Source organism: Macaca nemestrina, chromosome 7, assembly GCF_043159975.1.
Source record: "Macaca nemestrina isolate mMacNem1 chromosome 7, mMacNem.hap1, whole genome shotgun sequence".
Lineage (NCBI taxonomy): Eukaryota > Metazoa > Chordata > Mammalia > Primates > Cercopithecidae > Macaca > Macaca nemestrina.
Genome location: NC_092131.1, coordinates 30095455 through 30217350, shown reverse-complemented (window position 1 = coordinate 30217350; position 121896 = coordinate 30095455). Strand labels below are relative to the sequence as shown.

Genomic DNA, 121896 nt, shown 5'->3' with positions numbered 1-121896 from the left:
TAAATACCAATATCCCTTTAGGAAGATGGTAGTCAATAGTATCTTCATTTTGTGAATGAGGAAACCGAGGTCCAGAGAACTGTAAAGTAACCTGGACCACAATATAGTGAGTCAAATTGTTGGGGATACAAAGATTAAAACTTGGCGTTGCCTACATTTTCCAAGCCGCCTACCCTCAAACAAAACAGCAGTGACTGGAATATCAAGAAATGTTCTCTCTTCTGTGAGACAGCCACAAAGAATACTTAGGGCAGAGCAGGGTGGTGTAGGGCAGAAACAGTTAGAGGGCTTCAATAGCATGAACAATACAGCAAAGAAAAACAGACAAAAAAACCTAATTCCAGATACACTAAACCCCAAAGACAGATATAGATCTTTAATTTAAAATCAAGTGAGTTTATTCATGGAGAAAACAGTAACAAAACACCCTTGGGACTTTTTTATTTCAACAATTAAAATTGCATTAAAAAGCCAACAGGGAGTTTAGAGACCGAAATGACATGTGGAGAAACTAAATTCCCCTTTCCTTGGGTTTACATACATTTATCTTTTAGGCAAGAGAGATAGTTGTGATTAATTTCTTTTCTAAGAGATAAGATTTTCCAGTCCCATTGTTTTCATGTGTAAAGAATTCTTCTGTGAGAGCCAGAGAAGATCAAAGAATTTGATGATGACTGAGGGAGTTAAGAAGATGAGACTAATAGCTGGTTCACGGAACCACAATTTCACCATAAATTACCAGATGCAGTGGAAGGAAGGGTACTGTATTTCCCATTAATAAAATCTGAGGTATTTAAAGACTCTGCAGACATACAAATTTGCTTCTACCTTCCTCAAAGGAAACGGCAGAGGCTGAGAAGGCTGTCGTGGAAGAACATACCTCCTTGGACTGACTTCTCAACATTACAGCCAACATGTAACTAGGATCAGACCATGTCAAACACTTCTCTGAGCAAAGTGGCTAATGAGTTTACTTCTGCATGGGTTCCAAGGCAACAGTGTGATCATCAATGAGTTCTTCCCTGTCTCTGTTTTTGGCTTATCTGGGTGCTGAAGTCCATGGCAATACGCAATAACATGGTCATTTATGGTAAGCAGGTGCCTGAGTAAAAGGATGGGATCTCCAAGTCTCAGCTGTCAGGGTTTATCCTGGCCCGTTTTACTTGGCTATTCTGGTCATCCAGATGGCAGAAACCTTCTGTACTGATGTCTCTTTTTTTATCCTCGATGGGTTCTAGAGGGAAATTCTGGTCTGTGGCCAGGACCTGTCGGACAGTCATGTTAACACGAGCAGTCTTCAAGTAGCTGGCACACACCTGCCAGTCCTCCATAGAACAGGGCTCTATCATTGAATCTCTGGGGAGGACGGCAGGGAGAGGTGCCTCTAGGCAGTGAGGCAGGCCTTCCCCATCTGGATTTGGAAGGACACGAGGGACTGCGTGGTTCAACAGGCGGCTGAAACCCGACATTATCATGATGTCACCACTGTGCATAAACATGGCCGTGGGGGCCTCATCCCTTTGAAGACCACCCAGGAGAAAGATGGCAGACTGTCCAAAGCTACAAAAAATAAGTAAAAACAACACGCAAGAGTAAGTTTTGTTTATTAACTATGACTGGGAAAGTTACTGCCAACTGTGTTATTTTCTAATTTCAACTTGATATTTATTGCTCCCAAATCCTCCTTTTAAAACTGTGCTAAGATCCTTCTCTTCTGGCTTGTGTCTATAAGTGACCAACTCATGACCTTCTACCTATACTTACAACAGCCCACAGAACTGCTGCAAAATAAAATCTGATGCAGTTAAAAAAGCAAATGAAGAACTTAGCTTTAACATTATCCATTTAAGTTTTATTGATGCTTTTCTTTAAAGACAGAGTCTTATTTCGTCACCCAGGCTGGAGTGGCTGGAGTGCAGTGGCGCGATCTCGGCTCACTGCAACCTCAGCCTCCTGGGTTCAAGTGATTCTCGTGCCTCAGCCTCCGGAGTAGCTGGGATTACAGGCATGTGCCACCACGCCTAATTTTTGTATTTTAGTAGAGACAGGGTTTTACCATGTTGGCCAGGCTGGTCTCAAACTCCTGACCTCAAGTGATCCACTGGCCTCGGCCTCCCAAAGTACTGGGATTACAGGCATGAGCCACCATGCCCAGCCTATTGATGTGTCTTCGAGTCTTTCAATAAAATCATTTGAGTTCTTTACTATGTTTACCATTCTTCATTTTAAAGATAAGGCAATTAATAAAAGGCACTTTGCTGAGATACAGGTGCAAAACTTGGCACAAATTTAAACTTACTTTTAGGGAGACAAGGAGAATAAACCACTCAGGCTTTTGTGCTTTGCTCTATATTTTGCTCTTCTATCCCAAAGGTCACTCACTTTGCTTTTATGGCCTTCCACTTGTCTATTCCACAGAGCACTGATAATACCTTTCATTATAAAAAGTGGGCTATGGCCAGGTGCGGTGGCTCACACCTGTAATCTCAGCACTTTGGGAGGCCAAAGTGGGCGGATTCAGGAGTTCACGACCAGCCTGGGCAACACGGTGAAACCCCATCTCTACTAAAATACAAAAAAAAAAAATTAGCTGGACATGGTGGTGTGCACCTGTAGTCCCAGCTACTCAGGAGGCTAAGGCAGGAGAATCGCTTGAACCCAGGAGGTGGAGGTTGCAGTGAGTTGAGACCACGCCATTGTACTCCAGCCTGGGTGACAGAACGAGACTCCGTCTCAAAAAAAAATAATAAAAAATAAAAATAAAACAAAAGGTAGGTTCCATGTGTCTTTTTTTTTTTTTTTTTTTTTTTTTTTGGTGACAGAGTCTTGCTCTGTCGCCCAGGCTGGAGTGCAGTGGCCGGATCTCAGCTCACTGCAAGCTCCGCCTCCCGGGTTCACGCCATTCTTCTGCCTCAGCCTCCCGAGTAGCTGGGACTACAGGTGCCTGCCACCTCACCCAGCTAGTTTTTTGTATTTTTTAGTAGAGACGGGGTTTCACCGTGTTAGCCAGGATGGTCTCGATCTCCTGACCTTGTGATCCACCCGTCTTGGCCTCCCAAAGTGCTGGGATTACAGGCATGAGCCACCGCACCCGGCAGTTTCATGTGTCTTAAACAGAGATAGTAACTATAATTTGTTAAAATTCCCAGAAGTGGAAGATTATAGTCCAGCCATTTTTTAAAAAGTTAAATACCTGTATTTATTTTAGAGTAAAATGCCTTAGAAAAAAGAATTAAATGATAAAAAGTAATCCCAAATCCCTGGAACTAACTCACCTGAATGACAGCAAGGGTTTGGAGTGATCTAGCTCAGATCTGTCTACGTGGATTCCCAGTGTGGAGTCCAGGCGGTAGTAATTCAGGATCCCTGCTTCGGCTCGGAAACCCTGAAATCCACAGGCGGCGGCTACTTGCTCTGAGAGGAAAGCCAGGTCAGAAGGGAAAGGTGTGTAATGATCTGCTGAGTATTTCTTTGGTAAATGTAGAGAGAATAAGAAAAATAAACAATGATCTCAGGAATATAGGAAACTGTGGCATAAGATTAATTACCACTTTAATCTTACTTACAAAGTCACATTAACATATTAACACAGCATTATCTATCCATCTTTTTTTTTTTTTTTTTTTTTTAAAGACAGGGTCTCATTCTGTTGCCCAGGCTAAAGTCCAGTGGTGTGATCATGGCTCACTGTAGCCTAGACCTCCTGGGCTCAGTGATCCTCCTACCTCAGTCTCCCAAGTAGGTAGGACCACAGGTGCATGCCACCATGCCTGGCTAATTTTTTTTTTTTTTGGCAGAGGCAGGGTCTCCCTATGTTGCCTAGACTGGTCTCAAACGATCCTCCTGCCTCAGTCTCCCAAAGCATTGTGATTACAGACATTAAGCCACCATCCATTCTTGAGGTATCCAATGATCTAATAATGAATCATTCAAAAACCCAAGCACTGTTATATAACAGGCACTGTGCTATATACGGCATTGAGTCTATACATGAAGCAATTACTCCACCACCCTCTAGTTAGTATAGTATACTCTATCTGTAAATGAGATAGTTCTGTTAGGGTAAAAAGGCAACTCAAAACTGTCACTGCCAAGAGGTGCCCAAGGAAACACAATGACTAAATATAATGTAGTATCCTGGGTAAGATCCTGGATATTAGAAAATTAGATATAAGAACAAAGCTATTAGCTAAAAACTAAGGAAATCTAAATGAAGTACAAATGCTGCTATTACAGTAATGTATTACTATTGGTTAACTATTTGAGACAAAGGTAAAATCTAAAACTATTCTAAACTAAAAAGTTAATTTATAAAAAGGCAACTCAAATACTATAGCCAGTTTGGTTTTGGACCTCTCAGCTTGCAACATGGCTTAGTGGCAATTTGACTGGTCAATCTGATGGGATAATAAAATTCATTCCTCTTGAGATACTTAAAGAGAGATTTTTTTTTCTTTTTTGAGACAGAGTCTTGCTCTGTTGCCCAGGCTGGAGTGCAGTGGTGCGATCTTGGCTCATTGCAACCTCCACCTCCTGGGTCCAAGTAATCCTCCCACTTCAGCCTCTTAAGTAGCTGGGACTGTAGGTGTGTGCCACTAGGCCCGGCAAACTTTTGTATTTTTTGCAGAGACAGGGTTGTGCCACGTTGCCCAGGCTGGCAGCAAACTCCTGACCTTAAGTGATCCGCCCACCTCAGCTTCCCAAAGTGCTGGCATTACAGATGTGAGCCGCGGCACCTGGCCCAGTTGAGACTTTTTTTAAGGAAATAAAAGAAAGGGATCCTCCCACAAATGTATAATCTTGATATCTTAAGCGTGGCCAGGAAGAAATACAACTATGTGGGCTAAAGAAGCCTATAAACAGAAAACAAAAGATTTAAGAAAACCTGAATACCTTACTGTCCCAGTTATAATGGTAGCCTAGGGTCACCCAACGCAGTTTCTCCAGTAAACTTCGGGGTCTCCGTTTGGTCACTTCTTTATACCTGCAAAGATTGGTGACAGAAGAGCATTTATTCATGTAAAATTGCAGCAATAGCCGTTTGTATAGACTCTGGAGTTAAATTTAGTATTACATGGTATAAGCTGTTAGCCAAGACTCAGTAGGAGAATTTAGAAGAGATAAATCAGTAGACCACAAATACATTAACAGAGAAAAACATGTTAGCACTTCCAATTTATACTCCTTCGTTCTAAATCCGCTGCTGAATGGGGTCAACTTTAAATCACAAGTCTCCAGCATCTCGGTAACGATAAAGAAAGAATGACAACAATGACAAGAGAAATGTCTTTACCAGTCCATGCGAAATGGTACCAAGAGCACTATGGGCAACCAAAAATATGACTTACAGAACATTTTCAGTTTGGTTTGCTAAAAGTAGGGTATGGTTAATCACAATGATTTCTATGTTTCTATAATGATGGTGGCGTCCCAGAATTGCAGGTTGGGAAAAAAAAGTTTAGCAAAATATAGTGTATAGTACAATAAAAAATAACTGGTTTAACATGACTTCTTTAACTCTGTATAACATAGCTTAGATAACCGAGGCTTAGCTAACAATTAAGGCAACACTGTAACTGATTGGGTTTCTGACATACCCTTGTTCAAACCACAGGTTTCTGTAAAAATGAGAGGTGCTCCTTCTGCAATTACATCTTGTCTGATCGAATCTATGTGATTAACTACTCTTTTTTTCTTTTTCTTTTTTTTTTTTTTAAGAGATGGAATTTCGCTTTTGTTGCCCAGGTTGGAGTGCAATGGTGCGATCTCGGCTCACCACAACCTCTGCCTCCCAGGTTCAAGCAATTCTCCTGCCTCAGCCTCCTGAGTAGCTGGGATTACAGGCATGCACCACCACACCCGGCTAATTTTGTATTTTTAGTAGAGACGGGGTTTCTCCATGTGAGGCTGGTCTCAAACTCCTGACCTCAGGTGATCCGCCTGCCTTGGCCTCCCAAAGTGCTGGGATTACAGGTGTAAGCCACTGTGCCCGGCCCACTACTCCTTTTCTAAAGAGGAAGCTTGTTTGGCTCACCTCCAAATATCTAAAAATATGAGAATGGTAGGTCTAATGATTTAATTTTTCTCTGTTATTTACATCATTGATCAATCAAATTTTTTTTTGTCCAAAAACTATGGCTGTTTAGAAAAGGAAAATATCATATTTCTTAAAGGAATCTGTGACAGGAAATGACAAATATAAGAATAGAAAGTCTAAGGAGAAATTAGAGGGAAACTGAATGCAGTATAAAATCTAGTACTAAAGTAAATAGCAGACTTTGAGGGGCACGAAATTAAGAAAGAGGAGAGCTCAAAGTCAGCTGTCAAATCAGTTGCGGCTTCTTGGCAGAGGGGAGTTGAGCACGGCACTGAAGAATGGGCAGCATTTAAACAGGGAGTGATGCAATAGGCAATATAGGCACACAGCACAAGCAAAAGCAAAGGATTTACTGAGGCCCACACTGTTAAGTGGCACTCATCTTGATGTTTGACAAAGAGTAATAGAAGCTATCTGTCCTCACAGAGTTTACATTCTAAGAAGGACATCATGACACATACATACATCAAGACCAGCAGATAAAAAGGAATGGACAAACACTGATTTATTTAGGACAGGTGTGCAGAAAAGAGACATAGCAGACTTGACTGATGGTCTGCTTACAAAGATGGTCCTTGGCAAGGTTCACACAATTCTCTGGAACTGTTAAGAGTGTCTTATTGCACCTAACCTGTGCAAACAATATGGCTCATGGTCAACACCTGCTTTGCTTCTGGGAGTTTGTGACTTTGGCATGTGTCAGGCAGAGGCTGCCTACATGACAAGCTCCTAGTAAAAACCTAGGCACTGAGCTTCTTTGGTAGACATTTCACAGATTTTGTTACAATCCATTGTCATATCCTGTGTGACTTCCTTGGGAGAGGACTTTGGATGCACGCACCTGGCTTTTCCTGGACTTTGCTCCAGGCCCCTTTCCCTTTGCTGATCTTGCTTTGTATGCTTTCACTGTGATGAATCTCATCTGTGAGTATGACCGTATGCTGAGTCCTGTTTGAGTCCTCCTGACAAACCATCAGATTTGGGTGTGGTTTTGGGGAACTCCCTGACACAACAGGAGACAGACAACTAATAATTTAGGGAAAAACACAAGGCTTGGCCACTGACAGCAACTAGCTGATTTGAACAATTACAATATGGATAACAATCACATATTATTTAATATTTGTGCATAAAAACTGAAAAATGAAAAAATGTAATGTAGTTATTAACACAACTTGAGGTCTACCAATGTTTATTCAGCTAAAGGTACAAATCAAAGAATTCCCTGATGTTCTCCTCTAGAGAACATGTTCTATTTTAGTAGCCTGAGACAGAAAAATAAGTATGACTCATGTGGACTTTGTGGTTAATGGCAATATAGATGTAGTTCCAGAGTTACATAAGCACCCTACAGAGGTGATCCATTCTATTTCTCTTTCAAATATATTACTTTGTAGCCAATTCCTTATTTTAAGGTAATCTCTAGGATACAAGAAAATGATGTTGAAGAAAAGGATGATGATGATCATATGAATATTGAATCTATGTGTTTTTGAGGAAGGGGAGAAAAAGAGATGGTAGAAGTGGTAGAAAAAGATGAAAGAAGTTGGTCATCTGAGACTGGAATCCAGAACTCAAAATAGATGGCACCCTGAGTATTTAAATGGCAAAGAGTCTTTTCAAAAATTTTATTTTTTGGAGACAGCTTCTTGCTTTGTTACCCAGGTTGAAGGGCAGTGGCATGATCTTGGCTCACTGCAACCTCCACCTCCCAGATTGAAGTGATTCTCCTACCTAAGCCACCCAAGTAGCTGTGATTACAGGCATGCACTACCACACCTAGCTAATTTTTGTATTTTTAGTAGAGACGGGGTTTCACCTTGTTGGCCAGACTCGTCTCGAACTCCTGACCTCAGGTGATTCACCCGCCTCAGCCTCCCAAAGTGCTGGGATTACAGGTGTGAGCCACTGCGCCTGGCCTATTTTTATTGTTTAATTAAAACAAAAAAGAAAAATAGAGAGATGTAGTCTCACTATGTTATCCAGGATGATCTTGAACTCCTTACCTCAAGCAATCCTTCTGCCCTGACCTCCCAGGGTGCCAAGTGAGCCACCACACCAAGCTACAGTCTTTTTTTTTTTTTTTAAAAAAAAAAAACAGTCCAGGGGTATTTTATTTTAACACCTATTATGCTATGAATCCATAGCATAGAAAATAGGTTCCAGCAGCTCAGGCTCCTTCCCATTGGTTCTCACAAAGTGTGCTTCTCTGGGTGGAGCAGGCTGGCACTTCAGTTGAACCCAGGTACCTTTCTCTTTGGCTTCCTTTTCTGATCATTTTCCTTCACATGCTTCAGGAAGCTATCTCAGCTCTTAGAGTGCTTAATGTGCTCAATACGCACATTAATTCTCTTGGCAAGAATCTTGCCCTCAACTTACTTGTTCACAACAATGCAAACAGCATGCTGGGGAACACCGTAGACTCTTTCAGTTTTGCCATGGCAACACTTGCGGGGCATTCCTTTTTGAACAGTACCCATTTCCATTCCCTTAATGTCGACAATATCATCCTCCTCTTTTTTTTTTTTTTGAGATGGAGTCTTGCTCTGTTCCTAGGCTGGAGTGCAGTGGTGCAATCTCGGCTCACCGCAGCCTCCACCTCCCAAGTTCCAGCGATTTTCCTGCCTCAGCCTCCCGAGTAGCTGGGATTACAGATATGCACCATCACACCCAGCTAATTTTTGTATTTTTAGTAGAGACAGGGTTTCACCATGTTGCCCAGGCTGGTCTTGAACTCCTGACCTCAGGTGATCCAACCGCCTCAGCCTCCCAAAGTGCTGGGATTATAGGCATGAGCCACTGCGCCCAGCTGACAATATCATCTTTCTTATAGATATGCATATACATGGCCAAAAGAACAACTCTGTTTTCTAAAAGGCCTAGAAAACATCAGTCAGGTACCTTTCTTCTTTCCCTTTGTGTTTGTCATTTTGGCAAATGACTGGAAGATGGCAGTTCCAGCTGAAAGGCGCAAAGAGTCTTAAGAGCTCTACAGAAAGCCTTTAACAGAACCTGTCTGTATCCCACTTAATTTTTGCCCAGTGTTTTTCAAACTTTAATGTACATCAGAATCATCTAGAAGGCTTGTTGAAACTCCAGGCCTACAAATTCTTATTCAGCAGGTCTGGGGTGGGGCCTGAGAACTGCATTTCTAATAAGTTCCCAAATGATACTTATGCTGCTGGTCCAGGAACTACACTTTGAAAAACACTATTCTAGCCCAAACTAAAAAACAGAACACAATACCTTCCATTTCTTTCTAGCTCAATAACAGATTGTTTTATTCTTTTTCTTTTTTTTTTTTTGAGACGGAGTTTTGCTTTTGTTGCCCAAGCTGGAGTGCAATGGCGCGATCTCAGCTCACTGCAACCTCCGCCTCCCAGGTTCATGTGACTCTTCTGCCTCAGCCTCCCAAGGAGCTGGGAATACAGGCATGCACCACCTGTATTTTTAGTAGAGATGGGGTTTCACCATATTGGCCAGGTTGGTTTTGAACCCTTGACCTCAGGTGATCCACCCACCTCGGCCTCCTAACAGTCATAGCTTGCTGCAGGCTCATGCAATCCTCCCCACCTCAGCCTACTGAGTAGCTAGAACTACAGGTGTGTGCTACCATGCCCAGCTAATTTTTAATTTTTTTGTAGAGATGGGGTCTCTCTATGTTGCCCAGGCTGGTCTTGAACTTCTAGTTTCAATCAGTCCTTTGGCGTTGGCCTCCCAAAGTATCGGGATTACAGACATGAGCCACCGTGCCCAGCCTCATTTTATGAAGAATCCATATTATCATATCAATGTCAGACTGATCTGAAACAATAAACGTAACAATAATGCAGCTTTGGAAATAATTCAAAAGGTGACAGTATTTTAGACATCTGATATGGCCGCAGCAAACTGCTTTTCCACCAAAAGATTTAGTCTAATATTCAAGAACAGAGTAATATAATAATTATTATAATTAACACAGGTTTATGTTATTAACAATAAAAATTATCAAAATTATAGTGACAGCATGAACAGAATCATCCTGTAATACACCTTTTCTAATTTAGTTCCTTTTCTAAGAAGCCAAAATAACATCTCTCACTGGGCACGGTGGCTCACGCCTGTAATCCCAGCACTTTGGGAGGCTGAGGTGGGCGGATCACTTAAGGTTAGGAGTTCAATACCAGCCTGGCCAACATGGTGACACCCTGTATCTACTAAAAAAACAAAAACTAGCCAGGTATGGTGGTGGGTGCCTGTAATCCCAGCTACTCAGGAAGCTGAGGTATGAGAATTGCTTGAACCCAGGAGGATGCAGTGGGCCAAGATCATGCCACTGTACTCCGGCCTGGGTGACAGAGTAAGACTCCGTCTTAAAAAAAACAAAGGACTCTAACTGTGTGATTACAAGAAAGGCTTTGGGCTGGGGATGGTGGCTCACGCTTGTAACCCTAGCACTTTGGGAGGCTGAAGTGGGTGAACTGCCTGAGCTCAGGAGTTGGAGACCAGCCTGGGCAACATGGTGAAACCTCATCTCTACTAAAAATACAAAAAATTAGCCAGGCATGGTGGTGCACGCCTATAGTCCCAGCTACTTGGGAGGCTGAGGCAGCAGCCTGGGAGGAGAAGGTTGCAGTAGGCCAAGATTGTGCCACTGCACTCCAGCCTGGGCATAGAGTGAGACCCTGTCTCAGAAGAAAAAAAAAAAAAAGGCTTTAAGTTTTTGAGTTATATTATAGAGGAGGACTGGTCCAAGGATGTAAAATAAGGCAGAGTTGAGTCTTACCTTGAAAAGCATTAAGTTCAGTCCTCATAACAAAAAGAAAAAAAGAATAGCTTAAAAACTTGCTTACTGCAAGAAAAATTCTGATCTTTGAGTGTCTATGCCATTTTGGGGGGAATGATATAAATATTTTTGTAATGTATTAGACCCATGTAAGTGCATTAGACCCTCATTTTATATCCTCTTATGAAAACTTGATTTCAATTCTTGCCTTTGTATTTTCTGAAAGGAAAGTAGCAACAACTGTTAATATCTGCCTTCAATACGTGAGAGCAGGACTGGCCAGCACTAAACATCTCTTGTCTTAGTACTATTTAGGGACCTCTCTGGTTAACCATGGGCCTCTTGGGTAATGAAAATTCCAAGATTTGTTCTTGAACACTGTGAACAGTAAGGCCAACACCATTTAACATGCTTCCGGATCATTTTTAAGCATAAAATACTGAGAGAATCACTGAAGGGAGTGGATTGTTCTCTTTTTAAATCTGACTTATCCAAAAGGAGGTCAAGAAGGATCAGTACCAATACAACTCTCACCTTGAAGAATGCAGGAAATATGCTGGCACCTAATACATCTTTATCCAATTATCCAAAAGAATGTTTTCAAGCAACCATGACCCTAATTATTGGGTCTCACTAAAAAAGAAACATGCTATGCTCCCTGCTGCCTTCTCCAGGCACTAGCAGAAGGATGATGGATGGGTGGGCTGGCCACCTTCTCCCCTGGTGAATGTGCTCATACAGCAGTTTGCTTGGTTTCTGTCACGGGTAAGCGCCTTATGTAAGTGTTGGCATTTTTCTTAGCAATCGTTTTTTTCTTTTTTGAGACGGAGTCTCGTTTTATCGCCAGGTTGGAGTGCAGTGTTTGTGATCTCGGCTCACTGCAACCTCCACCTCCTGGGTTCAAGTGATTCTCCTGCCTGGGCCTCTCTAGTAGCTGGGACTACAAGTACGTGCCTCCACGCCCAGCTAATTTTTGTGTTTTTAGTAGAGATGGGGTTTCATCATGTTGGCCAGGATGGTCTCGATTTCTTGACCTTGTGATCCACCTGCCTTGGCCTCCCAAAGTGGTGGGATTACAGGCGTAAGCCACTATGCCCTGCCACTCCACTCTTTCAGGGTTTGAGTGCTTTCAGTTTTCTCTCCCTTCTCAACCTGACACTCCCAGTCACTCATTGCAAATGGACATCCAACGCCACCGTAACTGCTAACATCCTTTTGCTATCTTGCAAATATTCAGTATTCTCTAACCCTCTAAACTGTCTTATCTAACCATCTTCTGTTCTAAACCTTCACCATTCATCTCAAGTCCTTAGTTTTGTTCTTATTTCCTTCTACGTCAGTGAGAAAACAGAAGCCTGCTCAAATGATCCAGTGAACAATTTCAACTTTCCTCTCCCACACCACTAAACTTCTCTAAATTTTCACCTGATCCTTCCTCCTGGTTTCAGAAGTGGTCCTACTTCTTTCTTCCAAAGCTAATTCTCTACCTATACTATATCCTATTTCCCTGACACAGCCTCTGAGGCCTTTCTCCATTAATAGAATGTTTCTTCTCATACTTTCAAGCCCTCTTCCGAACTTGTTTTTTTCCTCTTGGCCTTCAAACATGTTTAATATTCCTACATACTTAAGAACAAACAACAAAAACATTTTCTCTGTCATTTATGCAAGCTACCTTGCTTATACCTCACCTCCTTCTACCCCTTACCCATCTTTCCTTCCCTTTATAATTAAACTTTTAAATAATTCAACATTTGCCTTCCTCACTCTCTCCCCTCACCGTAATCTGAATTTTGTTCATACCACTACTGAATCTAGTTTTTCAGTTTCATTACACCAATTAACTGTCAAATCCTAGACCTATTTGACATGGCTGGCCCTTCTCTTCCTGAAACATTTTCCTGTCTTAGCCTCTAACAGCATTTCTTCTGTTTTTCCTCATATCCTTCTGGCTGCTTGGTGTCTTTTCCTGCTCTATTTTCTTCACCCTGTGCTGATGCTTCCTGGGGCCAACAGCCGTCTTTTCTATAGATGAGAAAGAAAAGTGAAAAGAAAGGAAGAAAGAAAATCACATCTATTTTCAGCGCTTCACTATGGCCTTCATGTGTAACTCCCTCATCTCATCTCTTTCTCTCCGCATCCCTCTCACCCTTACGTTACTCCTAAGCTCAGTTCTGTATTTCCAAAATCATGCTGGACATCTCCACCTGGATACCCTATAGGCATTTCAAAAACAGTATGGCCCCAACTACACTAAGGATAGTCTCTGCTCATTCTTCTCTTCTTTCAATACTTATTTCCATTACAAGCCTTAGTATTACCCTCACTGCCATGTAGAAATCTGTAGATAATTTTTAACTTTTTCTTTTCTCTCACTTTTTATAATTGCTTGGTAACTAAGCTCTGTAGACAACATCTTTTTGAGGCCTTTACCATCTTTTGCATGGATTAAATTTTTTTTTTTTCCTTTTTGAGACAGAGTCTTGCCCTGTGGCCAGACTAGAGTGCAGTGGCATGATCTCAGTTCATTGCAACCTCTGCCTCCCAGGTTCAAGGGATTCTCCTGCCTCAGCCTCCTGAGTAGCTAGGACTACAGGTGCATGCCGCCATGTCTGGATAATTTTTGTAGTTTTAGTAGAGACAGAGTTTCACCATGTTGGCCAGGATGGTCTTGATCTCTTGACCTCGTGATCCGTCCACATCAGCCTCCCAGAGTGCTGGGATTACAGGTGTGAGCCACAGCACCCAGCCTAATTCTTTTTTTTGGAGACTGAGTCTTATTCTGTTGCCCAGGCTGGAGTGCAGCGGTACGATCTTGGCTCACTGCAACCTCCACCTGCCGGGTTCAAGCGATTCTCTCACCTCAGCTTCCCTAGTAGCTGGGATTACAGGTGCCTGCCACCATGCCTGGCTATTTTTTATATTTTTAGTAGAGATGGGGTTTCACCATGTTGGCTAGGCTGGTCTTGAACTCCTGACCTCAGGTGATCCCCCCCCGCCTCGACCTCCCAAAGTGCTGGAATTACAGGCGTGAACCACTGCACCTGGCCTAAATTCTTAATTGTGCTTTTTGCAACCACTGTATTTTCAGTCCATTTCCTCCACTACCACAGAATTATTTTTCTGAAGTGAATAATCTGTTATTAATCCTGATAAATACCCACTGTTAATAGGACAAAGTCCACACTCTTATATGGCATGCAGAGCCATTTATATTCTGGCTCTAACTAACCTTTCTAGTCTCATCTCCAAGCATTTCCCATAAGGTATGCTATTCTCCCCGTTTTTCATGGCCGTGCCTCTGACTATACAGTTTTTTCTACTGAAATGCTCTACTCCACTCTCAGCCTAGCAGATTTTTCCAATTTGTTTTTTCATACACAGTTTACACTCACTTCTTCTCGGAAGTCTTTCTCCTAGCCAGTTCCTATATTGTTCCCCCAAAGCACCCTGCAACTTCTATTCAAGTATACATGCTTTGGTATTGTAAATTCCTTATTTAAGTACCTGGGTTCCTCCTTTAACAGTCCCTCCCTCACTGGCTTTTATTCTTCTTCATAGCTATCCTAGCATCACATATTTTCTAAGGCACAAATGTACATTATTTAATAAATTAGTGAAAATAAGAAAACTATATAGTCTTTAAGTGATCCTTCTCAAATTTAGCATTGTTCTTACTAGACTAATAAAGAGGGAATATGAATTTAATTGAAATAATATTTACTGAGCACCTTCTAATATATACAAAGAACTGTGGTAAGAATCAAGGCTACAAAATTTTCAAGATGGGAGAGGAAGGCAATGGAAGGAGAGAGGGATAGATGACTCAATTCACTAGAATAAATGCTATACTAGCATTATAAACAGTCTTAAAGAAGTAGAAAGAGGAGAGGATTAATTCTGCTTCCACAATGAGGTTATCAGTGGGAAAAAACCTTTCATATACATAAAAATAGAGTATTTCATAAGCTAATTTACAGAACAAATAAAGCTAAGTTGTTATTTGGCAACTATGTTGCACTGAATTAAAAAAAAAATCAAGCAAAATAATTTAGAAAACAAAAAATAAGACAGAAAATTGAGGTGGGAGAACTGCTTGAGCCCAGAAGTTCAAGGCAGCCTGGGCAACATAGCAAGACGCCATCTCTAAAAAAAGTAGCAATAAACAAACAAACAAACCAAAGCAAGAGGATAAAGAATGATGGGAAGTAGGAGATTCTTGTTGACTGAATAATAAGAGAAGACTTTCTTCTAAGATGATATTAGAACAAAGACTTAAAGGAAGCAAGACACTGTTGATCTAAAGGAAGAGCTTCCTAGGTAGAACAGCCTGTGCAAAAAAAAAATCTGAGCATGCCTAATGTGTTTAAGGGTAGCAATGGAAGTCAACATGGTGGGAAAGAACAAATGAAAAGGAAATGAGGTAGGAATGGTAGGAAATGAGAGTAGAGAGGTAGCTGGGGGCCAAGTCTTCTCGGCCTTACAGCCATGGTTAAGAATTGTGGATTTTTTCTAAATGTGATGATGTTATGTAACAAAGAATTTGACTGGTTTTTGTCCCTGGCTCCTGCTAGGGAGATTCTAAATCCTTGAAACTTCCTGAGTGATAAAAGTGTCACTGTTAATCAAGGTGGGCCCTTGGAACCACACTTGAGTTTGTGCTAAGAAGGGAGGCTGGTTAGGCTACTGCAGTGCTCTAGATAAGAGATGATGGCAGCTTAGACCAAGGCACTTGTGATAGAGATGGTAAGAAATGACTGAATTTATTCTGGCTTTAAAGTCTGGGATATATACTAGAGGGCTGCATTTAAAGTTTTTTTTTAATCCTTGCACAGTGGCTGCATTCTATGTCTGGGATATGTCATGTTAGACTTATGTCACGTTAGATTTATCTGGTCTCCTGCTGATGAACTCTTAGGCTGCTTCACAATTTTTTTTTCTGTTATAAACAATGTCACAAGGAAGATGTTTACACATAACTTTTTTTTTTTGAGACCGAGTTTCACTCTTGTTGCCCAGGCTGGAGTGCAATGGTGTGATCTCGGCTCACTGCAACCTCCGCCTCCTGGGTTCAAGTGATTCTCCAGCCTCAGTCTACTGAGTAGCTGGGATTATAGGCATGCACCACCATGCCCAGCTAATTTTGTATTTTTAGTAGAGATGGGGTTTCACCATGTTGGTCAGGTTGGTCTCGAACTCCTGACCTCAGGTGATCTGCCCGATTCGGCCTCCCAAAGTGCTGGGATTACAGGTGTGAGCCACCGTGCCCAGCCTGCACATAACTCTTGTACACTTGTACAACAATCTCTAGCTACGCTATTCACTTTGAAAAAACCATAGAATTCGGCCGGGCGCGGTGGCTCAAGCCTGTAATCCCAGCACTTTGGGAGGCTGAGACGGGCGGATCACGAGGTCAGAAGATCGAGACCATCCTGGCTAACACGGTGAAACCCCGTCTCTACTCAAAACAGAAAAATTAGCCGGGCAAGGTGGCGGCGCCTGTAACCCCAGCTACTCGGGAGGCTGAGGCAGGAGAATGGCGGGAACCCGGGGGGCAGAGCTTGCAGTGAGCCAAGATGGCGCCGCTCACTCCAGCCTGGGCCACAGAGCGAGACTCCGTCTCAAAAAAAAAAAAAAAAAAAAGAAAAAACCATAGAATTGAGGTAGTCTAAGTTTTTGAACAGTTCTTAAGTTCAAGTATTTTTTAAAATAATTTTTGCTTTTGCTTAAGTTCAAGTATTTCTTCTTCATTTCCTATTTAAAGTTTTTTCTTCCCTGACCACAGAATTCTAGAAAATTAAAACCAAAAGGATCTTAGAGGTCCTTTACTTCAGTGGTTCTCAATGTCAGAGGATGTTATGAAACCTAATCAAAACCTCCAGGGGATCTCTTTTGAATAACAGACTCTCTCCCGTTCTGAGAGACTGGCAAAGTTGGGAGAGCTGCCATGTACTGTCCACATGACCCTGACTGCCCATGATTCAATTACCTTGAATGGCTTATCCAGTCCAATACCTTCATTTCTCACATGAGGAAACTGAAGCACATATCACATAGTGACACAATGAAAACTTGGCCTTAATCGATTTTCAATACTGCCAGTACAATGTCTGAGCATATCAATTTCTTCCAACCCTTGACAACATAAGGTATGACCATCAAATATTTTATTTTTGCTAATTTATTAGACAAAAAAAAGGTATCTCACCATTGTTTACAGGATGATTTATTACAGAGATTCATCTGAGCTATCTTAAAAGACAGCTGTGATTTCTGCAGAGTCATATATCAGAAGGAAAAAAATCAATTACTTGAAAACACAGGCTGGTTTAATAGCAGTAGGTTCTCTTGGACTAATTTCACTCAACCATGATCTTCCTTTCCCTTGCTCTCAGTTGTGAAGAAGACACTACTAAAAGCTTATGGACAGGGTTTTCCTCACTGCTCCTGTCAATACCACAACCTACAGACCAAGGTTTAAAGAAAAACCACAGAATTTTACTTCTTTCCCCTTAAGAAAATCTTTACTCTGTTAGAATCGGCATGACAGTTTCTGAAAACTACAACATGAGGCCATGTAACATCAAACAGGACATAAAGTTGGTAAAATGGTTTTAACAGGCACTTTTAAGGACTTCTCACGTATTATCTTGTTTAATTCTCATACTATTCAATAAGGAAAGGACTGTCATGAGACACAGAAAGGTGAAGGAACTTGCTCAAGGTTACACAGCTATTAAGTGGTAGAGTTGGGATCTGAACACAGTCTGACTCCAGAACTGGTGCTCTACATTAGTGGTTCCCAACCTTTTTGGCACCAGGGACCAGTTTCATGGAAGACAATTTGTCCACAGATAGAGTGGGGATGGGGGGTGGTTTGGGGATGAAACTGTTCCATCTCAGATCATCAGGCATTAGATTCTCAATAAGGAGTGTGCAACCTAGACCCCTTGCATGTACAATTCACAACAGGGTTCGCGCTCCTATGAGAATCTAATGCTGCTGCTGATCTGACAGCAGGCGAAGCTCAGGCAGTAATGCTCGGCTGTCTAGGTCTGCGGCCCTGTGGTTGGGCACTGTTGGGTCACGTGGTTGGGTCTGTTGGCCCCTGCTCTGCATCACTAAACCCTTTACCATCTGGCCCAAATCCACCTCTCCTCCTTCATATTTTACCAATTCTGCCTACCCATGGCTTCCAGGAAGCATTTTCTATAATCTACCTCCAACCTAGCTACTTAAGTGACCATTCCCATTACATCCTATAATGTCTATCCCCGTATCTACCAAATTGTATGTATGTATGTATGTATGTATGTATGTATTTATTTATTTTAGAGACAGTCTCTCCTCAGCCTGCAGAGTAGCTAGGAATACAGGTGCACACCACTATGCCCAGCTAATTAAAAAAAATTTTTTTGGGCCAGGTGCAGTGCCTCACACCTGTAATCCCAGCACTTTGGTATGCCGAGGCGGGCGGATCACCTGAGGTCGGGAGTTTGAGACCAGTTTGACCAACATGGAGGAACCCCTACCTCTACTAAAAATACAAAATTAGCCGGGTGTGGTGGTGCACACCTGTAATCCCAGCTACTCTGGAGGCTGAGGCAGGAGAATCGCTTGAACCTGGGAGGTGGAGATTGCAGTGAGCCAAGATCATGCCATTGCACTCCAGCCTGGGCAACAAGAGTAAAACTCTGTCTCAAAAAAAATTTTTTTTTTTTTCCATAGAGGTGGGGTCTTGCTATGTTGCCCAGGCTGGTAACTCCAGGCCTCAAGTGATCTTCTCACCTTGGCCTCCCAAAGTGTTGAGATTACAGGCATGAGCCAACAAGCCCAGACCCAAATTGTATCTAATTATCTGTTTCTATGTTTTTGTCCATAACTAAAGTACGAATTTCTTGAAGACAGGAACTGTTTTTTTATCTGCCTTTGAATCTCTTAACACTCAAGCACAGTGTCTGACACACAGCAGAAACTCAATAGATATCTATTGAATAAACATAAGAAAGTACACATCCTATGCTCTTGTCTCACAGGACAATTTATTGTCTTAAATATTGTATCTTTGCTCAGGCTGCTTTCTCTACTCAGTAGAGACTTCTTACTTTTCTGACTGGTAAACCCCTACTCATTTTTGAAGATCAGTTCAAACGGACAGTGAAAAGAGGATAATCCATTAAAAAATCACTTTTTCAGGCTGGGCTTGGTGGGTCACGCCTGTAGTCCAGCACTCTGGGAGTCCGAGGCTGGGGGATCACTTGAGGTCAGGAGTTTGAGACCAGCTTGGCCAACATGGCGAAACCCCATCTCTACTAAAAATACAAAAAGTGGTGGGGCGTGGTGGCGGGTGCCTGTAATCCCAGCTACTCGGGAGACTGAGGCAGGAGAATCGTTTTAATACAGGACGCAGAGGTTGCAGTGAACTGAGATCACACCACTGCACTCCAGCCTGGGCGACAGAGTGAGACTGTCTCAAAAAACAAAAACAAACAAAAAAAAATCATTTTTTCTTCTTTCACACTTCTACCCTGCCTGGAATAATTATTTCCTCCTCTATGCTCCCACAGTATTTTTCTAAACCCCATCATAACACTTTCTGAGCTCTACAATAATTATTCCCACAGGTAATGCATTCTTCCCAGAGACTATGCACTGTTGAGTGCAGGAAGGGTGCCTTTATCTTTGTGTGCCCAATGCCTAGCATCATGCCTGACACACTACTGACCCTCACTAAATATTTGTGGAATGAATGAATGAATGAATGTTGAAGCATGAAGGTGAAAATATTAGTTCTTCTCATGAGGAACAACTGACCTATCACAAAACGGCTAGTACCGCTGAACCCATCTAGGAAGGTAGAAGCAAAGAGCTTTCAATGTTACTTTTCCTGGGATACCACAAGCCTTCAAAGGAACTCACTTTAAGTAGAAAACAATGGCTGAAGCTAATGGAAATGGATCATGCGATGATTAATGAGGATGAACTCAATTAAGCTATGATAAGCAAGTCTTTTTTTTTTTTTTTTTTTTTTTTTTTGAGACGGAGTCTCGCTCTGTCGCCCAGGCTGGAGTGCAGTGGTGCGATCTCGGCTCACTGCAAGCTCCGCCTCCCGGGTTCACGCCATTCTCCTGCCTCAGCCTCCCGAGTAGCTGGGACTACAGGCGCCCACAACCGCGCCCGGCTAATTTTTTGTATTTTTAGTAGAGACGGGGTTTCACCGTGGTCTCGATCTCCTGACCTTGTGATCCGCCCGCCTCGGCCTCCCAAAGTGCTGGGATTACAGGCGTGAGCCACCGCGCCCGGCGATAAGCAAGTCTTTAAAATGGATCTCAATTTACTGTAACTGTCAAAGCATCTGTCCAAATGTTCCTGGGGAAAGAATACAATTGTGCTGTTTTTGCTTGGAAACAATGAGGGGAAAAAAAAACCCAGCCAGTCACTTTTACTGCATTGTTACAGAACAGTTCCTGCAAAGACCTGTGATGATCTGAGCTAAGTATTAACACTTCATTCTGATTGACAAGACTTACCTCAGGAACTCTTTGCTCTGTTCCCACAGATCTTGGGTCTCTTCTTTAGTCATGTGTTTGTCCAGGTTACATACATTAGGTTTCTGGGAATATAACTTAAGGCACTGTTTCACCCAGTGCCACTGGTAACCTGGGAGGAAGGGGTTTGGGATAAAAATAAACCCTATACAAAAGATAGGTGGGAAAAAAAGAAGAGGGGGAAATTCTCCATCAGTTATTCAAATAATTTCGACATCTTTATACTCACTATTTTGTTACTTACTCCCCTTATGTTTTTGGTCATGCTTCAAATTAACGAACAGGTAGGTTTTGATGAACATTAGACATCTACCACTATGCAAATGCGTCTGGCTTTCTGGGTATTCTCAAGAGAAACACATATTCCACAAGGTTAACTGTGTTATCCCAAAGCAAACTTTAGAATTGAAAGTGGCAAAAGTACACCTCTAATTCTTATCAGCTCTTGTTACTTAGAGTCATCCAAGACTTCTTTACCTCCCTATTTCCTTTATTACAGGCATGATTATATGAAATCTTATAATGAATTTTAGCTAAAACATAGATTTGAAAGTCATCCTCTAATGAATGGCATGCTGATTATTGGTCTATTTTCTCTCAGTTTCAAATCCACTCTTCTATACTTAACTTCATAATATGGGGCTGAGACCCTGCCAACTACATTTCTTATTTGCCAGCTGGCTCTCTGCTAACCTGTGCCTATAAGGGTCACTAATGGAAGACTGGAGGGCAGAAGCTGGTTCTAATGTAGTTTTTCCACATCACTAGAATCAGCCTCATTATGTCCTCTCCTCAGAAGTCTAAGCGCCAGGTTCCATGTAGTCCCTTTTCCAAGCTTCTCAACGTAGTAATCCCAAGCTCTTTCGTTCTTCCTCCCAGCTGTAGGGGTGATTTGCTTCCTGCAGTTACTATCTCTGTAATATCTCAGTGTTTGCAAATTCCTGCAGTTAGTGTCTCTGTAATATCTGTGTTTGTAAACAACTACAGCATGTGTGTTAAAGATCTTTGTGACCTTGACAGCAATCTAACTTCATTTTTCTCTGTAAAAGATTAATAACAGGCCAGGTGTGGTGGCTCACACCTGTAATCCCAGCACTTTGGGAGGCCGAGGCAGGAGAATCACATAAGGTCAGGAGTTTGAGACCAGTCTGGCCAACATGGTGAAACCATCTCTACTAAAATACAAGAATTAGCCAGGCACGGTGGCAGGCACCTGTAATCCCAGCTACTCAGGAGGCTTAGGCTGGAGGATCACTTGAACCTAGGAGACGGAGGTTGCAGTGAGCCAAGATCACGCCACTGCACTCCAGCCTCGGCGACAGAGCCAGGCTCCATCTCAAAAACAAAAGATTAATAATAATATTTAACCGGAATCCTATTCATGGCAAAGATTCATTCATTCATCAAACACACAATATGTACCTGGCACTTTCTTTCCTGTTTTTTTCTTTTTGAGATGGGGGTCTCACCCTGTTGCCCAGGCTGGAGAACAGTAGTGTGATCTTGTTTCTCTGCAACCTCTGCCTCCCGGGTTCAAGGGATTCTCTTGCCTCAGTCTCCCAAGTAGCTGTGATTACAGGTGCCTGCCACTGTACCCAGCTAATTTTAAAATTTTCAGTAGAGACGTGGTTTCACCATTTTGGCCAGGCTGGTCTGTACCAGGCACTTTCTTGAGAATTAGAGGTCAGTGCATGGCAGGTCTGGCAGACACAAGGTGAGCTGGGCCCAGTCTTGTCCTACCAGGGGCCTGCCTGGCCTGACCCTAGCCCTGGCCTTTCCCCAGCACCCGTCTCCCATGGGAGTGGCACTGCTGGCTGAGAGCATAGGCCTGGCCATGACTGACTTCAAATTGGACATCACACAGCTCAGCTCAGTGGCTGGGAGGGAGCCCCTTGTGTAGCTGCACTAGCCAGGGACCTTACCCTCGATGAGAGCTCTGTTCCTGTCACCAGTGGCTGTAGCTTCTGGTGGGAGAGAGTAGTGGAGGCAGTATGCAGTCAGATAAAGACTGAATACACTGACAGATGCGCAAAGATATCCTGCTGGTGGAGAGGTACTCCTCTGAGGCCCAAATGGAAGTAGATGCAGATGGAAATGGTACTAAGATATTCAGGAATGCTTTTGACAAGCACTGAGGAAGAGGATTGGGAAGACTTCTTCATGAGTTGCTGTGGTAGCACAGAAGCAGCATGACCCCTGGGATCCAGGTGGTACATCTCAATGCCCTCACTGAGGACAATTACCCAGACAACCTGTAGCTGGTGCTGTGGGGCTGGTGGTCCAAAGCCAAAGAAACCTCCAGAAGAGAGAGCAAAGCTTGCACTGGCTTGCAATTCAGCAGCTTACCATGGACCCCAAAGAAGAGCAGTGACCTGTCCTAACTGTGACCTGGTACTATAACACCAATGGAGATGTGGGGAAGAGTTGAATTCTTACACCTACTATAGTAGCATTACCCTTCCTGCACAGTGATTGAGAAGTAGCTCCAGGAGTTCAACATCTGTGGGTGCTGCCAGGTGGCCCAGTACTGAGGCTCTGAGTGCCAGGAGCGGGCTGGCCACCATGAAGCACTGTCAGGAGAGGAAGCATCCCTTCTAGCATGAGCTCAGCTGGAACAATGATGGGCAATGGAGCTGCACATGCTCGCAGTCCCTGGGCTCTACCTTGGGCACAGCACACAGACTGGTGGTTGAACCTGGAGGTGTTGAAAAAGCCAGCTGTGGGCCCAAAACAGCCACCAAGAGACTCTCGATGTCACTGGAAGTCTGTGTGAAGATAGCGCCCTCTCCAGTCTTAATCTCCAGCAGAGACAACCAGGAGACCCTGGTTAGGATGTTTCTCATTATTTATATGTTAATATGTTTGTAAATTCATGTGCAGGTTTTTTGGGAGGAGGCACTGAGAGGGGTAGAAATTACAAATAAAATCATTTGCTGTAATAAAAAAAAAAAAAAAAAAAAAAGAATTAGAACCCGGGCATGGTAGCTTGGCTGACGCCTGTAATCCTAGCACTTGAAAGGCTAAGGCAGGCAGATCACTTGAGCTCAGGAGTTTGAGACCAGCCTGGGCAGCACAACAAAACCCTGTCTCTAGAAAAAATACAAAAATTAGCCAGGCATGGTGGCACACACAGGTAGTCCCAGCTACTTGGGAGGCTAAGGTGGGAGGATCGCTTGAACCCAGGAGGCATAGGTTGCAGTGAGCTGAGGTTGCACCACTATACTCCAGCCTGGGTGACAAAAACAGACTGTCTCAAAAAAAAAAAAAAAAGAATTAGAGATAAAGAGATAAAAAACCTTGTCTGGAGAGGGGGCAATAAAGACAAGTTAAACTCCTTTTTGTAAGACCAGCTATGAAAGAAAATAAAAGCTTAGGCACAGTCATAGAAAAACAAAGAGTTAAGAGGGCAGTTTTTGGTTTTTAAGGACTGGCAAGACCTAAGTATGCTTACAGATTGTGAAGAAAGAGTCAACAGGGAACAGCCAGTTGGAAACAAAAGAGAGGAAAGAAATAGAGCAAGGTCTTGAAAGCTGGAAGAGGTTTAAGAAGGTGAGATGGATCAAGAAGGTAGAGACTGGCTTTGAACTAAAAGTACTCCTCCTTCTCTACGACTGGATGGTAGAAATGAGAATATTTGCTTATAAGTGTGGGGGCCATTGAAGGCTGAAAGGGTTTGTGCCTGAAGGGCTGTTTTCCCAATAACATAAATAGCAAGGTCATCTCAGCAAGAGTAAGCATCGTTGGACAAGTCCTGAGGAACAAGAAGGAATCCAAGCAATGATATAAAAGCCAAGCATCATATATTAGTGTAATCTTCCCCTTGCAAAAGGATTTTAAAAACAGATGAACAGACTAAAACTTAAGGACTTCTGAATTAAATGCTGGCAATAATTTGAAGGTCTTCAGTTCCTGGTTGAACTCCAGATCTAGTCTATATCATAGGTCAGCAAACGTTTTCTGTCAAGAACTAGATAGTAAAGACTTTAGGCTACAACGATTATTTGGTCTCTTTATTTATTTTATTTTTTATTTTTTTGGGACAGAGTCTCACTCTGTCACCCAAGCACAATCTAGGCTTACTGCAACCTCCACCTCCCAGGTTCAAGTGATTCTTCTGCCTCAGCCTCCTGAGTAGCTGAGATTACAGGCTTGGACTACAACACCTGGTTAATTTTTGTATTTTAATTTATTTTTTATTTTTTAGTAGAGATGGCGTTTCGCCATGTTGGCCAGGCTGCTCTTGAACTCCTGGCCTCAAGTGATCTGCCTGCCTTGGCCTCCCAAAGTGCTGGGATTACAGGCGTGAGCCCTTATTTGGTCTCTTTAGCACTCAATTCTGTCACTGTAGCCAGAAAGTAGCCATACACAGTAAGTAAAGGAAAAGATGTGGCTGTATTCCAATAAACTGTGTTTATAATAAAACTAGTTTGCCAATTCCTGGTGTGGACTATTAACAATAACGACACATTTTATGAAAATATCCTTAGGGAGAATTACTATGAAAGCAGACAGTAAAGACACTGGGCTGAGAGCCTAAAACAGAAACAACTTTGTTATTACTTAACTAGTCTTCCTCTCTTCTCTTTGGCATATACTTTAGACATAGAATAATGATAAAGTTTAATAACAGCAATTAACAATAAATAAGTTTATTCCTAAGTCATTAATTATAGTAGCTGCTAAAAATAGCTAGATGCCTACAAGTGTCAGACACTGTGCTAGCAACCTTATGCCATCTCATTAATCTTCAGTAACTCCATGAGGAAATTAATAATCCAGTTTTGCAGGTCAGAGAACAGAAGTTCAGAGGGGTAACATGACTTCACTGATTCATCCCTCTCTCCTGGCTCATCACAAGGCTAGCACACATTTGGGATAAGACAAACGAACAATCTGGGGTACAACAAACAAAGCTGGATTTGTGGCCATGGAACAAGCAAAACCAGTAAGCCCATCCAAGCAACAAACCTATGCTCTTTGCATTATAAATAGTAGGCTCTAACCAATGAATCCCTGAACAATATCATCAATGGTCCACTATCAGAATTTCAAAGAGATTTAAAACCACAGGTGGTTCAGTTGAAAGGAGGTTATGCCGTCATAGAAATACATAGAAAATAACCTGAAGATTCCTCTACCATACTAAATCTTACTAAAAGCACTTAAAATTCTGTCTAGATTCTTGCAGATATAGAAAAAAAACTAGACAGCTTAGAGATATTCAATGTGGACAGGTTCCTCATTATAGTTGATTAATCCTGTTCCACCATTTAATATTATCAATAGCATATACTCAAAACTAAACCTAATGATCAAAGTCAATGGGCTTTTGGCATCAAGGAAACCTCATACAAAGATTTTTACCAGTAATCTGATTTTTCATGTCCTCTAAAGTAGCTCCAAAATACATTTGGATTTTGTGTTTCATTTATCTGTACAATTCTCCAAATAATTTGGGAGAATGATAGGATCATCCACATTTTGGAAAAAGATAGGAACCCTCCCCTCCACAACCTACCATCTGCTATCATCACAATTACATGAAATAAAGAGTATTATAATACTCCCAAACATATCAGACTAAAGGAATAATACTTCTGGTGTAGTCCAAGCTTGAATGGTGACAGGAAATTTAGTATCTCTTTAGGCAGTCCATTTCAGACAACGGTTGTCTTCTTTTTATTGGGTTAAAATCTGCCTCCCAGCCAGGCACAGTGGGTCAGGTCTGTCATTCCAGCACTTTGGGAAGCCGAGGCAGGGGGATCACTTGAGTCCAGGAGTTCCGGACTAGCCTGAGCAACATAGTGAGACCCCCATCTCTACAAAAAATTAAAAAAAAAAAATTACCTGGGCATGGTGGTGCAAGCCAATGGTCCCAGCTACGAGGCAGGCTGAGGTGGGAGGAACGTTTGAGCTTGGGAGGCCAAGGCTGCAGTGAACTGTGATTGTGCTACTGCACCCCACTGGGTGACAGAATGAGACCCTGTCTCAAGAAAACAAACAAAACCAAAATCTGCCTATCTTGCATCTGCATGTTTTCCAGGTTTTAAAAAAAACAAAAACAAACAAACAAACAAACAAAAAACCCCAAAAAACCCTGCCTCTCCGTAATTTTCAGTCACTGGTCTTGGGTTCTGACAACTAGAGCAACCCCAAATCATTTTTAAGTGCTTGATAAATGCACTGACCTAAGCAGTTAACATATACATTAACATTTAATCCTCATAAGAACCTTATGAAGTAAGTACTATTTTTATATACATTTTACATATGATGAAACTGAGGGCAAAAGAATTAAAAAACTTGCCCAAAGTCTTACAGTTAGTAGATGGCAGAGCCAGGATATCAACCCAGGTAGCCTGGCACCAGAACCTATGCCTTAACCACTGGTGTGCACTGCTTCCCACCACTTCTTGTGCAGGATAATTTTTCAATGTTTAATGCTGTGATGTTCCCCCATAAGTCTTTTCTTCCCTAGATTCTGCTTCTGGTTTCCAGGCCTATTATCCTCTTGTTCAAGAGGATAACGTGTCCTCACACCAGAGTGTGAGGACAGGTTGTAGTATACTCAGCTTCCTTCAGATTAAGTCAGATCCAGAAATAAACAAAATCCTTTTGATCAACTCAGAGTAAGAAGAGACTGTTCTCTCCCATATTTTGGACATTATATTTCTATTAAATACAGCTTATGGGGGAAAGTAAGTAAAAAAATAAATAAATAAATAAATAAACAAACACAGCTTATAATGGCAGAAGAGACAGAATAAACTCTCCAAGGATATGAGACATCCACCCAAAAGATGTGGCTTAATTAAGCAGTAAATCCTAGAAAGCCTCAGAAAGTAAGTACAGCACTTTAGACAATTTAAAACTCAAGTGGGGTTAAGTTTGTGGCATGAACAATCTGTTAAGGGGAGAAAGCCTAGAGTAACACAGAATCATGGCCTTAAAAATAGGTACTAGAGGCTGGGCATGGTGGCTCACGCCTGTAATCCCAGTACTCTGGGAGGTCAAGGCAGGTGGATCACCTGAGGTTAGGAGTTTGAGACCAGGCTGACCAACATGGTGAAACACTGTCTCTAAAAACACAGGCAGGCAGCTGTAGTCCCAGCTACTTGGGAGGCTGAGACAGGAGAATTGTTTGAACCTGGGATACGGAGGCCACAGTGAGCAGAGATCGCACCACTGTACTCCAGCCTAGGCGACAGAGCAAGACTGTCTCAAAAAAAAAAAAAAAAAAAAGGTGCTAGAGCTGAAAGGTGAAGAGTGGCCTCCAAGAACAAGACTATTGGTGACGCATGCTCTACATTTACCCAAGCTCAAGAGGAGCCAGGCTGTTATATCTTCAGAGCTGTACCACAGAGCCATAGAGTCCTGGCCATTGGCACAATGAAAACTAACATTTCTTTTTAAAGATTTCTCTTACTTTTAACCCATATTTGAAATCACAAGTGCAATGTTAACTTTTACAATGGCCCCAGGAGCCTAGAAAATATTCTTCATTATTTTCTGAATTTCATTCTTTGTAAAACCAGCTATCCAACATTACTAAATTAAAAATTGCAGACAAGTCTATTAGAATTGCTTGAGACGGGTCTCATTTTGTCACCCAGGCTGGGGTGCAGTGGCATGATCTCAGCTCACTGCACCCCAAGCAATCCTCCTACCTCAGTCTCCTGAGTAGCTGAGACTACAGAGGCATGCCACCACACTTGGCTAATTAAAAACATTTTTTTTTGGCCAGGTGAGGTGTCTCACGCCTGTAATCCCAGCACTTTGGGAGACTAAGGCGGGCGGATCACATGATGTCAGCAATTCGAAACCAGGTTGGCCAGCATGAAACCATGTCTCTACTAAAAATACAAAAATTAGCTGGGTGTGGTGGTGTATACCTGTAGTCTCAGCTACTCGGGAGGCAGGAGAATCACTTGAACCTGGGAGGTGGAGGTTGCAGTGAGCTGAGATTGTGCCACTGTACTCCAGCCTGGGTGACAGAGTGAGACTCTGGGAAATTTTTTTTTTTTTTTTTGGTAGAGACAGGGTCTTACTATGTTACCCAGGCTGGTCACAAATTCCTGGGCTCAAGTGATCCTCCCACCTTGGCCTTCTAAAGTGTTGGGATTATAGGTGTGAGCCACCTCACCTGTCCCCTATTAGGACTTTCTTTTTTTTTTTTTTTTGAGACGGAGTCTTGCTCTGTCGCCCAGGCTGGAGCACAGTGGCACCATCTCGGCTCAACAAGCTCTGCCTCCCAGGTTCATGCCATTCTTCCGCCTCAGCCTCCTGAGTAGCTGGGACTACATGGGCCCACCACCATGCCTGGCTAATTTTGTTTTTGTATTTTCAGTAGAGACGGGGTTTCACCTTGTTAGCTAGCATGGTCTCAATCTCCTGACCTTGTGATCCGCCCGCCTAGGCCTCCCAAAGTGTTGGGATTACAGGTGTGAGCCACTGCGCCCAGCCTTTTTTTCTTTTTGAGATAGAGTTTCCCTCTTATTGCCTAGGCTGGAGTGCAATGGCGCGATCTTGGCTTACTGCAACCTCCGCCTCCCGGGTTCAAGCGATTCTCCTGTCTCAGTCTCCCAAGTAGCTGAGATTACAGGCATGCATCACCACGCCTGGCTAATTTTTGTATTTTTAGTAGAGATGGGATTTCAACATGTTGGTCAGGCTGGTCTTGACCTCCTGACCTCAGGTGATCCACTCACCTTGGCATCCCAAAGTGCTGGGATTACAGGTGTGAGCCACCATACTCAGCGAGGACTTCTGATGTCATTAATTGTAATTCTTTATTAAATATGTTCAGCCTTGATAGCAACAAGTTTTAAGTTGTTATGCCATTTGAGAATGTGACTAGAGGGACAACTATGAATTATTCATAACTATTATATGACATTTATTACAATGATAATGATAAATTATTCTTTACAGCATTTCTGCCAAATCAGATGTTCAGAGTTGTGGCAGGGAGCCCAGAGGCAATGTCCTTATTTTTTCAATGGTCATGCCACTTTCAGCCACATCTGCAGGCACTGCTGACTCCTGTTCTATCCTTTGGAAACGGACATCTTAGACAAGGTACAGTATAGAATTGGTTTGGAAATGAAACACTTATCTGTTTATTATGTGTATCCTTTGTCTATTTACTTGCTCACAGTACCTTCTTTAAGATATGAAAACACAAATGATTGAGTGATATTGCCTTCTCTGAGGTCAGTTACACTCACCAGGATAGCCTTTGAGTCCATAGGCTTGCCACTTGCTGACGGGCTGAAGGCCTGCTCTATATGCATTGTGCTCACTGACAGAAGACACATTTAGCTGAGATTTGACCACCTGAAAGGAAGGAAACAGAAGTTAAAGGGCTAAATCTATTTTGCAGGTCAACTCTAGGAACCTCAAACCTCCAAAGATATTTCTTGTATGAGGCAAAGTTAGGATTCTTGCGTTTTTTAAAGATACAGAACCTTGCTCTATTGCTCAGGCTAGAGTGCAGTGGCATGATCATAGTTCACTGCAGCCTCAAGCTCCTGAGCTCAAGTGATCCTCCTGTGTTGGCCTCCCAAAGCAATGGGATTATAAGTATAAGCCACTGTGCCTGGCCAAAGCAAAGAGTATTAAGTCTGGGGTTAATCTTAGTTGTACTGCTTACTTGATCTAGGCATTTTAGATGAGTAACTTAATGTCTTAGAGCCTCAGTTTCTCATCTATATAGTAATAGTAGAGTTACCCAAAATTGAGGCAAAATGGTAATAAGAAAATTTAAGCAGGCTAATTTTGGCTTTCAGAACTACTTTTTCCTATGATATCATACCTTTGCAACTTCTTATGGGACTGCATCATGAAAGGTGCTTGGTGTACTGAAATATCCTGAGTCACAAAGCTATTTACTTCAGTTAGGGCTAACAGTAATGCTTCTGAGACACTTGTATAGAGCTGGTATTTAAACGGAGCTATAAGGAACACCAAGCTGGGCAGGGTGAGAGAATGAAAAGAGAAGGCCAGTCGCAGTGGCTCATGCCTGTAATCCCAGCATTTTGGGAAGCTAAGGCAGGCGGATCATGAGGTCAGGAGTTTGAGACCAGCCTGGCCAACATGGTGAAACTCCGTCTCTACTAAAAATACAAAAATCAGCTGGGTGTGGTGGCGGGTGCCTGAAATTCCAGTTACTTGAGAGGCTGGGGCACCAGAATTGCTTGAATCCAGGAGGTGGAGGTTGCAGTGAGCTGAGATTGCGCCACTGCACTCCAGCCTGGGAACAGAGCAAGACTCTGTCTCAAAAAAAAAAAAAAAAGAGAGAGAGAATAAGAGTGCTGTAAACAGAAAGAAAAAATGTTTCAGTAAGACACTGGGAATCCTGTTTGCTAAAAGTAAAAGCTAAAAAATCCTGTTTGCCCTCTTCTAGATGAAATGTCCAACTGACACTACAACTTCTGCTTCTGTAAATTACTTAGAAATGAATTTAGTATTTCAGGGGCTGAAGTTCTCTTTGTACATGAGTAGCTAATGGATGGCTCATTACATTGGTTAAGAGACCCACTATGCAGTCACTGACGTCAAAACATTAACGGAAAAAATCTTTATTCTTCCCTGAATAATAAACCTAGGGTCTGCCTTGCCTTAAAACATGAAACAGGCTGGGTGCAGTGGCTCAAGCCTGTAATTCCAACACTTTGGGAGGCCAAAGCAGGTAGATCACCTGAGGTCAGGAGTTTGGGGCCAGCCTGGCCAACACGGCGAAACCCCATCTCTACTAAAAATACAAAAATTAGCCAGGCATGGTGGCGCGTGCCTGTAGTCCCAGCTACTTGGGAGGCTGAGGCAGAAGAATTGCTTGAACCTAGGAGACGGAGGTCGCAGTGAGCCGAGATCGCGCCACTGCACTTCAGCCGGGATGACACAGTGAAACACTGTCTCAAAAAAAAAAAAAAATGTATATATCTCATATACACACACACACATATATATATAGAATACGAAACATTCTCTTTCAAAGAGAATGATATTTTATCAACTTCTCCAAGTGTGGAGATTCCTGGACAAAATACCAAAAGTTGGCTCATGTCTCTATAATAAAAGGGCTATCTCAAACCCTCTGAGAGTACTGATCAGCTGAGTTTTCCAGGTACCTAGGGGCTGATAAAACACTTTCAAGCATTTTGTCTTGATTTCTTAAATAGGCCATACTTAATACTGCACTATAATTTAACACACTCTTGGAGGTGATGTGTTAGTGGACCTATTCTATCATACGCTAAACTGAACCACATCGCTTTTTATATAAGGTTTTTATAAAAGGTTTTCTGCTTCCTCCCTTGCCAGACTGTTAACCACCACTTTCCCACTAGTCTCATCAGCTGGCTTGTAATAGTTAACTTCTCTTAATTACTACTTTAATGTGCTTTGACCTGGGGAACAAAACACCCAAGCTTTCATGTACAACACATACTGTACTTACTCAGTACTGTTTTAGGTCCTGTACTAGACACATAATGGCTCATTCTCTGATGGCTGACATTCTAAAAAGCATGTACATATTATGGTAAAATGTGGGTAAAAGGAGCTGAATGAGAGTCTGAAGGGCTCTGGAAAGAAAAAGTATATTATTCTTGGGGTGTGGACTTTCTGTATTTTGACAACTCTAAGACCATTGTTTTCCTAACAAATGAAGGTGCTGAAAAGCTGAGCTCAAGTATGCAATCATTAATACTTAATACTGTAGCATCCCAATTTTATCAGAGCTGTTAGGAAGCTTGGAAAGGATGCCTCATCTAGACATCTGTGGACAACACCAAGAGCAAATTAAGGGGCTGCATATCCTCAACGTTAAAGTGGATTGTAAAGAAAGAAAATGTATACTGAACTACAGTTTTGGTTCCCAGTTTTCCCTCTTGTCCATTATGTTCCCTTAAAAATTTTTTTTTTAAAAAATCTATTTACTTGAGACCAGGTTAGGAGACTGGCTAATTTTTTGTATTTTTGGTGGAGCCGGGGTTTTGCCATGCCCAGGCTGGTCTCGAACCCCTGGGTTCAAGCGATCCACCCGCCATAGCCTCCAAAGTGCTGGGATTACAGGCATGAGACACCGCTCCCGGCCTGTGTTCCCTTTCTTAATCTCCATGGGGGAAAAGTAGAGAGAAATAACGATGCCTGTATTCCATATATACTTGTTTGCCATTTATTTTCAACACGGAGGGATTATCAGAATCCTTCAATGACCTCCTTCTAAAAGGCTCAGAGAAGAAGAGAGGGACTAGTTCTACCCACAGCGGCTTAACAAACAGCGCCGCATCTGTCAGTTCTGGGATTCCTCGGGAGTCATTTTTTCAAGCTGCAGAACGCTACCCTACCGTCTACGAAGACTTTCTATGGGGTTTTACAAAAACCCAAACAGAAATGTGAGGAGACAGTTACAGTGAGAAATAAACACGGATTACCAGGCTCGTCTGACCGAGTCCCCCCTGCCAGGAATGCCCGCCTAAAGAAACGAGCATCTCAACGCGTTATTGCTAGTGTGACAGTGGGGAGTTCGACTCTGCTGCCAAAGGAGGACAGGAATCGTTCAACAACAACCGGTCTGGAGGTGAAAAGAAGCGAGGAAGACACGGAAGTCCCTCCAAGAAGCGGCGCAAAGCGATGGAGAGACGCGTGCCGCTCCTCTCTCTCTACCTTTTGGGCACCAGGACCCGTGCCACGGGCTTCATGGGCCGCCGAGAAGTCGATGACCCCTTCCAGGTCTGCGGTCCCGGGCCGGCTCTGACGGTAGAAGCGGAAAAGTTTCCGAAAGGCATCCTCCCCGGGCTCAGTCGCCAGAGTCGCTACAGAGCCCACGACCGCTGCCATCTTCCCCATCTCGCGGCCTGTACTCTCTGATCCGGAAGCAGATTTTCTCGTGTTCCGGATCCGGAAATTTTTTTCCCGGGCCGCGGCCTCGCTTCAAGGAGGTCCTTTAGTCTAAAGATGGCGGCCTCAGCAGCGAGAGGTGCTATGGCGCTGCGTAGAAATATCGATCGGCCGGTTGCTTTTGTGAGAAAAATTCCTTGGACTGCGGCGTCGAGTGAGTGATGGAGATGTGGGAGTAGCGGAATTTTTAGGTCCAAGCGATCCTCAAAACTTCTGCTTTTTGCAGGGTACTTAAGTCAGCGTGGTGACTGAATTAGGAGACTGCTCCTGAGCATGCAAGTGAGCAGAAAGAAATTTTGTTTGCAGTTAACCGTTTAGGGATGGCCTTTGAGCTTTTGGGGTCACGAATGCACCAGCTCTTGCCTTTAGGAGTGATTTGGTGTAAAGATTTATTACTTGGTAACCAAGATTTACAATTTAGAAGGGATAATTTTGACTGTAGTGTGGAGGATGGATTCAAGGTGGCAAGATTGTAGGCTTGGAGAGGAGCTAAAAAGCAGTATCATTAATTTACTTAAAAGGTGAGGACCTGAATTAGGGCGATGGTAGAAGAATGGTGGTCAGATCCATTCACGTTTTAAAAGCAAATTAGATGCCGTTTCGTGATGGCTTAAATGGGAAAGTGTACGGAATAAAGGAAAGGGAGGAATGATTTCTGGGTTTTTAGCATTGGTGAATTGCTCGTTTAGAAGCTAGGAGCAGGCCAAGAGAAGGTGAGTAAAGTTTGAATGTGTTGAGTTTGAGAAACTTGTGAAGTTTCTGTCAGGCAATTGAACAGAAGTTGTATATCATTGTGGCGGAGAAGTGGACTCCGACACTAGACCGTTGAGGTTAGAATTCCAGCTTGGCCATTTAATCGTTGTATCACCTGAATAACTGAAGTTAGTATGGGAAAATGACTCATAACTGGGCCTCAGTTTACTCATTGATAAAATGTAGTCAATAATACCCAGCTCATAGGATTGTTGAGAGGATTGAGTTTATATGCAAACTTCTTAGACTTGCGTTAGATAAGTACTCAGCAAATGATAGTTATTTTCACGATAACTAAAATTGAAACTTACAGGAGAGGCCTAGTCTTGAGATAAAGGTTGGAATAATTAGTTCTGAAATCTTTCACCACCTTCAATTTTTGTCAGTTGCAGTTTTGAGATGAGGTTTTTATATTTGCTTACCAACATATAAACATTCGTGGTCACTTTTTTTGTATTCATGTTTCAGGTCAGCCCCTTTAAACAAAATAGAGCAAGATTTAGTTTCTTTTTAGTTTTTGTGGCTCAGACGTGAGTAGTAGAATGGGAAATAGGTTGGTTTGTGCCCCATCTTTTAAACATGTGGTTGGTGAAGACCAAGCCCAGTAAAGTCTCCCGTAGGCCCTGTGAAACTTTATGGAAAGGCTGAGGAGTTTCATTAGCATCTTGAGGATGCAAGTTTCCAGACAATAAAGGGCGAGTTTAAAACCCTTAAAAAGAGTGAGCATTATGTACAACCTCGAAACAGTTTCTCTTGGTTGTTACATTGATTCAGCAAATACTTACTTAAGTATCTATTCTGTGGTAGGCATTCTTCTTGGTGCTTGCAGCTGTTTTTCCTTCACCATTTTAGGCAATTTAGGAAGAGGGTTACCTTCCAGAGCTGGTTTGTTTTGAAATCAGCGTCTTCTAGGACTTTAATTATCTGGTATAAAACATATATTTAACATTATTTTGTTCTCCAGTATCATATTCTGTGAGACCTTGATCTTGCCAGTTGGTTTGACTTAAACATTAGATCCCTTAAAAATTTAGTCTCTGTGGATTGTTGGAAGGATTAGTGGACATTTACTTACTCATTTAGCCAATATTGAGGCCCTACTGTTTATTGGTCACGGTAAACATGGTGGTTTATATGCTGAGGGAGCTTACAGTGTAGTAGTGGTGGGGATGAAGAGACTTAGAACAAATATAGGCAGTTGTTGAACCAGTGAGGTTTTGGTGAACTAGGAGAACTAAATAGATATTATAAAAAGTAATTCAGTGAAGTACAGGCACTGTAGTTCACAAGAGAAACAGATCGTGTAGTTTTTAGTCTTTATATACTCCAAATCTTTGAAGTCCTACAGGGCTAGTACATTGTCTTGTATTGTGATAGGAGCCCAATAAAATAATACTCAGTGGATGTATTTGGTTTGGGTCTTGAAGAATAGTTATAGTTGTAAGTTAGGCAGGGGGAGATAGGATTACCAGCATACAGAGGGGAGAGAACAACATATGCAGAGGGTAATCCGCAGGACAGATACAGATAATTCAATTTGTTGTACTAGAGAGTAACTAGGGACCAGCAGTGGGAAATAAGGCAGGAAGAGCAGGTGAGGTCAACTCATTTTACTAAATTGTGAAGGACCAGTAAGTTGGGATTTTATTTGGAAATCTTCAGTATACCTGGAAACACACTGGACTGTAATTGGTCTTTTTCTTCTTTGTGATCTGCTCACAGGGATCATAGTCCACATAGCACAGTAACTGATATGATGAAAACACTTGATGTTTGCTGAGGATGGAGACTGCAGCCAATTCAACAACTTGTCTGTCCATCTCCCCTCCTCACCACCAAGTCTGGTACATTGTGACTTTATAGTCAGTACCATAGCTGCTTCCTAAATCTTAAGCCTTTAGGGAAATGCAAAGTAGTTCCTGTCCACAAGAAGTCTGGTGACCCTGGGATCACTTTTAGTTTCTTTCTACAATCTAAGAGAATCCAAAATATAGTAACTGCTTTTAATACGTTTTCTTCTGCCACACAGGTCAGCTGAAAGAATACTTTGCACAGTTTGGCCATGTAAAAAGGTGTATTGTACCTTTTGTAAGTATTAAGAAAAAGTAGGGGGAGGTGGGAATGGCTAATGGGTACCAAAAAAATAGAATGAATAAGACCTATTTGATAGCAGAACAGGGTGACTATAGTCAATAATAATTTTACATTTTAAAATAATTCAAAGAGTGTAATTGGATTATTTGTAACTCAGGATAAATGCCTGAGGGTTTGGATACCCCATAAGTCAAATGGTAAATGCTTGAGGGGATAGATACCACATTCTCCATGATGTGCTTATTTTATATTGCATGCCTATATCAAAATATCTCATGTGCTCTGTAAATATATACACCTACTATACACTCACAAAAATTGTTAAAAAAGAAAAAAAAGCTTAAAGTGTTTTAAAAAACTCTTATTTATCTATCTTGTGACAGGGTCTTGCTCTGTCCCTCTGCAGGAGTGCAGTGGCCTGATCTCACTGCAGCCTCTTCCTCCCAGGCTTAAGTGATCCTCCGACCTCAGCCCCCTGAGTAGCTGGGACTACAGACATGTGCCACCATGCCCAGTTAACTTTTTTGGTATTAGTGGAGACAGGGTTTTGCCATACTGCCCAGGCTGGAAAATTTTTTCATTTTCTTTTTTTTAAGAGACAGGGTCTTGCTCTATCACCCCAGGTGGAGTGCAGTGATGCGATCATGGCTCACTGCAACCTCTGCCTTCCAGGCTCAGGTGATCCTCCCACCTCAGCCTCCTGAGTAGCTGGGACTACAGGCATGTGCCAGCACACCTGGGTAATTTTTGTATTTTTTGTAGAGATGGGGTTTGGCCATGTTGCTTATGCTGGTCTCGTCAAACTCCTGGGCTCAAGCCATCTGCCCACCTCGGCCTCCCGAAGTGTTCAGATTACAGGTGTGAGCCACTGTACTGGCTTATTTTTATGGAGATGGGGGTCTTGCCATGTTGCCCAGGCTGATCTTGAACTCCTGGCTTCAGGCAATCCTCCTGCGTTGGCCTCCCAAAGTGCTGGGATTACGGGCGTGAGCCACTATGCCTGGCCTACAGTCCATTGATAACATTTTGAGTGATACTGATTAAAAAGTGAAAAGGCTTTATCATATGTATTTGTGTTTTTTTATTGTTGTGTAACAAAATACCACAAGCATAATGGCTCAAAACAGCACATATCTCACAGCTGAGCACAGTTTAGCTGGGTCCTCTCCTTAGGGTCTTACATAGCTATATATTCCACGTGTCAGCTGGGGCTGTAGTGCATCTCATCAAAGGGTCTACTGGGGAAAAAGACTGACTTCAAGCTCCCTCATGTGGTTGACAAAATTTTTTTTTTTTTTTTTTTTTTGAGATGGAGTCTTGCTCTGTTGCCCAAGCTGGAGTGCAGTAGCGCAATCTCGGCTTACTGCAACCTCTGCTGCCTGGGTTCAAGCCATTCTCCTGCCTCAGCCTCCTGAGTAGCTGGGACTACAGGCATGCGCTACCACACCCAGCTAATTTTTGTATTTTTAGTAGAGATGGAGTTTCCCTCTGTTGGCTAGGCTGGTCTTGAACTCCTGACCTCAAGTGACCCGCCCACTGGGCTTCCCAAAATGCTGGCATTACAGGTGTGAGCCACTGCCCCCGGCCAGTATTCATCTTTAACTGTAGGACTGAGGTCTGTTTTCTTGCTGACCTTTGGCTTTGAGTTGGGAGCTGCTCTCACCTAGGAACTCCCTGCAGTTCCTTGTTACCTGGTTTATCTGTAGGCTGTCTTACTACATTGCAGCTTGCTTCTTTAAAGCCAGCAAGGGCTTCTCCAGTATGCTAAGATGGCATCTTACATTGAACGTAATCACAGGAGTGACATCCCATTACTTTCGCTGGATTCTTTTGGTTAGAAGCAAGTCAGGTCTTGCCTACGCTCAAGGGGAGGGAATTATATAGGGTGTGACATGGGGAATGCATGGAGATCATAGGGCCTATCTTAGAATTCTGCCTACTACAGTATTCTAATAAGGATTTGAGATTTCTAAGAATTGGCAGAGGATATTTTAAGTTTTATCTTCATTGAGTACCATTTTCTTTTTTAGATTTATAACTAATAAAACAGTATTTTTATATTAATTACATTTCCTTTGCTTTCTTGGGAGGGTCTAGAAATCAGCCTATAAATTTATCCTGGACTGTATTTCTCTGTGGGCTTTTTTAGGGTGTGATGTGAGTATATAGTTTACACACACTTGACTGAAACCTTTTTTTCCTTGCAGCACTATAAGGGCTATGGTAAAATTAAAAACATAAAGGAACTTAAATTCTTAATTCTTGGTTTAATGTTACTTGACTCCCAAAGACTAACAGATTAGTTATATATAGTACCAGTGAAGGTGTAGGGAATCTGGCACTCAAGTTGTTGAGAAGTTCAGCTGGTACCTTCAGTTCTGATGTGTAGTTGACAAAATACCAAAGTTAAGAATTTATATTTGCTTTGATCTAGCAGTTACTTGTCTAAGAATTTATCCTACAGAAATGTGTGGTCAAGAATATTCCAAAGCAGCATTGCTTAATGTCAAGTAAGAAGAAAAAACCTAAATGTTCATCACTGGGATTGATTAGATATTAAGTCACTGATGCAATGGAATTTTATATAGTTGAATAGAAAAGTTGGGCACATGTATTAATGGACATGAAATGTTTTCTATAAGCATGAAAACTTCAGTTTTTTCAAGAGCATTTAAAAGTTCCTTGCAAAAAAAATTAATAGGTTTTTCTTGGTCCATAAATAAAATAGGACCTGGAAAGAATAGATCTTAGATTTAAATAAAAGGCAGCTTTGATGTTGATAAAACAAAATAAAATATGACAAAAATAATTTTTTGTTAAATTCATTGTACTCAAGTTGGAAATCCTGGTTCCTTATTTTGAGACAGGGTCTCACTCTGTCATCAGGCTGGAGTGCAGTGGCACAATCACGTTCACCGCAGCCTTGACCTCCTGGGTTCAAGGGATCCTTCCTGCCTCTGCCTCCTGAGTAGCTGGGACTACAGTCATGTGCCACCACACCCGGCTAGTTTTTTGTATTCCTTGTAGAAATTGGGCTTCACCATATTGCAACTCCTGGACTCAAGCAGTCTACCCACCTTAGCTCCGAAAGTGCTGTAATTACAGGCATGAGCCACTGCACCTGGACTGAGTTTTTGTTTTTTTGTTTTTTTTGTTTTTTTTGTTTTTTTGAGACAGCCTTGCTCTGTCGCCCAGGCTGGAGTGCAGAGGCGCTATTTCAGCTCACTGCAATCTCTGCCTCCCGGGTTCAAGTGATCCTCCTTCCTCAGTCACCCAGGTAGCTGGGACTACAGGCATGTGCCACCACACCTGGCTAATTTCTGTATTTTTAGTAGAGGTGGGAGTTGCACCATGTTGGCCAGGCTGGTCTCGAACTCCTGATTTCAAGCCATCCACCCACCCCAGCCTCCCAAAGTGTTGGGATTGAGCCACTGCACCTGGCCTGTTTTAATATAAACAAATTTCTTAATGCCTTTGACTGTGGAAGTGGTCACATGACAGTAAAGGAATGCTTTAGAAATTGTCTTATCTGGCCGGGCGCGGTGGCTCAAGCCTGTAATCCCAGCACTTTGGGAGGCCGAGGCGGGTGGATCACGAGGTCAGGAGATCGAGACCATCCTGGCTAACATGGTGAAACCCCGTCTCTACTAAAAATACAAAAAACTAGCCGGGCGTGGTGGCGGGCGCCTGTAGTCCCAGCTACTCGGAGGCTGAGGCAGGAGAATGGCGTGAACCTGGGAGGCGGAGCTTGCAGTGAGCCGAGATCACGCCACTGCACTCCAGCCTGGGTGACACAGCGCGAGACTCCGTCTCAAAAAAAAAAAAAAGAAATTGTCTTATCTACAATGAATGGATCATTGGGACATCACCAGAAACTTCTCTTGTATTCTAGGTTATTCCTAATAAAGTTATCCTTGAAGTATAGGAGCAATTGTAAGATTTTGATTTTCTTTGGCAAAGCACAGCATAACTTGAATGAGACTAATGAGGACCAGTTTGTTATCTACAGGGACTAGACATCTTAATACTTGTTTTCTGTTGAAGGGCTGGAGGGGCAGGGTACATCCAAGCACTCTAGAATCTGTTTTCCGTATGTGATGTATAGGTTGAAACTTTTGCACAAGGGGAAGTAGCAAAATTGTTTAAATTAACCCGAAGTCTATAACTAGGTTAAGTAAGGGCTAAATATTATCTTTTCTTGTTTTTCATTAGGAACATATGATAGTCGTGGTGGTGATGAGGGTGACTGGATTCAGAAATGAGTGCAACAAGCCTTTGAGGCTTAATTTTCTAGTTTCCAGAAACGAGGCTTAGAACAAAAGTACTGATCAAAATTTCTTTTTTTTTTTTTTTTTTTTGAGACGGAGTCTCGCTCTGTCGCCCAGGCTGAAGTGCAGTGGCAGTCTCGCTCTGTCGCCCAGGCTGAAGTGCAGTGGCGCGATCTCGGCTCACTGCAAGCTCCGCCTCCCGGGTTCCCGCCATTCTCCTGCCTCAGCCTCCTGAGTAGCTGGGACTACAGGCGCCTGCCACCGCGCCCGGCTAATTTTTTGTATTTTTAGTAGAGACGGGGTTTCACTGTGGTCTCGATCTCCTGACCTTGTGATCCGCCCGCCTCGGCCTCCCAAAGTGCTGGGATTACAGGCTTGAGCCACCGCGCCCGGCCCAAAATTTCCCTTAGCTATTACTGTTAGTATGGTTTGCATCTAGGATGATACAGAAAGCTCATGACCCATATCTTCTCTAATGGCAGCAAGGAAAACAGGAAGTTTAACAACAGGGATTTAGCTTTGGGTGATCAGGAAGGGTGTAAAGCAAGGTTACCGACACCTATGTCTTTGATCGATTTTTGGCTGAGCATGCTGGCTTATGCCTGTAATTCCAGCACTTTGGGAGGCCCAGATGGGAAGACTGCTTGAGCCCAGGAGTTGAGACCGGCCTGGGTAAGATGGCAAGACCTTGTCTCTACAAAAAATATAAAAAATGAGCCAGACATGGTGGTATGTACCTGTGATCCCAGCTACTGAAGAGGCTGAGGTGGGAGGATTGCTTGAACCCAGGAAGTTGAGGCTGCAGTGAGTCCGGCTCATACCACTGCACTCCAGCCTGGGTGACAGAGCAAGACCCTGCCTGAAAAAAAAAAAAAAAAAAAAATCTGATTTTTGGCAGATGAAAAAGTTGGTAGTTTGATTTGGAGCTCCTGGAAACTTTCTCAAGTTCATGATTAATCTTTTCCTATATTTTGAATTTTTAGGACAAGGGGACTGGCTTTCACAGAGGTTTGGGTTGGGTTCAGTTTTCTTCAGAAGAAGAACTTCAGAATGCACTACAACAGGAATATCATATTATAGATGGAGTAAAGGTAAATTTGTTTTTCTATACCAGACACATGTATGATATACATGTAGGTACTATTTAATTATGTATCAAATAGATCATAAATATGGAATGATGGGGACTTTGAGAGATTTGTAACTGAAGCTACCTTAATGCTTGTTAGAATGATGGGGTGGTAGGCCAGGTGTGGTAGTTCACGCCTGTAATCCCAGCACTTTGGGAGGCTGAGGTGGGGGGATCACTAGAGGTCAGGAGTTTGACACCAGCCTGACCAACATGGAGAAACCCCATCTCTACTAAAAATACAAAAAAAATTAGCCGGGCATGGTGGCACATGCTTATAGTCCCAGCTCCTCAGGACGCTGAGGCAGAAGAACCCGGGAGACAGGTTGGACACTGAGGCAGAAGAACCTGGGAGACAGATCGCGCCATTGCACTCCAGCTTGGGCAATGAGCGAAATCCATCTGAAAAAAAAAGAAAAGAAAAAGAATGGGGGGTGGTAGAGTAACCAGTTTATATAACACAGTGGACATAGCAGTCTACTTTTTTTTGTTTGTTTGAGACAGTCTCGCTCTTGTTGCCCAGGCTAGCGTGCAGTGGTGTGATCTTGGCTCACTGCAACCTCTGCCTCCTGGGTTCAAGTGATTCTCCTGCCTCAGCCTCCTGAGTAGCTGGGATTATAGGCATGTGCCACCACGCACAGCTAATTTTTTTTGTATTTTTAGTAGAGATTGAGTTTCACCATGTTGGTCAGGCTGGTCTCGAACTTGTGACCTCAGGCGATCCACCCGCCTCGGCCTCCCAAAGCACTGGGATTACAGGCATGAGCCACCGCACCCAGCCAGCAGTCTACCTTTCAAGTCAGGCAAGCTGGGGCTGAAATCTTGGCTTTCCCACCATGTGATCTTGGGCCAAATTGATCTACTATTTTATTTTTAAATTTATTTTTAATGAGACAGGCCCTTGCTATGTTGCAGGGTAGTCTTGAACTCCTGGCCTCAAGCAATCCTCTTGCCTCAGCCTGCCAAAATGCTGGGATTACAGGCCTGAGCCACTGCTTCTGGCCTGATTTACAATTTTTAATTGAGGGTTAGGGAGTCATAATATCAAGAAAGATGGTAAAAGGAATTTGAGGAGAAAACAAAAGAACAAGGTACAAATAAAAACTGCCTGAGTTATTCATACTGATTCCCTAATAAAAAAGCGATTTTCAGTTTGAATGTTTTTGCAAACATTGCCTTTCCTTCCTTACAGTGCTTATTTTTTTCAGGTCCAGGTTCAAGCTCAAAAGCCAAAAGTTCTGCCGACATCTGATGATGAAGAGAAAGATTTTTGAGACCGCAGCCTATTAATAAAGTTAACATAACTGAGAATTTTGTCTAAATGTTTTTATTTGAAACAAATAGTTGCACCAAGCAAGAGGTTACTTTGCCCACTCCAAATTAAAACAGAGCACAACAGGGGCAAAATTTATTTGGCAGGACAGTTCCAGTATGTGAACATCCTCCTCACTGTGGTTGGGGTAACTTTACTCATATGCAGCTGTTCTTACACAAAATATTAACCCCAAACTACTAGTGTCACACAAAAGGAAGTGGTCTTGACTTTGTATGTGGGGCAGCATGTTCTATAAATGCTGAAAGGTGGGAAAAGCACAAACACAACCCACTCTTTAAAAAAACTAAGTAATTCAAAGTAGAATTTTCTATCTCCCCCCCATTCTCCAGTAATAAAAAGTAGTGCTGGGATCCGACACCCAGATTTGTTTTTTATCCTGACCATTTACAAAGTGTTCCCCCGTATGACTTGCATCATTAGGGTAATGGGTAATAGTTCATTCACTATGAAGAGACCTGTGTCTACTCCTTCCTCCTCTTCTTGCCTTCATGCTCATGTTCCTTGGGGCGGCTGCTATCTGAGGGTCTTTTAGAGCCACCATGCTGTTTGGCTTCTTCCAAAAACTTGTCCAAACCAAAAGGATCTTCCTCAAACTGAACTGGTCCTTCTCGGCCTCTCTGTCTACGGTCTGAACCAGAAAACTCCTTGTCGGGAACAAATCTAGAGAAAAAGAGAAAAGACTATGAACTACTTTGCTTTCACCAGTGTAAACACTGAAATTGAGTTGTATGGATTGGTACCTGTTGGTTTTTATTCTGGCTTCTAGATCATCACCATACATGTCCTTGTCCAGATTTTTACTGGGCCTATAAATACTCTGGGCCATATCTTTACCACCTCTCCAGGCTTGATCATAAACATTATAAATTTCATCTTCTCCACCTGCAAATCCACTGTCCATACCCTGTGGAAAAATGGATGACATTAAATAAAAGTGTAAACACTTTATCAAAAGCTGAATCATAACATGTTTACAGTAAACCCTTGCTAATTTGTAGCTCACATTTTCAACAATCTGAACTGCAAATTAAAGGTCTTCATTAAAAAACTGCTAGCATATAAACTTCATAACTTTGGATTCTTTTTTTTTTTTTCTTCAGACGGAGTCTTGCTTTGTCACCCAGGTTGGACTGCGGTAGCGTGATCTTGGCTCACTGCAGCCACTGCCTCCCAGTTCCAACGATTCTCCTGCCTCAGCCTCCCAGGTGGCTGGGATTCCAGGCACGTGCCACCACACCCGGCTAATTTTTGTATTTTTAGTAGAGACAGGGTTTTACCATGTTGGCCAGGATGGTCCTGAACTCCTGACCTCAGGTGGTTGCCTGCCTTGGTCTCACAAAACGCTATATAAGCTCACTGCAGCTGCAACCTCCCTGTGCTCAAGTGTTCCTCCCACCTCAGCCTCCCAAGTAGCTAGGAGTACAGGTGTGTGCCAACATGTCCAGCTAATTTTTTGTACACAGGGTTTTGCCATATTGCCCAGGCTGGTCTTAAACTGGGTTCAAGCAATCTGCCTGCCTAGGTCTCACAAAGTGCTAGGATTACAGGTGTGAGCCACAGTGCCCAGCCAGAAATATTTTCATCACAATTTTTAAATGTTTTAAGCTTAAGCTTCTAATAGGTGATTATCTTGAAAATATTTTACTTACGTGAAATTTCACCCCTAGATCCCTTTGCTCAGCTGGTAAGCTGCCTTTGTATAGTGGTTAAGAAAGCTTTGAAATGCGCTGGGCGCAGTGGCCCACGCCTGTAATCCCAGCACGTCGGGAGGCCAAGGCGGGAGGATCACAAGATCAGGAGTTTGAGACCAGCCTGACCCAACATGATGAAACCCTGTCTCTACTAAAGATAGCCGGGCGTGGTGGCATGTGCCTGTAGTAATCCCAGCAACTCAGGAGGCTGAGGCAGGAGAATCCCTTGAACCTGGGAGGTGGAGGTTGCAGTGAACCAAGATGGCGCCACAGTACTCCAGCCTGGGTGACAGTGAGACTCCATCTCAAAAAAAAAATAATAATAATAAAGCTTTGAGATCAAGACTTGAATCTTAATTCCATCAGTCACAAGGTAAACCTGTGTTTCAATTTCCTCATCTATAACATGAGAGAATAGTATTATTTCAAAGGATTTTTGTAAGAATTGAGATAATAACAAGATTTAGAACAATGCCAAGAATATAAAATGCACCTAATAAATTATCACTTGGAAGAGCTTACTTAAAACCTCCAAGTCATAAAGTTTCCCACTCCACTTTCCAGTAGAACTTACACCTTTGTATTCTTACCGTGTGTGTGTGTGCACGCACCCGCCTTGTGTTTTCCCAGGCTTAAAGTGTCCTAGTTAGCTAATGGCAATTGGTACTAGAAATCAGATTTCCTGACAGCCAGCCTAGTACTTTAATCCAGTTTTACAGCTTCATTTTTAAAAGATTCCCAAATTGACATATTTCTATAGCATTAAAAAAAAAAAAAAACCCAAAAATGAACAACAAAAAACCCAAGAGGAACTTTTGTAGGACACTGGCTCTATTTTATTTTTTTGAGATAGAGTCTCAGTCACCCAGGCTAGAGTACAGTGGCACAATCTTGGCTCACCACAAGCTGAAGCAATTCTCGTGCCTCAGCCTCCCAAGTAGTGAGGATTACAGGCATGCACCACCACACCTGGCTAATTTTCGTATTTTTAGTAGAGCTGGGGTTTCACCACATTGGCCAGGCTGGTCTCAAACTCCTGACCTCAGGTGATCTGCCTGCTTCGGCCTCCAAATGTGTTGGGATTATAGGCAAAAGCCACCGTGCCTGTCCTCCCTGGTTCTATTTTAAAAACAAAAGATTGACATACCACAGCACCAAGTTGTTGTTTTTTTTTTTTTTTTGAGACAGAGAGTCTCGCTCTGTCGCCCAGGCTGGAGTGCAGTGGCTCAATCTCGGTTCACTGCAAGCTCCGCCCCCCGGGTTCACGCCATTCTCCTGCCTCAGCCTCCCGAGTACAGCACCAAGTTTTTAATCACCTAATTTCTTTCTTCTCCTAGTGTCTCAAATTTCAGTCCACTGTAAGAAGTTAAAATCAGAACTGTTTCATCTTTCTTGTCTCAAGTTTCAACATACAACTTCCAATTTTTTTGTCATCATGCTGGCATTTACATCCAAATATGAAGTATGGTAATTTTCGTTTCCCTGAGGATAGGTATTCACATCAACACAACAATATGCTTTCCTAAACTTGTACCTTGGATTGGTTGAAGAGCCTTTGGTCATACTGAACTTCATTGGAAGTCCGAGGATTAGGAACACCGAGAGCAATGACTTCACTGATATCCCGATTTTCATTTCTCTGAAGTTTCGACCTATTTTGAAATACGACATCACTAACTGAAAACTCTTTATAGACAAACTGAGTATGTTCAATAGAAATACAACCAATCTCAGAAGCAAAGGACATGAATATGTCACATTCACATCTTGAGAACGTATATTCCTTGATAATACATAATCAAGTTGGCAGCCCTTATAAAGCATTTCAGATTAGAGGGAAGAGTTTTACAATTAGGACATCCTGTTAGCTCAAAAGAACATCTAACAGATTCGTTGACATGGAATTCTTTAATATAAGCAATCACCTTACAACCATACTGAGATATAAAATTGCTATGGTCTATATTTACTATCATATGATGGTTTGGGGGTTGGGGAAGTGGATACAATTTAGATGTAGCACAGGAATCATTTTAAATAAGCTAGAAACAGCTCTTTTATCTAACTACATTTAGTAATTTTATCCCACTAGAATTTTGAGGAAAACATGTCAATGACTGAAATAGTATGATTTTTGACATTCAAATTAATTTGGTTTCCTGGCTGTTTCATTATACATGCAATCTATATCCCAATGAAACCATGGTAACTGTCATTACTTATTTTACTAAAAACTCAGGTCACAAAATGATTTCTACAGGCTATTTGATTTTCATCCAGTTACAATTTTACAGCTTTTCTATGTTGTCAATTCTGATGGCCACTTTACTGGTTTTGAGGGCCCAATTTATCCACAGAGCCATTGTAACTTTTACAACTTAGGAATTACTAACCAAGACTGTCATTAATTAAACACTTTCACACTTTGCTCCTCCTTCTACATGTACGTTACCCTCAACTCAAGAGTAAGAGTCTCTGCTTCTCTATGACGTCATTTATCCAGGGAGATGAAATATGCCAATTAACACCAGCAGGAATCTTTTTAACGCCTATTTATTTTTATTTTTGAGATACAGTCTCGCTCTCACCCGGGCTGGAGTATAGTGGCACGATCTTGGCTCACTGAATCCTCTGCCTCCAGGGTTCAAATGATTCTCCCACTTCAGCCTCTCGAGTAGCTGGGACTACAGGCACGTGCCACCACACCCAGCTAATTTTTGTATTTTTAGTAGAGATGGGGGTTTCACCATGTTGGCCAGGCTGGATGAACTCCTGACCTCAAGTGATTCGCCCGCCTTGGCTTGCCAAAGTGCTGGGATTATAGGTGTGAGCCACCGTGCCCAGCCTCTTTTTTGTGTTTAAAATATGACTTGAAAAATGTATTAGGCTCATGGGATGATCAGAGCATAGAAAACTGTTCCTTTGGGAAGAAAATATTTTATATTTGCATTTAACCCTCACTCAGAATTCTACCTTTGTATTGCAGCATTTCCTCTACTTTTCAGAACTTTAAGTCCTCAGCCTTTGGTGAGCCATAAACTTCCCCAATCCATACTTTATGCCCTCGTATATGTATTTAGTTTGTTCCATACATTTATATTTACTAAAAGTGCTTTGCAAATTTTCTCAAATTATTTTATGGATAGCTCTGTCTTTCTGAACTGTAAGTTAAACTTCTGTTAAGAATGAGCTGATTTTCACTTCTTTCAAAACTGCTCTTCTCAATTGCACTAGATGCATATAAAGTACTATGCATATAAAATGATCTCAGTAAAAGCATGACAGCTTATTTCCTGTCTAAAGAGGCACATAATCCATTTGTCTCACCATTTAAGGTAGGAAAAGAACTGACTATAACAGTCCAAATTTACTACTACATCCTTTTCAAAAATCTGATCTCAATTCTGTTTTCCATATTCCCATCATTCTCAATTCTGACTTAAGTGATGGAAGAAAAGATTAATTCCAAAGACAGTCAACTAGAGCTAAGACAAAGTTAAGTATAAGAAAATTAAGTGCTAATGTATTAAGTTATCAAACTGAAGAAGAAAGGGAGAGAAGCAAAACTGATCTTAGTGGACTAAAAACTCTGCTCTAAAAGGTACAAAAAGGCCACTCTTCATGATTGGTACCTATCTTTTTTTGTGTGAGACGGAGTCTCACTCTGCCCAGGCTGGAGTGCAGTGGCGCCATCTCAGCTCACTGCAAGCTCCACCTCCCAGGTTCACACCATTCTTCTGCCTCAGTCTCCCGAGCAGCTGGGACTAGACGCCCACCATGACCACGCCCGGCTAATTTTTTGTACTTTTAGTAGACATGGGGTTTCACCATGTTAGCCAGGATGGTCTCGATCTCCTGCCCACATCGGCCTCCCAAAGTGCTGGGATTACAGGGGTGAGCCACCGCGCCCAGCCTCCATGATTGGTACGTATCTTAAATAACACCTACCTCTTATCAGGAGCTGCCCTGGAAAGATTCCGGTCATGCTGTCTCTCTTTTCGCCTGTCATGCCGGATTTCATCCCTCTCACGTGCCTCCCCATCCTCTGTTGTGAACAGTTGAAAAGTACTTCACTGTAATATCTATTATATGTGTGCATATGTGTACATGTGTATATAATTTTTTAAAAAGAAACAGGGTCTCACTCTGTCACCCAGGCTGGAGTGCAGTAGCATGAACATGGTTCACTGCAGCCTCTACCTCCTGGATTCAAGTGATCCTCCTGCCTCATCCTCCCAAGTACCTGGGACCACAGTTGTGTGCCACCATGCCTGGCTAATTTTTTAATGTTTTGTAAAGATGAGGTCCCTCTATGTTGTCGATGCTGGTCTCAAACTCCAGGCTCTAGTGAACTTCCCACCTAGGCCTCCCAAAGTGCTGGAGTCACAGGTGTGAGCCACTGCACTCAGCCCCATTAATTTTTTTTTTGAGACGGACTTTCGCTCTTGTTGCGCAGGCTGGAGCGCAATGGTGCGGTCTCAGCTCACTGCAACCTCTGCCTCCCGGGTTCAAGTGATTCTCCTGCCTCAGCCTCCCAAGTAGCTGGGATTACAGGCATGCGCCACCACGCCCAGCTAATTTTATATTTTTAGTAGAGATGGGGTTTCTCCATGTTGGTCAGGCTGGTCTCAAACTCCCAACCTCAGGTGATGTGCCCGCCTCAGCCTCCCAAAGTGCTAGGATTACAAGCGTGAGCCACCGCGCCCAGCCTGTTTGGGTTTTTTTTTTTTTTTTTTTTTGTGAGAAGGAGTCTCACTCTGTTGCCCAGGCTGGAGTGCAGTGGAGTGATCTCAGCTCACTGCAACCTCTGCTTCTCGGCTGCCTCAACCTCCCAAGTAGCTGGGATTATATGCGTGCACCACCATGCAGGCTACTTTTTTATTTTTAGTAGAGATGGAGTTTCACCAAGGTAGTCTTGAACTCCTGACCTCAAGTGATCCGCCGCGCCCAGCCAATATTTTGAACAAGAGAATATTCCAAACTTCTTTGTAGTCACATTCAGCCTTTTAAACCTTACTTGCAATTAATTTAAGTCTAATAAATAATATTAATTTTTGAATGTGAATTCTAGAATCAAGCATGCAGCTAAAATATTTAAGGTAAAATGTACTGCCGTCTTCAACTTACTTTGAAATGCAATGCAGTAAATCAGATGGATAGATGGACAGATGGGCAAATATGTGATAAAGCAAATTTATCAACGTTAATTGCTTTTAAAATTTATTTTTATTGATATATAATTATACATATTTATGGGGTATATATATTTGATACATCAATAAAATGTGTAATAATCAAATCAGGGTAATTAGGATATCCATCACCTCAAACATTTATTTGAGTTGGAAACATAGCTATTTTGCTATATACAATAAATTATCATTAACTATTCTCCCCATTGTACTAGGAACATTAGAACTTACTCTTTCTGTGTTTTTGTACCATCAACCAATCTCTCTCCACTCCCTATCCCCAACATCCTTCCCAACCACTGGTAACCACCATTCTACTCTCTACTTTCCTGAGACCAACTTTTTTAGCTCCCACATACAAGTGGGAAGATTCGGTATTTGTCTTTCTGTGCCAGGCTTATTCACTTAATAACCTTCAGTTCCATCCATATTGTTGCAAATTACATTTCATTCTTTTTTAAGGCAGAGTAACATCCCATTGTGTATATAGACCACATTTTCTTTATCCATTCACCCACTGGACATATTCTGTGTATCTTGGTTATTGTAAAGAGCACTGCAATGAACATGGAGTGCAGATATCCCTTTTTGATTTGATATACTGATTTTCTTTTGGATATATACCCAGCAGTGGATTGTTGGATTGTGTAGTGGTTCTATTTTCAGTTTTTTGAAGAACTGCCATATTGTTTTCCACAGTGGCTGTACTAATTTACATTCTTACTAACAATGTACTAGTGGAAGTTCCCTCCGCTTCTGTATCCTCACCAGCATCTGTTATTGTCTTTTTGGTGATAGCCATTTTAACTGGGGTGACATAGTATCTCACCGTGGTTTTGATTTGAAGTTCCCTGATGATTGGTGATGCTGAACATTTTTTCATACACCTGTTGGCCATAAGTATGTCTTCTTTTGAGACTGTCTATTCAGATCATTTGCCCATTTTAAAATCAGACTATCTGGTTTCTTTGCTATTGAGTTCTTGTACATTCTGGTTATTAATTCTTTCTAAAATGCATAGTTTGCAACCATTTTCTCCCATTCTGTAGGTGGCCTCTTCAGTCTGTTGACTGTTTGCTGTGCAGAAGCTTTTCAGCTTGACGCAATCCCATTTGTCTATATTTGCTTTTGCTGTCTATGTTTTTGAGATTTTACCCAAAAAATCTTTGCCCAGACCAATGTCCTGAAGCATGTCCCCAATGTTTTCATCTAGTAGTTTCATAGTTCAGGCCTTATATTTAAGTCTTTAATGCATTTTGATTTGATTCTTGTACGTGGTAAGAAATAGAGGTCTATTTTCATTCTTTTGCATGTGACTATTCGGTTTTTACAGCACTATTTATTGAAGAGCCTATCCTTTCCCCAATGTATGCTTTGGGCATCAGTGTTAAAAATCCACGCATTGGCTGGGCATGGTGGTGGTTCATGCCTGTAATGCACTTTGGGAGGCCGAGACGAGTGGATCACTTGAGGCCAGGAGGTTGAGACCACCCTGGGTGTAATGGCAAAACCCTGTCTCTACAAATAATACAAAAATTAGCCAGGCATGGTGGTGCATGCCTTAGACCCAGTTACTTGGGAGGCCAAGGCGGGAGGATAGCTTGAGCCTGAGAGGCAGAGGTTGCAGTGAGCTAAGATTACATCACTGCACTCCAGGCTGGATGACAGAGTGAGACCTTGTCTCCAAACAATCAAAAATTCCATGCATTTACAGCCAATCCATTTATTTCTGGGTTCTCTATTCTGTTCCACTGGTCTATGTGTCTGTTTTTATGGCAGTACCATGCTGCTTTGGTTACTATAACCTTGTAGTACACTTTGAAGCCAGGCAGTGTGATGCCTCCAGTTTTCTTTGGTTATTTGGTTTTTTTTGTGGTTCCATACAAATTTTAGTATTGTTTTTTCTATTTCTGTGAAGAATGTCATTGGTATTTTGACAGGGAGTGCATTGTGTCTATAGCTAGCTTTGGGTAGTATGAACACTTTAACAATACTAATTTTTCCAATTCATGAGCATGGGCTATCTTTCCATTTTTTGTGTGTCTTCTACAATTTCTGTTCTTAACATTTAATTTTATTTTTCTAAAAAAGAGATAGGGTCTCACTATGTTGCCCAGGGTGGTCTTGAACCCCTGACCTCAAGTAATCCTTCTGTCTTGGCCTCCCAAAGTGTTGGGATTACAGGTATGAGCCACCATGCTCAGCCTCCTCTTCAGTTACTTTCATCAGTCTTTTATCATTTTCTTTGTGGTGATCTTTCACTTCTTTGGTTAAGTTTATTCCTAGGAGGCCACATGCAGTGACTCATGCCTGTAATACCAGCACTTTGGGAGGCCGAGGCAGGCAGACCACCTGAGGTCTGAGACCAGCCTGGCCAACATGGTGAAACCCCATCTCTACTAAAAATAAGAAAAATATTAGCCAGGCGTGGTGGTGTGCGCCTGTTGTCCCAGCTACTCGGGAGGCAGAAACACAAGGATTGGTTAAGCCCGGGGAGCAGAGGTTGCAATGTGCTGAGATCACGCCACTGCATTCCAGCCTGGGTGACAGAGTGAGACTCCATCTCAAAAAAACACACAAACAAACAAACAAACAAACAAACAAAAAATTTATTCCTAGGTAGTTTTTTTGTAGCTACTATAAATGGGACTGTCTTCTTTTTCAGCTTGGGTATGCTATTTGTATATAGAAATGCTACAGATTTTTGTATGTTGCTTTTGTATCTTGTAATGTTACTGAATTCGTTTATCAGTTTTAAGTTTTCTGGTGGTGTCATTAGGTTTTTCTAAATATAGGATTCATAATGTCTCTGATCAAGTATAATTTGATGTCTTCCTTGTTTTTTTTTCTTTTTTTTGGTTTGAGATGGAGTCCTTCTTTGTTGCCCAGGCTGGAGTACAGTGGCGTGATCTCAGCTCGCTGTAACCTCTGCCTCCCGGGCTCAAGCAATTCTTGTGACTCAGCGTCCTGAGTAGCTCGGATTACAGGTGAACGCCACCATACCCAGCTAATTTTTGTATTTTTAGTAGAGACAGGGTTTTACCATGTTGCCCAGGCTGGTCTGGAACTCCTGACCTCAAGTGATTTGCCCATCTCAGCCTCCCAAAGTGCTGGGATTACAGGTGTGAGCCACTGTGCCCAACCTTCCTTTCCAATCTGGATGCCCTTTATTTCTTTCTCTTGCCTAAATTCCACCAGCAAGGACTTCCAGTCCCATGTTGAATTACAGTGGTGAAAATGGGCATCCTTGCCTTGTTCCAGATCTCCGAGTAAAGACTTTCAATGTTTCTCCATTCAGTATAATGTCAGCTGTGGGTCTGTCATATATAGCCTTAAATATTTTTAGTTATGTTCCTTCTAAGCTCACTCTGTTGAGAGTTTTTATCGTGAAGGGATGTTGACTTTTTTCAAATGCTTTTTCAGTTTCTATTGAAATGATGCTATGGTTCTTATTTTTGGTTCTATTATTGTGATGTATCACACTTACTGATTTGCATATACTGAACCATCCTTGCATCCTTGGGATGAAGGATAGTTCAGTTGATTATGAAGAATGATCTTTTTAAATGTGTTGTTAAATCTTTTTTAATGTGTTCTATTTGTTAGAATTTTGTTAAGGATTTTTGCATCTATGACTATCAGGGATGTTAGCCTGTGGTTTTCTTTTTTGTTGTATATTTGTCTAGTTTTGGTGTCAGGATAATAATGACCTTGTAGAATGGATTTGGAAGCATTCCCTTCTCTTCAATTTTTTGGAATAGCTTGAGTAGAACTGGTATTTAGTTCTCTAAATGTTTGGAAGAATTCAGCAGTGAAGTTGTCAAGTCCTAAAGCTTTTCTTTCATGGGAGCAACGTTAATTGTTTAAAAAAAAAAATTAAGTGTATAATCTAGGTGGCAGGAGATATGGGTGTTCATCATATAATTCTTTCAGCTTTTCTGTATGTTTGAAAATTTTCATAATAAAATGTCAGGAAAGGCTGGGTACGGTGGCTCATGCCTGTAATCCCAGCACTTTGAGAGACTGAGGCAGGTGGGTCACCTGAGGTCAGGAGTTTGAGACCAGCCTGGCCAATATGGTGAAACCCCATCTCTACTAATAATAGAAAAAATTAGCTGGGCATGGTGATGGGCACCTTTAATCCCAGCTACTCGGAAGGCTTAGGCAGGAGAATCGCTTGAACCCGGGAAACGGAGGTTGCAGTGAGCTGAGGTTGCATCATTGCACTTCAGCCTGGGCAAAGGAGCGAAACTCTGTCTCAAAATAATAATAATAATAATAATAATAATACTTTAAAAATCAGAAAAAAAGAATTATGCATAATGTTTCCCTTATATTTTCAAAGATTCTATTGAATAAAGAACTGTCTGCTTATTTCCCTTAGGGGCTGGCTGGATCTTGATTTCCACTGTGTTTATACCTATCTTCATTTTTTTCTACCCTCGTCTGTCTGAGGGAATGGAGTACAGTTGACAGCATAAGATCTGGAGCAAGCCTGTCTAGATTCAAATCCTGGTTCTATAGCCAATTAACCATGTGACCTGGGCAGATTACTTAATCACTATGAGCCTTAGTTTCCTGCAGTTTCCTGCTCTGTAAAACAGTCACAATAATAGTACCACTACATAGGGTCACCCCAGGGATTAAGAGATAATACAAATAAAGTACTCAGAGTGGTGCCCACCATAATAAGCACCTGATAAATGTTAGTTTTTACTACTATCTGGCAAGAGATTCATTAAAATTTTTAATTTCTTGAGAACCATTCTGTTGTTGTTTTCTTATTAGAGAACTCAGATGCAGTAAGTTTTACTTCTAATTATATTCTATGGTTAGGTATACAACCAGGCAGGTATTTATATCTCACCTTATTAAGTCATTCATATATAACCGAGGGAAGTAGCTCACTACTTAAAACTCTGGTTATTTCCCTATGGTTGAACTCTAGACTCCTGTAACCAATTATCTGGCACCTCCATCTTAAACTTAACATATCCTTAACTGTATTAAATTCTTCATCTTTCCCTCCCAAACATGCTCCTCCTGCAGACTTCCCAATATTAGTAAATAAAAGTAATATTTACTTTTATCCTGAGAAGTTGGCAATTTAATCCCTCCCAACTGCTTAGGATAAAAGTTCTGGAGTCATCCTTAACTCCTACTTCTTTTTTGTATCTCCACCTAATCCACAAGCAAATTTTGTCAACTCTACCACCAAAATACGTCCAATATGGGACCATGTTTTTGCTACCTCTTGTTACCATCTCTCTTACAGTTTATTTGGAAGGCATTAGCCCATGCCCACTCCACAGTATTCTATTTTTAACACAGCAGCCAGGGAGGTCTTTTAAAAATATATGTTGGGGAAATGGTCACACGGTACGAAATCTCATTTACGCAGGATGAGTAACTTCTGGAGATCTAAAATGCTGTATGGTAACTACAGTTAACAGTACTGCATTGTATATTTGAAATCTGCTAAGAGAGTAGATCTTAAATGTTCTCACCAAAACATTTAAAAAGTAACTATAAGAGATGACTGATAAGTTAATTAGCTTGACAGTGGTGAATATTTCACAGTGTATATTAAAACATCATGTTGTATATTTTATACAATTTTTGTTAATTATACCACAATACGGCTGGAAAACAATATGTCAGGTCACATCACTATGCTCAAAACCCTGCAATTGCTTCCCTTTTCACTTGTCGTAAAAGCTTTATCTTTAGGTTAAAAGGCCATACATGATCTGGCCACTACTCTTCCCACCTGCCCTAAATATTCTGACACCTCATCTCCTGCTTATCCCCTTCTTTCTCATACAATCCAGTCACGTTGGCCTGCCTGCTCTTCCTTGAGCCACACTAGGCATACTTCCATCTCAGTCGTGTACCTGCTGGCCCTTCTGTGTGGGATGCTCTTCCCCCAGAAATCCACATGGTTTGCTTCCTTACTTCCTTCAAGTATTTCTGCTAACAGTACCATCTCAGAAGCGAGGGCTATTTGACCACTCTCACCTTCCAGCAATTTTATATCCTCCTTCCCTGTATTATTTTTCTTCCATATCAATTATTACCTTTTACTATACTACATCATTAACTTTTGTCTGTCTACACTCACTAGAATGTTGATTGTTATATCCCATCCCCCTACCCACTGTCTAGCAAAAACACCTTGTGTCTAAAAGAGAACCTTGCACACAGCAGATGCTCAATATGAACTAAATAGATGAAAGAATGAATAAATGTACCAGGTAAGAATTCAGTAATGAAAAAAACCACCCTCACAGAATTTCTTGAATTATAATTAGGACTCGACTTCCCACTCTAATTGAATTAATACACCAATGTAGACCACTAAGTAAAGTCAGAGAGAAAATACTGGCAGATTTAATGATGAGAAATGCATTAGAGCCTACAAGGTAGAAAAACTCCGGATTATTTCACCATATGAGGGAGTGGAATTATTCAGTTAGATACCTAATTTCTCTTAAGTTTTGAGATTAAAATAAGAGAAAATCAAGCCTATCATTTGAGTAATAACGCAATTTTTAAAAGTACATTGCTCAGAAGTTTAAAAACTTCTGGTACAGTCCCAAACTGAAGACCCACTTTTTTATTATCTCCTGTTGCTTCAGTTTACTAAGGCAGAGATTACTCTCCATTTCTACACTATATCTGAAGTATCTAAATTTTGTTTAGATGTACCTAACTTTATATGCAGTAGGAAAAAAAAAGATTTTCTAAAATAGATGTATTTTGTTCACCAAGTAAAATTCAATTCAGTAATGAGAATGTCATACCTTTTTCCACGTGAGTTTTGATCCCAGCTCTTCTCTCCCTGGCTTTCTGAGCCATTTCTCTAAGTTTCTCTTCGTGTTTTTCCTTTTCTTTCTGAGCCATTTTTCTCTCTACTTGGGCACGCATTTCCACAGCTTCACGAGCCTGTTAGTAAAGTCACATGTTAAACAGGACACTATCATGGGATAAATATTTATGGCTGTCATCCAGCTCCCTAAAATCTGGCTGGTAAGAGCAATCATACAGCATTCAGATTTGTTACTGCTAATTAAAACAAAGAATCTTGTCCACTAAAAGATATCCTGCCTGGAAGACACTGCAAGGTCAGCTTTCTTCTCTGGGAATATTTTAGTGATTGAAACTATAGTGACCCCAATTAATCTTGTAAATCAAGTGTTTCACTAATGCTTTCTCAGAAACAATCTAAAAAACAAAAGTAAAGCCAAGCATAGTGGCTCTCTCCTGTAATCCTAGCACTATGGGAAGCCAGAGTGGAAGGGCTGCTTGAGCTCCGGAGCTTGGGACCAGCCTAGGCAACATAGTGAGATACATCTCAAAATAAATCAATAAATAAAAAGGGACTGGTTACATTTTCAAAATGAATCAAGTCAACTCAAGATAAAATCTTAACTTACATCTGCTAGATAATTTTTATAAGGAACTCACTGTGATACAAGACTTTTTTTTATGTTCTAAACACATGCTATGATGCATGTGAACTTCAATATCATTTATTAATTCCATAATATTTATATTTATATATATTTTTTGAGATGAAGTGTCTTACTCTGCTGCCCAGCCTGGAGTACAGTGGTGCAATCTTGGCTTACTGCAACTTCCGCCTCCTGGGTTCAAGAGATTCTCCTGCCTCAGCCTCCCAAGTAGCTGGGATTACAGGTGCCCGCCAGCTAATGTTTATATTTTTAGTAGAGATGGAGTGTCACCACATTGGCCAGGCTGGTCTTGAACTCTCGATCTCAAGGAATCCACCAGCCTTGGCCTCCCAAAGTGCTGGGATTATACGCATGAGCCATTGTGCCTGGCCTAATTTCATAATATTTAATACATTATGCAATACTAATAGATGGCCAATGCTATGAACGCCATTTTATGTAGCATTCAATTCATTAGAATGTTTATCTGTCTTTGCCTGCAACTGCCTTTTTGTGGGACAGCTACATCTAAAATACAGGAAAATTTGAAATCAAGAATTACGAAACCTAGCAGTCTTCACAAAATGGGATCATCCCCAGCAAATCATTATTCTGGCATGTTGTGAGGGAGCCGGATCACCATTGTGGGGTGTATGTACACATCTACAAAGGCTAGGAGCATGCAGACAGCTGCCAACTAGCAGCTGCCATTTCTGACACACGTACCATGGGTGAGACTCTCTCTGGGTGCTTGGTACTATAGTTAAATTATCAGTACCTTAGGTAACCAAGAATGGATTTTAAAAGTAACAAGAGCATTAAACAAATTATAACCAACCAACCTTCCGATCAGCAATGTAGAGGGCTTCTGCCAGTTTGGCGAAATTTTCATTTATGTGTACTGTCTGTAGTCCTCTTCCATCAGCAGCCAGACGTTTGTCTAATGGAATTGTATAACCCTAGGGTGAAAGCAGACAGAAAACCCAGTCACAGAAGTGCTTCAATTAATTATTTGAAGTTAAATTAATTTAATTTTTTTCGAGCTGGAGTCTTGGCTCTGTCACCCTGGCTGGAGTGCAGGGGTGCCATCTTGGCTCAATGCAACTTCTGTCTCCTGGGTTCAAGTGAGTCTCCTACCTCAGCCTCCCAACTAGCTGGGACTATAGGCGTGTGCCACTACACTCAGCTAGTTTTTGTATTTTTAGTAGAGACGGAGTTTCACCATGTTGGCCAGGGTGGTTTTGAATTCCTGACCTCAGGTGATCCACCCTTAGCCTCCCAAAGTGCTGGGATTACAGGCACGAGCCATCAAGCCTGGCTAAAATTAAATTAAAATATGCCCATATTTTAGGACCCACTTAAACTTAACTGGGGTTCTTTTTCCTTATATCTTTCTTTACAACGACGCAAAATAACAGCAGCTATCAATGAGTGCTTTATGCAGAAGATCAAACACATCTATGGTCTCATTTAACCTTCATAATAACTCTATAAAGCTTCTAACATTGTGTCCATTTCACTGATGCTTTGGTAACATCCCCAAGGTCATACCGTTAAAATAAGTGGAGGACTAGGATTTAAACTCAGACAGTAGGATTTCAGAACCCAACCTCTGGAAAAATAGATACTTGTGCTGATAATTGTGGATTTTAATAAAAGGAAATCAGTGTCAAACAGTTCAACAGTTGCTCCTCAAATAAATGTAACAGTCAAACAAAGGCAGAATAAATCACTATAATCTTAGCATCTATAGGAAGTTAAATCTGCTGTACTCTCTTAATGATCTGTTATATTCTTAGAACCCTGAAGTTTTAGTAAATAGAAAAAAAAAGGCTGGGTGCAGTGGCTCAAGCCTGTAATCCCAACACTTTGGGAGGCCAAGGCAGGTAGACTGCTTGAGCCCAGGAGTTCAAGACCAGCCTGGCAACATGGTGAAACCCTGTCTCTACCAAAAATACAAAAAAGTAGCCAGGTACGGTGGGGCACACTTGTGGTCCCAACTACTTGGGAGGCTAAGGTGGGAGGAATGCCTGAGTGTGGGAGGTTTAGGCTGCAGTGAGCCATGATCATACCACTGTACTCCAGCCTGGGCAACAGAGCAAGACCCTGTCTCAAAAAAAAAAAAAAAAAAAAAGAAAAGAAAAAGAAAAAAGAAAAAAACCGTTTGCTAAACCACTGACATTCTACATTCTAAAACTTTGCATCCCATTTCAATAACTCAAGAACTATACTTGAATATCTATGTAACTTTCAGGCTTAGTTTTATTTTCCAGATACCTGACTAGTCTCTCAAATGTTGACCTTTAAGTCCATGGTCTCATAAAAATGAAGCGTTACAGAACCAGCTCAAGATACCATCCAGTTACATAACATTCATGAACTCGAATCAGACCAGTCAACAACCTCTTTGTTTAGGGTGAGTACATAAATTCTCTTAAGAAACCTGAAATGGCCTTCTTTATCCATCAAAAGTAAAACCATGAACTATGATTCAGGGAAGAGGAAAGAGTAATTAGGGAACCTATCCCACAATCAACAGATTCTTAACAACTCCTAGAAACTTTGGCGATTATTAGAGACATATAGCTTAAGCCTTCACTACTATAGAGCCAAGTAGTTGAATATAAAAGCACTTAAAGTATCCAAACATTTACTCTGTTCTTGTCATATAATCTTTTACACCAGTTTACTTTCTTTTGGAAACAATTTTTAGACATAAATTTGAGTTTTCTAAATACCATCTTGTATTTATATGGCACTTTATTATACTTATTCCTTCTCTATGTTTCTGCTAGCTACAATTCACTAAAAGAACTGATATGGGGCCAGATGCGGTGGCTCACACCTGCAATCCCAGCCCTTTGGTTGGCCAAGGCCAGCGGATCACAAGGTCAGGAGATCAAGACCATCTGGCCAACAGGGTGAAACTCCATTTCTACTAAAATACAAAAAATTAGCCGGGCGTGGTGGCATGCGCCTGTAGTCCCAGTTACTCAGGAGGCTGGGGCAAGGCAATCGCTGCAACCTGGGAGGCGGAGGTTGCAGTGAGCTGAGATCATGCCACTGTACTCCAGCCTAGTGACAAAGTGAGACTCCATCTCAAAAAAAAAAAAGAAAAAAAAAAGAACTGACACGGTATTCATGTGCCTGGCACACTAACATTTCTATTACATTAAAAAAGTCACCAAATTGGGCATTCCTTTTTGAAAATACTCAGTTAAGCCATGTGTTGTTTCAACTACAGTTACGCAGGCTGTAGTTGTTTTATTGGTATTTTCCAGTAGGTTATAATACTAACAGAGACTGATTTGACAACTTAATTACCTTTGCATTTTTCCAGTTAGAAATACAAGGAGGAATCTTCCACTCTTGTTGTTCCTTTACAGTCATCTGAGAGAAGAGTGAAAGAAGAGACAGGTTTAGATTTATAGTCTACAAAGTAAATCTTAAGTATAATCTTTATCTCCAAAGATAGCTCCATATACACTGACATATGCACAGACATAGTAAAAGGCCAACAGTCCATTTGTTTGCTAGCACTAGTTTACCATATAATTCTAGTAATAACTTTGAACTACTGGGAAAAATGGAAAATAATCTAGAAATTATTCTTGACAGTTACAAATGTTGGCTAGTATTTTTCCATATTTAAAGCGATGCGACTTCTTTTTTCTTTTTTATTTTATTGAGACGGAGTTTCGCTTTTGTTGCCCAGGCTGGAGTGCAATGGTGTGATCTCAGCTCACCACAACCTCCACCTCCTGGGTTCAAGTGATTCTCCTGCCTCAGCCTCCCAAGTAGCTGGGATTATAGGCATGCGCCACCACGCCCGGCTAACTTTTTTTTTTTTTTTTTTTTTTTTAAGTAGAGACGGGGTTTCTCCATGTTGGTCAGGCTGGTCTTGAGCTCCTGACCTCAGGTGATCCGTCCGCCTCGGCCTCCCAAAGTGCTGGGATTACAGGCCTGAGCCACCATGCCTGGCCAATGTGACTTCTTTTGGATGAAAAATTGTTCTTTTGATTAACAAAATATATCTTAAAAAGTCACTCAAATTATCAGGGACCTAATAAACCCATATATTCATTTCCAATAACATCCTTTAACTGAAACAGCAGACCCTGTCCATTCCATTAAAAGTAGGGTTTGGCCGGGCGCGGTGGCTCAAGCCTGTAATCCCAGCACTTTGGGAGGCCGAGGCGGGCGGATCACAAGGTCAGGAGATCGAGACCACAGTGAAACCCCGTCTCTACTAAAAATACAAAAAAAATTAGCCGGGCGCGGTGGCGGGCGCCTGTAGTCCCAGCTACTCAGGAGGCTGAGGCAGGAGAATGGCGGGAACCCGGGAGGCGGAGCTTGCAGTGAGCCGAGATCGCGCCACTGCACTCCAGCCTGGGCAACAGCGTGAGACTCCGTCTCAAAAAAAAAATAAATAAATAAAAAAAATAAAAGTAGGGTTTGGGTTACTAATAACAAAACGTATAGCTAACATGTTATATACATTCTCATAAGCATTCTTGAAACTTCATCTTGAAAAATAAAAAAAGAAACTACAAGTCAATGTGGTGACATGCACCTGTACAGACATAGGGAAATTATCTATAAAATTAATAACCATAAGTAGAAAAAAAGATTTTGGACTACAGCAAAGAATACCTTTCGGCTAGGAGAATGCATGACAGGTGCAGGAGGAGAAGGTGGTCCCCGGGGAATTTTCTTATTAATCCTGAAGTATAAATCAAAACACAACCACACAGTGATATAGTTTCCTCCCTTTTAGTCATCATACCAAGTCTCCCCTCCTTTTTCTTGCATAAAAGTTTCAAACATAGACAAAAACAGAGATTGTATAATGATATACACTTACCACTCCACTTCTACAATGAATAAAACTTGGTCAACTTTGAAATCGTTACTCACCCCACCTCCACAACATTACTGTCATTTTGCAGAGTAATATACTTTTTTTCCATTTTAAAAAGCAGCTTGAGGCTGGGTGCGGTGGCTCACACCTGTAATTACAGCACTTAGGGAGGCCGAGGTGGGCAGATCGCCTGAGGTCAGGAGATCGAGACCATCCTGGCTAACACGGTGAAACCCCGTCTCTACTAAAAATACAAAAAATTAGCTGGGCGTGGTGACAGGTGCCTGTAGTCCCAGCTATTCGGGAAGCCAAGGCAGGAGAATGGCATGAACCCAGGAGGCGGAGCTTGCAGTGAGCTGACATGGCGCCACTGCACTCTAGCCTGGGTGACAGAGTAAGACTCTGTCTCAAAAAAAAAAAAAAGGCAAGTTTATTGAGATAATTGACATTTATTAGCTATACATATTTAAAGTACATAATTTGATTAAATTTTGACACAAATATGCACCTGTGAAATCATCATCACAAGCAAGATAGTGAACATGTCTATCATCCCCAAAAGTTTCTGCTTGCCCCTTGCCTATTCCTCTTGTCCCTCTCATCTCCTCTCTGTCCCTACCTCCTTCCCCAGAGGCAACCACCGATCCTTCTGTAACTACAGGTTAGTTTGCATTTCCTGGAGTTTTATATAAATGGAATCATACTGTATGTACTTGTTTTCGTCTGGCTTCTTTCACTCAGCATAATCGTTTTGAGATTCATCCATGTTATTGTGTGTATTAGTAGCCTATTCCTTTTTACTTACTTGAACCTTGGAGGCTCCATTGGATCTTTCTGCATTTCTACCATCCGAATAACCCTCTGTTTAGCTCCAGAGTTGAATGCCACTCCTTGCTGAGATGGTGTATATCTGAAGAAAGCAGATAAAAACTAAAGGTGTAATTAGTTCAAGCTTTCAGTAGGTATTTTCCTTCTATTACAATCTTAAGCTAGACTACATTTTCAATTCCTTTCGCAAAGTATTAACAGAAAATTAACACAATATTTAGACAAAGCAGACAGCAAGAGGGATAAAAGAACATAAATTACGAGTTACAGTAAAAAACTTGAGTGGTATTAGTTTGCAAATAACCCATCCTCATATGTTTTCCAACATGGAAGGTGCAGAGTTCAGTTTCACAGACAAGCAGTCTAGAAAATAGTACCTATTTGGTATGCCTGCATCTGAGGAAAAAATACTCATAATAATCCCAGCAGGAAACTTACAGTTAGCAGTTTTTGATTAATCATAGGTTATAAAACAGAGAAAAAATAATGACAGAAGCCCTACCAACTCTGAATTTTCCCTTAATATCTGTATGTAATTCATCTCTCTATGCAGCTTTAGTCAAGTGAAACGTCTCAAAATTTAGAAGTATTATAAAGATATCTATTACCTATAAATAATAATTGTGATTTAGGTCATATACCACAAGTAATTGTTAATTTCTAAAAATAAAAAATATAATTTGAAAATAGCATAGGGCCAGGCCGGGTGGCTCATGCCTGCAATCCCAGCACTTTGCGAGGGCGAGGTGGGCGGATCATCTGAGGTCAGGAGTTTGAGACCAGCCTGGCCAACGTGGTGAAACCCTGTCTCTACTAAAAATACAAAAATTAGCTAAGCATGGCGGTGCAAGCCTGTAATCCCAGCTACTCAGGAGGCTGAGGCAGGAGAATCGCTTGAACCCAGGAAGCAGAGGTTACAGTGAACCAAGATCGTGCCATTGCATTCTAGCCTGCGTGAAAGAGTGAGACTGCGTGACAGAGCAAAACTCCATCTCAAAAAAAAAAAATGAAAGAAAGAAAAGAGCATAGGCTGGGCACAGTGGCTCACGCCTATAATCCCGGCACTTTGGGAGGTTGAGGAGGATGGATTATTTGAGGTCAGAAGTTCGAGACCAGCCTGGCCAACATGGTGAAACCCTGTCTCTACTAAAAAAAAATACAAAAATTAGCCAGGTATGGTGGTGGGCACCTGTAATCTCAGCTACTCGGGAGGCTGAGGCAGAAGACTCTCTTGGGAAGCAGAGGTTACAGTGAGCCAAGATCACACCACTGCACTCCAGCTGGGGCAACAGAGCAAGACTCTGTCTCAAAAAAAAAAAAAAAAAAAAAAAGCATAGAAAGAGGCCAAGTGTAGTGGCTCAAGTCTGTAATCTCAGCACTTTAGGATGACAAGGCAGGAGGACTGCTTGAGCCCAGGAGTTCGAGAACAGTCTGAGCATCACAACAAGACTCTGTCTCCACAAAAAATTAAAATATTAGCCAGGCATGGTGGCATCAAGGCAGGAGGATCACTTGAGCCCAGGAGGTGGGGGCTGCAGTGAGCCATGCTGGTGTCACCATACTCCAGCCAGGGCAACGGAGAGACCTTATCTCAGAAAACAAACAAAAACCAAAGTGGACACCTTAAAAAATTCTGCTTTCAGCTGTCTGCAAAGAGAGTACACAGGCTTCAAGTCATTATTCAAAACAATGCATTCATAATGGTTGCTAAGTGGGTTAGTGAAAGAATACCATGAACCCCCAAGCTGAATCAAGTTCAAAATAAAACTAAGTCTTCTAGGCATGATTCATACCGGATATACTGAGCAGGAGCCAGTTTGTCAGCTGCCCGAACTGGCATGGCTGCGGCGACCTTCTGTGATACAGATTTTTCTAAGGCTACTCTTGTCTTTTCTGTTATCTGAAATAGGAAATGTCACATTGAGAGTCTGGAAGTTAATCAGGATGTAAACAGTCATCGAATATATCAATTCCCAGTTACCTCTTTAATAGCTTCTTCATCAGGCCTTTGCAGGTCTGGATCATCTGCATTCATAACCTCCTTTGGAACCAGGTCAGTATATTTGCTATAAATGACCTAAAATGTTCAAACACAAGCAGGCTTAAGAAAAGCAAACAATGAAAAGAAACCTCATTAGCCATTTCAGATGCCAACATGTTCTCTCAGCACACTTAAAAATTTAGGACACTCAGACATTATCTTTTAGATTTTAAAACCAAGGAAGTTTAAAATATATACACAAATTGCTAACTTGGCTGTAAGTCAATAATTTTCCCTTGACCTCATCCATTTAAATTATTTGAGATCTTCTAATCAAGTCAGTATCCAAATAAACCATGCCAACAAAATCGTGCATCGATGATCACTAGAACTTGAAATTAATGATAATATAAATTACCTATAGCACCATTATCTTGGATTACAAACTCATTAGAATTTAAGTCAGGTTACCAAATAATTTCCAAATTCACTGGGCCTGGAAAATTTTATTGACCTCATCCTACTTATAATGCTTCTCTTTTTTGCCATCAACTCTATTTATAGACTAAGAAAATAAACAAGTGCCATAGTTAAAAAACCCAGAACGCTTTCTTCCATGAAAAAAGAAAAAAAAAAGTAAAAGAAAAATATATTCTATATATACAACTTATTTTATATCCATTATCCAATTGAGGCCTGTTACATGACTTCTACTAGGCCCAACATTGTTTCTATTACGCTGACACTGATGTGGCAGGCTCTTAACAAATAGAATATTGGTTACTTTCAGGTCCATCTATACTTCTTAAATATTTTCATAAAAAGTTACGTGGCATATTTTAAAGTAAAAAAGAGATAGAGGAGCCGATGCGGTGGCTCATGCCTATAATCCCAACACTTTGGGAGGCTGAGGCGGGTGGATCATGAGGTCAGGAGATCGAAACCATCCTAGCTAACATGGTGAAACCGGGTCTCTACTAAAAATACAAAAAATTAGCCAGGCGTGGTGGCAGGTGCCTGTAGTCCCAGCTACTCGGGAGGCTGAGGCAGGAGACTGGCTTTAACCCGGGAGATGGAACTTGCAGTGAGCCAAGAGTGTACCACTGCACTCCAGCCTGGGTGACAGGGGAAGAAACCGCCTCAAAAAAAAAAAAAAAAAAGAGAGATACAGAAAATTCAATAAATAATAGGCATTCTACCTTTAATGCTTTCATCAGAAATTCTTTGAGGTACATAAAAAGAAAGGACAACTTATGAATATTAAAGAAAATGAAATTAATAGGCACTTGAGATTTTCAACAAATTATTTTTTGTAGAATTGTTTACCACTGCCAAAGTCTTACATTAATAAGTTTATCATACATCATTCTTTAAAACAATTTAAAGGAAATGCATGCTATTTCTAATTTTCTACTCCAAACAACAGAGCAAAAAAGTGTGAGCCACTTTATGGTTTATGCAACTTGACCTGACTTTGCCTATGCCTTCAATCTCCCCTTACAACTCTCACTTTCTCACTAATTATGCTTCAGTCACACTAGCTCACCTTCTGTTTCTTGAACATAACATACTTTTCCCCAATTCCAGGCCTTTACAGAGTTCTGTTTATCATTCTTCAAGTAAGCTCTCAATCTGTCCGTCTCAGATCAAAGAAGGTCCTCCTTTACCGAGGCGGCTTCTGATTGCCTTGGTAGCAACCCCTCCCGACCTAACCATTTGCTCCATAGCACTGTTTACTGTGATCAAGACTGTTCACAGCATGAAATTATCTACTTGTTTATTATCTGTCTCCCCTATTAAAACAATAAAAACAGGGCTGGGCGCGGGGGCTCACGCCTGTAATCCCAGCACTTTGGGAAGCCAAAGCGGGTGGATTACCTGAGGTCAGGATTTCAAGACCAGCCTGAACAACATGGTGAAACCCTGTCTCTCCTAAAAATGGCAAAATTAGCTGGGCATGGTGGTGGGTGCCTGTAATCCCAGCTACATGGGAGGCTGAGGCAGGAGAATCGCTTGAACCCAGGAGGCGGAGGTTGCTGTGAGCCGAGATCATGCCATTGCACTCCAGCCTGAGCAACAAGAGCAAAACTCTGTCTCAAAAAAAAAAAAAAAAAGTCTCTCCTGTGCTTATAGTAATGACTGGTCCTATATTTGATCAATATTTTTTGTACAAGTGAATAAATAAATGAATTTTAGAGATATTCTGTTACACGCTAAAGGTGTTTATTGGCCGGGAACAGTGACTCACGCCCGGGAACAGTGAATCACAGCATTTTGGAAGGCCAAGGTTGGAGGATAGCTTGAGCCCAGGAATTTGAGACCAGCCAGGGCAACACGGCAAGATCCAACTCTATTTTAAAGAATGGATAGATGAATGAATAAATAAATAAGTTTATATTTTAGGCCCTATAGAACTTTCTATAAGCTACTGATTTCCCAGAAAAAACTATCTCAAGGCTATACACTAAAATCTCCAGCTTGTTTTTCTCAGGAATGAGAAGAGGGAGCAGGTAAGAAAGCCTAAGATGATTTAGCAAAAAAACATGTACTACTGATATGTGAGTTATTAGTGTCACCATACTTTAAGAGTGTTGATTTTGGAAGGGACCATAAAAGCTCACTCTACTGAAAAGAGTGAGGTTCAGTACATTAAGATCATACAGCTACTAACTGCCTCAAAAGTCTTATTTCCTCTCAGCATGGAAAAACCTATACAACCATAAGCTGAAAATTACATAACAATACTAGAAAAAAATACCAATTCTATGAAGAGTTAATCATGAAGAGTTTATCACTTCTCCACAGCAATCGTTATAAGCAAAGGATTCTAAGTAAATGGTTCCCTGCTAGTCATGTGTGTTCAACATAAAGTGTCAATACTAATTTAGCATACAAGAGTCATTTGCTGCTCCTTATTTGGGCATTCCAAAGTTAATAACCCTTCAAATGAACATCAAGATTCTAGCATCTCACAAGGCTCAGTGAAGGACATCTGAAGAGCAAGGTTCCTCCGTAGTAATTAATTATAAAACCCACCCCCAATTTTTTTCTTTTCTTTTTTTTTTTTTTTTGAGACAGAGTCTTGTTCACCCCAGCCTGGAGTGCAGTGGCCGGATCTCAGCTCGCTGCAAGCTCTGCCTCCCGAGTTTACGCCATTCTCCTGCCTCAGCCTCCCGACTAGCTGGGACTACAGGCGCCCACCACCTTGCCCAGCTAATTTTTTGTATTTTTTAGTAGAGAGAGGGTTTCACCGGGTTAGCCAGGATGGTCTCGATCTCCTGACCTCGTGATCTGCCCGTCTCGGCCTCTCAAAGTGCTGGGATTACAGGCTTGAGCCACTGCGCCCGGCCTCCAATTTTTTTTTTCTTTTGAGACAAAGTCTTGCTTTTGTTGCTCAGGCTGGAGTACAATGGCGTGACCTCGGCTCACTGCAACCTCCGCCTCCCGGATTAAAGCCATTCTCTTGCCTCAGCCTACCAAGTTTCTGGGATTACAGGCGCATGCCACTATGTCCGGCTAATTTTTGTATTTTTAGTAGAGATGGGGTTTCGCCATGTTGGCCAGGCTGGTCTCGAACTCCTGACCTCAGGCGATCCACCTGCCTCAGCCTCCCAAAGTGCTGGGATTATAGGCGTGAGGCACGGCACCTGGCCGAAACCCCAAGTTTTATAGTCTGAGAATTAAATGTGCTGAGGAAACTGAGTACATTCCAGGAGGCAAATGGGCTGGGGAGCATTATCTGAAAAATACAATATACTCTTGAAGGTATCAGAAGCACAAATAAGCTTTGTGAACAAGATAAAGTAGTAACTCATCTGTAAAACAGATATTACAGAAAACAGGCAAATAACTAGACTAAAAGGATAAGCCTGTCAAAACATTCACTATGTGAGGTAGAAAGAAAACGCTATCTAGCTTAGCTACTGTGTGAAATCATACAAACAACATATAATTTATCATGGGGTCAGTTTAAAGTTGTTACAGTTTTTTAGGGGTAATACGTTGAAGGCATTCTTTTGGGTATACTATGTAACATTTCTTTTCTTTAAGAGACAAGGTTTCATTATATTGCCCAGGCTAGTCTCAAACTCCTGGCCTCAAATGATCCTCCCACCTCGAGCTTCCCAAAGTCCAGGGATTACAGGCATGAGCCAATGCACTTGTCCTGTATGTAATATTTCTTACATAACTATTTCAGAAGGAAAAATACATACACCAAGCCCTTTATTTCAAGATTTATCACTTGGCCGGGTGCAGTGGCTCACACCTGTAATCCCAGGACTCTGGGAGGCCAAGGTGGGCGGATCACCTGAGGTCGGGAATTGGAGACCAGCCTGACCAACATGGAGAAACCCCGTCTCTACCAAAAATACAAAATTAGTCAGGCGTGGTGGTGCAGGCCTGTAATCCCAGCTACTCGGGAGGCTGAGGCAGGAGAATCACCTGAACCCAGGAGGTGGAGGTTGTGGTGAGCCGAGATCAGGCCATTGCACCCCAGCCTGGGCAACAAGAGCAAAACTCCATTTCAAAAAAAAAAAAAGATTTATCACTCAAATCATAATTAGGAAAAAAAAGCATTTGGTTGTATCAAGCTTTACACTAAAAAAACTTTTTCATTCCCAATTTTGCATTACTAATAAGTCGTATACACAGTACTCACTTCCCATGTAGAGAGATCAATTGCCTTAGACTTGTCCTAGAATATTATGTCTTAGAATCCTCACTGATTCTTCTCACCTCGTATACCTACCACCTAGCATTTTCCATTCTTTCTCATTCACTGTTAATATTTCAGTGAGAACTCCCTGGTTTCTGAAGAATACCAGACCTCTTGGAAGTAAATCAGAAATCTTGGTCCAAATTCAGAAATCCAATAATCTGTTCAGTCTCAGGAATAACAAATTTTTTAAATCCTATTTTATATATTATGCAGCTCATTTCTATTTCTTCTAAAACAGGAAAATCAGTGATTGTCAAACAGGGCATCACTGCCACCTCTTAACTCCTCTCTCCCAGTGCCTTTGTAAATGTGTGAGGTGTTTCTAGTTAAGACAATGGGGGTAGGATGGGGACACCACTAGGATTTATAGGTAGTGCCACTTATGCTAAACACTGTACAATGCTAAAGACGGTCCCAAACAATCAAGTGCTCCCCCAATGCCAATGGCGTGTAATAATTACTCAATTAATGTTGAATTATTCAATGCATTCCAAACTTCATGCATGAATCTATCCACTTCTAGAAAACAAACAAACAAAAAGATATAAACCTGAAAGTGGTCCCAGTTTGGGGTTCTAGTGGCTGCATTATAGACAAAAGGAATGATCTGGCCGGGCATAGTGGCTCATGCCTGTAACTCCAACACTTTGGGAGGCCAAGGTGAGTGGATCACCTGAGGTTAAGAGTTCAAGACCAGCCCAGCCAACATGGTGAAACCCTCTCTCTACTAAAAATACAAAAAAATTTGCTGGGCGTGGTGGTATGCGCCTGTAATCCCAGCTATGTGGGATGGTGAGGCAGGAGAATCACTTAAACCTGGGAGGCAGAGGTTGCAGTGAGCCAAGATTGCACCATTGCACTCCAGCCTGGGCAACACAGCAAGACTCCATCTCAAAAAAAAAAAAAAACACAAACAAATAAATTTAAAAAAAAAAAAGAAAGAAAGAAAAAAAAAAAGGAACAATGCTTTGGAGACCTTATTTGGCCAAGATACTAAACTCCAAAAATAAATAGTTCAGTCTGAACAGTTCTACTCTATTTCGAATACAAAATAATCACCAATACAGACAGTGATTTAAACATCATTCCCTAGAAATCAGATAAAACTCTTGGTTTCTAGTCTTGAAATATAATGCAAAATGGACCAAAGCTGTATTTCATTCAAAATAACACAACCTGCCAATGCCAAATTGTTGCCCTTAGATGTTGCTTTTTGCTACCAAATGGGACTGGAGAGGTAGCACATACCAATAAAGAAGAGTGATTACCCCCAAGGAGAGATGCACCAAAACAAAGGCAACTGAAGTGAAGTGAAGGCCTCCATGATATAGGGTACATTTCCAGTATATGTTCTCCATGTATAGGGGCCTAATTTTCCTTTTGCAGGAGTGGACTACACTTCCTCACTGGCTTCAGGAGAAACGGTTTTGTGTTATACAATGAAAACTACTATTATTTGCTGAACCAACACTGGTGGATGCCTTATGTGTCAAACTTTCAGGCAGTAAGGCACCAAAGAGGGAAATACAAATATATAATCCCTACCCTTAAAAACATTATAGTCAAATGATATAGATTATGAGTGAACATACAATTACAACAAAAGGTGATGACTGTTATGATAAACATTGGGAGTAGAGAAGAGGGACACTCAGTCTAGCCAGGGAAGGTCCAAGACAACACCCTGGAATACTGAAGAATGAGTTGAGAACGGAAAGCAATAGAATTAAGTCAGAGAATGAATAAGGGTAGAATTTTCTAGGAAAAAGAATATCCATGGGAAGTCTCAAGAGAGAATGTGTCATATTATGGGAGCTACAAGTAGTTCCTCATGGCAAATATTTATAGGGAATGCCTGAACATTTTTTCTTCTTGGTTGGGCATAGTGTCTCACGCCTGTAATCCCAGCACTTTGGGAGGCTGAGGCAGGTGGATTGCTTGAGGTCAGGAGTTCAAGACCAGCCTAACCAACATGGCGAAACTCATCTCTACTAAAAATACAAAAATGAGCTGGGCCTGGTGGCAAGTGCCTGTAATCCCAGCTACTCAGAAGGCTGAGGCAGAAGAACTGCTTGAGCCGGACAGGCTGAGGTCACAGTGAGCTGAGATTGCCCTACTGTACGCCAGTCTGGGTGACAAAGCGAGATTCGGTCTCAGAAAAAAAGTTTTTTTCTTCTTAACCACCTTGGCTGGGTGCAGTGGTGCACAACTGTAATCCCAACACTGTGGGAGGCCAAAGCAGGCAGATCATTTGAGCTTAGGAGTTTGAGACCAGTCTGGGCAACAAGGTGAAACCCTGTCACTACAAAAAATACAAAAATTAGCCAGGTGTGGTGGTGTGCACCTGTAGTTCCAACTACTCAGAAGGCTTGGGTGGAAGGATCACTTGAGCTCAGGAGTTCAAGGCTGCAGTGAGCCGTTATTGCGCCATTGCACTCCAGCCTGGGTGACAGAGCAAGACTGTGTCTCGAAAACAAACAAGAACACGTATAATAGTATTTATTTTATAGTGAAAACAAACAGAATGGCTAAAACTGAACTGTTTATTTCTGGATTTCAGTATTCTGATGAGAGTTGAAGCTAGGCCAGAAAAGTGAGTAAGGGGTCAAGCATGCCACAGCAGCTTAGTCTTTACCCATGGAAGCCATAGAAAGATTTTAATTGTGCACACTTGCGTGTATGTGTATATACATGATGAGAGAGAAAGAAACAGACATGGATGAATTTGTTTGTTCACGCCAGCAAGAAAAATGGCAACGAGATGGTTCCAGGCTGCAGTAAATCAAGCAAGAAATGAAAACGGCCTGAACTAAGTAGTAGAGAGGGGAATATACTTGAGAAGTGTTAAGAAAATACGATAGTTTACAGAGACTAAATAGATGGAAGGTCTGAGGGAAACAAGAACCAGAATGATTGCTAAGCAGAGAGAACATATGGGCAGTATGTGTCACATGTGAAATTTGAATAGCCTTTGAGCCAGTAAGTCCACATCTAAGAATTTATTTTAAACAAATAATCATGTTTGACAAGATGTTTGTATGTGGATCTTGAATATATTTGTCTATAAAACTAAAAACCACCAATGCTTAACAAAACTAGCAGATAACCACATGATGGAATCCTATACAGATTAATAAAAAAAAAAAAAAATGAAGTAGACCTATATGTACTAATAAAAATTGTCAAATATGTTAAGCAAAAAAACAAAACAAAACAAAACAAACCAAGTCAAAGGAAGTTATGGGCATTAGAATCCCATTCATGTAAACAAAAGTTTCTAAGTGTGTATGTATATGTAAAATGAGGATATAAATATCTAAATCCATAACGAAAATGTGGACTTATATGCATCACTGTAGTTAACAGCAGTTACCTCTGGGAAGTAAAATAGGAGAAAAGTGAGCAGGACTGCATATACTTGTGACATATACTTATGGTATCTTTTATCATAATATATTATTTGCATAATTTTTTTTTTTTGAGACAGAGTCTTGCTCTGTCACCCAGGCTGGAGTGCAGTCGTTCCATCTCAGCTCACTGCAAGCTCTGCCTCCTGGGTTCATGCCATTCTCCTGCCTCAGCCTCCCAAGTACCTGGGACTACAGGTGCCTGCCACCACGCCTGGCTAATTTTTTGTATTTTTAGTAGAGACCGGGTTTCGCCGTGTTAGACAGGATGGTCTCGATCTCCTGACCTGGTGATCCACCCGCCTCAGCCTCCCAAAGTGCTGGGGTTAGAGGCGTGAGTCACTGCATCTGGCCTATTTGTATAATTTTTTTTAATCAATATGATAGTAAGAAAAAATGACTCCCAGGCTTTCAGCATAAACAATTACGAAAATACCACTACCATTTACTGAGTTAGAGAAATAGCAGGTAGATTAAATGGAAAATTATGTATTTAAGTTTGGATTTGATTAAGTAGCACTTTAGGGAAATGCAGATACACTTGCCCTTGTAGACAGTAAGATATAAGGACCTACAGCGCAGCAGAGAATACTGGGCTGGACACAGACTGAACAGTCTATCAGCATATGAGTGGCAAACAAATTACATTAGTTAAAGAGAATGTGCTGTGTTTTTTGGTTAGAGTCACAGAATGATTAAAAGAAAAAAAATATATATAAAGAGAATGGGCTGTAAAAAAATGTGTTAAGAGACCTTTGCCAGGGAGCACCTCATCAAACTGGTTTAGGTGAGGCCATTTTGTAGTGACTTGAAGACTGAAAGGAAAGTGAAGAATAGGGCAAAAACAACTCCTGAAAGAAGTCTGAAAAAAGTGAAGAAAATTAGGTGGTAGCTAGAGGGAACACTGAGAGTAGGTACTCAGGGAAAAGCCTATCTTTCAAAAGATAAGAAAGGCCAGGCAGTCTCACGCCTATAATCTCAGCACTTTGGGAGGCCAAGGTGGGTGGATCACAAGGTCAGGAGATTGAGACCATCCTGGCTAACAGTGAAACCCCATCTCTACTACAAATACAAAAAATTAGCTGGGCATGGTGGTGGGCGCCTATAGTACCAGCTACTTGGGATACAGAGCAAGACCCCGTCTCCAAAAAAAAAAAAAAAGTAGTAGCCAGGTGTGGTGGTGTGTGCTTGTAGTCCCAGTTACTTGGGAGGCAGAGGTGAGAGGATCACTTGAGCCCTGGAGGTCAAGGCTGCAGCAAGCCATGATCTCACCACTGTACTCTAGCTTGGGAGACAGAGGAAGATCCAATCTCAAAAAAATAAAATTAAATTAAAGCCATGATCATTTGTTTAGCAAAGTTATGGCTTTACTGAGGTGGTTGTTATGAAGCAAAAATAAAGCAGAAAACAAAGGCCAGGTATGGTGGCTCACACCTATAATCCCAGTGCTTTGGGAGGCTAAGGAGGGAGGATTGTTTCAGCCCAGGAGTTCACGACCAGCCTGGGCAAAATAGTGAGCCCTCTTCTCCATTAAAAATAAAAAAATTAGCTGGGCATGGTGGTGCGTGCCTGTAGTCCCAGCTACTCAGGAGGCTGAGGTAGGATGATCGCCTGAGCTCAAGAGTTCAAGGTTGCAATGAGCTATGAGGGTGCCATGGTACTACACTCTAAAAAAGAATAAACAAACAAATGACAAGAAAAACAAGCACATTCAAATGCTAACAGGAAAGAGCCATTAGAAGAGGAGAGGTGAAGAACTGTTGAGATTAACTAGTAGGTAAGGTTCCTAAAGAAAGAGGGAAGGGATTGAGATCCAGAACACATATGGCAAGATTAGGTGTAGATCCAGGCGCAGTAGCTCACGCCTGTGATCCCAGCACTTTGGGTGGTGGAGGCAGGAGGATTGCTTGAGCCCAAAACTTCAACACCAGCTTGAGCAACGTAGGGATATCCCACCTCTACAAAAAAATAATAAATTAGCCGGGCATGGTGGTGCACACCTGGGGTCTCAGCCACTTGAGAAGCTGAGGTGGGAGGATTGCTTGAGCCCAGAAAGTTGAGGCTTCAGTGAGCCATGATCATGATCACTGCACTCCAGCCTGGGCAACTGAAGAAGACCCTGTCTCAAAAAAACAAAAAATAAAAATAAAAAAAAGATTAGGCTTAGACAGAAGAAGGCATTTCATGCAAAAATAAAAGTAAAAGTCAAAGAAAAAACACAGTGCAGGATGAAGAAAATTGACAATTTTCTTCCAATAGTCTTTATATCCAAATAGATGGGGGAGTCACCTGCTAAGAATGAGATGGGATGAGAGGAGTAGGAATTAAAGTTTGGCAGGAGTACCAAGGGAGCTGAGCTGAAACAGGAGATATAAATCTGCATGACTGCATAATTGTCTTCCCCCAAAGCTCAGCAGCCATGATGCAGAAGAAAAGGATGGGTTGTTAGTGTTATTTTAGAGGGTAAATTGAAAAAGTTTGCGGGGGACAGAGAGGCAAATGATAGGTACTGAAAGCTCTCAAGTATTTTTCCAAACATCATCAGTTCTAAAGAAATCTTTCACTTCTATCTTGAGTATTTATTTACAAGGAAAAAAAAAAAAAAAAACTAGGTCTTCTTAAAAATAGTTCCTTGGCCCTGAGTGTAGCTGTTCTGTGATGAGATTATTTTAAGCAAATTTTATTTTTGGCCTATGGATTACTTCGTAGCAGGGCCATCCTAAATCTGGATAGCAAATGCTAGTTTTGTATTTAATTTAGGGCAAAGGAAGTTTGTGTAATTTATTATATTCAAATGAACTATTAAATACCTAAGTACTCTAAGTACATGGAGGAAATCAGTAAAGACTACAGGAAAAAACTAGAAGAAACTACAGGAGAAATTAAAAGTTGATGGTAAGGCTCTGGGATTGCAGATTTTAAAAAATTTACTGGCAGTTTTAGAATGCTAGTAATATAAAGTAACTTTTAAAATGTACTTTTTTCCCCCTTTTAAAACAAGGTATTGCCACCCAAGCAAGAGTGCAGTGGCTCGCTGTATCCTCAAACTCTTGGGCTCAATCAAACCTCCTGCCTCTGCCACTCAAGTAGCTGGGAATATAGGTACAAACCACCAGGTCCAGCCATTGCTACTTTTAACATGATTCAAACAGCAAGAAATTCATCATGTCCACAAAATTTAAAATATTTCCTAAAATATTTATCATTGAGGGAAAACATGAGAGGATTACCTTGTCTTTTGACTGTCCTTGTCGAGCGATTGCATCATATTTAATTTTTCCTTCAGAATCCACCTGAATGGCCAGTGCATTCGACATTTTTTTCTTTCGTCCCATATCCAGTGGATACTGGGCCACATGGATCTCTGGGAAGGCACCTCCATCTCCAAAATCCTACACATTAGAAGTAGTTAAATAAAATAGTTAATCATCATTTGACATTCAAGATATATTCATTCATTCAACAAGTAATTGTTGAGTCCTTAGTATGTTAGATGCTAGAGATACAGCAGAGGTCCCTGTCTCTTGCGGAGTTTACATTCTAGTAGGCAAAGATAGAAAAAAACACATTCTTTGGCTTGTGATAAGTACCATGAAGGTAACATAAAAATCAAGACTGGGAAAAGGGGCTACTTTTGATAGGGTGGTTGGGGACAGCCTTTGTGAAGAAGTAACATGTGAGCTAAAGCCTAAATGATTAGAAAGCAGTCATGGGAAGATGTGTGTGTACACACACACACACACACACACACACACACACACACACACACAGACAGGAAGCATTTTCTAGACAGATCAAATAGCCAACGTGAAGGCCCTGCTGCAAGAATGAGCTTGGCATATTTTAGGAAATGAGAATTCAGTGGGGCTAACAGCTTAATAAGGACAGCAGAGCTTGAGGCACAAGTTATATGAGTAAAAAACACCAGATCATGAAGGGACTTACAGAATATAGCAAGACAATGTGGATTTCATATATGCAGGACAAAACTAAGCAAAATGGCTAGGACAAGGCAAAATATATGTGCATATATTTTAGCATATATATACATATTTTAGTAAGGAACAGGTAAAGCTACATTTGGGGCAGAAATATAAAAGATTTTTTCTTGGAATCAGATTTTATTAACATATTATTTATTCATTGTTATGTGAGAAGCAAATGAATACAACAGGAAGGATCCAGAAATGAGTTTACTACATTTCTACTAGTGATTATACATAATTATTTAGGAGAGAGAACTGAGACTGCTAAAGTAGAACAAGCTAAATAAAGTTTGCTGATGAAATGTAATATTTTGAAAAGGTTTATCAAGCAAACATGAGGATCAAGTATAATTTTTAAGTAGTGTTAAAAAATTTAGCAGTATTTGCTTAGTACACTTTAAACATGATTCACACTTGTATTATCTCATTTAATCCTTGTAACTCTTTAACATCATTGTATTTTAAATGGAAACATTCAGGTTTAGGAAAATTAAGCGGTTTTCCTGAGATCTCGCAGGTATTATATGCAGCACCTGAACCAGATCGTTTGAAACTCCGAAAAGCTTTGTATTTTCTACTACTATGAAATACCTTTCTTTTAGCTCAAAACAGCCAAACGAGTACTATTAAGAAATGATAGAAAACACAAATTAAATTTAATCATTTAGAGGGGGGTTGACAGAAAAAAAAAAGAAAATATTCACTTTTACAAGACCTCTTTAAGTAATACTCCGTTAGATCTAAGATATATGAGTTCCTAAGTACAATATGCTTATTTGCTAAAGAGATGTTTGAAGTTTTTGAAAACCAAGAGAATAACGCTGAGAGACATTTTCTTGCAAATGAGAAAGAGTTAAAGCATTCCTAAGAAAAGTGCTTCCCGTACCCAGGCCATCAATCTGACACATGCTTGGATTTGCTAGAGTTTTTCAACTATAATAAGCACTTCAGAACTGTAGATGTAGCATTATGTGGTCATTAAGATTGCCAGAAAATCACAGCTTTTATTTTGAAAACTAGAATAAAATGCCTTCTTCCACAGAACATTCATTTCCCTCAAGCAGCATCCATAGCATTTCCAGATTAGCTGGCCATTTCAACTTGATTTTCAAATAAACTGTTCTGTTCCACCAGGATATATGAAACCACTAATAGTCAAGTAGGAATCTAAAAACCTAATAGCAACCAAGTATTGTAATGCTGAAATGCATGGATGAGATTTCCATTCTATGTAAGGTGATGCCTGTCACCCTCATGGTGCAACCTATTGACAGACCAAACAATATTTATAATGCCTCAACAGAGACACTCAACTCCTCTATTAGATGACGCCGCCAATCACTACTTTTTTTCCCCAGGTAAGACTCCTTGATAATCTTTCATCTTGCTCTGCCTCCCACAAATTACACTATCAGAGAAAACAAAAGCAACAAAAATCCCTTAATAATTGCAATATGACTGGCCTTCACACACCAGCATTCATAAGGACCAGAGGAAAGCTGACAAAAAAACAACAAAAAAACCTACATGTGGGTTTTTTGGAATACATAGGACAAGATATGATCGAGTTGGGTGTTCCTCTTATAAACTCTAATAAAGAGTATGAGCCAGGTACGGTGGCTCACAGCTGTAATCCCAGCACTTTGGGAGGCCGAGGCAGGTGGATCACGAGGTCAGGAGTTCAAGACCAGCCTGGCCAAGATGGTGAAATCCCGTTTCTACTAAAAATACAAAAAAATTAGCCGGGCGAGGTGGCGGACGCCTGTAATCCCAGCTATTCGGGAGGCTGAGGCAGAGAACTGCTTGAACCCGGAAGGCGAGGTTGCAGTGAGCTGAGATTGCGCCACTGTACTCCAGTCTGGTGACAGAGCAAGACTCCGTCTCAAAAAAAAAAAAAAAAAAAAAAGTCTGGTAGCCAGGGGACTGAGATATGGAAGAGATTGAGAATACAGATGGCTTCTGGTAGGACTCTAAGCTACAACTATCAATTCAGTGGATACTACGATCACTACTTGAAGGCATGTGAAAAAAGGCATGAGCCCTTCATACTTGTGAAGTAAAAATCATAACCAGTAAGGACAGAACAAAGAAAAGTGATGGGGTGATGGCTGGGCTTAATGGCTCACACCTGTAATCCCAGCACGTTGGGAGGCCAAGGCAGGTGGATTGCTTGAGGTCAGGAGCTCAAGACCAGCCTGGCCAACATGGCGAAACTCTGCCTCTACTAAAAACACAAAAATTAGCCAGGTATGGTGATGCGCGCCTATAATCCCAGCTACTTGGGAGGCTGAGGCAGAGGTTGCAGTGAGCTGAGATCGCACCCCTACACTCTAGCCTGGGTGACAGGGCGAGATTTTTGTCTTTAAAATAAAATTAAAAAAAAAAAAAAAGAAAAGTGATAAAACGAAAATAACTGGGAATGATATAGGCACTTCAGATTTTTAATAGGGCAGATATATTTGTTGGGACATGAAGAAGCAAAATATGCAGGAATCAGAAGGAATACTGAGAGAGAAGGAAAAGGCTTGATTGAAGTGGAGGGAGTCCTGAGGAGGAAATATGTGTCTCAAATGTTTGCTTTTCTCCCTAGTGAAGACAGTGGTCAAGCATGGCAACGCTGCCCTAGAATCAGGGAAAGGAATATGTATTAAATTAATGTAGGCCAGGTGCGGTGGCTCAGGCCTGTAATCCCAGCACTTTGGGAAGCCGAGGCAGGTGGATCACCTGAAGTCAGGAGTTCAAAACCAGCCTAGCCAACATGGTGAAACCCTGTCTTTACTAAAAATATAGAAAATTAGCTAGGCATGGTGGCCTGTGCCTGTAAAATCCCGGCTACTTGGGAGGCTGAGGCAGGAGAATCACTTGAACCTGGGAGGCGGAGGTTGCAGTGAGCTGAGATCACACCACTGCACCCCAGCCTGGGAAATGCAGTGAGATTCCATCCCAAAAATAAAACTAATTAATTAATGTAAAGGATCCTGAGTAATTAGAATAGGTGCTGCCAAGGAAGCTTGCTCTTTTTATTTTTATTTTTTATTGAGACAGAGTTTTGCTGTTGTTGTCCAGGCTGGAGTGCAACGGTGCGATCTCGGCTCACTATAACCTCCGCCTCCCAGGTTCAAGCAACTCTCCTGCCTCAGCTTCTGGAGTAGCTGGGATTACAGGCACGAGCCACCACGTCTGGCTAATTTTGTATTTTTAGTAGAGATGGGGTTGCTCCATATTGGTCAGGCTGGTCTCAAACTCCTGACCTCAGGTGATCCGCCCGCCTCGGCCCCCTAAAGTGCTGGGATTACAGGTGTGAGCCACTGTGCCCGACCGGAGGCTTGTTCTTTGGCAACAAGCTAGCAATAGAAAGGGCTATTCCAGATGGTTCCTTCTCCCTCATTGCCTTCAAATCAACCAAATTTTGTCTCTTATACCCACAAAAACATACTTAACCTATATATCATATATATATTAACATTCTCAAATTAAAGGTAAGAAAACAAGTGAAGAGAAAGAAATTAGCAAAGGAAGTGCTACTGGAGTTTTCCCTGAAAGAAAGTTCTCTCTTCAGAGTTATGTGGTATTACTGGAGGGGAGGAGGAGGAGCCCAAACATGAAATCCACTTTCATCTCTCTTATCTTTTTACCTTCCCATTATTTTCCATATGCTATAATTCCTGGATTTACAAAATGTTAGTTTTCTGGTAAATATTTAATAGTTTGATATAGGAATAGACAAATGGTACAATTCTCTAGTGACCACAAAGCAGTGACAGATAATAAGCAAAAAGAAAATGATACATCTTCTGAGCGAAATATACATCTTGAGAGCGCATAACCAGAATTTCTATCACACTGACATTCATAATCAGAGGTCCTAACATTTAAATTTATGTTATAGTGTGCTATAAATTTCAGCACAACTTAATAAATTTAAACTTAAGATCCATATGTACCTCTAATAACCGAGGTATCCAGCCTTTCCGGTATCCGTACGGGGGAGGCTCTCTTCGGGAGGAGACCAGTGAGGTCTGCCGCGATCTTTGGGATCTTGCCTTTTCTTCAGCCTCAAGCTGGTCCTGAGATAGCTGAGTAGGTGCGGGTAAAAAGCTATAAGCAAAGATAATAAAAGTCAGAAATTTAAAAAACGCTTATGTTTAATTTGACCACTGCAACTTGGCCACAGAGACAAATTTTCCTACAATGCTTTTACTTTTCAGCGAAACAGCCGATTTTTCAATGATTTATGGTAGTACTCAATATTAGTCATTTTATAACATGTGGAAGACAGAAGTACTCAAAGACACACAGTAAAAACATCTGACTAGGACAATAGCAAATGATGTCCAGAATAAAAAATTAACATATATTTCATATAATAGACAAACTCTTAAGCATTTATGCTTCCGTATTTCCCTTTTTTTTTTTTTTTTTTTTTTGAGAAAAAGTCTCACTCTGTTGCCCAGGCTGGAATACAGTGGTAACATCTCCACTCTGTGCAACCTCTGCCTCCTGGGTTCAAGTGATTCTCCTGCCTCAGCCTCCCAAGTAGCTGGGATTACAGGCATGTGTCACCACACCACGCTAATTTTTGCAATTTTAGTAGAGATGGGATTTCACCATGTTGGCCAGGCTGGTCTTGAACTTGACCTCAAGTAATCCGCTGACTTCGGCCTCTCAAAGTGCTGGAATTACAGGCGTGAGCCACCACATTTGGCCACGCTTCCATATTTGTCTTTTTTTTTTCTTTTTGAGACAGAGTCTCTCTGTGTCACCCAGGCTGGAGTGCAGTGGCACCATCTCGGCTCACTGCAGCCCCCACCTCCTGGGTTCAAGTAATTTTCCTGCCTCACTCTCCCAAGTAGCTGGGATTACAGATGTGCGGCATCACACCCAGCTAATTTTTGTATTTTCAGTAGAGACAGGGTTTCACCATGTTGGCCAGGTTGGTCTCGAACTCCTGACCACAGATGACCTGCCTGCCTCGGCCTCCCAAAGTGCTAGGATTACAGGTGTGAGCCACCACACTCAGCCTGTTTCCATATTTCTTATAACAAGCAAGTAAACATTCCTAAAAATCCAGGGATAAACTGTCCAGTATATACTTGCTATTCTTATACTCCTTTTATTTTTTTTGAGACAGAGTCTCGTGCTGTTGCCCAGCCTCGAGTGCAGTGGAGCAAACTCGGCTCACTGAAACCTCTGTCTCCTGGATTCATGTGATTCTCATGCCTCAGTCTCCCAAGGAGCTGGGATTACAGGTGCGTGCCACCACACCCCTAATTTTTGTATTTTTAGTAGAGACAGGTTTTTGTCATGTTGGCCCATGTTGGTCAGGCTGGTCTCAAACTCCTGACCTCAAGTGATCCATCAGCCTCACCCTCCCAAAGTACTAGGATTACTGGCATGAGCCACCATGCCTGGCTACTCCTTATTTTTAACATTTTTACCCTTATGCTCCTTAAACTACTTCAGTGTAAATACAAAAGAACTAGGATTAGAACAAAGAGGTAGCTAAAATAAACAGGAGTTGTATATTTAAGTGCCAAGGGAATCTAGAATGAAATTTAAAACTTAGAGGCCAGGCCAGCCATGGTGGCTCACACCTGTAATCCCAGCACTTTGGGAGGCCGAGGTGGGTGGATCACCTGAGGTCAGGAGTTCAAGACCAGCCTGACCAACATGGTGAAACCCTGTCTCTACTAAAAATACAAAATTAGCCGGGCGTGATGGTGCGTGCCTGTAATCCCAGCCACTTGGGAGGCTGAGGTAGGAGAATCACTTGAACCCGGTAGGTGGAGGGTACAGTGAGCCAAGATTGCGTCATTGCACTCTAGCCCAGGCAACAACAGCAAAACTCCTTCTAAAACAAACAAACAACAACAACAAAAAAACTTAAGAGACCAAAGAATCAAAGCAGAAGCCCTGAAGATGCAGCTTATTCTTTAGTCAAGGTAACCTTTCTACTAAACTGTTCTTAACAACTTTTAAGTATTAAAGTATTATAGTGATACTCTAAAGTACTACAAAAGGATCCTGATGGCTGAATATGGAGAAAACAACCTTAGTTCCTTTGTGATTCTTGGATAGGAAGCATACCTAAGTAGCAGAGCTTATTAATTATTCAAAAATATTTATTATTTGGGTTCAAGCACTATGCTAGGCATGAGACTATAAACGGAGTCTTGCAGAGACAGAACAAAAAAAAAATCACACAAATCTATAATTACACATGTTAAGTTATGATGTTAAGATACAGATGCTATGAGTCTACATGATAGGGATCTAATCCAGTCTGGGGCGGTAAGTGATGGCTAGGCTTAGATTTCAGATCTGACCTATGCCACTTACTAACCTGGATAAGCTACTTACCTCTCTGAATCTGTTTTCTCATCTGTAATAATAGTTCATAAGAGTATCTACTTCATAAGGTTCTTATAAATATTAAATGAGAGAAATCCATGAATCTGTTGGCATAGTATCTAGGCACTTTCAATACAGGTTCCGTATGTTTGATAGTTTTAGGGCTGTACCATGACTCTTCCAGTTTGGGTTAAACGCCCGTCTCTATGCTCCCCTACAACCCTCTATATACCACTACTACAACATTATCTTACTGTACTGCAATCATCTACTCATTTATCTACTCTGTTTTCACAAGACTGTGAGCAGCTCTGCAGGAATCACACCTTATACTTCTTTCATCCCTAATGCTCCAAGACTTTTAACTTCACAGCTGGAGCTCCTTAAATGCTGTAGGAGAAATAAATACACTCTTCCCCGGCACTCACCATCTTCATTTCGCTATAGCCTTCTTATCTTACCTTAAGCCATCTCAGGATCTTTACATTGGCTATTCCTTCTGCCATAAAATCTATCTGTCTGTCTGTCTCAATCAATTACAATTTTTCCGGCTGGGCGAGGTGGCTCACACCTGTAATCCCAACACTTTGGGAGGTCAAAGCAGGTGGATTACTTGAGGCCAGGAGTTCAAGACCAGCCATGCCAACATAGTGAAGCCCTGTCTCTACTAAAAATACAAAAATTAGCCAGGCATGGTGGCGGATGCCTGTAATCCCAGCTGAGGCAGGAAAATCACTTGAACCTGGGAGGTGGAGTTTGCAGTGAGCTGAGATTGCTCCACTGCACTCCAGCCTGGGTGAGAGTGAGACTCTGCCTCAAAAAACAAAACAAAACAAAACAAAACATAACCAAAAAAACAAAGACAAAAACACAGAACCTATTTTCGTATGCTTTTATAGAAAACTCTTCTCCAGATGTCTTCTTCTGTGACTGCTCCTTGAGGAGCAGGGCTATCCCATAGGCAGTATGCCTAGAGTAGCCCCAGATCTTTCAACAGCTTGCATCTTAGCACTCATGTCTCTGCTCAGTTACCTCTCTCTAGAGCTGTTTTCTGACCATCTTACCCAAAATAGCCACTTCACCCCAAATTTTGAGTCACTCTCTAACCCTCTTTTATTCCTAGCGTGTATTACCTGAAATTGCATTATGATTTTACTCATAGTCTTTCTATCCCAGTAGAATGTAAGCTCCATGTGGATAGAGTATAAAATTAAAACAAATTCAGTTTCTCCTATTATTTCACTCAACAATCAACAACACACAACACTTCTGATACCAGATACATGATGGTTTTTCCCCACGTATCAAGCAAGCTATCAATTGTTTACTGGACACCAGTCAAGTGTCCTCTAATTCAATTCATTTTTGATGTTATCTACCTGGAGATAGTGTCAGATGTCACAGGTTGAGGGCTCAGTCCCTCAAGACTGCCCTTACTTCAGATGCCAATAGTAGGTCCAGGTCACCGGCCAACTGACTACAAACCAGGGTTCCCATGACCTCATCCTCAGGTTCAACTAATTTGCTAGGGTAGCTCACAGAACTCAGGGAAATGCGTTTACTGGTTTAAAGGATGTTACAAAGAATACTGAGGAACCCCAGATGGTAGGTATGGAAAGCTCTGGAGTCCCCAAGACTGGTCATTTGAATACTGCATTCTGCCATTGCAATTTTAAGCACACAATACCCATGACAGGTCACACGATGTGGTGGCTGAGATGGGTGGATCACTTAAGCCCAGTTCAAGAACAGGCTGGGCAACATGGCAAAACCCCACCTCTACTAAAAAACCAAAAATTAACTGGGCATCAAGGCAAGCATCTATAGTCCCAGCTACTCTGAGGCAGGAGGATCACCTGAGCCTTGGGAGGTTGAAGATGCAGTGGGCTGTGATTGGGTCACTGCACTCCAGCCTGGGCAAGAGTGAGACCCTGCATCAAAAAATAAAATAAAAAAATACCCATCACATCTCTAGAAATTTTTCCTGTGTGTCCATTTCAAATTCCACCTTTTCCACGAAGTCTCCCCTCATAACTTTACTAGTCTATGACACAGTGTCTCACACCTGGAGGGTACTCAAATGTTTGCTGCCTGTAACATTTACTAAAGAAAAAACTCTTGGCTGGGCATGGTAGCTCATGCCTGCAATCCCAGCAGTTTGGGAAGCCTAGGTGAGAAGACTGATGGAGGCCAGGAGTTGAAGACCACCTTGGCCAACGCAGTGACACCCCATTTCTAGCTTTTTATTAAAAAAAAAAATTCAGATGCCGGGCATGGTGGCTCACGCCTGGCACTTTTGGAGGCCGAAACAGGAGGACTGCTTGAGGCCAAGAGTTAAAGACCAACCTGGCCAACACAGCAAGACTCCATCTCAAAAAAAAAGTTTTTTTAAAAAAAAGGCAAAAAAATTTTTAGAAAGGAGAGGGGAAAGAAAACTCTCCAGCCCACACAACTTATTCCATCTAATTCTTTTTGCACTAAGGTTAGTATAACACAAATGTGCATTTTGTGTTCTGTGATTGTTTTATGTCTGTATACCTTGTACCCCATCTTCCCTGTTGCCAAAGACAGATTTTCTTCTGTGTACACAATCCCCAGGACAGAGCAAAGCACCAACAGTAATCCCCAAAGTAATTTTTTGGATTCATACTGTCATCAGCCAGAAAAAAACAAAAAAAACAAAAAAACATGCATGAGGAGAATGAAGGGTGTTAAGAGGGCTCAAGTTGATGTCCTAAAAGGACTACTTTCTCTACAACCTTCCTGAACACTAGACTTTTCCTATTCAGTTCGCATGGAAAGTTTTCCCACTTAAGGTGGGGCAGCAAGGTTGGGGACTAGCAGGGGTAGCGTAACTTCTCGGACTCTCCCACTGGAAAGCATCTTTTTCTTAAAGGCAAGGAGCACTTTACAGACAGTTACTAAGGTAACCGAAAACAGCAAAACTCTGAGGTGGTTCTATCTACGGAAGAAATTCTAAGCTCCAAAGTTAAAGTGCGGAGCAGTGGCGCATATCAGCAGACAGCTGCCACTAGTGTGGCTCATTTAAATCTCTGTTCAGCTCCGGGTCCCTTTTTTCAGGAATCCTTGTTTCGGGACACAGGCAAACGGCCGGAAAGCCGCGCAGTCGCAGCCCGTGCGCTTCACTCCGCCCAAATAAGCCACTACCGTCCCCAACCCCTTCTTGTTCGCCCGAGCCGCGGACCTGAGGGAGCGTTGTTCGCTCCCCGCAAGATGCTTAAGCGAAAAATGCAGTCTTCAGTGTCTGAGGCCACGCCGCGGCTTTCGGCCTCGGTGAGGGGTGAACTAAACCCGGGAAACCGCGGAAAGACCCCAGCTTCGACTAGGCCTAGTCGTAGCGGCGGCCAGCGGGAGGACGTAGCCGTAGTTTTGGCCCACGTCATTCTGTGCCCCGGGTCAGGTCACCGCCCCAAGAGTATGGGAAGAGAAATGAAAAAGATTGGTACTCCCAGACCCTTCCGTATCGAGGACCCCAATCAACAACCCACCTGGTGAGCGCCATCTTCTTCCGCTTCTTCCAGCGCGAGCGACAGCACCGCGGGGCGGGTCTTTCCAGATGATGAGGAGCGGAAAGGAAGGAGCGCGCGATGCGCAGGCGCTCTGGCCGAAAGGCCTTCTGGGATTTGTAGTTCTTTGAACGGGAGTACCATTCGTTTCTATTCTGACCGGACCAAGCGGTTATCAAGGAATAATCTCTTCAGCTAGCAACAAATACATAACTCGATCGCTTATATGCGACATGATAGGGCGTTCCCTAGGCAAAATATCAAAGATAGAGGGAGATGCTGTTTAGGCCGCTTTATTACGTTCCTTACTCAGCCCCATTCCCCCAGAAAGGCTACAAAATACAAAAGCTTCACCGGGACAGCTACTGTAAGTGAAAGGGTGATAGGGAGTTTAAAACGATAGGTAATAGTGAGACTGGCTAATGGAGAGTTCTTGGACTCTGAAAACATTCATACTCAAAACTTTTCTTTAAACCGTATCCTCCTACCACCCAAAACAATCTCCTGGGGAGATATTTTGTAATCCTTGGTAATTTACCGAGCGTCTGGGTTCCCTGCCCAGGGTATGACAAGGCTGAAATCTCATAGGAGGCTCTGGAGAAAAATCCATCTTCTAACTCATTCTTGTTTGCAGAAATCAGTTCCTGGCGGTTGTGGGATCGACTTCCCTGTTTTGTTGTGTGCTGCTAGTGGTGGCCACCCTCAGCTCCTAGGGATCACTCTCAACTCCTTCCCACATGAACCCTATTTATTGGTAGTTCACAACATGGATGTTTGCTTGCTCCCGGGCCAGCTGAAGCACATCTTTCTGTATCCTCTTCTGCCACCGTTGGAGAAAAATGCTCTGCTTTTAAAGGGCTCGTGTGATTAGATCAGGCTCACCTGGATAATCTCCCTGTTTTGAGACCAACTCTTGGCCGGGCGCGGTAGCTCACACCTGTAATCCTAGCACTTTGGGAAGCCGGGGCGGTCGGATTGTCTGAGCTCAGGAGTTCCACACTAACCTGGGCAACATGGTGAAACTCTGTCTCTACTAAAAATACAAAAATTATCTGGGTGTGGTGGTGTGCTCCTGTAGTCCCGGCTACTCGGGAGGCTGAGGCAGGAGAATCGTGTGAATCGGGAGATGGAGGTTGCAGTGAGCCGAGATCACGCCACTGCACTCCAGCCTGGCGACAGAGTGAGACTCCGTCTCAAAAAAAAAAAAAAAAAAAAAAAAAAAAAGCTGGGTGTGGTGGTGTGCTCCTGTTTTCCCAGCTACTAGGGAGGCTGAGATACAAGAATTGCTTTAACCCAGGAGGTGGAGGTTGCAGTGAGCCGAGATGGCATCATTGCACTCCAGCCTGCGTGACAGTAAAATTCTGTCTCCAAAAAAAAAAAAAAGATCAACTCTGCCACACCGCATAACAGAATCAGGGGAGTGATCTCTCTTCATAGTCACGGCCCCAGGGGTTATGTAGGTCATGTACTGTGGGGGTGGGGTGAGGAGGAGATCTTGGAGGATATCCTGGAATTCTGCCTGCCACAGCATGTAAACCAAAAACACTTTTGGTAAATACAAGATTATTCATCACATTGTGTAATATAACATGCATGGCCTGGGAGCCTGAAGATTAGAGTTTAAGATGTAGCTTTGGCCGATTATGGTGGCTTGTGCCCATAATCCCAGCACTTTGGGAGGCGGAGGCAGGCAGATCACCTGAGGTCGGGAGTTCGAGACCAGCATGACCAACATGGAGAAACTCCGTCTCTACTAAAAATACAAAATTAGCCGGGCATAGTGGTGCATGCCTGTAATCCCAGTACTCAGGAGGCAGAGGCAGGAGAATCGCTTGAACTCAGGAGGCGGAAGTTGTGGTGAGCTGAGATTGCACCATTGCACTCCAGCCTTGGCAACAAGAGCAAAATGCTGTCTCAAAAAAAAAAAAAAAAAAAAAGAAAGATGTAGCTTCAGCACCAATAAATTCTTTTTTTTTCGTAGCTGTAATTTTTTTAAATTTTTTTTTATTATTATTATACTTTAAGTTTTAGGGTACATGTGCATAACGTGCAGGTTTGTTACATATGTATACTTGTGCCATGTTGGTGTGCCGCACCCACCAACTCGTCAGCACCCATAGCACCAATAAATTCTTATAGGGCAAGTCATTTAATTTATTTGGGCCCCGGTTTTATTGAACTTAAAATGCGATCATGTTATCTGCTTTATCTATATTTATATAAATGTAAAATAATTATATATAATACAGCAGAGTATGAGCCTTAAATGAGGTAATGTAGGTGGATATGTTTTTACTTAATTCTTAAGTTCTATGTAAATATGTTAGTTATTACGGTTAATATTTTGGTTGACAGTGATCTACTTTAACCTCTGCTCCAGGAATGTATTATTTGTAAAAGGAGAAAAACAGAGAAGCAAATTATAGAACGTCCTGGAAGCCAAGATCAAGGAGCTTAGATTTAATTCAGCAGGTGATTTGCAGCTGAAGAAGGACTTAAGTAGAGGGCCTGGGTCAAAGGAATAGGCAAGAAAGACATTCTTAAGGCAGAATGGGTTTCTATGGCAATGAGAGACAAAGGAGGCTACTGAGGACAAGGTTAAAATAATTAACATGGGAAATCAGTAAGACATAGACCAAGACCTATGCAGGATGAAAAGAACAGGGTGGAGAAGAGCTTTTGCAATCCACTCTCATTTTCCACAGAGGCATATCATGCAAGACATTTCCACCGGTCATAGTCCCTCGCTGTTTTGGGGGTGTGTAGAGAATAGAAACTGACTTTAATAGCAATCCTATCAAAACATAATTAAGAAAGCAAATCTACTACAAACGTGATACAATATTATACCCAAAGGCCAAGTGCTTTCTTTTTGTTTTTTGGGGGAGGGGGTTTGGTGTTCAGCTATGCTGAATCTTCAGTGCCTATCCATCCCTCATTATCATAGGTAATTAGCAGCGGCCTACTCATATAGAGAGCCCAGTGCATGCTGGAATCAGTAATGCGCCAGGTTGCAAGAAGCAATCAATTCACTCTAGTCTTAGAATTCTGGATAGAGAGGAGGGCCGGCGCGGTGGCTCACGCCTGTAATCCCAGCACTTTGGGAGGCCGAGGCGGGCGGATCACAAGCTCAGGAGATCGAGACCACGGTGAAACCCCGTCTCTACTAAAAATACAAAAAATTAGCCGGGCGCGGTTGTGGGCGCCTGTAGTCCCAGCTACTCGGGAGGCTGAGGCAGGAGAATGGCGTGAACCCGGGAGGCGGAGCTTGCAGTGAGCCGAGATCGCGCCACTGCACTCCAGCCTGGGCGACAGAGCGAGACTCCGTCTCAAAAAAAAAAGAATTCTGGATAGAGAGTAGAATTGTTCTTGGAGAATCTAGGGCCTAATTTGATTCCTAAGTAGGTGTGGCTATGCAGCCACAAGTAATATAGCTTGTGAGGTGATAGGGAGGACCAGTTAAGCACAGATTCTAGAGTCAGCTTTCCTGACTTCTGAGCCCAGCTCCCTAATTTATGAGCTGTGGATCCTGGATGAGTCATTTAACTTCTTTCCATCTCGGTTTTCTCACTGGCCAAAAAAAAAAAAAAAAAAAGATAGGGGGCGTGGAATCAGTATAACCTATCCTCAATAGAACTATTGGGAGGATTAAATGAGTTAATCATGTGAAGTGCTTAGAACAATGCCCAGCATAGAATAAGCACTCAAAAATTACTTATGCTTTCTGGCCTTAATGAATTGGCCTTAATAAAATTTATTAAGGTTCAGGTTTTGCATCTGCAAAGTGAGGCAGTTGAACTCAATTTTATTTCTGGGGTACATTCCAACTAACATTTTCTACTATAGGATGTATGTTTAAATGTATTTCAATGCCAGTACTTTATGCTCTGATGCCATTATGCTTTAGTTATTATGGCTATATTATTAAAATCATTCTCTGATAAAAAGTAGAGCTGCCCCACCTCACTGTTCTTACTTTTTGGATGTGTTTTGCATGCCCTCTCAATGTTTAAAACACTTTTTTTTGGCCAGGCGCGGTGGCTCAAGCCTATAATCCCAGCACTTTGGGAGGCCGAGACGGGCGGATCACGAGGTCAGGAGATCGAGACCATCCTGGCTAACACGGTGAAACCCCGTCTTTACTAAAAAAAAAATACAAAAAACTAGCCAGGCGTGATGGCGGGCGCCTGTAGTCCCAGCTACTCGGGAGGCTGAGGCAGGAGAATGACGTAAACCCAGGAGGCGGAGCTTGCAGTGAGCTGAGATCCGGCCACTACACTCCAGCCTGGGCAACACAGCCAGACTCCGTCTCAAAAAAAAAAATCACTTTTTTAAAATTAAGATATTGGTTTGCATTAAAGTATAGTTAAAAAGGCTAGAGTCAATGATTACTTAGGAACTGCGAAAGAAATAACATACCTTTACGATGGAGAGATTTGGCTGCCATCACTTTTGCTTCACTAACAGTGGAACAGTCTGACACTAGGTGCTTCTAATAGGAAGTTCCCCAGTTTTCTTTCTTTTTTTTTTTTTTTGAGACCAAGTCTTCCTCTGTTGCTCAGGGTAGAGTACAGTGGTGCGATTTCGTCTTACTGCAACCTCTGCCTCCCTGGTTCAAGCGATTCTCCTGCCTCAGCCTTCCAAGTAGCTGGGATTACAGGCATGAGCAAGCACGCCTGGCTAATTTTTGTATTTTTAGTAGAGATGGGGTTTCACCATGTTGGCCAGGCTAGTCTTGAACTCCTGGCCTCAAGTGATCCGCCCACCTTGGCCTCCCAAAGTACTGGGATTACAGGCATGAGCCACTGCCCCTGGCTGGAAGTTCCCCAATTTTCTGACCAAACCAGACCTAACTTCCAGTTCACAAGAAATTCAGGGGATAGAGTAACAAGTTTGAAAGCATGAGGAAACAATCAGAAAAATCCAGAATGTGAGACATTCCATAAGACAACTGGCTGAGACTCTACAAAATGTCAATGTCATGGAATGGATGTCAATAGAATAGATGAAAACAGATTGAAAAGACATGCCACATAAAATTAGTAAACCTTGATGGGATTCTGGTTCAGTTGGGGAAAACTATAAAAAATATTCGTGGAACATTTGGAGAAAGTTGCATATGGAGTGGTGATAGACTACATTATGGAATTTTTGCTACATATCTTAGGAGTATTAATGACATTGTAGTTAAGTAGAAGAACGTCCTTATTCTTAGGAGATGCATGCCAGAGAGTTTGGGGATGAAATGTGTCAACTTACTTTCTTCTTTTTTGTTTGTTTTTTGTTTGGAGACAGAATTTTGCTCTTGTCACCCAAGCTGGAGTGCAGTGGCACAATCTTGGCTTACTGCAACCTCTGCCTCCCAGGTTCAAGTGATTCTCCTGCCTCAGCCTCCCCAGTAGCTGGGATTACAGGCGCCTGCCACCATAACTGGCTAATTTTTGCATTTTTAGTAGAGACAAAGTTTTACCATGTTGGCCAGGCTGGTCTCGAACTACTGACCTCAGGTGCTCCATCCACCCGACCTCCCAAAGTGCTTGGATTGCAGGCATGAGCCAGTATGCCCAGCCTCAACTTACTTTCAAATAGTTTATCTCAACAACAAAAAATGTGTGTGTGTGTGTGTGTGTGTGTGTGTATGTTTATAGTGAGAGAGTATGAGAGAGCATGAAAGGGAAAGCAGAATGTTAACAATTGTTTAAGCCTAGATGGGGGAGTATGGACTGTATAGGTGTTTACTGAACTATTGTTTCAACTTTTATATGTATATATGAAAATTAACTCTTTTTTTCTTTGAGGCAGGGTCTCACTCTGTTGCTCAAGCTGAAGTTCAGTGGTATGATCACGGTTCACTACAGCCTGAATCTCCCAGGCTCAAGTGATCCTCCTACCTCAGCCTCCCAAGTAGCTAGGACTATAGGCATGTGCCACCATGCCTGGCTAATTTTTTATTTTTTGTAGAGACAGGGTCTCACTATGTTTCCCAGGCTGGTCTTGAACTCCTGGACCGAAGTGATCCTCCTGCCTGGCATCCCAAAGTGACATAAGCCACTGCACCCAGCCCTGAAAATTTTTGTAATAAAAATTTAAGAAGAGCGAAGTTGTAGAACTCACATTTCCCAATTTCAAAAACCTACTACAAAGCTATAGTAATCCAAGTGTGGTACTGGCATAAGGATAGACTCATAGATCAATGGAATAAAATTGAGAGTCCTGAAATAAACCCATATGTTTATGGTGAACTGATTTTTAACAAGGGTACCAAGACCATCTAAAACTATTATTGAAATTGTTTTTTCAACAAATGGTGCTGGGAAACTGTACGTCTAAATGCAAAAGAATGCAGTTGGACCTTTGCTTTCCCTATACAAAAATTAACTCAAAATAACTCAAAGACCTAAATGTGAAAACTAAAACTGTAAAACTCTTAGAAGAAAACTTAGGGGTCAATCTTCATGATCTTGGATTTGGCAAAGAATTCTTAGGTAAGATACCAAAAGCATGAGCAACAAAGGAAAACATAGAGAAATTGGACTAAATAAAAAGTTAAGGACATCATCAAGAAAGTGAAAAGTCCCAAGACCTTCAGGGAAACAAAGACATTCCTATTAGACATGACATTTCAGGAGTTTAGAGATTACTTCCAAGAAGTTAAGGACAAAAGCCAGATCTCTCTTTGGACAAGGTTAAATTTGTTATTACAGAAGCCTTGAAAACATTATGCTAAATGAAAGAAGCCTGTCACAAAAGACCAGATATTGTATTATTACCTTTATATAAAATGTTTAGAATAAACAAATCCATAGAGACAAAAAGTATTTACCTAGGGCTGGCATGGGGGTGTTAGGAAAGGTGAATAATTGTTAATAGGTATGAGTTTCTTTTGGGGGAGGGTTGAAAAATTAGTGGTGATGGTTGTTCAACTTTGAATATACTAAACACCACTAATCTGCATACTTTAATAAGGTGATTTTATGATGTGTGAACTACATTTCAATAAAGCTGTAGAAGCAAAGTTAAGTATAATGCAAAAGTAATAAAATGAATAAGTGAATAAAAAGTATAATATAGTATCTCTTCATTTTTTTTCCACATGAAATTTAGAATTATTTTGTTGCGTTCTATGAAAAACATCTATAGGCATTTTGGTTGGCATTGAATTGTCCATAAATTAATTTTGAGAGAGCCAATATCTTTACAATTTTATGTCTTCTCACTCAAGAACACTGGTTTTTGTTTTTGTGTGATGGAGTCTTGCTCTGTTGCCTGGGCTGGAGTGCAGTTGCATGATCTTGGCTCCCTACAACCTCTGCCTCCTGGGTTCAAGCGATTCTCCTGCCTCAGCCTCCTAAGTAGCTGGGATTACAGGTGTGCACCATCACACTTGGCTAATTTTTGTATTTTTAGTAGACATGGGGTTTCACCATGTTGGCCAGGCTGGTTTTGAACCCCTGAACTCAAGTGATCTGCCTGCCTTGGGCTCCCAAACTGTTGGGATTACAGACGTGAGCCACCGCTTTTGGCCGGGAACACTGTTTAGATTTTAACTTATTAAAATCTTCCTTCATATCTTTCAATAACATTTTGAAGTTGTCTTTATGTAGATTGTACACATCTTTCAGGATATTAATTTTGGTATTTCATTATTAAAATCATGAATGCAATCTCTGTTTTTATGTGATTACTAAATAGAACAGTAATTTTTATTAAGTAAGCCAAAAATGTTCTGAAACATGTCAGTCATTTTATAGGCAGAATCAATTTTTTTATTTTTTATTTTTTACAGGCATGATCAACCAGGTACAGAATCAGTTTTTTGGCTGTAGATGACTTAAGAGTTAGGGTCAACTTGTGTTTGGTGAGACGTGCTCCTCTATCTTCTTCTGGAATTAAGCAGTTCTTTGGGTTGATGAGTAGGAAAGCAGTTTTGCTGTCAGCTACTTCCCTCCATGAGTTCTGAGACTTTCTGTTTAAAAGCACTACGAAACCTGCTGACCCCATTTCTTTCCCGATTTAATTATTCTTTTTGAAAGTTGGCTCTAACCTTAAGGGTTGTGAAAACACAAGGATCCAGTGTGGTTGAAGCTTTAGAACCAAGATAACCATTCCTTTTTCTATCAAACAGCCTGGCAGGGGAACAGTTTGCCCCTTGCCCTGAGCTCTGTCATTTGTTTTGATCATTTTCGTTCCTATCAAACGTGCTGTTGGCCCAGAAGGCAGCCATCTGATAGCTGAAGTGACTGCCTACATTTCTTCCCTCTCTTCTCTAGTAACAAGATATTCCACTAGAATATGCCTGTTTGTAGGCTAAGGTTGTGATTTAATAACCCTAAGGAGATAAACACTGGGATAATAATAATGGTTATTATTTATTGATTAGCTCCTCTGTGCCAATTTATCCCATTTATCCCTTGTAACAGCCTTGTGAGTAGTTAACTCTTTTTATCCACATTTTACAGAAAAGAAAATGGAGGCTTAGATATGTAAGTTGCCCAAGATGACAAATAGAAAGTGACTAATCCGGAACTTAAACCCAGAGAACATGATCTTTCTTTCTTTCTTCCTTTCTTCCTTTCTTTCTTTCTTTCCTCCTTCCTTCCTTCCTTCCTTCCTTCCTTCCTTCCTTCCTTCCTTCCTTCCTTCCTTCCTCTCTCTCTCTCTCTCTCTTTCTTTCTTTCTCTCTCTCTCTCTCTCTCTCTTTCTTTCTTTCTTTCTTTCTTTCTTTCTTTCTTTCTTTCTTTCTTTCTTTCTTTCTTTCTTTCTTTCTTTCTTTCCTTCTTTCTTTTTTTCTTTTTTTGAGATAGGGTCTCACTCTATCACCCAGGTTGGGGTGCAGGGGTGCAATCATGACTCTTTTGCAGCCTTGACTTGCTGGGCTCAGTCTATCCTCCTGCCTCAGCCTCTCAAGTAGCTGGGACTACAGGTGTGGCCGACCACTCCCAGCTAATTTTCTTATGTTTTGCAGAGATGGAGTCCCACTATTTTGCCCAGGCTGGTCTTGAACTCCTGGGCTCAAGCAATCCTCCTGCCTCAGCCTCCCAAAGTGCTGGGGTTACAGGTGTGAGCCACTGTGCCCAGCCCAGAGAACATGATCTTAACCATACTGTCTCCCAAGTGAAAGATTCTACCTTTCTAAGAAATCTGGAGTCAGACAGACCTGAGTTCAAGTTGTGCCTTCCTCCCCACTTTACTGAACCTTCAGTAAGTCTTTCTACCTCAGAAGGCTATAAGGATGCCATGGGGGTAATGAATGTAAAGTGTTTAAGTGCTTGGCTGACAGTGAGTACTAAATAAATGTCAATTTATTCTTCAAAAGTGTATAAAAATGTATCAAGTTCTTTCTCTGTACTAAACCCTGTACTAATTTGGGGGAATTCAAAGTTAAAGACTGTATAGTCTTGTCCTAAAAACTAGTGGGCTAGGCCGGGTGCAGTGCCTCACGCCTGTAATCCCAGTGCTTTGGGAGGCCAAGGTGGCCAGATCATGAGATCAGGAGTTGGAGACCAGGCTGGCCAACGTATGAAACCCCATCTCTACTAAAAATACAAAAAATTAGCTGGGCATGGTAGTGGGTGCCTGTAATCCCAGCTACTTGTGAGGCTGAGGTAGGAGAATCGCTTGAACCTGGGAGGCAGAGGTTGCAGTGAGCCGAGATCATGCCATCGCACTCTAGCCTGGGCAACAAGAGCGAAACTCTCCATCTCAAAAAACAAAAACAAAAAACCAAAACCAGTGGGCTGGTAGAGCTGGGACTTGCGGGTTGAATCTGGCCGCCATACATATTCTGTTTGTCCTTCACATGCTTTAAAACTTTTGAATTAGCTCCAGACTTTTAAGAGTTAGGAGATTTTGGCCGGGCATGGTGGCTCACACCTCTAATCCCAGAACTTTGGGAGGCCGAGGCAAGTGGATCACTTGAGATCAGTAGTTCGAGACCAGCATGGGCAACATGGTGAAACCTCGTCTCTACTAAAACTACAAAAATTAGCTGGGCATGGGGGCGGCACCTGTAATCCCAGCTACATGGGAGGCTGAGGCAGGAGAATTGCTTGAACCCAGGAGGTGGAGGTTGCAGTGAGCTGAGATCGTACCACTGTACTCCAGCCTGGGTGACAGAGTGAGACTCTGTCTCAAAAAAATAAAATAAAATATAAAATAAGTTGGGAGATTTTGATCTATTCACCTGACCTTGAACTTCCTACCCAGACCCCTTCTCAAGGGGGATGGTGTCTCTGGCAATCTCATCACTGGCAGAGGAAAGATAACTGAACCCAGTCGATGGCCAAGCCTCCATATATTAGCGGCACTCACATCTCTAGCCTCTTCTTGGCTCACCAGACATACATGTACCTTGGGGATCACCCCTCAAAATGCCATCAACACAGGCTCCTAAAGTAGGACTTTTTACACCCATCACCCAGTTATGTACCAACGATAATACAGGGCTATTGCTTCAGATGAAGAGCTGAGAATATGTTAGTTTTAAAATAGAAGTCAGAGTCAGTGTGGCAGGTGGAATTTACAGCCCATGTACAAAATGAACCACCCTTAAATGCCTGTTTATAACAAAGACCAATTAAAAATTCCTCCCAGGGCAATAAAGAGAAGCCGCCATAGGTGAGAGTGTTTCTCTGGAGGGAATCCAGAAAAGTTGAGGGAGAATGAGTCTAGTTCCTTCCAACACAAGGATAGAAACCTGTCTAAATGGGCAGGGCCAGGCTGAGTTCATAGGAAAAATAATTTCCTTCATAGTGGGTAGATTCTAAGACCCCCACCCTGATTTTTTTGGAGGATATCCCACAGGGGAAAGAGCAGGCCTGGGTCTGACAGGTGGAACTGACTTAAGCCTATCCTTGCTCACAGACAGAAGCCCATTCCCACCCGGGATGTGAGAGACTTGGCAGAGGCTGGGTGAAGGTTGAGGATGAAAGGGACTTTATTTGTGGAGTTCAAGGTAGAAATCCGATCTACAGTCATGAACTCTGCTCCAAACCATGAGATACCACTTCTTACCCACTAGGATAGCTATAACCAAATAGACAATAACAAGAGTTAGTGAGGATGTAGAGAAATTGGAATGCTTGTACATTGTAGGTGGGAACGTAAAATGGTGCAGCCACTTTGGAAAACAGTTTGACAGGTCCTCAAAACTTTAAACAGAGAGTTACCGTAATGTGATATGGGTTGGCTCTGTGTCCCCACCCAAATCTCATGTTGAATTGTAATTCCCAATGTTGGGGGAGGGACCTGGCGGGAGGTGATTTGATGACGGGGGTGGATTTCCCCATTGCTGTTCTATGATGGTGAGTTCTGATGTCCTGTGATAGTGAGTGAGATCTGATGGTTTAAAAGTGTGTGGCACTTCCACCTTTGCTCCCTCTTTCTTCTGCCACAACGTGAAGAGGTGCTTTGCTTCCCCTTTGCCTTCTGCCATGATTGTAAGTTTCCTGAAGCCTCCCAGTCATGCTTCCTGTTAAACCTGCAGAACTGTGAGTCAGTTAAACCTCTTTTCTTAATATACCATATGACCAAGCAATTCCATTCTTTTTTTTTTTTTTTTCCAGACAGGGTCTAACTCTTGTCACCTAGGCTGGAGTGCAGTGATGCAATCACAGCTCATTGCTGCCTCAACCTCCTGGGCTGGAGCCATCCTCCCACCTTGGCCTTCCGAGTAGTTGGCCCACACCCCCATGCCTGGCTTTTTTTTTTTTTTTTTTTTTTAATTTTTGGTAAATTTTTGGTAAAGATGGGATCTCCCTATGTTTCCTGGACTGGTCTCAAACTCTTGGACTCAAGCAATCTTTCAAACTCCACCTCCCAAAGTACTGAGGGGGATTATAGATGTGAGCCACTGCTCCCAGCCTCTACTCTTAATATTATCAAGAGAAATGAAAACATATGTTCATACAAAAACTTATACACAAATACTCACAGCAGCATTATTCATTATAGCTGAAATGTGGAAGCAACTCAAATGTACCACACATTGATGAATGGATAAACAAAAGGTGGTGTATCCATACATTGAAATATTACTTGGCAATAAGAAGAAATGAAGTACTGATATGGGATACAGCTTACATGAACCTTGAAAACATAATGCTAAGTGAAGGAAGCCAGTCACAAAGACCAGATATTATATAATTCCATTATTTGAATTGTTCACAATAGGCATAACCATCAGAATGCAGATTAGCAGTTGCCTGGGGATAGGGCCGGTGAGGTGGGGCAGGAAGCAGGGACTGAGAAAGTGAACCAACAGTGAGTGGATGGGAGTTTCTTTTTGGAGTATTGAAAGGTTCTTAAATTATATAATGGTGATGGTTGTACAACTCTGTGAATAATCATAAAAACCACTGAATTTTACACATTGAAAGGGTGAATTTTATGGTATGTGAATTATATCTTAATACATCTGCTTTTTGGCCAGGCGCAGTGGCTCATGCCTGTAATCCCAGCACTTTGGGAGGCCAAAGCAGACAGATCACCTGAGGTCAGGAGTTTGAGACCAGCCTGATCAACATGGAGAAACCCTGTCTCTACTAAAAATGCAAAATTAGCCAGGCGTAGTGGCACATGCCTATAATCCCAGCTACTTGGGAGGCTAAGGCAGGAGAATTGCTTGAACCCGGGAGGCGGAGGTTGCAGTGAGCCAATATCGTGCCATTGCACTCCAGCCTGAGCAACAAGAGCAAAACTCTGTCTCAAAAAAAAAAAAAAAAAAAAAAAATCTGTTTTTTAAAAATATATCTATCTGTTCCAGGTTTCCTCCGACTACCCCTAAGATAACCAGGAATCACCATGGACTTTTCCCTCTTTCTCCTCTATTTTAAAAAAATATTCAGCCATGTGTGGTGTTATGCCTGTAACCCCAGCTACTCGGGAGGCTGAGGTGGGAGAATTGCTTGAACCTGGGAGGCAGAGGCTGTAGTGAATAGAGATCGCACCACTGTACTCCAGCCCAGGCAACAGAGCGGGACCCTATCTAAACAACAACAAAAATTCATGAGCCTCTCTTTACTTAATTTCTTTAAAATGTTTAATAGTGTGTTAATTAATTTATTTATAAAATTATTATTATTATTATTATTTGAGACAGAGTCTCACTCTGTTGCCAGGCTGGAGCAGCATGGTGTGATCTTGGCTCACTGCAACCTCTGCCTCCTGGGTTCAAGAGGTTCTCATGCCTTAGCCTCCTGAGTAGCTGGGATTACAGGCGTGTACCCTGATGCCCGGCTAATTTTTGTGTTTTTAATAGAGACAGGGTTTCACCATGTTGGCCAGGCTGGTCTCGAACTCCGGTCCTCAAGTGATCTGCCTGCCTCAGCCTCCCAAAGGGCTGGGATTACAGGAATGAGCCACAGTGCCTGGCCAAAAAAAATTTTTTTTTCTTTTTTTTTTTTTCAGAGACAGGGTCTCACTGTGTCACCCAGGCTAAAGTTCAGTGACACCATCATGACTCACTGCAGCCTCGATTTCGTGGGCTCAAGTGATCCTCTCACCTCAGCCTCCTAGATAACTGGGACCACAGGCACGTACCACCATGCCCAGCTAGGTGTATTAGTCTGTTCTCATGCTGCTAATAAAGACATATCTGAGACTGGTTCATTTATAAAGGAAAGTGGTTTAATGGACTCACAGTTCCACATGGCTGGCGAGACCTCACAATCATGGTGGAAGGCGAATGAGGCACAAAGTCACGTCTTACATGGCGGCAGGCAAGGTAGTGTGTCCGGGGGATTCCCCTTTATAAAACCATCAGTGCTTGTGAAACTTATTTACCATCATGAGAAGAGCACAGGAAAGACCCGCCCCCATGATTCAATTACCTCCCACCCGGTCCCTCTCATGACATGTGGGAATTATGGCAGCTACAATTCAAGATGAGATTTGGGTGAGGACACAGCCAAACCATATCACTAGGGTTTTTTTTTTTTTTTTTCCCGGTAGAGATGGAGTCTCACTATGTTGCCCAGGCTGGTCTTGAACTCCTGGGCTCAAGCGATTCTCCCACTTTGGCTTCCTAAAGTGCTGGGATTACAAGTGTGAACCATTGCGCCTGGCCTCATGGCCTAGTTAACTTCTTTTTTTTTTTCTCCCCGAGACAGAGTCTTGTTCTGTTGCCCAGGCTGGAGTGCAGTGGCACTACTCAGCTCACTGCAACCTTCGCCTCCTGGGTTCAAGCGATTCTCCTGCCTCAGCCTCCAGAGTAAGCTGGGATTACAGGCACCTGCCACTGAGCCTGGTTCATTTTTGTATTTTTAGTAGAGATGACCTCAGGTGATCTGCCCACCTCCACCTCCCAAAGTACTGGTATTACAGGCGTAAGCCACCGTGCCCGGCTAGTTAATTTCTTGACCTCAATTTCCTCAGTTGAAAAATGGGGATAATAACAGTCCTTTCCTCATAGGTTAAGAGTAAAGCTAAAATGACCACAGACATGAACGATGTTTAGAACAGTACCTAGCACATAGTAAATCCTGTGTTAGTATTTGTAATAATTATTTATACATTAATATGTTATACATATTAATAGTCATATATTAAACCCCTAGCATAGTATTTAGCACATAGTAAGTGCCCTATGTAAGTGTTAGCTATTAATATTATTATTATTCATTTATTTTTATTAGAGTTGAGAATGGTTAACCTGTCCAAGGCTTTATCTGTTCTGCCCTTGATGAACATTGAGCTGTTTCCAATTTGAGGTTACAAATGCATAATGCTGCTTGGAATATGTGTGCATCACGTTCTCTAGGGTACACACTTAGGAGTGGATTGCTGAAGCACAGGGTATGTTTACCTGCATATTTACAGATATGCCAAACCATTTTCCAAAGTGGATGATTCCGTTTACATTCCCACCTCCAGTAAGAACCTCTCCAATACTTGATATGCTCATCTTTCAAACTTTTACCCTGGTATGTAATGACAGCATCAATTTTAATTTGCATTTTTCTGGTTACTGATAAGGAGGAGCACCTTTGATTTCCTTCTTGTGACATTCCTGTTCAAGCCTCTTGTCCATTTACTACTGAGTTATACGTCTTTTTCTTGTTGCGTTGTGAGAATTCTTCACATTGTTTAGGTACTGAGTTGTTCTTTATCTATTTCAATATCTTTCACTACTCTGCTTGACTTTCTACTCTACCAGTGGTATCTTTTGTTTTTGTTTATTTTTGAGATGGAGTTTTGCTTTTGTTGTCCAGGCTGGAGTGCAATGGTGCTATCTCAGTTCACTGCAACCTCTGCCTCCCACGTTCAAGTGATTCTCCTGCCTCAGCCTCTCGAGTAACTGGGATTCCAGGTGCCTGCCACCATGCCTGACGAATTTTTTGTATTTTTAGTAGAGATGGGGTTTCACCATGTCAGCTAGGCTGGTCTCGAACTCCAGACCTCAAACGATCCACCCATCTTGGCCTCCCAAAGTGATGGGATTACAGGTGTGAGCCATCGTGCCCGGCCCCAGTGGTATCTTTGGATGAACAAAAAAATTTAATTCAGAAGTAAGCAAATTTATGAATCTTTTCCAATGTAGTTAGTGCTCTTTGTGTCTTGTTTAAGAAATTCTTCCCTGTCCTGAGGTCTTACCTTGTAAAAGCTTTACAGTTTTTCCTTTCCACTTAGGTCATTTCCACCTGGAATTGAATATTGTGCATGATCTGATATAGGACTGAGTGCAATTTCAATTTTTTCTACATAGATGCTCAATTTTATCAGCACCATTTATTAAAAAGCCTGTTCTTTCCTCACTCATCTGCAGACCACCTCTGTCAAGTAGCAAGTGTTAGGCAGCAAACGTCATGTATTGGTATGTTTGAGGGCTCTTTCTTTTGTTCCTGTTACAGTAAGTCCTCCCACCTTGTTCTCCTTATTCAATAGTGTTTTGTCCTGATCCTTTTTAGAATCAGCTAATTAAGTTCCACCAAAAACAAATGAAGAAACAAACAAAGAAACAAAGAAAAACCTAAAACGGAACAAAACCATTTTCCCAATCAGTAGAAATCTCAAGATTTCTTTTTCCACCTGGACATGAATGAAAAGCATGTAAATTTAGGTGCTGTCAACAGCTGCCTTATTCTAGGCACATTAGTGTAGGGTTGAAAACAACACTCACGGCTGGGTGCAGGGGCTCATGCCTGTAATCCCTGCACTTTGGGAGGCTGAAGCAGGAGGATCGCCTGAGGTCAGGAGTTCGAGACCAGCCTGACAAACACGGTGAAACCCTGTCTCTACTAAAAATACAAAAATTAGCCGGGCATAGTGGCTAACGCCTGTAATCCCAGCCACTTGGGAGGCTGAGGCAGGAGAATTACTTGAACCTGGGAGGCAGAGGTTGCAGTGAGCCGAGATCGGGCCATTGCACTCCAGCCTGGGTGACAAGAGTGAAACTCCATCACACACACACACACACAAACACACACACACACACACACACACACACATAAAGGCCAGGAGCGGTGGCTCACGCCTGTAATCCCAGCACTTTGGGAGGCCAAGGAGGGCAGATCATGAGGTCAGGAGTTCGAGACCAGCCTCGCCAACATAGTGAAATCCTGTCTCTACTAAAAATACAAAAAATTAGCTGGGCGTGGTGGTGGGTGCCTGTAATTCCAGCTACTCGGGAGGCTGAGGCAGGAGAATCACTTGAATCCGGGAGGTGGAGGTTGCAGTGAGCTGAGATTGTGCCATTGCACTCCAGCCTGGGCAACAAGAGTGAAATTCCGTCTCAAAAAAAAAAAGAAAGAAAAGAAAAAGAAAAAGAAAACAACACTCAGAAGGGCAGAGCCAAGAAAATCACTAAGAACAGAGTCAGAGAATGTCTGAGTCCCTCTTACTTCCTAAGTGCTGCAGCTATATCAGTTTAACTTCGGGTTTCTGTTATTTGCGACCTCTGAAAGCATCCTAACTTATCCATAAGCTATCTTAAATACTGGCTGGGCTGCAGAAGCAAGTAAAAAGTCCTCTTCATGAAAAGGAAAATAACTGTCACAAAACTATGAATTTTATTCTACGGGATGATATAATAATATAATGATGTTGTTGATAATTATAGATAACAATTACAAAGCCAGTCCCTGTGCTAAGGCATTTACAGATAATATATCATTATATTAATGATCTTATTCAATGGCCATGATCTCCCAGTGTTACTCTTTTTAGAGATGAGGAAACAGGTACGCAGATCTTAAGTAACTCTCCCAGTATCACACAGTTAACGGAATTCAAAGGTAGCCTTGACTGGCTCCAGCACACTTATCAATTGGTCTTTTAACTTCTTCTTCTTCTTCTTTTTATTATTATTATTTGAGATGGAGTCTCGCTCTGTCACCCAAGCTGGAGTGCAGTGGCACGATCTTGGCTCACTGCAAGCTCTGCCTCCCGGGTTCACGACCTTTTCCTGCCTCAGTCTCCCAAGTAGCTGGGACTACAGGTGCCCACCACCACGCCCGGCTAATTTTTTGTATTTTTAGTAGAGATGGGGTTTCACCCTGTTAGCCAAGATGGTCTCCATCTCCTGACCTCGTGATCCACCCGCCTTGGCCTCCCAAAGTGCTGGGATTACAGGTGTGAGCCGCCGTGCCTGGCCTTACCTTATTATTAAACAGAGCAAACATAAAACTTCCAGGAGGCCGGGTGTGGTGGCTCGTGCCTGTAATCTCAACACCTTGGGAGGCCAAGGCGGGTGGATCACCTGAGGTCAGAAGTTAGAGACCAGCCTGGCCAACATGGTGAAACTCCCTCTGTACTAAAAATAAAAAATTAGCCAGTTGTGGTGGCACATGCCTGCAATCCCAGCTACTTGGGAGGCTGAATCACTAGAATCACTTGAACCCAGGAGGCGGTGGTTGCAATGAGCTGAGATAGTGCCACTGCACTCCAGCCCGGGAGTGGTTTCAAAAAAACAATAACAAAGACAAAAACAAAAACTTCCAAGACAGGCATTGTGGGTCATGCCTTTAATCCCAGCACTTTGGGAGACTGAGGCAGGAGGTTTGTTTGAACCCAGGAGTTCAAGACTAGCCTAGTCAACATAGTGAGACCCCATCTCTATAAACAGCGTTTCTTCCATTGCTGTTCTCATGATAGTGAGTGAGTTCTCACAAGATCTGATGGTTTTATAAAGGGCTCTTCCCCCTTCACTTGGCACTTCTCCTTCCTGCCACCTTATGAAGAAGGTGCCTGGCTTCCCCTTTGCCTTCTGCCATGATTGTAAGTTTCCTGAGGCCACCCCAGCCATCCCGAACTTCAAGTCAATGAAACCTCTTTCCTTTATAAATTACCCAGTAATTTATAACAACAACTCAGGCAGTTGTTGATAGCAGCATGAAATCGGAGTAATACAGCCCCCCAAAGTGCTGGGATTACAGGCATGAGCCACCACATGCAGTCTGAATTTTTTCATAAATAAAATGTTCTACAAGTTTTCGATTGACACTTGGAATTTTCAGAAAAGTACAAGAAGAAAATTTAAATTATCCATAATCCTACTCTGCAGGGATAATCACTATTATCATTTTATAGTATATCCTTTGAGCCTTTTAAATAATATGTACAATAGAAATCCAGCTGGGAATATTGTTTTGTAATCTGCTTTTTTTTTTTTTTTTTTTTGAGATGGAGTTTCTCTGTTGCCCAGGTTGGAGTGCAGTGGCTCAATCTTGGCTCACTGCAGCCTCCACCTCCTAGGTTCAAGCGATTCTCCTGCCTCAGCCTCCCAAGAAGCTGGGATTATAGGTGCCCACCGCCACACTTGGCTAATTTTTGTATTTTTGGTGGAAACAAGGTTTCACAATGTTGGCCAGGCTGGTCTCGAACTCCTGACCTCAAGTGATCTGCTAACTTTGGCCTCCCAAAGTGCTGAGATTACAGGTGTGAGTCACTGTGCCTGGCCTGCTTTCTTAAGATAATATTTTTTTTCCCAGCACTTTGGGAGGCCGAGACGGGTGGATCACGAGGTCAGGAGATCGAGACCATCCTGGCTAACACGGTGAAACCCCATCTTTACTAAAAAAATACAAAAAACTAGCCGGGCGAGGTGGCGGGCGCCTGTAGTCCCAGCTACTCCGGAGGCTGAGGCAGGAGAATGGCATAAACCCGGGAAGCGGAGCTTGCTTGCAGTGAGCCGAGATCCGGTCACTGCACTCCAGCCTGGGAGACTGAGCGAGACTACGTCTCAAAAAAAAAAAAAAAAAAAAAGATAATATTTTTTCTAGTCATTAAACATTCTAAAATATTATTATTAATGTTTGCAATGGTATTTTAGTTTCTAACATTTACTTAATCAGTGCTCTATTTTCACTAAAAATTTGTTGCTATACACATTCTTGAAAATCTTTTAAAAGTAGAATTACTTATTAAAAAGAATATAAACATTTGCAGGTGTTTAGTACTACCAAACTGCTCTCCAGAAAGGCTACATCCACTTCTGTTCCTACCAGTAGTGAGGTGGAATTCCTCTTTTCCCAAAAACCTTACTCTTCAGGAAGTTTTATTTTTGTTTTTTGTTTTTGTTTTTGTTTTTTTGAGGCATGGTCTTGCTCTGTCACCCAGGCTAGAGTGCAGTGGTGTGATCACAGCTAACTGCAACCTTGACTGCTTGGGCTCAAGCGACCCTCCCACCTCCTACCTCAGCCTCCTAAGTAGCTGGAACTACAGGTGCACTCCACCATGCCTGGCTAATTTTTTCTTTGTTTGTCTGTTGAGCCCCATGATTCAAATACTTTCACCTGGTTTCTCCCTTGACACATGGAGAGTGTGGGGATTATGGGGATTACAATTCAAGGTGAGATTTGGCTGGGGACACAAAGCCTAACCATATCAGAGGCCACGGTGGGAGGATTGCTTGAGCCCAGGAGTTCAAGACCAGCCTGAGGAACAGAGGAAGACTCTGTCTCTACAAAAAAAGAAAAAGAAATTTTAAAAGACAAAGAAAACAAAAAATAAAAAAAGTTATAGACAGATGTGGTGGCCCATGCTTGTAGTTCCAGCTACTTGGGAGGCTGAGGTGGGAGGATCACTTGAGCCTGGGAGGTCAAGGCTGCTGTGAGCTGTGATTGCACTACAGCACTCCAGCCTGGGCAAAAGAGCAAGACACTCTCAAAAAAAAAAAAAAAAAAAAAAGATAAAAAGAAAGAAGGAAAGAAAATTCAAACATTTTCAAAGGTAGAGAAAACAGAAAAATGAGATGAACTTGCCCCAGCTTTAATTATTGTCAACACAAAGCCAGACTTGCCTGTCATATTCCTTCTCCCTCACATTATTTTAAAGCAAATATCAAACATCATATTTCATTTGTAAGTATTTTGGCACGTTTCTCTAACCAGTAAAAGCTCCTTTTTATTTATTTATTTATTTATTTATTTATTTATTTATTTATTTATTTATTTTGAGACGGAGTCTCGCTCTGTCACCCAGGCTGGAGTGCAGTGGCCAGATCTCAGCTCACTGCAAGCTCCGCCTCCCGGGTTCCCGCCATTCTCCTGCCTCAGCCTCCCGAGTAGCTGGGACCACAGGCGCCGCCACCTCGCCCGGCTAATTTTTTGTGTTTTTAGTAGAGACGGGGTTTCGCCGTGTTAGCCAGGATGGTCTCGATCTCCTGACCTAGTGATCCGCCCGTCTCGGCCTCCCAAAGTGCTGGGATTACAGGCTTGAGCCACCGCGCCCGGCCTATTTATTTATTTTTTTGAGACAGGTTTCACTCTGTTGCTTAGGGTAGAATGGAGTGGTGCGATCATAGCTCACCGTAGCCTTGAGCTCCTGGGCTCAAGTAATCCTCCTGCTTTGGCCTCTCAAGTAGCTGGGACTACAGGGTCGTGCCACCACGTCTGGCTAATTTTTAATTTTTTGTTGAGATAGGATCTTGCTATGTTGCCCAGGCTGGTCTCAAACTCCTGAGCTCAAGCAGTCCTCCTGCCTCAACCTCCCACCGTGTTAGGATTACAAGCATGAGCCACTGCACCTGGCCAAGGACTCCTTTTTTTAAAACCACAACCACAGTACCACGATCATACCTAAATTTAAAATAGTTAATTCTTTAATATCATCAAATATCCAAATAATATTCACATTGCCCTGTGTTTTTATGTGTTTTATATATTTTATCTCTTTTACTTACAGGCTCTCCCTCCATCTCTTTTTTTTCATGTAATATTTTGTTGAAGAAATCAGGTCATTTGCCTGTGAGTTTGCCATAGCCTTGGTTTTGTTATTGCAGCTCATGATGTTGTTTAGCATGTCCCTCGTCTATTTCCTGTAAATTCTTCATTGGACCTAGAGGCTTGGTTAGACTCGGAGTTTTTTATTTTGTCTGTGCAGTACAGTGGGAGAAGAGACGAAGAAACTTCTCGGGGGTGGTGTTTACTGCTATCTGAAGGATCCACTGTCTGATGGTCTTTCTTGTGATGTTAACAACTGTTTATGATCATTGCCACACCCATAAATCATTACGGATTGCAAATCGGCGATGTTCTCATTCTACCATTTCTTTTCCATTTAGTAGTTAGAATACTTCATATTCCAAGAGAACTTTTCCTTCAACTATTTAGGTACCCTTTGGAACAGATCACAAAGGGAAGAGAAAATAAATACCTGATTCTTTCTCTTTAATGACCAGTTTTTAAAAATAATTAGGTGCTTTCCTAGTATGCTTCAGTAGTGACTGATAAATTTTTTTTTAGTAACATTATAAACTCACAGAGTCAAATACACTTAATATACTTTCATCCATTGATGTTTTTAGCCTATTGATGCTCAAATTATCCTCCTTTTAGCAAGTAGGAGGTTCTCCATGTTAGCTTCTGAGTCCTTTTTTAACCAACCCCAGTAGTCTTTGATGGCTTCCCTGCTTTCTGGTATAAAATGTATTCCAGTCTGTGTGCGTTGACTCATGCCTGTAATCCCAGCAATTTGGGAGGCCGAGGTTTGTGGATCACCTGAGGTCAGGAGTTCGAGACCAGCCCGGCCAACATGGTGAAACCCCGTCTCTGCTAAAAATACAAAAAATTAGCTGGGCATGGTGGTGGGTGGCTGTAATCCCAGCTACTCAGGAGGCTGAGGCAGGAGAATTGCTTGAACCCAGGAGGCAGAGGTGGCAGTAAGCTGAGATTGCACCATTGCACTGCAGCCTGGCCAACAAGAGCGAAACTGTGTCTCAAAAAAAAAAAAAAAAAAAAAGAGGTATTCCAGGATCATGTTGTACATTTCCATCCCCAGATCTGGAATGACTCATTTCTGTAAGAGGCCCTGGTTTCTTTTAGTGGGGCAATTTGCATGCTATAAGGTGGTAAGTGAATGATTTTTAAAAGTAAGAAATAACAGATACTAGGTAATGAATAACAGTACAAAACTGATAAAGCTATGAAGGTGCTGCAGCCCAGGACCCCATTAGTGAGGGGGAGATAGTCTCACAACTTAACAGGCCCTGAAGGAATGACTGCATCTTAATATCATAGCATACCATCACATGGATGTGAGCCCTAGTCCCCAAGAAAATCTTTTTTTTTTTTTTTTTTTTTGAGACGGAGTCTCGCTCTGTCGCCCAGGCTGGGGTGCAGTGGCCAGATCTCAGCTCACTGCAAGCTCCGCCTCCCGGGTTCCCGCCATTCTCCTGCCTCAGCCTCCCGAGTAGCTGGGACCACAGGCGCCGCCACCTCGCCCGGCTAATTTTTTGTGTGTGTTTTTAGTAGAGACAGGGTTTCGCCATGTTAGCCAGGATGGTCTCGATCTCCTGACCTTGTGATCCGCCCGTCTCGGCCTCCCAAAGTGCTGGGATTACAGGCTTGAGCCACCGCGCCCGGCCCCAAGAAAATCTTAAACTCTATTTAGCAAACTTATTTTAGAGGTATGTGTCAAACATTTTTTGAAGTTTCATATGTGGAAGACTTAGCTATCTGGAAAATTAGTGTAAATAGAATGCTTCATTTGCTCAGGGCTTATGGTGCAGAAAAGAATCATTTACAGAGCACATTAAAATACAGGTTTCTGGGCCGGGCAATGGTGACTCATGCCTGTAATCCCAGCACTTTGGGAGGCCAAGGCAGGAGGATCACCTGAGGTCAGGAGATCAAGACCAGCCTGGACAACACAGAGAGACCCCATCTTTACAAAAAATAAACAAAATTAGCTAGGTCGCACACCCCTGTGGTCCCAGCTACTTGGGAAACTGAGGTAGGAGGATCACTTGAGGATGGGGGTTGAGGCTTAGGTGAGCTGTGATGGTACCACCGCACTCCAGCCTGGACGACAGAGCAACCCTGTCTCAAACAAACAAACAAACAAACAAACAAAAAACAGATTTCTGGGTCATACTCCGGACAACTTGAATCTGGGTGTAGGGCTTGGAATTTGAATTTTAGTAAGCATTCCAGATGATATTGAGGTAGGTAGTCCTAAGAACTAACCTTTGAAGAACATTGCCAGATAGACTGATAGAAAGAGAGAGAGTGAATAGGGGAAGAGGAGGGAAAATGCTTTAAAAGAGTGTATCCTTGGCTGGGCGTGGTGGCTCCTGCCTGTAATCCTGGCTCTTTGGGAGACTGAGGCGGGTGGATTACTTGAGGCTAGGAGTTTAGACCAGCCTGGCCAACATGGAGAAATCTCTATTAAAAATATATTTAAAAAAAAAAAAGAAAAAGAAAAAAGAAAAAGAAAGAGTGTATCTTGCAGTATATTTCTGAGAATTAAGCCATGTTTTAAAAATTTAGTGATTATCGGCCGGGCCCAGTGGCTCACGCCTGTAATCCCAGCATATTCAGAGGCTCAGGAGGGTGGATTACTTGAGGTCAGGAGTTTGAGACCAGCCTGGCCAACATGGCAAAACCCTGTCTTTATGAAAAATACAAGAATGAGCTGGGTGTGGTGGCGTGTGCCTTTAATCCTAGCTACTTGGGAGGTTGAGGCAGGAGAATTGCTTGAACCCGCGAGGCAGAGGTTGCAGTGAGCCGAGATCTCGCCACTGCCCTCCAGCCTGGGCGACAGAGTGATACTCTGTCTCAAAGGAAAAAAAAAATTAGTCATTCTCTTTTTCTGATTTCAAAGGATTTTGTTCTTCCATGGAAAACTTTAAAAATAGAAGCAGGCGGCCGGGCGCGGTGGCTCAAGCCTGTAATCCCAGCACTTTGGGAGGCCGAGACGGGCGGATCACGAGGTCAGGAGATCGAGACCATCCTGGCTAACACGGTGAAACCCCCGTCTCTACTAAAAAATACAAAAAACTAGCCGGGCGAGGTGGCGGGCGCCTGTAGTCCCAGCTACTCGGGAGGCTGAGGCAGGAGAATGGCGTAAACCTGGGGGGCGGAGCTTGCAGTGAACTGAGATCCGGCCACTGCACTCCAGCCTGGGCGACAGAGTGAGACTCCGTCTCAAAAAAAAAAAAAAAAAAAAAAAAAAAAAAAAAAAAAATAGAAGCAGGCAAAAGAAAATAAAAAAAAATCTGTAATCCTACCACTCAGAGACAATGTTCATTTTAAGTTGGTGTATATTCTTCTAGACTTCTAAAAGGAATTGCAATTGCTCCTTTTGCAGCAGACACCATCAGGGACTTGCCTGGGGTTCTCCTCTAGCAAGTGGGAGAGTCCACACTGGAACCCAGCTGCTGAATCCTGAGTTTCATTGTGCTTCATTGTATTTTTCATTTTTATTTTAAAAATTAATTATTTATTTTTGAGACAAGGCTCTGTTGCCCAGACTGTGTAGCGCAGTGGCATGATCACAGCTCACGATAGCCTCCATCTCCCAGGCTCAAGTGATCCTCCCACCTTGGCCTCCCAAAGTGCTGGTATTACAGGTATGAGCCACCGCCTTCCATTGTGCTTTATTGTAACAGGAACAGAGGGGCTCACCCCCACTCCTAACATTACTTTACACACATGTCTACCGTTAAAAGACAAAATTACAACAAATTTAGTTTAAAGATCTTAATTGGTTTTTATTTGCAATTCTAGAATCAGCCAATACCTCATTCTAGAAAATAGAATGAGTGTTCTGATGAGCTGAGCAGGGGAGTCTGGCTTCATAGGTAGAAAAGGTAGAAGAGGGCTGAAGAAAGCAAAAACGGGCTGGGCATGGTGGCTCACACCTGTAATCCTAGCACTCTGGGAGGCCAGGGCGGGCACATCTCTTGAGTTCAGGAGTTCGAGACCAACCTGACCAACATGGCGAAACCCCATCTCTACCAAAATACAAAAATTAGCTGGGCATGATGGTGCACGCCTGTAGTCCCAGCTACTCAGGAGGCTGAGGCAGGAGAACTGCCTGAACCTGGGAGATGGAAGTTGCAGTGAGCTGACATTGTACCAATGCACTCCTGGCTGGGTGACAGAGTGAGACCCTGTCTCAAACAAAAAAAAAAAAAAGAGAAAGCAAAAACAGAGAACAAAATGTAGATTGGTTGTTTTCAAGTTACTTTCCTTAAAGAGTTAAAACAGAGGTGATTACTTTATTATGCTGACTCAGGTTGACTGGAATCTTCTGTTTTGTTTTGTTTTGTTTTAAAAGAGAGATGGAGTCTTGCCTGTTGGCCAGGCTGGTCTGGAACTCCCGACCTCAAGCAAATCCCCAACCTTGGCCTTCCAAAATGCTGGGATTACAGAAGTGAACCACCGTGCCCAGCTGGACCCTCCTATTTTGTTTTGTTTTTTAGGAAAACTGGCCTGTTTCAGTTTCATTGTGTGGCACTTAGCACATGTGACTCCATTCTGGTTTGGTCTGGTCTGATGGGGCCCAGTGCAGGAGGCTAGTCCAAATGATGGCCTCCCATTAACTTTGCTTCACACTACACATCACTTGTTAAATTAATTTCACAATTACAACAAAAACTAATGTGCCTACTACTGAACTATGGGCTTCTCAGTAGGGCAGGAACATCATCTTATTTGGCATCCTTGAAACACAGTCTGATGCTTAACTGTGGCTCAATACCTGGAACATAGTAAATACGCAATAAATGATCCTTCTGGGCAGGGGGCAATGGAGTGAAAACAACTAGTCTCCATTGCCTCTCACAGGACTGAACTGCAGGCGTCCTAGACTTCAAAACTGATCTAGTTTTCTTCCCAACAAACAGTTTTCAGCACTCCAATGTCCAAGAAATAGAATATCCTAAGCGAATTAGGGCAGGAACAAAAAACCAAATACCACATATTCTCACTTAAAAGTGGGAGCTAAACATCAGATATTCATGGACATTAGGATGACAATGGTAGCCACGGGAGACTACTAGAGTGGGGGAGGAGGGAGGGGCAAGGGTTGAAAAACTGTTGGGTACCTGGGTGATGGGATCATTCCACCCCATACCTCAGCGTCATGCAGTATACCCAGGTAACAAACCTGCATATGTACCTCCTAAAACTAAAATCCAGGTTGGAAAAAGAAGGAAAAAAAAGAAGGAACAGAATATCTTCCTGAAAGCCTTAGTGGAAATGTGCAGGAGAAAGCAAAACCTCTCAGCATCTTACCTCCTTATCTAAGCAACAGGGCCCCTGACATAAATGGGATGACCCGCCTCCAGGGTTGGATTGGAAAGCCAGCACATTGTGCTGCAATAAAGCTCACCAGGTATAGAAACAAAAGCCTGGCTGTCTCCTTTTCTCACTCAGCAGCCAAGTGATGGGGTGTATTGGCCCGGACACCTGGGCAGGACACCAATAGTGTGTACCACATCACCTAAAATTATCTTGAGTACCACCAGTGGGACTTGTACGATAGTTTAGAAAATTCTAGTATAGAGAACGGCACAGTGAATGTAGCATTTTGGGAAACCCGTCTGATGGTGTTTTGTGGAATGTCTATGAAAGGGAGGATTCTGAAAGAAGGGGCACCAGATGGAAGTCTGCGGAAAAGTCTAGGCTGGGAATGTGTGGGGAGCTTGACAATGCTTGTGATGGTAGAAACCGAGAGGAGAAGAAAGGTGAGAAGGGTATATGGAAAGAAGTGTCAAGAGGCTGAGTTCGTGATGAGGAATTGAGGAGAGTGAAAAGAGAAGATGATCCACTTGGGAACCTGGAGCCCAGATAGGAATAAAGGTTTGGGGCGAAGAAGCTAGTTTGCTCCCGGTGTCAAGACCAAGACGGCAATTCTCTGGCAGTAATGTTTGTGGGACTTTCCTCTCCTTTGCTTTTGTCTGGAAAACCCATTGTTAAAAGTAAGGATTTTGGCTGGGCGCGGTGGCTCACACTGGTAATTCCAGCACTTTGGGAAGCCGAGGCGGGCAGATCACTTGAGGTCAGGAGTTCCAGACCAGCCTGGCCAACATGGTGAAACCCCCCATCTCTACTAAAAATGCAAAAATTAGCTGGATGTGGTGGTGGGCGCCTGTAATCCCAGCTTGGAAGGCTGAGGCAGGAGAATCGCTTGAGCCCAGGAGGCGGAGGTTGCAGTGAGCCGAGATCAGGCCACTGCACTTTCAGCCTGGGTGACAGAGTGAGACTCTGTCTCCAAAAAAAGTTAAAAAAAAAAAAAAAAGTAAGGATTTGATTCTCCTCAGATGTTGACAAAAAGGTGGATGCCAAAGACGATTTGCCTCTTCCTCCTACAGAGATGCCAACCCATTCCCTGCACCATCATCATGTTAGTAGCTCTCGGGGCAGATTGCAAGACCCCTCCTCTTTCAGGATTGAATTCACCCTTGGCACGTGTCACATCTTCAATTGCCTTTCTTTTCTGATGAGAGGGTCCTCTCTGCTTCCTGATCTCCTTTCTTGGCAACAGAAGGGTGATGTGAGATTTAATTTCTCAAAAAAAAACCTAAAAAAGATGCCAAGATCCCCAGACTCCGTCTCACGTGGGCCAAGATCTTCTTTGGGTGCAGAGGGTCAGTGCAGACAAAGGCACTTGGATCACTTGTGATGGTTCCTCTCTCTCTAATTATAGAAAGCATTTAGCTATTGTTCCCTAATTGCTCACTGCAGTTGGGTTTGAGTATTTTTTTTTTTTTTTGTCTGACAAAAGGCTGGTTTCTGATGAGTTGTTCTTTTCTTCCGCCTTGGTTCACTGCCATACCAGTGCCTGGCTCTTCTGTTGGAAAACTGCAGGAGGCGGTATGGCATTTCTGGGGAAGCCACTTAACCACATCCAATTGCTCTCATGGCTTTCCAGTTGCCTAATAGGAAGGGAATTAACATTTACTGGGCATCTTGAACTCCTGACCTCAGATGATCCACCTGCCTCGGCCTCCCAAAGTGCTGGGATTACAGGCGTGAGCCACAGCACCCGGCCTTACTGGGCATCTATTTAGTATGTGCCAGGCACTGTGCTAAATGCTCACATAGGTTGTCTTATTCAATCCTTGCAGCAAGCTTGAGAGGCAGATATAAATATTCCCAATTTACAGACGAAGAATCTAAGGTGAAGTAAGTCTCAGTCAGTGTGTGGCTGAGTCAGAATTCAAACCTAGGTCTTTGTGTTAATCTTGTTTTATTTTTCGATGAGATGGGCTCTCACCATGTTGCCCAGGCTGGTCTTGAACTTCTGGGCTCAAGCAGTTCTCCTGCTGGAGTCAGTCTGGGCACAGTGGCTGAGGCTTGTAATCCCCTCCGAAAATGCTGGGATTGTCAGCTACCGTGCCCAGACTGACTCCATGTTTTCCTCTCTCAAAAGTTTTTCTAGACTTCTGGCTGATACACCGTTGGTGTTGGAGACTCCCGCTCTCTTGCCCTAAAAGAGCTTATTTTTAGGTCCTCTGCTAGTGGTAGGGCTTGGCAAGGATGCCTATAGGACTCTTAAAGGAGCTCTAGGTTTCCTGTTTTGGCTCATGACACGCGAAGGAATTTCCAGTGTCACAGTAGCAAGGACAAGGAGGAAAGCCATCCCTCCTGGGGCTGTAGCAGTAAGGATCCTATGGGAAACAGATGGCACATTCAAGGACTTATATGCAGAACAGAACATTCAATGAATGGACTACTTAGCAGAGTTATGGGCAGTTAAGGGAACCAACGAGCAATGGGGAAGGTACCGGGGACTAGCAGCAGCAGGAAGCCATCACCACCCCTAGGTTTAAAGGGACATGGTGTGAGAATGGTGTTCCTGAAGCCCAGTGAGAGCTGGGGGTGTGGCAGAAGCATCCAGACAGGAGCTGTGACAGGAGGGGAACCCAGCCACTGCCCCAACGCCAGCAGGAAGGGCAGCAGCAGCTGGTGCGTGAGTGTGTGAGTATATGTACAGACATCTAGGTCTCTCTCTCTTCTGCCTTCCCGTCGCCTGCTCATGCTACCACTGGCCAAACCCAGCTAGAAGACAGAGAGTAAGGGAGCCCAGAGATGCAGCTCTTGCAGGTCAGCCTCCTGGGGCACAGGGCAGGAAGGAAGGGTGGAGAGAGCCCCTGGGAAGACACAAAGAGTGTTCAGCACAGCGGCTGACTCACCTGTGCCCTCCACAGCAGTGTCTTTTTTTTTTTTTTTTTTTTTTTTTGAGACGGAGTCTCTATCGCCTGGGCTGGAGTGCAGTGATGCAATCTCAGCTCACTGAAACCTTCGCCTCCTGGGTTCAAGCAATTCTCCTGCCTCAGCCTCCCAAGTAGCTGGGACTACATACGTGCACCACCACACCCAGATAATTTTTGGATTTTTAGTAGAGATGGGGTTTTGCTATGTTGCCTAGGCTGGTCTCAAACTCCTGGCCTCAAGTGATCCACCCTCCTCGGCCTCCTAAAGCGCTAAGATTACAGGTTTGAGTCACCACAACTGGCCCCAGTGTCATGTTTTTGGTGAGCAGAGACTTACTCTATAGGAAGTGGGGCATTGTTTACAGGCTCAAATAATCATGGAATGTGAGAGTGGGAAGAGCCCTTAAAGCTCTACCTGTAAAATTCCTTTATAAAGAGGATCCTGAGGCCCAGGAAGGGGAAAGGACTGATCCAAGGTCAGTTGCTAATTCGTGGCATGGGCAGGACTGGAAGCCAGCTTGCCTAACTTCCAGTCCATACTGCCTCTTAGTTTTGAGCTGTAGTCAATTAATGGTTGGTAATAAAGGATTGCTGCTGAGCCACTTGGCGTATTTCCTGTTAAGACCTCAGGGTATAGCTTACTTTGGCCCCAGACATTTGCCTCAAATGATTCTTTCTCTAAGTGTATCTATGATCAGAGTGGGCTGCCAATTTCACAGTGTGGGCTCTGGAGTCAGGCTCATGGGGCTGAATCCCAGCCCTATCCTTACAGAATGGTCTTGGACAAGTTATTTAACCCTCCGCCTTATTTTGCTCAACTGTAAAATGAGGATAATAATGTCTATCTCATATCTCATGAGGATCATACAAGAAAATAGATTTAAAGCACTTAGACTAGCATCTGCCAATAACGAGTGCTTGATAAATAATAGTATACATGTGGTATGTGTGTATATATATGATGTAAACAAATATGTGTGTGCATGTATGTTTATATATGCATGTATGTGTGTATATATACATATATATGCATGTATGTATATATATATTCTACCCTCCCAAATTAGAATTCTGGTTAAGAATTCACGTGGTTTGGCTGGGTGTGGTGGCTCATGCTTGTAATCCCAGCACTTTGGGAGGCCAAGGTGGGCAGATCGCTTGAGGTCAGGAGTTTGAGACCAGCCTGGCCAACATGGTGAAACCCTGTCTCCACTAAAAGTACAAAAACTAGCCAGGCATGGTGGTGCGTGCCTGTAGTCTCAGCTACTTGGGAGGCTGAGGCAGGAGAAACACTTGAACCTGGGAGGTGGAAATTGCAGTGAGCTGACATTGCACACTGCACTCCAGCCTGGATGACAACGCGAGATTCCATCTAAAAAAAAAAAAATTCATGTGGTTGGCTGGGCAAGGTGGTTTACGCCTGTAATCCCAGCACTTAGGGAGGCCAAGGCAGGTGGATTGCTTCAGCTCAGGAGTTTGAGACCTGCCTGGGAAACTTGATGAAATCCCATCTCTATCAAAAAAAAATATATATATAAAAAAATTAGCTGGGCATTGTGGTGTGTGTATGTGGTCCTAGCTACTTGGGAGGCTGAGGTGGGAGAATCACTTGAGCCCAGGAGGTGGAGGTTGCAGTGAACTGAGATTGTGCCACTGCACTCCAGCCTGGCTGACAGAGTGAGACTCCATCTAAAAAAAAAAAAAAAAGAATTCACGTGGTTGTGATTGGCGTCAGGCATGGTGGCTCATGCCTGCACTTTAGGAGGCTGAGTAGGGAGGATGGCTTGAGCTCAGGGGTTCGAGATCAGTCTAGGCAACATAGGGAGATGCTGTCTCCACAAAAAATACAAAAATTATCTGGGCATGATGCACCACACCTGTAGTCCCAGCTACTTGGGAGGCTGAGGTGGGAGGATTACTTGAACCTGGGAGGTCAAGGCTGTAGTGAGCGTAACATGATCGCACCACTGCATTTTAGCCTGGGCAATACAACAGGACTCTGTCTCAAAAAACAAACAAACCATACTTTTTACCGTTATTGAGATATATCACCTGTTCTTTTAAACTTTTTTTCTTTTAATTTTTTTTTTAAGTAGAGACAAGGTCTCACCTATGTTGCCCAGGCTGGTCTCAAACTCCTAAGCTCAAGCTAACCTTCCACCTCTGCTTCCCAAAGTGCTGGGATTACAGGCATGAGCCATGGCTCCTGGCCTTATCAGCTGTTTTTCCCATGGAATTTTTCCTTTCCCCATGACAGATAAGAACTCTGAAGGGCCCAGGTGATGTACCTTTTCTGGGATTCCTCAGCAGTCAGAGGCAGATAAATCCTTGTTCTCAGGCCAGGCGCGGTGGCTCACACCTGTAATCCCAGCACTTTGGGAGGCCGAGGCTGGTGGATCACCTGAGGTCAGGAGTTTGAGACCAGCCTGGCCAACATGGTGAAACCCCATCTCTAATAAAATACAAAAATTAGCCAGCTATGGTGGTGCATGCCTGTAATCCCAGTTACTCAGGAGGCTGAGGCAGAGGAATTACTTGAACTTGGGAGGCGGAAGTTGCAGTGAGCCAAGTTTGTGCCAATGCATTCCAGCAGCCTGGGCAACAGAGTGAGATTCCATCTCCAAAAAAAAAAGAAAATACAAGTCTGACTTTTCACATCATAAGCCAGCTGTGGTGGCTCACGCCTGTAATCCCAGCACTTTGGAAGGCCAAGGAGGGTGGATCATTTGAGGCCAGGAGTTTGAGACCAGCCTGGCCAACATGGGGAAACGCTGTCTCTACTAAAAATACAAAAAATTAGCCGGGCGTGATGGCAGGTGTCTGCAATCCCAGCTACTTGGGAGGCTGAGGCAGGAGAATTGCTTGAACCAGGGAGGCAGAGGTTGCAGTGAGCTGAGATGGCACCATAGAACTCCAGTGTGCATGACAGAGTGAGGCTTAGTCTCAAAAACAACAACAATAACAAAAAGCAATAAAAACAACAACAAAGCAAGTTTGACTCTTCATATTGAGCCTGTGTCACTGTTGTAACATGCGAAGACATGAAGAAGAAATGATCTGAGCTTTAATCATTTATATTCGGACATAAGGTCCACCAAAACAAAGAACATCTGTACCAAACTGCCCCATCCCCACAAACTTCAAGTATTAATAAGTGATTTTAAGTAAATTTAATAAATAAAACAGTGTAAGGAGGTAGAGTGTGTCTCAGGGAATGGGGGGGTGGGTGGGGAGATAAGGGTAATGGGGCATGGCTTCTCTGGAGGGTAACATTAGCACAGAGAACAAACTACCAGGATGGAGCAGACCATTGAAGATACGGGGGAATAGCAAGTGTAATGGCTGCCCACACAGCAGCCAGCTTGGCAGACTGAGAACAGAAAGGAAGCTGATGTGGTTGGAGTGGAGTGAGCCAGGGAAGAGAAGGGTGGGAAATGAGGCTGGAGAGAGGGAGTGGAGCCAGGAGGGTCAGGCAAAGAGTTTGGATTTTCTTCTCAGTGTCATGACACTCCTCTGAACAGCAACATTCAGCTTCCAAAGCACTCACACCATCGCACTTGATCCTCCCAAGCACCTTTGAGGTATGTAGGACTGACAATCGTATTAATTCCATTTTATCAAGACAGAAACTAAAGCTCTGCCAAAATTAGAAAACCTGCTGTGAGTCACCCAGTTCAAATAAGATTCTTTGACTCTAAATCAGGGGTTTTTAACCTCAGCTGTGCATTGAAATCCTACGGGGAGCTCTACAAAGTATGACTCAGTCCCATTCCCAGTAGTTGAAGGGGTGCCAGTGCCCGATATGGCCCAGGAGGACTTTTAAAGCTCTCCAGGTGATTTTTTTTTTTTTTTTTTTTAAGACTGGTTTTTCTCTGTCACCCAGGCTGGAATGTGGTAGTGTAATCATGGCTCACTGTACCCTTGACCTTCTGGGCTCAAGCTATCCTCCCACCTGAGCCTCCTGAGTGGCTGGGATTATAGACATGAGCCACTGTGCCTGGCCCTTATTATTATTTTATTTTTAATTTATTATTATTTTTTTGAGATAGAGTCTTGCTCTGTCGCCCAGGTTGGAGTGCAGTGGCATGATCTCAGCTCACTGCAACTTCTGCCTCCTGGGTTCAAGTGATTATCCTGCCTCAGCCTCCCGAGCATCTGGGACTATAGGTGTGACACCACGCCCAGCTAAGTTTTATATTTTTAGTAGAGACGGGGTTTCACCATGTTGGCCAGGCTGGGCTGGAATTCCTGACCTCAAGTGATCTGCCTGCCTTGGCCTCCCCGAGTACTGGGATTACAGGCGTGAGCCACTGCACCTGGCCTAATGCTCCCTGTTTTTCTGTTCCTAAGCCACTTTGTTCATACCTTAATTTTAACACTTCTCACATTATTTGGAAGTTATTAATCTTCTTATCTTAATGCCTATACATTGCAAACTTTAGATGGTGGGGGCTGTTATTTAACTCTATACTACTGCTACCTCTGTGCTGCTGCAATTATCTTTTTTTTTCTTTTTTAGTGACTGGGTTTAGCTCTCTCTCTGTTGCCCAGGTTGGAGTGCGGTGGTAAGATCCATCATAACTCACTGCAGCCTCGAACCCCTGGGCTCAAGAGATCCTCCGTCCCTTGGTCTCCAGAGTAGCTGGGACTACAGGCATGTACCACCATGCCCAGCTAATTTTAAAATTATTTGTAGTCTCATAGGGTCTGGCTATGTTGCTCAGGCTGGTCTCTAACTCCCGGCTTCAAGCGATTCTCCTGCCTTGGCCTCCCAAAGTGTCGTGGTTACAGGGATAAGACGCTGTGCTCAGCCTATGCTGCCTTTCAATAAAGACAAATGCTTAAATTTAATGCAGTTTAAACGTATCAAAGTTTTCTTTACAGTTCGTGCTTATGGCACTTAATAAACCCTACGCTGATATCATAACGCTGTTTTCTTTTAAAAGTTGTAATTTTGGGGAATGATAGTAAGAAGAAAAAAAGTTGTAATTTTAAAATGCTTTAATTTCCCCTATAAGTCTTTAATCTACCTTGAATTAGTTTTTGCATAGGGGATCCAACAGATAACTGGTTGTTCTAGATCATGAACTGAATACCCTATCTTCCCTCATTGAACTACCATTCCAGCCATACCTTATTTCACAGATGCCTGCATCTGTTTGTGGGCTCTGTAGGTGGTTCCGTTTCCTCCTCTGCTTTTCCCTATTCCAATATCACATGGTCTTAATTTGTATAGCTTTATAAAAATGTTGATATGGAAGGGTGAGTCCTAAAAACACATTTTTCTTCTTCAAGAGTGTTTTGGCTATGCTTTGCCCTAAAGTGGTGGGTTTTGTTGTTGTTTGTTGTTGTTGTTGTTGTTTTTAGACGAAGTCTCACTGTCACCCAGGCTGGAGTTCAGTGGCCCAAACTCAGCTCACTGAAATCTCCGCCTCCTGGGTTCAAGCAATTCTCCTGCCTCAGCCTGCGTAGTAGTTGGGATAACAGGTGCCTGCCACCATGCCTGGCTAATTTTTCTTTTTCTTTTTCTTTTTCTTTTTCTTTTTGAGACAGACACTCACTCTGTCGCCCAGGCTGGAGTGCAGTGGTGTGATCTGGGCTCACTGCAACCTCCGCCTCCCG

At 42.3% G+C, this 121896-nt stretch overlaps 3 protein-coding genes and 1 pseudogene across 4 annotated transcripts; 2 read left to right on the top strand and 2 right to left on the bottom strand.

Moving 5' to 3' along the window:
- Positions 1-375: 375 nt before the first annotated feature.
- On the bottom strand, positions 376-33284 carry LOC105495833 (alkB homolog 1, histone H2A dioxygenase). Its single transcript, XM_071099800.1, has 6 exons — positions 33083-33284; positions 29641-29749; positions 20396-20558; positions 4894-4984; positions 3276-3469; positions 376-1560 (listed from the first exon to the last, which is right to left on the bottom strand). Exons 1-6 carry the CDS (start codon positions 33263-33265, stop codon positions 1131-1133), a joined length of 1170 nt encoding a protein of 389 aa, XP_070955901.1. The 5' UTR covers positions 33266-33284; the 3' UTR covers positions 376-1130.
- On the top strand, positions 22438-24073 carry LOC112429207 (zinc finger MYND domain-containing protein 19 pseudogene; annotated as a pseudogene).
- A 31-nt stretch (positions 33285-33315) lies between the features above and the next one.
- SLIR (SRA stem-loop interacting RNA binding protein) lies at positions 33316-42871 on the top strand. The gene is made up of 4 exons (XM_011765684.2): positions 33316-33470; positions 36099-36157; positions 41415-41522; positions 42769-42871. The coding sequence occupies exons 1-4, from the start codon at positions 33374-33376 to the stop codon at positions 42832-42834; spliced, it is 330 nt and encodes a 109-aa protein (XP_011763986.1). The 5' UTR covers positions 33316-33373; the 3' UTR covers positions 42835-42871.
- On the bottom strand, positions 42872-86951 carry LOC105495835 (SNW domain containing 1). Of its 2 annotated transcripts, XM_011765686.2 has the most exons (14): positions 86877-86951; positions 80961-81114; positions 76261-76422; positions 64904-64999; positions 64716-64822; positions 62900-63004; positions 61887-61956; positions 60558-60623; positions 58076-58192; positions 56583-56724; positions 48536-48632; positions 46122-46239; positions 43637-43800; positions 42872-43556 (listed from the first exon to the last, which is right to left on the bottom strand). In XM_011765686.2, exons 1-14 carry the CDS (start codon positions 86888-86890, stop codon positions 43358-43360), a joined length of 1611 nt encoding a protein of 536 aa, XP_011763988.1. In that variant the 5' UTR covers positions 86891-86951; the 3' UTR covers positions 42872-43357. The 2 variants fall into 2 exon arrangements, with proteins under 2 accessions (XP_011763988.1, XP_011763987.1); XM_011765685.2 differs by having other exon boundaries at positions 42872-43800.
- Positions 86952-121896: the final 34945 nt, after the last annotated feature.

Bases quoted from the DNA above. Each gene is read 5' to 3' on its own strand.
- SLIR (XM_011765684.2), top strand. From the start codon at position 33,374: ATGGCGGCCTCAGCAGCGAGAGGTGCTATGGCGCTGCGTAGAAATATC. The intron at 36,158-41,414 runs GTAAGTATTAAG...TTGAATTTTTAG, and splicing joins AAAGGTGTATTGTACCTTTT to GACAAGGGGACTGGCTTTCA. The intron at 41,523-42,768 runs GTAAATTTGTTT...TATTTTTTTCAG, and splicing joins ATATTATAGATGGAGTAAAG to GTCCAGGTTCAAGCTCAAAA.
- LOC105495833 (XM_071099800.1), bottom strand. From the start codon at position 33,265: ATGGGGAAGATGGCAGCGGTCGTGGGCTCTGTAGCGACTCTGGCGACT. The intron at 29,750-33,082 runs GTAGAGAGAGAG...CCTTCCTTTCAG, and splicing joins CGGGTCCTGGTGCCCAAAAG to GTGGTCAAATCTCAGCTAAA. The intron at 1,561-3,275 runs GTGAGTTAGTTC...TATTTTTTGTAG, and splicing joins AAACCCTTGCTGTCATTCAG to CTTTGGACAGTCTGCCATCT.
- LOC105495835 (XM_011765685.2), bottom strand. The intron at 58,193-60,557 runs GTAATTAAGTTG...CTTTCACCCTAG, and splicing joins CTAACTGGAAAAATGCAAAG to GGTTATACAATTCCATTAGA. The intron at 43,801-46,121 runs GTACAAGTTTAG...ATTTTTCCACAG, and splicing joins GGCTCTTCAACCAATCCAAG to GGTATGGACAGTGGATTTGC.